The 144179-nt window shown below is 42.5% G+C and overlaps 1 protein-coding gene and 2 long non-coding RNA genes across 10 annotated transcripts; all 3 read right to left on the bottom strand.

The window, feature by feature from the left end:
* Window positions 1-3498: 3498 nt before the first annotated feature.
* On the bottom strand, window positions 3499-14648 carry KLF4 (KLF transcription factor 4). Of its 8 annotated transcripts, XM_073636085.1 has the most exons (5): window positions 14348-14648; window positions 11751-11868; window positions 9917-10820; window positions 9662-9823; window positions 3499-4639 (listed from the first exon to the last, which is right to left on the bottom strand). In XM_073636085.1, the coding sequence occupies exons 1-5, from the start codon at window positions 14365-14367 to the stop codon at window positions 4464-4466; spliced, it is 1380 nt and encodes a 459-aa protein (XP_073492186.1). In that variant the 5' UTR covers window positions 14368-14648; the 3' UTR covers window positions 3499-4463. The 8 variants fall into 8 exon arrangements, with proteins under 8 accessions (XP_073492186.1, XP_073492141.1, XP_073492149.1 ...); XM_073636040.1 differs by having other exon boundaries at window positions 9662-10820; XM_073636048.1 differs by having other exon boundaries at window positions 9662-10820; window positions 11766-11868.
* Window positions 14649-16367: 1719 nt separating this feature from the next.
* Window positions 16368-50715, bottom strand: LOC141146337 (uncharacterized). The gene is made up of 6 exons (XR_012244880.1): window positions 50515-50715; window positions 38235-38352; window positions 37757-38013; window positions 37316-37405; window positions 37094-37208; window positions 16368-16547 (listed from the first exon to the last, which is right to left on the bottom strand). It is a non-coding gene; the product is annotated as an uncharacterized lncRNA (long non-coding RNA).
* Window positions 50716-59058: 8343 nt separating this feature from the next.
* On the bottom strand, window positions 59059-128734 carry LOC141146233 (uncharacterized). Its single transcript, XR_012244836.1, has 3 exons — window positions 128607-128734; window positions 59413-59571; window positions 59059-59331 (listed from the first exon to the last, which is right to left on the bottom strand). It is a non-coding gene; the product is annotated as an uncharacterized lncRNA (long non-coding RNA).
* Window positions 128735-144179: the final 15445 nt, after the last annotated feature.

Below are 144179 nucleotides of genomic sequence, written 5' to 3'. Positions count from 1 at the left end.
TGCACAAGAGCTGAGATGGAACAGTACACTGAGCTTCCCAGTAAAAGGCTGTGCAGGGTTGGGGGGGTGCAAGGACAAGTCTCATCATGGGAGGAGAACAGGCCGAGTTCCCAGCACAGCTAGCTGACCACAATGTGCTTAGTGTGGTCAGTTTTTGATAGTAACGCAGAGGGGCTAGCAGGAACACCAGGGATTTCACACAAAAGTAATACAAAAAGAGGACAGGATACTTTCATACAAGTACATGGTACAGCAGGCACATATCAGGAATATGGGTTTACATATGCCATGTATCTGTCCATTCAGATGTATTAGTGATTCTATAGGCCTGTCCCCTGTTTTTCCTTAACCCTCCTCAATTGTTTAGGAGCAGTGCGCAAAGTGTGAGGACACATGTGCATAGCCAGATGGTACACACATACTAGAGTCAATTTAGAGAGGTGTAAATTTACCCCTCACAAAGAGGCACATGTAAAACCCCATTTAAATAGTGTCCTGGCCAAGACCAAGGGATCCCAGTGCTTCAAAGCTCAAGTGCTAATCCCAAGCTATCTGCCTTGTGTATATGCAAGCATGTTATCTGGTGCTAGAATAGTGCAGCGGGTGATGCATAGCAGTAAAGGGCCAGGCTTTGAGTTACTATGAACACATTCATGAAATGTCATCTGTGCTGAGCCTATGACATACAGTAGCAGAGCATTTCATGATCACGTGACAATTCACAAACCCTCACCTTTTTTAGTCCAAGACCATGATCCACACCCATTATGCACGCATGGAATGATGATCACCTACAAATCCAGCCCTAAATGTGCAACGCTCAAGCCCACCAGAACTGGGCTCTACAAAAAATAATATCTACCCATACGTATCACTAGACTGCCAATAGTCCACAATATCACAAAATGACCAATCTAGACTTTCCCTCCATACTCTCAACTCCTATATCCCCCATAACTGCTTCCATTTATACTCAAAATGCTTGCTTGAATATTACAACCAATTTCTAATACGTGTTCTGGATTGTGTTTTGACCAGAGTTCTCCTTGAAATTGAATTTGGATTACCGGTAACTTTGCATAACAAAAATATTGGAGTCTCAGAATCACCTCCATCAAGTTCTATTGGAATCAGGAATTGTTGGAACATGTTGCAGCTGTCTGGTATGTGGCAAGGTAACCAAATTAAATGTTGATGTTAAAATTAGTTGAGTAGCTGGCCAAACCATATTTTCTGTGTAGACATGCATGAAAAAGATAAGCAAATTTGGTTTACACATTTTGAAAATTCAAACCACCATTTGCTAATCAAAAAAAGATCATGTAAAAAAAGTTTACATTGTTGCTCTCATAGTTAAGTGAGCTTTCCATGGTAATCTACCACATCTTCATGACTACAAAAACAGGTTGTTAAATATACAGCACCAGTCATCTGTGTTTACATCCCAATCACTAAAACTTAAGTAAACCTTGCAAGAAAAATGCAGTATGTAACAAGTGGGGGCAGTTTGTTTATAATGCATAGTCATCTTTATGATTATTGCTGGTTTTGCAGCTATGCATTCAATGTCTGAAGAGGCACTTTAGAACAACAATATTTTCTGTAACGCCTTATTAAGCACAGGCAAAGTCACCTTTCAAAATGGAAAAATCATTAGAAGGAACGTTTTGATAAGGCCTTTTTATGGTTTCTATATACAGTACAAAACACAACCCTAACCAGATTCTTAAGTGTGACCATTGCCTCACAGGAAAGCATACAGTTCCTGGGCAGACTACTCACTCAATATAAAGAAAGCAGGTTAACTGCCGTATTAAGGTCCTGCATGCCATGTATTAGTTCTTAGTGAACTTTATTAGATTAATAAGTCAAGGATAAAAAAAAAAAACTTTTTGCCCAAAGTTAGACACAGATGGGTTGATTTACTAAAACTGGAGAGTTCAAAATATGGTGCTGCTGTGCATGGTAGCCAATTAGCTTCTAACTTCATTAAGTTTCTTTGATACAGCTTTGAAAATAAAACCTGGAAAATGATTGATTTCTATGGAGAGCTTCACCAGATTTTGTATGTTCCAGTTTTAGTAAATCAACCCTATGCTGTTCATGTGGGTTAAAGGGGCGAGTCACTGCCCTGGAAGAACAAAGTCATTCATTTGCATGTTGGTTCTTGGTAAGGAGCACAAGTATTGCAGTAACAGGGTAAACACTGCAGCTAGGACATTCACACTGGCAGAATGGAAAGACAAAAATCAAAGCTTAGAAATATCATCACTTGCTGCCAGAAAGCATCATCATGGTTAATTACTATTGATGTCAAATTGGTAAAATGTTGGCATGATCCAACCACAGACAGATGGCTATATGCTACAATCCTCCCAAGCCGCAAAATTGGTATGCATGGTAAGACCTTGCACAAATTAACTTCAGAAAGCATTATACAGGTTTTATTTATGATGACTTGATGCCAGGGGCAAGAAGGAAAAAAAATATATATGTGTTTTAGCAGCTCTGCATACTTTGGTTTCATTTTGTATTTTTACACCACAGTAAAACATTAGTACTGCTCTCAGAATGCATTTAGACAACATTCATTTAGCATTTAGACAACATTCACACTTTGAAGGCTTGTTTGCAAATGGTTAATGATCCACTTTCTTAAACTGTGGCCGGGGGCCAAATTCAGCCCTTTGGTTATTTCTGGCCCCTGGGGCACTACTTCGCCAACTGACAATGGGAACATCATTTCTCCCACTGGTACCAATGGGGCACTAATTTCCTTTCCCATTGGCCACAGACCAGCTCCCCTAAAGTCTGAAGGGCAATAACCTGGCCCTTGGCTTAGAAAGGTGAAGACCTGACTAGAGAATAAAACAAAGGACTAATCAAAATTTCCTCAGACCTTGAGTTAAAGATTAAAACACATACAAATCACACACACCATTTAGTAATGCTTAAAAGATTTATTTTTTTGGTAGATTCATACATCTGTCCCCCAGAGCCTCTAACACGGAGAACCAAGCAATTGAACACTGCCGATCACTTGGTTCTCACAGCTCCATGAGAAGAGCTGTTGACTGTCATTCAGCAGCTCTCTGCTCTGCCCCCCTCCTCTCATTGGAGCGCTGGGCTGTGGAGGGGGCAGGAGCCGCCGGCTCAGACTCAGCAGCTTGCTGAGAGGCTGAGCTGGGTGTCGGGCCAGACATTTAGGCAAATCCTGACTCTGGTCATAATGATGCCCAAGCTTGGACCGACGTCAGTAGAGAGTGGACTTCAGCCTGCTGAAAACAGGTCACAGGAGTGCAAAACGAACTGCACAGGAGAAGTACAGCCAAACGAGCTTTGGCTGTACTTCTTTATGACAAAGCAAACAGCTGCTTGGACCCAACTCAGATTCAAGCTATTTGACATTGCATTTACACTACCTGGGAGACCAAGGTCATCCAGTTACACTCAGCTGCTTATTTTAAGCAAGATGGAGACCAAGACATGAGACTATACTCCAAATAAAATAACTTTATTTAAAACTTATTGAATAAGCAAAAATACAAATTCCAAAAAAGTTCATTTTACTTCATGGTTTACAAATATACAAAATAGAAGTTGGCATACATTTATATTACATATATTATGTAAAGTCCTATATAGAAAACAAACTTTTGTTCTGGATAAGGCATATGCGGGAAAAAGACCATTGTACAAATTTATTGCACATAGAAACCACAGTGCATTGCATACTGTCTGCATATACAAATATATTAACAAAATAAATCAGGTTTACACACCTGACTTTGGTCAGACTTAAAAAATAAAAAAAAAAAAAATAAAAAAAATCGGAAGACAAATAGATTTCCTTGTCAAATATGCAGCAGTTTGAAAACTTTGGCTTCAATTTTGGTACCATTAGAAGTATCAGCCTGTAAGCACCATTAGCTAATTGTATTTATTCCTTCAACCAGCATTATATACTACCTGTGTGAACATACACACCAAGTTAAGCATCCAATGAAATAATGATATTTCCTCAAATGTTACATAATTCCATTGCGCAACAAGGAGGAAAAAAATTATTCATGGTCCTTTTCTGGCCATTTGCTCCCTGAAACATACCATAAAGCCCTTAACCCATCAGAAGGAGCATTATGATTAACAACAGCAGCAGGTGGGACAAGACTGAACACTTCTGAATAGTGCAATCACCAGTTTTCCAGTCCTTAAGAGTTCCAGGATTAAGTCCAGTTTTATCCAAAAATAGAATGCCTGAAGATCCAGTCAAAACCCCATGTTTTTTGAGGCTCTGTTAAATTAATATGCTCTCCATTGTGCTATGGAGAACAGTTAGACTGAGGTTTCCGAGTTTTGATTCATCACAAAATTTGTAGTGCTTGCGTTCAGTTTCTCTCCCATCCCCTTGTAATGTGTGCTGTAAATACTGACTCTTTTAGGCCTGTAATCACTTTTACCACTCAGAAGTGCCTTTTCATATGCAAGGCAAGGTGGTCTGACCTAGAGAAGGCACGATCACACCTTTGGCACTGGAATGGTCGATGGCCAGTATGTTTTCGGTAGTGGCGCGTCAGTTCATCAGAACGTGCAAATTTCCACCCGCACCCTTCCCAGTCACAATGGTATGGCTTTTCACCTACACAAAAGAAACATAGCAAAATTAGTGACATGGCGACACCCCAAATTACAGACAAGGAGCTAAACTACGCAAAAACAAAGAATTAGTATCTGTTATTCATAGAAACCAATAAAATTCCATCTGTCATTCTTTCAACGCAGGTTGGAACCCAATTAATATGGGCAACCCATCTTATTTCAGACCTAAGACATTAGCCACATTCTTTTTTCAGCCCACAACAATGCAATAAAAGTGTTGCTTGGAGTTGCATATATTTTATGAAATTACATGTAGCATAGACTATGGTGTGGCTCACCTGTCATGAGCCAGACACATGTTAAAACCAGTTTATCTTCATTTTAACATTTACAATACAAACTAACGCTCTTTGCTTTGAAACAGTCATTGGAAATGCACACTTATGAATACTATACCTAAAAAAATGTAAAAAAAAAAAAAAAAAAAAAAAAAAAAAAAAGTGTATAGAGAGCTATTATCAGCGCTAAGTATTCAACATGGTGTGTCTCATTTACAATTACTAAACCAGAAATCTGCTGTAACCCAAAGCACATAACCAACATTCTCTAGTCACACTACAGTAAACCCGTTTAAAACCAGCACTTGATTGGTTGCTGAAAGGTTCTACCCTATAGTGAGCTGTTCAGGGATAATTTTATACAGACTATTTAAAAGACAACTGATAAAAGGATGACCAGTGGGAAAGCTGTTGCAATCTGTGCTAATAAAAAAAAAAAAAAAAAAAAAAGTTTTTAAAGCAAACTTTCCGACTTAAAGAAAAAAAAAAAAAGTCACCCTGATGGGCTGGCACTTCAAGGTGCCATCTATTTTTACTAGTTTGAAAAACACTGTTGGAGAATTCTGCCACTAAAGCTGACCATACAGGTTACAATCTAATCTCATTTAGCTATAACATTAACTGTAGTATAAGGGTATACCAAAGCAAAAGACAAAATGTAGGTGCTGCTCAGGTAGAGCGGTAGAGTCCAACCAGACCGCTGTGAGTGCAGGCAGAGACAGGGAGCTCATCCTAGCGCCAAGCTGCAGTAATGTCAAAGGCAAAGATCCATAAGCCGCACATCATGAAACAGACCCATGTGCCTAAAGTGAGATGAATGGCAGCCTCAGCCAGACCACAACAACATGTTTTGCTCCACCCCTTGAGGCTTAATCTGGGGAACCATGATTAAGCTCCAAGTGGTGGAGCAAAACGCATTGGGTCATGGCCTGGTTGAAGCCTGGGCTAATACCATTAATTTCGCTTCATGCACGGCTTATGAATCTTTTCCTTTGACATTGGTATACCAAAGCAACAGAGTATATACCATCAGGTAAACCCTCACTACATAGTTCTTGGTAAATTGAAAGTAGTTTGTAAGTGTATGGACACTTAGTCAGCAAGGTAGCCTAAAGGTGTTTCTGGTTTTCTTTAAGACTATTTCATGCACAATACTAACTATAGAATGTCAAATTTAAGGTCAGGGCTGGGCCAGGTTATAAATAAGGACATTTGTAATATGTTGGTAACTGTACTGATATTAAAATGTCTGTTTTGATTTGATCCTGAAATTTATTATATCTGGATTTTCAAAAACTCAACATTGCTGGCTAAGGAAAATGCAACTGTTATAAAGGCCCCCATCTGAATTAAACACGTATTACAGCAATGCTTGTTTCCATGCTTCAGTGGAAACTTTCTTCATGATGCAAAATCTATTTTATAAACTAAGATTTGATTCAAGAAGACTCACGTGCCCTGCAGTATCAAAGCAGTAACTGGAATTTGTGAGAATGGGCATCAAATCTACCTTGTTCAGCACCTGTATTTATGGTGCTATGCAGTGCCAACAGTTAAGACGGTACATAAACATTGAAGCAGATAGAAAAACGCCTCAGAGTCTTAATGACTAGGCAGGCCAACACCAGTGGCAGACAGGCTTAAGGAACAAGCTGGAGGGAGACCCCAGTCACGATTAACTGCTACTACAGTGACCAAGAAATTTGTTACATTTCCAAAGTACATATGCAAAAGAACTTGAATGATAAACTTGGAGTTACAAATTCATTTGCATCTTCCTTTAAAATAAAAATGTATAGACTACATAATACCAGTTTGTACTGCAATAGTAAATCAAAGCTGATCAATTTGAAGATTACCTGAAGAGACACCAATTTTGTATAACTGACAGGAGGAAAAAAAAAAAAAGCCATGAAAAGCAATTTACCAATTCCATTACTCCAAAAAATAGAAGACTACGGCAACTTGCTTTTTAATACCAGTCATAAAAAACTTTTCTATTATAAATAGCTAATATGTTCAGAATTTCCTGAGGTGATTAAAAAGATGAGTTTTCTCATTTACGTCACACACACTATTAGTTTTGCATAGTTGCTAATGGTGTGCATGACATGCTTTGGTAACGACAGTGGTCAACAATTCCTAGTTTTACTCAACTGTTGTGTCCAAAGCAAATGATGCTTGTCTAGGAGATACTGCGAGTCCAACTGTTAACGGTGACCATTTATTTACAGTGTTTGAATTGCAGAGCGGACATAAGCTTTTGCTGGCACAGCCGACATGGTCTTCAGACAAGAATTTGGCAGATAAACCAATTCATAAATGTCTACATCAGCTGTAGGTGAGGTTCGCCACAGTAACCACTAGTCAAACAGAAAGCAAGCTTATACATTGACAACACTCCCTTCATACTAGCATGCAACTTTACTTATCAATATAGTGAGGGATAGTTATTAAACAAACAACTTGCCTAAAAATCTGGTGTCATAGCAGTAGATCTCAGACTGCCTTTTCTTTAGTAAAGGATTTAGGACAGTATATTTGCTACCGCCTGCATCTGTAGTCCATTTTGAAGGCCAACATATCTACCACTATACTGTAAAGAGAATGGTGCTAATTTACGAAAACTGGAGTGTGCAAAATCTGGCACAGTTGCGCATGGCAGACAATCCAATTCTACATTAATTTTGTTCAATTAAGCTTTGACAAAAAAAAAAAAAAAAACCTGGAAGCCGATTGGTTTCTACACAGCTGCACCATATTTTGCACTCCAGTTTTAGTAAATCAACCCCACTGTCTTCTATTGCTACATCAGGGGGGCGACATCTGACTCAAATTAAAATCTGATTCGTTCCATCTTAAGCTGGCTACAAACTATACAATTTTCTTGTACAACTTTCCTTTAGATTTACCAAAATCATATAATAGGAGGTCAAACCTAAACGCTTTGAAATTGTATGCAAACTATGCACTTAGAATCCAAATGAAAAGTAGGGAAGAGAGATTTGGATTTACAAACTGTCAGCTTTGTTTATAGCAACAAAGTATTTTTTGACATCCAAAATTACCTGCCATCTAGAATTTTCACAAGCATCATGCACTTGGCCCATAGGGCTTCTGCGGCAGCGTCTCAGAAGATCAAAGTTACTTTACCTTTATTGTCTGCTACAAATAGTTTCTGCTATTCAAAAAATGAATCCGCTTTGTGGTAAACTTGCTGTAAACTTGGCCAGTCTGCATAGGATATTAACCACACCTCAAAGCCTTATGAAATGAATTTTTCCACTTGAAAGCCAGCGACAAATATGCAACTGCCTGTATTGACAATTTTTGGCACAAGGTAAAAAATAAATAGAACAAGCCGCTCTTGGGTGAAAAACAACCTGAATTTGCACGCTTGTTCAGTTCATTCCACTAATCGGAGGTGGAAAACAGGTCGTTAAAGCTTCATGAATCTAAATTTTGATTCGCCGTTAGATATATTTGTTTATTTGTATAACCAAAGTTGTATAAAGGTTTCAACTGAACCATTCCAAATTAACTATATAGGAAAAGTTCAAATGCTCTGTATATCTTAATTGACCATTATGCAGAAACATACAAGATGCATAAAACTGCTTATTTATGTTTCACTTTGAGGACTTCGTGATCTATCTAAAAATGTTTTCGCACAATATGCAAACATTTTTCCAATTGATTGAATAGGAAAAATGTGTGAATCTTATGTGAAAAAAAATAAATAGAAATAGGCCTCTTGGCAAAGAAAAGGTCAACTGTAATACAAGGAGGCAAATAAGATGCTGCATTATTGCTAGTGAGAGGATATAACTAAATTAGGATGTCTCCATAAACAAGCAGTAAGTGCACCAAATGATGAAAAAAAAAAAAAGAATGGGATTTACCACATTTTCCTGGGGAGTTGTAAATGCTTCTAAACAATTTCCTTAATATACAAACTAAAAAGCAGAACATTTAAAAAATGGTATTTGTATATAACTTTCTCATAAAATGAGCATAATCCATATCAGGGGTGCACGTGTTTGTATGTTTAACAACCTGGCAAATTGGTTATTCTATAACATTTTAGCACAACTGCATTGCCGTTAAAGGAACATGCATAAAGAATTTGTGCAATACACAGTTGTGCTTAAAAACCTAGTCTGAATTGGAGACTTAAGCACATTGATTTGGTTGAGAGCATGTATATATGTGCATGTAATATATTTTATTACACATATAGATACCTTATTTTCCTTATTACATATTCAACTGGGAAAAATATGGACAATTATGGGTTTCGGCATCCACAGTAACCAACTAAATCGGATAGTCTGGATAACCCTCCATTTTTTTTTTTATAATTAGTGCGGTGTTTCATTAGGCTTTATTATTTTTACCCAGGGGTCAAATTTACCAATAGGAATATACAGACTAGATAACAAGGAAGCTTTAGGTAAGTTTTATCTGTAAAAATGTTATTTTATTTTTATTTCATGGCCTCATTTTCTGTTTTACTCTGTAATATGCCTCAAGATCAAATTTTGCCAAGAGTAAACCACAAAACCCAACATTATAAATAGTCTTCTGGAGGAAACAGAGCTGTGTGGGCACAGATGTTTATGCAAAGCACACTGATGTTTTGTAATACTAGTGTTACTGATTACAACCAGCAACAGTATTCTTCAAGCTCGAAAATTGGAGTCAGTATTGGTCAAACCACATACCTGTGTGCGTTCGCAGGTGGGCCTTTAAATGTGAGCTCTTGGTATAGGTCTTTCCACAGCCTGCATACTCACAAGTGTGAGTAGCTGTCCTTTTCCTGGGCCAGGATTTACGACCTCTCTTAGGCTTAACTTCTTCTGACATACATCCTGATGTTAGGAGCTCTAAAGGTGAAGAGGGTGGAGTCAGCATCACTTCTTGTTTCAATAGTTGAAAGTTTAGAGAAGGATCTTCATAAATATTTAGATAAGACTGACCTTGATACTGAAGCTGAGTTGGAGGCAGCTGTAGCTGCTGGTCTGGTGTGAAGTGAGGGAAGCTGGCAGAAGTGCGGTAGCCTGGAGGTATTGACAGTGATGGATGGCTTAATGTCTGTGGGGAGGCATGGCAATCTCTAACCATTAGCTCCTCTGGGGTCAAAGATTGGTTAGTCCTACTTGGCAGTACCCTCCCTACTTGGAAGTCATGCTGCCCTTGTGACTGCTGCACTTGTCCATCCATTTGGCATGACGCAGAACAAGATGCAGTTGGCTCCTGCTTGATCTTTTGACACATGTGGGGCAGCTGATGGCTGGTGTAAACCATAGGACCGTCCATACCAGATCCACTTTTTCTAACACTGAGAGACTGGCCATAATCACCCATGTCCACAGCAGCTTTCAACACAAATTTACCTTGAAGACTCGTTTGTGGCTGTTGCATATAAACGGGATCCAAATCTGGTCTCATAAGCTCAGCCACAAATCCACCAGAAGGAGAAACATCATTTATATCCGCCAGGTTAAAAGTGAGCGTTGGCACAGTTGTGTCCCTAGGAGTGTACATAAGTGAACCGCCTCCAGCTGTGTCCTGGGGGCACCGTAGCTGGTAGGTAAAGTTACAATTGGCAGATGACGAAAGGGCAGACATGCTGTCTTGGAGAGGTGCAGCTGGTGGTGGTGAAGAAGCAGTAGCAGAAGACGAGGAGGAGGAAGTAGCCACCATAGACTCCTGATGAATAAGGGAATTGGAGAGTATAAAATCAAAGTCCAATAGCTCATTGAATTCTTCTTGTTCCCTACGAGAACCAAACGGTGCCGTCTCCCCTTCTAAGCCATCATAGGGGCGTGACTGGTTAAGAGCAGGATGTCTTTTCATGAGGGACAGCTCTTCTCTCCACCTCTGTAGGCAACATAAAACAAAAAAGACGTTAAAATAAATCACCAAATGGCATAAAATGCATTATGGGGCAGATTAACAAAAACACACACATTTCCACATGCATTTTAATTATGGCTACTAAATGCAGGCTACAGACAGTACCTGCTTTCCAGCAACTAAAAAACACATGTCAAATTGTTAGCCGTTGAAAATTTGCATCTCACATTTCCCTTTAGTAGTAGTATATGTACTGGTTTCTAAGATAATACGTAACAGTCTTATGTAGCATCTGAGGGCTATCAGCAGGAGATGAGTAAGAGCAAGACACAAGGCATAACCAAGCAAACCTCTGCAGACAAGCAACAATTGCTGTCCAGGGCAGAAGCTAGGACAAAACTTTATGTCATAAGAAAAAAAAACAATGCTATAGCTAAAGAAATAATTTACAAGTTCTCTGTATAAAAGCCATAGAGGAAATGACTGCAAAAAGAACAGAACTCAAATACTTTAGAAACCTGGAATGAAAAACACACCATTTTCTTGGAACAGAGATTTTGTGCTAAACTAAAAAAGGAAATGCAATCCGTACAGCCAACACATTACAATAAAACAAACTCAAGTTTGATAAAAGATAAGCATCTTGCAAGAAACAAATCCCATGACATACTACAATCAGATCTAATAGCAGGCTTCACTGTCGCTGATATCTAAACAGGATTGCAGATCAGGGAACCCCTCAAACACAACCAGAAGTGACAGAAAAAGTCAAACTGTTAAGAAAGCCAACAAGGATACATCATGATACAAATGATACATCAGCTCCCACAGAGAAGGTGCAAGAAGAAGAGTTTACAAACGCAAGTGTCATCTCTAGCCGATGTTTATTGAAATGTGGGTAATCTGAAGAACGTTTACAAGCAATGATCTGGATATCCTCTCCAGGATACTCACGTTGCCAACACTTGCCTGTCTCAAAACCTTGTCCTTGCCTGGGGTCCCCGCTGTGAAGGTGGAGATGGAAGGCAGCAAGGTCCCGCTGAGAGCCATGTCACGCTCACTGGGCGGCTGTCTAGGCAGATATATAGATAGGGTCGGTCAGATCATGCTGCATACATTTACAGAGTAAAGTTATCAGTAGCCATTGTGCACACAACATCCTGATAAAATGACTTTTTATATTACAGATCTATAGAAGGCTTTATATGACCTCTTGTGTGCTTAAAGTGCAAGTACAGCCAAGTTAAGCATCGGAACCCCTGCCAGTTTACCGCTATCTTAGGCTTCTTTACGGTGGCCAAACACCCTTTGATAAAAGGATTGATTTTCTGACTGATATCTCCAGAGATTATTAATCAAATGACTGTCCACAACCCAATTGAGCGACATAGTTGCATAGTGAGTCAGGTTGAAAAGGGCCATGTAATTCAAAGAACAAACAAAATTATATAGAAAACCTCCTTAATTCTATACCCACAGTTAATGCTGAGAAAAGCAAAATATGCCACGCATGGGGATGTGGAATTCAGTCAAGAGTTGGAAGATTTGATTGCACATTATATATCGCATCTGTGTCCACCAGGCAATCTCGTTGACAGAATTTGATCAGATTTATGACCAAGCTTCTCAATGCTGCCGACTGATCCAAAATGATTAACAATTTTCTGCACTGGCTGATCAACTCAGTTTGATTTGATGTTCCTTCACTTCCTGTCAGGGGATTGTGTTGTCACCAGGACAGTGTGGAGACAACCGAAGCCCCAGATAGCAGTAAAAACCCAACAGGGGATGTAATCCTTCACCACCCAATCCAACTCTAGTAGATGAGGTTTTGTCAGGACCTCCGCTGTAGGTGCAGCCTATGGACAAGCAGTGATCAAATAGCACACTATACAAGCCTTTAACTTTTTTACCCCAGAGGCACCCTTGAAATAATTTTCACATCTAAGCAATCCCCAGAAATGATTAGATGTGGTGCCATTGCAAAAATGCCCCTTACATTGGTGGTGGTAAGTAGGAAGAAAGTCCCCCCTTACAGGGATTGGGGGGGGGGGGGTTGGGGCAATAATGACTCTTGCAGTCATACTGCTGATTCTGGCAAGTGTCTTTGGACCTTGAACTATGCAGGTCCCATCAGATGGAAGGTCAACCAGACAGCTCAAGGAACCCGTTAAGAGTGGCTTCTTAATAGTGTGCTGTAGGAGACTCTCCCTATAGATGCAGCCTATGGACAAGTAGTGATCAGACACTGTATTGAGAAAAATTATTCTCTCTCTATAGGGTGCCATAGGATGGTCTCCTTGTAGGTTCATCCTATGGATGAGTAGTGATCAGGCATTGCATTGTTACATATATACACACACTGTACATATAGGAGGACCTCACTGTAGGTGCAGCCTATGGACAAGTGATGATCATTGTATAATCTATATGGTGCTGTAGGAGGATCTCCCTGTATGTGCAGCCTATAAGCAAGTGGTGATCAGATCTGGTACACGCTACATACAGGGTTCTGTGGTTAGGATCCCCCTGTAGGTGCAACCTGCGGACAGGTGGTGTTTATTGTATAATATATATGGTGCTGTAGTTGGAGCTCCCTGTGGACAAGGGGGGGGGGGGGTCATATAGGATATACTCTACATACAGGGTGCTGTAGGATGACCTCCCTGCAGGTTCATCCTATGGACAAGTAGTGATCAGATCTGGTATACTAGGAGCTGTATAGTTGGACCCCCTGTAGGTGCATGCTATAGATAAGTAGTCTATATACAAGGTGATGTAGTTGGATCCCCTGTAGATGCATCCTATAAAACAAGTAGTGTAATCAGATCTGGTATACTCTATATACTAGTTGCATCCCCTATAGACGAGTAGTGTGATCAGATCTGGTATACTCTATATACTAGTTGCATCCCCTATAGACGAGTAGTGTGATCAGATCTGGTATACTCTATATACTAGTTGCATCCCCTATAGACGAGTAGTGTGATCAGATCTGGTATACTCTATATACTAGTTGCATCCCCTATAGACGAGTAGTGTGATCAGATCTGGTATACTCTATATACTAGTTGCATCCCCTATAGACGAGTAGTGTGATCAGATCTGGTATACTCTATATACTAGTTGCATCCCCTATAGACGAGTAGTGTGATCAGATCTGGTATACTCTATATACTAGTTGCATCCCCTATAGACAAGTAGTGTGATCAGATCTGGTATACTCTATATACTAGTTGCATCCCCTATAGACAAGTAGTGCGATCAGATCTGGTATACTCAATATACTAGGTGCATCCTATAGACAAGTAGTGATCAGACATGGTATACTATATACACACACACACACACACACGGTGCTGTAGTCGGACCCCCTGTAGATGTATCCTATAGACAAGTGATCAGACATGGTATACTATATATACACACACACACACACACACAGTGCTGTAGTCGGACCCCCTGTAGGTGTATCCTATAGAAAAGTAGTGATCAGACATGGTATACTCTATATACAAGGTGCTGTAGTTAGACCCCCCTGTAGCCCTCACCTGCTCCTGACAGCAGACATACCTCAATAACGTAGCGCAGCCCCTTGTACCCCTGACTCCAGAGTGGTCGTCATTCGGCAGTAGTGTAATCCACAGAGCGGACAGTATGACTCCGGAGAAGTTTATTAGAGTGTATAGTGAGAAGTGCGGGCTCGCAGGCTATGCAAAGTATTGTGCAGCATACAGCTCTCTCCAGCCCCGGGGACACCAAGCCAGCCGCAGCTGCCATCAGAGCCTCCTCCTCCACCTCAGCCCTTTGCCTCGTGTTATGTATAACTGCGAGCGGGCTGCTTGACAAGCCTTAAAAGCACGGGGGCGGGGCTTGAGCCCACGTGACATGGCAGGTCCCGCCTTCGCTCCGGCACAACACACCTGAACCCAGCCCCGCTTCACAAGTTCCTAGGAGCCCCCAAGAGGAGGCGCAGCTGACCGCCACAGTTGTGTTACCATAGGAACCCAGGCATAGCCACTACAGAAAAGAAAAAGCTCCTGCGGGACAAATGTTATTGTTATATAGTCCGTGTATTGTACATGTGCAGAACTTCCCTTAAAAAAAAAAAAAAAGTGACGCGCGGCCACGGTGTCCAGCTGCGAAGCTCTGGTGTGCACGTGGGAGGATCCTTGGAGGGCGCGGTTTGGGGGCGTGACGTCAGAGCAGCAGCTGGCTGGCAAGCGCTCCTTGAAATGTGACGGCAGTGCGGCCCCGGCGTCAGTCAGTGGAGAATGAGCGGGTGGGCGCGGCTGTTAGCCCTCGTGACGTCACTCGGTGTTTAGGGAGATAAACAGAATTGGTTGCTAGGTGAGAAGTGCGCGCCGCCGGGAGGGAACCTGAGCGCGCGTACATCAGCTGGGAGGCGTGCTATGCGCTTCTGTAGAGCGCGCTCTTGTGTCAGCGGAGCCTAGTGTGCTGTGTGTGGGGACCAGTATAAAGTATGAATGTCAGGGAGCCTGTCACTAGCTTTAATAGAGAACTAAGGCTCCGTTCACACCCCACAGTGGTGTAGCTCGAAGCTCCAACACTGGAGGAGCAAAAAAAAAATCAATTATTCTCTATGGAGTGGGTTCACATCTCCGCTACAAGTCACCTGAAGCTCTAAAAAGTTTTGCAGCTTTTCCCAGACGGGCTGCTTGGTGCGCAATTCATGGCAAGTTTATGAGCGGTTTTCTGCTCAAATGTAACAAATACATGGAAATGAAGAATAGTAAATAAATACATAATACATAAAACCCCAACCCTTAGAGCCATTTGATGGGCAGACCCAGGGCTGGTGCAAGGATTTTTCACACCCTAGGCCAGTGATGGCAAACCTTGGCACCCCAGATGTTTTGGAACTACATTTCCCATGATGCTCATGCACTCTGCAGTGTAGTAGAGCATCATGGGAAGTGTAGTTTTAAAACATCTGGGGTGCCAAGGTTCGCCATCACTGCCCTAGGCAAAACCTCATATTGCCTCCCCCCTGCCCCTGACCCAACCTCTTTGCCCTGCCCATGTAACACATGTGACCTACCTGCCCCCTAAACTCACCTACCTGACCATTCCACTGACCTACCTGCCCCCTAAACTCACCTACCTGACCATTCCACCGACCTACCTGCCCCCTAAACTCACCTACCTGACCATTCCACCGACCTACCTGCCCCCTAAACTCACCTACCTGACCATTCCACTGACCTACCTGCCAACCAAAACTGACCTACCTGACCATTCAACTGACCTACCTGCCAACCAAAACTGACCTACCTGACCATTCCACTGACCTACCTGCCCCCTAAACTCACCTACCTGACCATTCCACTGACCTACCTGCCAACCAAAACTGACCTACCTGGCCATTCCACTGACCTACCTGCCCCCTAAACTCACCTACCTGACCATTCCACTAACCTACCTGCCAACCAAAACTGACCTACCTGGCCATTCCACTGACCTACCTGCCAACCAAAACTGACCTACCTGACCATTCCACTGACCTACCTGACCCCTAAACTCACCTACCTGAGCATTCCACTGACCTACCTGCCCCCTAAACTCACCTACCTGATCATTCCACTGACCTACCTGCCCCCTAAACTCACCTACCTGACCATTTCACTGACCTACCTGTCCCCTATACTGACCTACCTGATCATTCCACTGTGTCCGATCTGTCCGCCATAATGTCGCAGTCCCGGTAAAAATCGCTGATCACCACCATTACTAGTAAAAAAAAAAAAAAATTATAAAAATGCCATAAATCTTTCCCCTATTTTGTAGACGCTATAACTTTTGCGCAAACCAATCAATATACGCTTATTGCGATTTTTATTACCAAAAATATGTAGAAGAATACATATCGGCCTAAACTTTTAAATTATCGCTCTTTTTTGTTTATAGCGCAAAAAATAAAAACTGCAGAGATGATCAAATACCACCAAAAGAAAGCTCTATTTGTGGGAAAAAAGGATGTCAATTTTGGTACAACGTCACTCGACCGCGCAATTGTCAGCTAAAGTGACGCAGTGCCGTATCACAAAAAATGGCCCGGTCATTGAGCAGCCAAATCTTCTGGGGTTGAAGTGGTTAAAGTGGTTAAACCCTAACCCCTAATCCGAATAATAACCCAAAACCCTAATTTTCTTTTTATATTGAATCTTTTTTTTTTATTAATTATTGATCAAGGTTTTCTTAATTTACATCGTCCAATACACAGTAATTGTAACAATCCCCCACCCCCCCGCAAAAAAAAAAAAAAGAAAATCAACCCCCCCCCCCCCCCACACCCCCCAACATGGACTTTTTCATCTACAAATAATTTTATAAATGCCTACATATATATTCCTAGAAATAGTTCCCCTTTCCTTCTCCCTTCTATGAATTTATTACATTCCATGGCTTCCATATCTTATCAAATTTATACATACATCCCCTCCTTACATAAGCTGGTATTTCCCTTATTATCATGTTGTTAATCTCTCTTTTCCACTCTTCACGGGTAGGGGGTAAATGATTCAGCCACCTCTGGACAATTCATTTTGATAAAATAGGTACCCAGGGTTAGAAGATCTGCTGAAGCAGGCCAGAAAAGTCTGTAGCCATTTCAGGTGGTCATACACAGCCAGTGCTCAGTTGGCTGAAATTCAGCAGGAATTCCACCTGCCCATAAACCGCCTGATTTGTGATATGCCCACAAGGTGGAACTTGACTTTGGCAATGCTGCAGCGGCTGCACATGCAGCAGAGGGCCACCAACAAGCAACTGCGTGAGTACGGCACAATGACAGGCTTAGGTCGGCTCGGCTCGGCTTTTTTGTCCCCTCACGCTAATGACTGCTGATAAAGGATGCATGCACTGTACCGTAACCATTTGAGGAGGCCACAAGGATAGTGAGCCATGACGATGCATAGGTCAGTGGCACAATCCCTGTTTTGTTCCTCCTGGAGCAGACTCTGCATGGCATTATGGACAGGGCACTCAAGGTAGAGCAATGGGAAGAAGAAGAGGACTTCCTTTACTCTCAGGACCTGCTTAATGCAGACACCATTCTTCCTACTCCACAGAACACACAAGAGGAGAGGGTGGAGGATTCTGGCAGCTTTGGAGGCATTGAAGCAGGGCAAGACATACATCAACCCTTAACAAATGGTTTTCCATCCCCAGAACCCTTGGGAGTAGTAAGTGGTTGGGAGGAGGCAGTTCTACATACTGTAATCCTCAGTGACCCTGAGTAGTCTGCTTCTCATGCCTCTGCAAACTTGCGGTGCACGGGCTCCTTCATTTTTTAAAGCCTGCGAAAGGACAAGAGAATACGTGGCATCAAGGAGAAGGATCACTATTGATTGGCAACCCTCCTTGACCACCGTTACAAGGGGAAAGTCTCAGAGCTCATCCCGTCCCCACAGAGGGAGCAGAAGATGAAATCTCTTGGTGACACCTTAAGGAGGAGTTTATGTAATGCCTTTCCCGACTGGTAAGTTACAGTCTGGTGGAAAATGTAGTTTTGAGGCTTCTGTTGGTCAAGAGAGGAGCAGTGGAGAAGGTGGCTGCCTCAGTGATGCCTTTCAAAATGTTTTCAGTCCTCTATGCCCAGGGCTGTCAGCTTCCACATCCCATCAGCAGCATCTTCATCATATTGTGGGAGATTAGGTACGAAAACAGACATGGAGAGCTTTTGATCCACTGGGTTACTGAGTTATGAGAATAGACCACTGGCCAGAACTTGCCCAGTATGCAATAGAGCTGCTGGGTTGCCCTGCATGCAGCATGCTTTCCGAACGGCCTTTCAGTACTGCTGGTGGGTTTTGTGGTGGATAAGAAAATGCATCTATCCACAGACTCCGTGGACCGGCTGACATTTATCCAAATTAATCAGCCCTGGATTAGCAGCAGCTATTAAGTCCCTGATGCTGATGTCGCTGATTAAGTGCTCAAATCTCGGAAAGACTGTCTAGGCTGCCTAGCTTTGTGGGTGTTGATTTCATCTGGAAGAAATTTTTTTGGTGTAGGTTTCACAGGCAAAAATAACACCCAAGACCAATTTTTCCGCACCTGTTTAACAGGTGCATATCATTGCAATTTTTGACAGCACGGCCAATTCTTGCATTCATCAAGAGTACCTCTATAGGGTTATGGTGTAAAGGCACCACCTACAGCCAAAGACTAATTTTTCCGCACCTGTTACTTCTATCCAAAGTCTGCGAAAGAGATGCCAGAATTTATCCAAAAAAATCTCTTGTTCCGAGTGCACTAAATTGTACCTTCATCATACAGACTGGCTCCCCAAGTCGTTGTTTATAAAATAAAGAAAACTTGAATAGAAAATTATTATTTTTTTACTTTTTAAAAGTCATTATTGCTGCAGCAGGCTTTATACACGATACAGATGTGCCACCTTAACCCTAATATTAACCCCTAACCCAAATCCTAAACCCTAATATTAACCCCTATCCCTTATATTAAACCCTAATTCCTAACCCTAATATTAACCTTGATTCTAAACCCTAACCCTATATTAACCCCTAACCCTAATATTAACCACTAACTCCAATATTAAACCCTAATTCCTAACCCTAATATTAAACCCTAATATTAAACTCTAACCCTAATACTAACCCTTATATTAAACCCTAATTCCTAATACTAATATTAATCCCTAACCCTAATATTAAACCCTAATTTCTAATTCCAATATCAAACCCTAACCCTAAAACCTAACCTTAATATTAGCCCCTAACCCTAATACTAACCATTTCATGATCGCCCACCACACATATACTGCAGCAGGGCAGTCACTCTGCACCAGATCACGTACCTAATACGTGATCTGACACTTCCGGGTCTGGGACACGTAGAGCTGGAGCCCAGCGGTGGGTGCCGTGGACTCGATAGCCGCTGGCACCCACCTATTGTTTAGTGCACAGGCAGAACAGCGATCTGCCTATATAAACAAGGCAGACTGCCGTTCAGTCAGTAGGGAAGACATTGATCCTGTATTTCTGCTAAGCAGTGACATAGATCTATGCCTTTCTTTAGTAAAAGCACCTCCCACACGGTAAAAAAGCAGTGGCTAGGAACACATTTAACCACTTCAGCCCCGGAAGATTTGGCTGCTGAATGACCAGGCCATTTTTTGCGATTTGGCACTGCATTGCTTTAACTGACAATTGCGCGGTCGTGCGGCGCTGCACCCAAACAAAATTGACGTCTTTTTTTCCCACAAATAGAGCTTTCTTTTGGTGGTATTTGATCATCTCTGCGGTTTTTATTTTTTGCGCTATAAACAAAAAAAGAGCGTCAATTTTGAAAAAAAAAAAACCACAATATTTTGTACTTTTTGCTAAATAAATATCCCCATTTTTCTTTTAAAAAAGCAATTTTTTTCTGTTTAGGCCGATATGTATTCTTCTACATATTTTTGGTAATAAAAAAAATCACAATAAGCATATATTGGTTTGCACAAAAGTTATAGCATCTACAAAATAGGGGATAGATTTATAGCATTTTTATTATTATTTTTTTTACTAGTAATGGCGCCGATCTGTCACTTTTGGCGGGACTGCGACAGTATGGCGGACACATCGGACACTTTTGACACATTTTTGGGACCATTGGCATTTATACAGCGATCAGTGCTATAAAAATGCACTGATTACTGTAAAAATGTCACTGGCAGGGAAGGGGTTAACACTAGGGGGCGATCAAGGGGTTAATTGTGTTCCCTGTGTGTGTTTATAACTGACTAGACTGACTAGAGGGAATGACAGATCATCATGACAGATGTCACCCCCTCTGACTAGAGGGAATGACAGATCGAGATTCCTAGCTATTAGGAACTCACGATCTGTCTCTCCTCACAGAACAGAACAGGGATTTGTGTGATTACACACACACGTCCCTGTTCTGCCTCTCGTGCCTGCGATTGCTGGTGGCCATTGTTCATCGCTAATACCGGTCACGAGCATCGGCACCCCAGTGATGCCGCGGGTGCGCGTGAACCTGCTATCTCGCTTAAAGGGGCCGACGTATAGCTACGACGCTTCGCGGCATTGTGCCGACCTGCCGTAGTACCGGTCGGCAAATGGTTAACCCTTTTTATTCGCCCCTGTTAACCCTTTCCCTGTCAGTGCTATTAGTACAGTGACAGTGCATATTTTTTTTGTACTGATCACTGTATTAGTGTCACTGGTCCCCAAAAAGTGCCAAAAGTGTCAGTGTCCGATTTGTCCACCGCAATATCGCAGCCCCGCTAAAAGTTGCTAATTAAAACCATTACTAGTAAAAACAAAAAAAATATATGAAAATATCCCATAGTTTGTAAAATGCTATAACTTTTGCGCAAACCAATAATATTCGCTTATTGGGATTTTTGTTTTACCAAAAATAAGTAACAGAATGTATATTCACCTAAATCGATGAAGAAATTTAATTTTTTGAGTTTTTTTATTGGATGTGTTTTATAGCAGACATGAAAGAATATTGTTGTTGTTTTTTTACAAAATTGACAGTATTTCCTTGTTTATAGCGCAAAAAATAGAAACAGCAGAGGTGATCAAATACCACTAAAAGAAAGCTCTATTTGTGGGGAACAAAAAAGACATTTTTATTTGTGAACAGCGTTGCACGACCGTGCAATTGTCAGTTTAAGTAACGCAGTGCAGTATCACAAAAAATGGCCTGGTCATGAAGGGGGTAAATCTTCCAGAGCTGAAGTGGTTAAACCCTAATTCCTAACCCTAATATTAAACCCCAGTATTACCCCCTTACCCTAAACCTTAACACTAATATTACCCCCTAACATTAAACCATAATCCCTAACCTAATATTAACCCCTAACTCTAATCCTAAACCCTAACCCTAATATTAACCCTTAACACTAATAGTAAACCCTAATTGAGGCTACACTGATAGGCTGCACTGATGGGCATTAATGGGCACTGATAGGCTGTACTGATGGGCACTGATGAGGCTACACTGATGGGTACTGGTAGGCACCACTGATAGGTGACACTGATGAGGAGGCACTGGTGGGCACAGATTGGCAGCACTGGTGGGCACTGTTGGGACTGCACTGAAAATCAGAACACTGATAATACGTGCCCTGATTATCAGTGTACATGTTCCTTTTATACAAGCCGGTTAAGGACTCTCTTTTCCTCTCCTCATCTGCCCCTATATCCACCCACAGGACCTGTTTAAATCTATAAAAGTCTGACTGAGAGCAACTTCCCCCATTCTCCTTTTTGTCCTCAAGATATACACCCGCAAAACCGTGCCGACTGTGTTTAGGTCCATCTGGGTTCAGCCTCTCCAAGGCTTAGTCTTTGTCATGGCTGGGCCCAGCTGTTGGTTAATTGCCAGCTCCTATCTCTCCACAGTGACTTACCTGTTGATGATGCTGCTCATCGTTCCTGCCTACTTAAACCGTCCAGTCCAGATGATCGCTGCCTTCTCCTTGGTCAAATCTCTAGAGACGCTCTCCTGTGTTCCTGTTAAAGACTTGCTTGGCTGACATTCCTTTTGGCTCCCTGGTGTTTTGGCTTGTCTGACTATCCGTTCCAGTTCCTGAACTCTGGCTAAGTTTTTACTACGTTTACTCTGTTTAATTTTTTTTTATTATTATTAAACAAGTGTGATTTAACTGTACTTCTGTCTCAGTCTGATTCATGGTTTTTGACAGTAGGCAAAGGCCATGAATTCAGAAGATGCAATCCACTTGTTGGTAATATTTTTTCCAGATTGGATGAACAGGATCACCACATGGATCAGTTTGCCATGGCGTTACAAATGCTCCTGAGTCGCACGGCTCACCTGGAATCTCCCACTGTGGCTGCTCTGGTACAACCTGTGTTGCAGGCCATCCCTGCTGCTGCTCGAGTCTCTGTGCAGGCACCCACCTCCAGTATTACTTCTATAAGAGTTATGTCTGGTTTCACTCTGCTTCCCCAGCGATTTGGGGGCGATCCAGTCCAATGCAGAGGGTTTCTCAACCAGGTTGAGATATACTTTGAGATGCTGCCTCAGGCGTGCCTCATGTCCATCAAACAGAGTACAAGAACTGTTGCCGATTACGCCACTGAATTCTGTACTCTAGCAGCAGAGGTTGCTTGGAACAATGAGGCCCTCGTGGCTGCTTTTTCTCATGGTCTCTCGGATACCATCAAGGATGAGATAGCAGCCCGAGATATACCCACTGAGCTGGAAAAGTTGATCACATTTGCCATCCTCATTGACGCCAGACTCAGAGAAAGACTCTCTTTTATGGAGCGCTTGCGGAAGCCTCCAGTATATTTGTCTCTGAGCTTTGCAGTCCCACCCTTGCCTCCCTCACCTCCCGGTACGGAGTCGGTCAGTGAAGGTGAACCCATGAACTTGGGTTTCACGCGTCTCTCTGCGGATGAGAGAACCTTTAGGAGGAGGGAAAGGTTGTGCCTTTATTGTGGCCAGGCAAGTCACTTTTTGAAGTCTTGTCCTGCCCGTCTAGGGAACGGCCAAACATTGAGGTCCTGTCACGGACAGACCTTAGGTGGCATTGTTTCGGCACCAGTTATCCAGAGGGATAAACTCTTGGTTTCGGTTACCCTTTCTTGGGCTGAGTCCATCGAGATACAGGCTCTAATTGACTCTGGGGCTGCAGGCCTGTTCATTGATGCTGCCTTTGTATCGAAGCACTCGATTTCGCTGCACCTGCATGACACTCCACTTGCCATTGAGGATCTTGACAGGAGACCTCTACAGCCTGCCCATGTGACTCATGAGACTGTCCCATTGTCCATGGCTGTAGGGGCTTTTCACCATGAGATAATCAAATTCCAAGTTATTTCCTCACCTAAGTTTCCACTGGTTATTGGTTATCCTTGGTTACAGAGGCACAACCCCTCTTTTGATTGGCTCCATGCTGAGGTTCTCTCCTGGTCTCCACAATGCAGTAAGACATGCTTCCAGAAGGTAGCCAAGGTCCTGTGCACCTCTTCACTCTCCTCCCTGCTGGAGGAGTACCGCAATTTTAGTGCTGTCTTTGACAAAGGTCAAGCCGGTAGTTTGCCTCCACACCGGGGGTGCCATAACCCCTCGTGGCCGGGTTTACCCTTTGTCGGTCTTGGAGGATAAGGCCATGGAGGAGAATGTTGCAGACATACTTTCTCAAGGTTTCATCCGCAAATCCTCGTCTCCTGCTGAATGAATGAGTAACTTGTATAACCCTACGTGAACTGAATCACCTCAGGGCGCCGGTGTCCATCTGTGGTATAGCGCGGTCCTTTGCGGTCCCTTATTACTTATTATTAATTTTGATATGATACCTTTTACCTTTATTATCTAACAATGTCTACATATTTCCATTGCTGATAACCCTCTCAATACTCTCTATACCGGAGCCTTCTGCTCCCCCTTTCTTGTCCCTATGTTGGGCACCGGCGCGGGACCTTCCGCCTATCCCGGTGGGATCCCTGGAGGACGGGTCTTCCCCATTAACATGGGGCTGATCCCTCCTCTTGCACTAGCCCTGGCAGGGAATCCCTCCCCTTAGCCTTAGTTCTGGTGCGCATGCGCGCGCGCAATTCCTCGCGCTTGTGTCATGTGGTATCCCTGACCCTGTGACGTCATGCGCCGGCGCCCCTCTGGCGTCTGGTCAGCGTCGCACAGTTGGGAGCTATAAATAACAGGCATTGCCTGTTCAGTGACGGTCTGGACTCTCATACCCGGGATTACATGTGGCAGCCAGCTTCTAGTAAGTTATCCATCAACCACTAGCGTAACGATCTTTACCCTTGCAGTCCCTCAATTTGAGGTACTGCTACTATTGTTTACCTGTTACCGTTTCCTTCCCTATAGGTGCCCCGGGTCGGGTGGTTACCTTCTAATGTGTTCCCACCCTCCGCCGGTAGCCCCTAGCGTTACCCTTGATGGCCACACTTCGGCTTCTGCCCTTCGAGTGGTGTCCTCCCGGCAACATTTTATTCCTATACCAGTACCAGGTATCTTCTTGCCTCCTACTCACCCCACTTTTATTCACAACCTTTTCTTCTCTTCCCTTCCCTTTCCTCCCCTTCCCCCCCTTTTCCTTTCCCTGTCTGCAGCCCATTCCTTTTCCCCTTTTTCCTCCCCTTTCCCCTTCCCCTCCCTCTCCCCCCCCCTCCCCTTCCTCGCTCCCTTGCCTTTCCTCCTTCTCTCTCTTTTCTCCCCCCCCCCCTTTTCTTCCTCCCTCCATGTTTTCCTGCACTCTCATTGTTCACACACCTTATTAGATTATTTTCACAATCTACACCTACTCTATATTTTTATTGCTTTCAGCGTTGTTCATACACTTTCACCTTCACTTTTCTTCTCCCTTCTTCTCTTCTTTTCCTATGTGTGATATGTTCATCATTACCTCACACCTTCCCAACAATCGGTTCCTTCACCATTCACATCCCACATACCATCTTGTTTCTAGTCTGGCAATTCCAGTACACTCAATTTTTTACTTTAATTATCCAGATCCTTATCCGTCATGTTTATAGCTCCCCTGGGTCGCCACGGGAGATCAATTTTTGGTGGCATGGTCCTGCGCCTGATGTCTGCGGGGACATGGGTAAGCAGAATTGCTCCCTTCCCCTTTAATAATTTCTTACCAATACCTAGTTTAAAATTGATGCTTTATTACAAGGTTTTACTGCTCATGTCTTGTTTTTCTTTTTGATTAAACAGTTGAAACCTATCTACAGAATCCCTCCTGATGAAGCGGCTATGGTCCGCGAAACTAGTCGAGGATTATTAATTCTGTGATCAATCGTTCCACTGTACAATTCCCCCTCGGGGCTAAATGATTTTGTTGGTTAGATATCTGTATTGTTATCATGTTTTATCGTGTAACTGTTGATTATTTTCTGCATCAATAAAATCAACTGTAGAAATTTTATATCATTGCTGATTATCTATTTTTTGTACTAATTTGTGTACCACAATAGTCCAAATGCCTTTTGGCCTTTGTAACGCCCCGGCAGTTTTACAGGAATTTATTATCGATGTCCTCTGAGATTTGTTGCAGTGATGTGTGGTGGTTTATCTCCATGATATCCTCATATTTTCCAAGTCCCTGGAGAGCCACTACACAGATGTCTGTTGTGTGTTTCAGAAACTAAGAGAGAACAATCTCTATTGTAAATTGGAGAAGTGCGAATTCCATCGTGAACAGGTTAAATTCCTGGGTTATATCATTTCCACTGCTGGTTTTTCGATGGACCCAGAGAAACTTTCAGCAGTGCTACAGTGGCCCCGACCCATGGGTTTACGCCCTCTGCAGCGTTTTCTTGGGTTTGCCAACTATTATCGGAAGTTTATTCGTAACTTCTCATCTCTGGTGAAGCCCCTGACTGATATGACCAGAAAGGACGGTAACACACAGAGTTGGTCTCCGGAGTCCATTAAGGCCTTTGAGAGTCTCAAGGCTGCCTTTGTTTCTGCTCCTGTGTTGGCACATCATAATCCTATGTTACCTTTTATGCTTGAGGTTGATGCTTCAGAGACTGGAGTTGGCGCCCTTCTGTCTCAACGTCCTACCTCTGAGAGCGCTATGCATCCTTGTGGCTACTTTTCCAAGAAATTGTCACCTGCGGAGTGCAATTACGAGACTGGTGACAGAGAGCTGTTAGCGATTATTTTAGCCCTGAAAGAATAGAGACATCTCCTCGAAGGTACCACTGTACCGGTTCTCATTCTTACTGACCATAAGAATCTCACATTCTTGTCTGAGGCTAAATACCTCTCTCCCAGAAGGGCGCGATGGACTTTTTTCTTGTCAAGTTTCAATTACATTGTCTCCTTCTTACCCGATACTAAGAATGTAAGGGCTGACGCTTTGTCACGACAATTTTCCTCCATTTCCAAGGTGGAGTCGGTTCTGGTTCCTGTGATTCCTCCTGATCGTATTCTGACTACGGTTCACACCAGTCTCACTTCTCCTTTGGATGACAAAATTCTTTCTGCTCAGGTCCATGCTCCTCCTGAGAAACCTTGTGACCGTTGCTTTGTCCCAGAGAGTCTCCATACTGCCGTGCTCCAGACTTACCATTCTCCCAAGGCTGCTGGCCACCCTGGGAAGGATCAACTCTTTTGGGACATTTTCCAACAATTCTGGTGGCCTAGTCTACATGCTGATGTAACCGCCTTCGTAGCTGCCTGTTCCATGTGTGCTCAGAGTAAGACTCCATGACATCTTCCAGTGGGCCTCTTACAACACATACCCAATGGAGAGAGGCCCTGGACCCACCTGTCTATGGATTTCATTGTGGAGTTACCCAACTCCCAGGGCAACACAGTCATCCTTATGGTGGTTGACCGGTTCTCGAAAATGTCTCATTGTATTTCACTTAAGAAGTTGCCCACTTCTAAGGAACTGGCTTCCATTTTTGCTCAGGAGATTTTTCGCTTACATGGGCTACCCAAGGTGATCGTCTCGGACAGGGGTAGTCAGTTTGTATCCTGGTTCTGGCGAGCCTTTTATGCACAGTTGGAAATTCAGATTACTTTCTGCTCTGCATATCACCCACAGTCTAATGGGGACACAGAACGAGCCAATCAGTCCTTGGAGCAATTCTTAAGTTTCTATATTTCTGACCATCATAACAACTGGTCAGACCTATTACCATGGGCAGAGTTTGCTCACAATAGTGCCTTGAATTCTGCTTCCCGATTGTCCCCGTATATGGTGAACTATGGTTTCCAACCTTGCATGTTGCCTGACTCTTTTGTTCCGCAGAGTATTCCTACGTTAGAGGAGCATCTACGTGGTCTTCGTTTCACTTGGGCACAAGTCCACAAGTCCAGGAGGCTTTGTGACATGCTAATGATAGGTACAGACTCCATGATGACCGCAGACACCTGCGGATGAGGCTGCGGGGATGGATCATCCATAACCTCTGTTTATCTAGCTGGATTCCCATCTGGTGGTTAAGACAATTGCCTTCTTGAGTCTAGCATCTCGTAAGTAGGCTCTTTGTGTGGTGTTGGTGCACTTACTAATCCCTTCACTGGTAGAGGTTAAGCTGATGTCCCACATATCTGCAGGATTCACACTTGCTATTTTATCATCTGGTAAGCAGGTTCTCCGTGTGGTGTTGCTGCACTTATTGATTCCTACACTGGTTGATGGTTCACATACCTTTATGATTTGCACTCAATATTTGCTATCTGGTAAGGATCCCCTTTGTGTGGTGTTTGCGGTCATCAATTTTAAAACACTGGGTGTTTAATATATGGAATTTTTTTCACAATGTGAGTGTCACTCCTATCTATATATGTCACAATAATTTATGTGTCAGTATTACGCTATGTTGCTATTTTATATTTTTTTGGGATAAATAATTTTTTGTGGATTTAACGCACATCCATCGTGAGTGAAAATCGTTAGACCCTACTGTGACTGGTTTACATCAAGGCCCAGGCTGAGTTAAAGCCACCTGCTTGATTGGCTTACAATCTGGTAAGCATACCATCTATCAGTTGGGGATATATTCCGCTTTACCCAATCACTGAGGGTTAATATTTGGAAAGTTGGGACTAATAATTTGGACTTTTTAGAATCACCAATCGTATTAATTTTTCACAGAGATTATATTTATGAATGTATTTAATTTTTAAGCGGGCCTTTTCTATTTTCCATTTGTTTGTTGTGTTTACCTCACTGATAGCTGCTGCTTTATATATATATTTTTCTAGCGCAGTTTTTCTTTCTTTCTGGGTTGTTTCTTTTGTCTGCAGTTTTTACCTTTCATCTGTGGCTTTTCCTGTGACCCGCGTGCATGCACGATCCGGTCCAGGTTTTGTGGCGGTTTCCGATCTCACGGCCGGCTCTGGCGTCCATGCATGCACTGCACACAGGAGAGGGCCTTGTGTGGCAGCCATCTTTGTTATGGTCTATCCAGGCTTTAGCATGCGTGAGGTGGTTTTTGCACTGGAAAAATCTTCTGTTTTCTCTTGCCTATTCTGCAGGTGAATGGGTAAGTGGAGGGAGGCGATTCAGGCACATGTCTATGATCTGTTTGCTTCTTTCTCTGAGTCTCCTTTATTTTTTCTTTCTGCCCAGTGCTGACAGCCTTGCTCCAATCAAAACTTTCTGCCACATAGCCAAGACCTCAATGTGCTCACGCAGGGACCATCAGTCTGGTAAGTAAGAAGAAGAGGGAAAAAAAAGAGTGCCTTTCCATGAGCGTGGTCTTCGTCTTCTGGTAAAGCCTAGCCTGCCCTTGCTCTTGCTTAAGGTCAAACTGAAAGAGCATGGCCATGTCATGGCAAGTCCAGTGTGGAAAGCAGCTTATCCAGCCCCTCAGGTCTCACCCAGGAGGTGCAGAAAGTTACTAGAGAGTGTCGCCATTTCTCCCCCCCCCGAGCGCCAACACCGACAAAATGGTAAGAAGTGCTAGCCTGCGTCGGGGACCTAATACCAGACTAACATGTCTGTGGATATTATTGCTGAGACTTCTCTGAGGAGGAAATAAAGATGCTGTAAGCCAGCAAGTCATGGCCGTTCATAGGCAAGTAATTTGTGAGTCACTGAGTTCTCCAGTCACTTATACCTTCTAACCAAGGAGTCCCTGAGCCCATTAAAGCCAACTTTGCTCCCGGCTCTGAGGGTACCTTTATCGAAGCCATTCACCCCTGCCTTACACCTGGCTTCACCAGAGGTAGAAGTGGGTCGGTCGTCCTTCTTGAAGAGGCTAAGCAGGTTTTGAGTGTCTCTCAGGTCCAATTAGGGCGCTTAAGCAGGCCTGGAATGGGATGACCAAGATGACTGCTTTCAAAGTCAGAACATACTTCACGTTTTCAAGACATGGCCTTCCATACTCCCAATGAATGGAAAGGTAAAGATGTTGATCCAAGAAGAGTGGCAGTAGTGATATAAAGTTTTACATAAGAAAGCAGCGGCAAAATTATACCCTACTCTGGAGGGAAGTGCCAATTCTTTGGTCAAAAGAATGGCACTGCATCGAGCTAAGGCACTTAACATGCATTGCAGTAACACACACTTTAAAGCACTGCACCATACTGCAAAGGTATGGACGCTACCATTATGCATTTTGTCAGAATTAAAAGTCACATGTACATCCCAATGCTAAGCACTATTCCAGGAGCAATCAGTGGTGAATCTGACCTTCGTCCTCATAATAGGTCGAGGCACCAGAGAATTCTCTCTGCTAGTTTTGTCCACTCTACATTCCACTCAGGATCCTTTTGCCACAATGAAAAACTTAAAGAGTGAATGGAAGAGTGTGCAAGGGCACCTTTCTGAAGGACACACAGCCATGGTTCTTTTCAATCCCTTTATCCCCTACAGGAGTCTGGTTGACGGTAGATAACCCCCCCCCCCCCGGTTAGTGTGGTGAGGGCAGGGTGGCCAAATATGCACACAGATGGTAAAGCCCATTTTTTGGGACCTATGGGTGCCTTTTTACGGCAAAACTGTTATTTTTGGTGCTTCAGACACCACCCTCCAGAACATTTCTTCATCCTGACCAAACTAGCACATTCTGCTCAGGAGGTAGATGTCTTCTCTGATTACATCAATATTATACAACTGCAATAGGGAATGATTTGAAGTCCTCCCTCAGAGAGATTTACAGGCTTTTATTCTCCTCTGTGTCTTGTGCAAAGAAGACCGGTGTTGAATTTAAAGAAACAGTCTCCTTGGAAGATGGACGTTTTCAGTTTGTGTGTCTTCCTTTCAGGGCTTTCCACCTCACCAATAACCTTTATGGAAGTCCTAATCTCTGTTTAGCCCCTCTGAAGTAATGGTATTCTGCTGTTGGCTCAGAGTCCAAATTACCTACTAGTTAAAAAGGGGATTCTTCTGGCCAGCCTGAGAAATTTTGTCTGGATAGGAGGTTTTAAGACAGTTGGATCAGACCTGGCTAGTCATCGATACAGAGTGCCAGTTTAATGCTCAAGTAAGTACTTTTCTCCTCCTTCTTTGAATGGACCAAGAAGTTGTCAGCTTCCCAATGCAGGGGTCTCCTGAAAACGATGATGTCTTGAATCCCTATGGTACCCTGGGCACACTGGATTCTCTGGATGTTCCAAAGCATTTCTTATTTGTACCCCAGATGTGCTTCTCCTCAGATGCACAGGAGCCTCTGGTGATGGGTATGTCAGGGGACCCTCATTTAATCCCGTCAGGTAAGTTAATTTTTTGGGACCATTGTCACCACTGATGCCAGTACTTGGTTCCCAATGAATGGGTCTTTAAATCAGAAGATCTTGCCCATATCACTCAAGTATGGGGCCACCTTCAGCTGAGTCTGTTTGCATCACCATCCATTCACAAGGTGCCTCTCTTCCTACCCTCACCCATCGGTGGCGAAAGTGGATGCCCTCACTCACCCAAGCAATAATCACCTAGCAGATGCCTTTCCTCTACTGCCTTTGGTCATGAAGTTCAAGGGAAGACTGTTGTCGGAGGGTCTAACTATGATAGTAAGCATGTTGATTGGCCCACAGGCCTTGGGTTTACCCTAGCCATGAAACCTAGTGAGGACCAAGCACCTCAGCTACCATTATTTCCACAACACCTGTCCCACGATGGACTGGAAATTGAGGGGGAAGGACTGGAGTACTTGGGTTGTCTTCTGGAAGTGGTTCAATCCTGGCAAGGTTCCAGAAAAGGACGTCAACAAATGCTATGTACTCCAAAGTCTGGAACACGTTCACAGCCTTCGCAGCTGAGCAGAACTTTGATGCTCAGAAACTGAAATTTGCCAAATTGCTATCATTTCCTTACATGGATCTGGATTTGGGGCTCAATCTAGTTCCATAAGGGTTCACATTTTAGCCATTTCAGCTTTCACCTGGGAAAATGGACATGTGAGCTGCCAGAGGAATGCTTCACTAGGCCGGTCTTGAGAATTTGCCCTGAGGAGAAAGAACGTTCCCCAGTAGGTTTTTATTCTGGTCCTGGATTTCCTTGCCAGGACTTTGTTTGTATCCTCAGTGGGACATCACTTGAGAGGCAGTGTCCCTCGTTAACCTAAAGCGATAACTTCAAGGGGCAGAGTATCAGATCTACAAGCACTTGGAGATACTGAGTCCTACATCTTATTCCTTCCAGACAGGTTGGGGCCTATGACCCCCGAGCACCATGGTTTCCAAGGTGGCTTCTTTCTTCATCTTATAAACAACGTGGAGGTTCCATCCTTTTGCGTCAGAGACCATACCTGACCTACACTGGATGTACCAAGTGTCTAAAATGTCTACCTTCAAGACCTACAGCAAAACCTTGTCATCTTGGAGAGTCAAGGTCATCCAGAAAACTTACAGTGTGGCCAGGCAAGAGCCTCCAGAAGTGATCCAGGCTGATTCAGCTTGGTCCATTTTTAAATTGGGCATTTGCCTATAGAGACACCTGCAAAGCAGCAGTCTGGTTAGAGCAGTGCAGCTGCATCAAGCCCTACAGGGAAGATACAGGGACTTGCACATCAATAGAATGATGGTCCAGGCTTCCATGTCCATTGTAATAAAGTTTGATTATACATTTTAGCCTTCCCTGTTTTGCTCATTATTTATCATATGTATGCTGCCATGTTGGTGTCAGAAAAACAGAAAATTGTATCAAATACTTACCGTAATTTTCAATTTCTGACGCCAATCCATGGCAGCATACAAACCCTGCCTTTTTTTAATCTGGTTATTTTTTACAGAGAATGAAGAGTGAGAGAGGTTGCTCTCAGTTAGACTTTTATAGATTAAACAGGTTCTGTGGGTGGATATAGGGGTGAACCTATATATCATATGTATGCTGCCATGGATTGTCATCAAGAAAGGAAAATTACAATAAGTATTTGATACAACTTTCCATTTTTCTTTTAAAAAGCGCTGGAACTGACGCAAAGGTGTGACCTAGGTTAGACAACATTGATTTTACTGTGCTTGTGCTTGGGATGCCTATAAAAAAATTGCATCCAACTGCATCTGGTGTAAACGAGCTCTAATGCCGCGTACACACGACTGGACTTTACGGCATACTTGGTCCGGCAGACAGGAGTCCGTCGCCAAAAGTTCGACGGACCTAGAAATGAAACATGTTTCAAATCTTTCCAACGGACTTGAGTCCGGACGAAAAGTCCGCTCGTCTGTATGCTAGTCCGACGGACAAAAACCGACGCTAGGGCAGCTATTGGCTACTGTCTATGAACTTCCTTGTTTTAGTCCGGTCGTACGTCATCACGTACGAATCCGTCGGACTTTGTTTGATCGTGCGTAGGCAAGTCTGTTCATTCGGAAAGTCCGTTGTAAAGTCCGTCGAAAAGTCCGCCGTAAAGTCTGCTCGTGTGTACGCGGCATAAGCCTATGTTTACATTTGCGCAAACATGACACAGGAACAGCAGCCTATTTATTTGAATCAGCTGCTGTGCCTGTAATGCCGCGTACACACGAGCGGACTTTACGGCAGACTTGGTCCGGCGGACCGGACTCCGTCGGATAATTCAATTGTGTGTGGACTCCAGCGGACTTTTTTTCCCCAAAAGTTCGACGGACCTAGAAATGAAACATGTTTCAAACCTTTCCGATGGACTCGAGTCCGGTCGAAAAGTCTGCACATCTGTATGCTAGTCCGATGGACAAAAACCGACACTAGGGGAACTATTGGCTACTGGCTGTGAACTTCCTTATTTTAGTCCAGTCATACGTCATCACGTACAAATCCGTCGGACTTTGGTTGATCATGTGTAGGCAAGTCCGTTCATTCGAAGTCCGTCGTAAAGTCCATCGAAAAGTCAGTCGAAAAGTCCACCGGACCTAGTCCATCGAAAAGTCCGCCCGTGTGTACGCGGCATTAGAAACACAGGGAAAAATACACAACCCTTTCTTAAAAACGCTGTGCACGGAACCGAGTCTAGTGCTGGTGCAGTATTTAAATTGACAATGAAGAAACAAAACACGTTAGTTGTCTTTTAGTACAAACTAATAAATTAATTTGGACTCTTATTCTTTGATCTGGCAGTCCTTCACATTTGTGCACATTTTTTTCCAGTAATTAAATCTGACTATGATTAGCATTCACAGACACACAGAGAGCTTATCATGCAGTAGAAAGATGGGCATAGAGGAACTGATTAGACGTAAAACTACAAACTTCAGGCACATCATGTGAGCCCATCATTATAAAGTAAGGCAAACAAAAACAAAAGAAGTGAATATGACTACACGAATATATAAACAAAAACATTTGAAAGCGTAAGTACCTTTAACCACTTCCCAACAATAGACAGGGCGGCTAGTGTAGGCAAAGCAACATACACATTACTGTACATCGCTGCCTATTTCCAGGTTTGGGGTGCGCATGCGCGCTTCTTGCCAGGCACCCGCTGTGATTGTACACAGCAGGAGATGTTCAGCAAGTCCTGCCCAATGATTCATGGCCAATGACAATCAACACAGAGCTCTGTACAGAGGGAACGATCTTTCGGTTTCTCATCCCTGCAAAACATCCACCAGCTCTGTTATGTCGTCATAAAGGTGTGGAAGAGGACTCCAGTGGCAACCTGTGAAGCTCTGGTGAACTCCATGCTGAAGAGATAGGGCAGTGCTGGAAAATAATGGTGGCCACACAAAATATTGACACTTTGGGCCCAAATTAAACATTTTAACTTAGGGGTGTACTCACTTTTGTTGCCAGCGGTTTAGACATTAATGGCAGTGTGTTGAGTTATTTTGAGGAAACAGCAAATTTACACTGTTATACAAGCTGCACACTCACTACTTTACATTGTAGTAAAGTGTCATTTCTTCAGAGTTGTCACATGAAAAGATATAATAAAATATTTACAAAAATGTGAGGGGTGTACTCACTTGTGTGAGATACTGTATTTTGTGACAGCAGGCAGGTAAAATCACCTGGTTGCATCCAGGATGGTAAATATGTATGCCCTAGGTTCAGGCTTTATGCTGACTTATACCACTAGGGGGAGTGCTGGGAGTCCTGCAGGGGAAGAGTTAATGAGCCCAGCTGAAGTAAGTGGGCTCATTAAAACCTATACAAAAAACCCCAGTATGCTTAGGGAGATGCTCCATCCTGGAACCAGTTCTGTATTTGTGTAGACTGGGGAGTGTGGAATCTGTCCTGTGAGGCGAGTCAATGCCTGTGTGGCGAGTCAATGCCTGTGTGGCAAACTTCTGAAATAGGGACTGGGGCAGCATAAGGCTGCACCTGGTTGTTAGATAGGGAATCTACGTGTGTAGTAAGCGGTCAAGCTGACCAGGATTTCTTTTCATGTTTCTTTTTGTTTTGCTGTTATATTTTTCAATGCATATAGTCTAAATAAACCGTACCTTCTTTTTTTTTTCACCTATAATGCTGTCTGCCGTGCCTGATTTTGTGTGGTGAACCCATCCAGGGGGTCACACACACCCGCTGCCGAGCTAACCCCCTCACAATATATACAGTGGGGACGGAAAGTATTCAGACCCCCTTAAATTTTTCACTCTTTGTTATGTTGCAGCCATTTGCTAAAATCATTTAAGTTCATTTTTTTCCTCATTAATGTAAACACAGCACCCCATATTGACAGAAAAACACAGAATTGTTGACATTTTTGCAGATTTATTAAAAAAGAAAAACTGAAATATCACATGGTCCTAAGTATTCAGACCCTTTGCTGTGACACTCATATATTTAACTCAGGTACTGTCCATTTCTTCTGATCATCCTTGAGATGGTTCTACACCTTCATTTGAGTCCAGCTGTGTTTGATTATACTGATTGGACTTGATTAGGAAAGCCACACACCTGTCTATATAAGACCTTACAGCTCACAGTGCATGTCAGAGCGAATGAGAATCATGAGGTCAAAGGAACTGCCTGAAGAGCTCAGAGACAGAATTGACACAGATCTGGCCAAGGTTACTAAAAAATTTCTGCTGCACTTAAGGTTCCCAAGAGCACAGTGGCCTCCATAATCCTTAAATGGAAGACGTTTGGGACGACCAGAACCCTTCCTCGAGCTGGCCGTCCGGCCAAACTGAGCTATCGGGGGAGAAGAGCCTTGGTGTAGAGAGATAAAGAAGAACCCAAAGATCACTGTGGCTGAGCTCCAGAGATGCAGTCAGGAGATGGGAGAAAGTTGTAGAAAGTCAACCATCACTGCAGCCCTCCACAAGTCAGGGCTTTATGGCAGAGTGGCCTGACAGAAGCCTCTCCTCAGTGCAAGACACATGAATGCCTGCATGGAGTTTGCTATAAAAACACCTGAAGGACTCCAAGATGGTGAGAAATAAGATTCTTTGGTCTGATGAGACCAAGATAGAACTTTTTGGCCTTAATTCTAAGCTGTATGTGTGGAGAAAACCCAGCACCTGTCAAATACAGTCCCAACAGTGAAGCATGGTGGTGGCAGCATCATGCTGTGGGGTTTTTTTCAGCTGCAGGGACAGGACGACTGGTTGCAATCGAGGGAAAGATAAATGCGGCCAAGTACAGGGATATCCTGGACTAAAACCTTCTCTAGAGTGCTCAAGACCTCAGACTGGGCCGAAGGTTTACTTTCCAACAAGACAATGACCCTAAGCACACAGCTAAAATAATGAAGGAGTGGCTTCACAACAACTCCGTGACTGTTCTTGAATGGCCCAGCCAGAGCCCTGACTTAAACCCAATTGAGCATCTCTGGAGAGACCTACAAATGGCTGTCAACCAATGTTTACCATCCAACCTGACAGAACTGGAGAGGATCTGCAAGGAGGAATGGCAGAGGATCCCCAAATCCAGGTGTGAAAAACTTGTTGCATCTTTCCCAAAAAGACTCATGGCTGTATTAGATCAAAAGGGTGCTTCTACTAAATACTGAGCAAAGGGTCTGAATACTTAGGACCATGTGATATTTCAGTTTTTCTTTTTTTAAAAATCTGCAAAAATGTCAAAAAAATTCTGTGAAAAAAGCAGGGGGTTGAGGGGATTTTTGCCAATGAGAATGCAAGAAAGTTACATATATTAAAATTAACAAATTTTTTATTACAAGGTTTAAAAAATATACAAATATGTATTTACTAAAATGACAAATGTTTGGTGGTCATATTGAACAATCAATTCAAAATCGATAGAAAATACATTGAACACTAGCCCAACATGTTTCACTATTAGCTTCTTCAGGGGATGTGCAAAATCAATTGGGAACAATAAACAAGATGAAAACACAGAAATAATATGGCAAACATATAGATTATATAATCAAATTATGTTAAATAAAATGTAGAATAGTATGTGAGCTTGGTCTCCAAAGAACACCACAGGTAAAGCCACTTACCCAAACAACTGTTACCACCAGCAAACAAACCAGGCTGGACTCCAACAATCACCCCAAATGCCCCAAATTGAGAAAATCGGTCAAGGATGTGGCCATAGAGGACAGAAGGGTGAAACTATGAAACAGAAAATCATTGTAAGATTAATGACTGATTTGATGAATGTCTGATACAAAAAGGTATAAGGCAAAAAGGGACAAATGTTTCATATATTAAATACTTACTGAAGCATATATGTGCTTATTTATCCATATAGTGGAAAGACTTAAAGGTGGCTTTAAAATACCTGCTTGAAATTAAGTGCAGGAAGCAAGCTGAAAAAGACATAAGGAGGGGGAATCTGAATTGTAATATGGGAAATGTAGGTATAAAACTTAACTGTTATCAAGAAGTAAAAATTTAGAGAAAATTCTGGTATGTAATGGTGAAAAATCTGAGATAGCAGGAATGGCTAAGTTTATTGAAGAGTTAATAGAGAGAAAATATCTCCAATAAGTCCAAACTGATTAGATAGAAGGAGCGCTGATAGTGAAACGATCCTGGGTTGTATAAGTAGGTAACAATCAGAAGGCAATACCAAAATAAAGTAAATAGAGGTCGTTATACAGAGAGAGTGATCAGATCATGAAAGCAACAAGCATGTAGCAGGCTGAAGCCCGGCTTACCAGTATAGCAAGCGCCGCATATTAGAGTATCATCCTCCGGCTCTGGCTAAACGAACAGCCAGATAAGACGGTTTTATCTGTCCTCCGACGAGCTGGCGTGTGACGTCACCGGCTCGAGGCAGACGAAAAGATGCCAATGCGCATGCGTAAGAGGCCATCTAATATCCAAAGTATATCTTTCTATATGTGTTTTAAGGTCTTGTTCTTTTTTCTTAAATCGGGTGCTTGTGATTTTGAGTTCATAGTCCTCGTACCACCTAGAAATAGAGTCATCAAGTGATTTTAACTCAACATCATACTGGGTACAGAGCAAAGACATCATACCAAGCGAACAAGATTGTAATTTTTTCTCCCAACTGGATTTCAGTGGTTCCTCTATCTTTTTCAGATTGGGAAAAATTTGTATTCTGAGTCCCCAAGGGACTATATTGTTGTCTGTATATTTCTGAAAATACTTCTTATGCCAAAATATTCTTACTTTACTTTCTAAAAGGCGTTGTAGTCTAAGGAAGGCCTGGTCCAGGTCTTGATCAGAAATCTCCCCTGAATGTTGGGACTGCTGGATTTTGTCCATGAGGCCATCCCAGGCCTCTCCACTGAAAGTGGCCATGTTTGAAAGAAAAGGAAAACCAAAAACAGTGAGAAGACAAACACAAATGGAAGCTAAAGGAACAAGAAAACAATCGTTAACACAACAAGGGAAAGTTGGGAGAGGATGGAGTTCCCATGAACAAAAGTAAAAGGGAATATACCAATAGAGTGATTTACATGTTATATAGGACAAAAGTTAGTTAATTGATTACATTTTTACAACATATTGTAAAATATTTGTTGTGTTGCCATCAAACATACCAGAAGGGAGTGTATTAAAACACTAAAAAGAAAAAAGCAAAAGGTTGGTCTAGTTCATGGTACAACACCCCTCAATCAGGCACCTCATCCCAATATACATAGAAAAAATCTGGGGGTTGAGGGGATTTTTGCGGTGCCAATGAGAATGCAAGAAAGTTACATATATTAAAATTAACAAATTGTATTATTACAAGGTTTAAAAAATATACAAATATGTATTCACTAAAATGACAAATGTTTGGTGGTCATATTGACAATCAATTCAAAATCGATAGAAAATACGTTGTACACTAGCCCAACATGTTTCACTATTAGCTTCTTCAGGGGATGTGCAAAATCAATTGGGAACAATAAACAAGATGAAAACACAGAAATAATATGGCAAACATATAGATTATATAATCAAATTATGTTAAATAAAATGTAGAATAGTATGTGAGCTTGGTCTCCAAAGAACACCACAGGTAAAGCCACTTACCCAAACAACTGTTACCACCAGCAAACAAACCAGGCTGGACTCCAACAATCACCCCAAATGCCCCAAATTGAGAAAATCGGTCAAGGATGTGGCCATAGAGGACAGAAGGGCGAAACTATGAAACAGAAAATCATTGTAAGATTAATGACTGATTTGATGAATGTCTGATACAAAAAGGTATAAGGCAAAAAGGGACAAATGTTTCATATATTAAATAATTACTGAAGCATATATGTGCTTATTTATCCATATAGTGGAAAGACTTAAAGGTGGCTTTAAAATACCTGCTTGAAATTAAGTGCAGGAAGCAAGCTGAAAAAGACATAAGGAGGGGGAATCTGAATTGTAATATGGGAAATGTAGGTATAAAACTTAACTGTTATCAAGAAGTAAAAATTTAGAGAAAATTCTGGTATGTAATGGTGAAAAATCTGAGATAGCAGGAATGGCTAAGTTTATTGAAGAGTTAATAGAGAGAAAATATCTCCAATAAGTCCAAACTGATTAGATAGAAGGAGCGCTGATAGTGAAACGATCCTGGATTGTATAAGTAGGTAACAATCAAAAGGCAATACCAAAATAAAGTAAATAGAGGTCGTTATACAGAGAGAGTGATCAGATCATGAAAGCAACAAGCATGTAGCAGGCTGAAGCCCGGCTTACCAGTATAGCAAGCGCCGCATATTAGAGTATCATCCTCCGGCTTATATATGAAACAGAAAATCATTGTTAATATCATTGTTAATATTTTCTATGAGTGAGCTTGGTTCCCCATCTAGACACCCGGTTAGGTTAGAGTTTTTCAGTGGTCTTGCTCTTGTGCCCCTTTTCCTTTCTTCGTGTTCCCTTTCAGCCCATCCACGCCAGTCCCCGGTTCCCACTATTTTAAGAACTAGGTTAAAAGTTTACCATCCTTAGTGCATGCCCATTTTTACGCCCGGCTGCGCCTCGGGGCTTCCCTTATCCTTGGATGGCATTTTGTGCCGCCCTGGATCACACCATCATTGGTGTTTGTTTTACCATCCCTGCATCCTCTGGGCTGCTGCGAGGATGCTGGGTCTATCTATGTTCGTCCTATGGCATTCATGGATGGACTTGACCCCTCCCTTCCTCGCACAGCCCTATGGGTGATGTAGTCTGATGGACTTCCCGGCCTCTTGCGCATGCGCATTGGAGTCTTTTCGTCCTCCTTGAGCCAGTGACGTCACAAGCCAGCTCGTTGGAGGACAGATAAAACCAGCTTATCTGGCTGTTCGTTTAGCCAGAGCCGGAGGGTGATACTCTAATATGCGGCGCTTGCTATACTGGTAAGCCAGGCTTCAGTCTGCTACATGCTTGTTGCTTTCATGATCTGATTACTCTCGCTGTATAACTACCTCTATTTACTTTATTTTAGTATTGCCTTCTGATTGTTACTTATACAAGCCAGGATCGTTTCACTATCAGTGCTCCTTCTATGTAATCAGTTTGGACTTATTGGAGATATTTTCTCTCTATTAACTCTTCAATAATCTTAGCCATTCCTGCTATCTCAGATTTTTCACCATTACATACCAGAATTTTCTCTAAATTTTTACTTCTTAATAACAGTTAAGTTTTATACCTACATTTCCCATATTACAATTCAGATTCCTCCTCCTTATTATGTCTTTTTCAGATTGCTTCCTGCACTTAATTTCAAGCAGGTATTTTAAAGCCGCCTTTAAGTCTTTCCACTATATGGATAATAAGCACATGTATCCCTCAGTAAGTATTTAATATATGAGACTTTTGTCCCTTTTTGCCTTATACCTTTTTGTATCAGACATTCATCAAATCAGTCATTAATCTTACAATCATTTTCTGTTTCATAGTTTCGTTCTTCTGTCCTCTATGGCCACATCCTTGACCGATTTTCTCAATTTGGGGCATTTGGGGTGATTGTTAGAGTCCTGCCTAGTTGTTTGCTGGTGGTAAAAGTTGTTTGGGTAAGTGGCTTTAGCTGTGGTGTTCTTTGGAGACCAAGCTCACATGCTATTCTACATTTTATTTAACATAATTTGATTATATAATCTATATATGTTTGCCATAATATTTCTGTGTTTTCATCTTGTTTAGTGTTCCCAATTGACTTTGCACATCCCCTGAAGAAGCTAATAGTGAAACATGTTGGGCTAGTGTGCAACGTATTTTCTATCGGTTTTGAATTGATTGTTCAATATGACCACCAAACATTTGTCATTTTAGTGAATACATATTTGTATATTTTTTAAACCTTGTAATAATAAAATTTGTTAATGTTAATATATGTAACTTTCTTGCATTCTCATTGGCACCCTGCAAAAATCCCCTCAACCCCCAGCTTTTTTCTGTGTATATTGGGATGAGGTGCCTGATTGAGGGGTGTTGTACCATGAACCAGACCAACCTTTTGCTGTCAACAATTCTGTGTTTTTTTTTGTCAATATGGGGTGCTGTGTGTACATTAATGAGGAAAAGAAATGAACTTAAATTATTTTAGCAAATGGCTGCAATATAACAAAGAGTGAAAAATTTAAGGGAGTCTGAATACTTTCCGTCCCGACTGTGTATATATATATATATAAATATATATATATAAATATATATATATATATATATATATATATATATATATATATATATATATATATATATATATATATATATATATATATATATATATATATGTGTGTATATATATATATATATATATATATATATATGTATATATATATATATATGTATGTGTGTGTATATATATATATATATATATATATATATATAAAATCTTTTTTTTTTTTTTTTTAATTGTTCGGTCTATTTTTTTATGTATACAATAAAAAATATAAAAACCCAGTGGTAATCAAATACCACCAAAGGAAAGCTCTATTTGTGTGAAAAAAATTATATAAATTTTGTTTGCGTACACATGTATTTACAAAGATATGCAGCAAAAATCTTTTTTTTTTTCCTTCATTGGGAGTCATTTACTATAGTGCTGTTAGCGTTTAAATTACCGTGATCGTGGTAATTAGTGCCCAAACTGAATTTGCAATAGGGGCAAAAATACTCCCAAAACTGAATTTACTATAGCTCCCAGAAAACAGATAGCGCCTAAACCCTTACTCTGCTAGAACCTGTAATATTGCACATGAAAATAATGTTTAGAGCATGATATGATCGCCTAAATGATACTGAAATATGTGGTATATTGTTTAATGATAATCTGCTTTTAAACTGTGTTAAAAAGTGATATATACACTGAAATATCTTTAAAAGTCTGAGAAGAGATAAAAATCCCTGTTTCTTTACAACTAGATGCCAGCACAACTGAACATGCTCAGACATGCAAGCTACTCTCATTTTAACTCCCATGGCTTTTTTAACAAGAGTTATAGTAAATACCAAAATGAGCGCTGGGTTAAAAAGCATTTTCTGAGAGTGAAAATTAGAGTTATGTAGCCTAATGCAAGTTTCAGCCATTGATTCCAATGGTACACTTGTCATTTTCCCAAATAAATAATTTTCATGTTGAAAAGAAATTCAATTTTCTCTCAAAGAAATTGTCCTTTCAACAATGTCGTTTCTTTTTCATCTATTTTCTTTTTAAGAATGCTAGAATGTGTAATGTTTTGGTAAAATATATTTTTCTCTGTATCTCTCACTGGTTGTTGTCCATCTCACTAAAATGTTTACCCAAACTCACACAGGTGTCTTTACAAACCACAAACAATACCATTGCTGATGCAAATTTTAAATGATTCACAATTTGTGTGTTTTTTTTTTTTTTTATTGATTTCCAAATGATCATAATTTGAGCCCCAAAAATGCGATATGTGTACCAACATCAGAAATCAAAATGTCATTCCCAAAAATCAGAGATTAACATCACTATTCTACACTCACACACCAAGAACCACCAAATATCACAGAATAGATAAAAAAGAATAACTCACGCAATTCCACCACCTGTATGTCCTAACATAAAATAATAATATAAAAAAAAACCACTATTTCATTTGTAATTAACTTTTGCAATGTTTTGTACTAGAATCATAATTTTATAGTGTCATACTAATACTATTTTTAAATTTAAACTGCTCATAAAAAGAAAACAGTGTTTTGTTTAGTTTTTGTGTGTTTTATTGTCTTTGTGAATTGTGAAAAAAAAAAAATTGTTGCAAGACGATATCATGAAAAAAAAAGCCTTGTTTGTCCTCAAACAAAACAAAATATGTATTACTTTGCTATCTAAATAATGACAAAGTTATTGCAGAATAAACAGGTCCATAACAGAAATGTTAAAATTGCTCTGGTCCAAAGGGGGTGAACAGGTGTAAGAGCAAAGTAGTTAAACTAAAACTACTTCTTCATATGTCAGTGTCAGTGCCTAGGGCGGCACTTTGCGGGGGGGGGGCAAAAAAGCATCCCGTAAGACGGCTGATGACTGACCAGATAGGGTGCACGTTAACTGAAGGAGGCAGAGCCTAATGCTCCGCCTACCCTCCTCCGAGCGGCATCAACACTGCATCTTCTCCCCTGCCTGGAGGCCTGTGACGATACGAGGAGGAGAGGGAGAGAGGAAGATGCTGGGAACCCCCAGGCAGCGGCCAGCACAGTACAATTACTGGGACGGACAAGAAGAGAAGAGGGTGGTGTTATTATTACAGGGACGGGTGAATCTGTCTATTTTTTTTGCAGGAGTCTAGAGACCCCAGGGCAGCCACCATCGGGGGGAGCCAGTACAGATGCAGGAGGCCCCATAATACTCTCCTGGTCCCCCCCCACCACAGTGTCCCCCACCACAGTGTCCCCCTGTGTCCTCCCCCACCACAGTGTCCCCCTGTTCTCCCCCCCTTTACCACTGTGTCCCCTGTCCCCACTGCATCGCTCTCTGTCCTCATCGCACTGCATCCCTTCCTATCTGTCATCGGCATCCCTCTGTGTCCCTGGCATCTCTCTCTGTCCTTGATGTACTGCGTCCCTCTCTGTCTTTCCCCAGCGTCCCTCTCTGTCCCTCTCTGTCCCTGGCGTCCCTCTCTGTCCTCGTCGCACTGCGTTCCTCTATCTGTCCCCAGCGCCCCTCTCTGTCCCTGGCGTCCCTCTCTGTCCTCATCGCACTGCATCCCTCTTTGTCCCTGGCTTCCCTCTCTGTCCTCATCGCACTGCGTCCCTCTGTCTGTCCCCAGCATTCCTCTCTGTCCCCAGCATCCCTCTCTGACCCCGGCGTCCCTCTCTGACCCCAGCGTCCCTCTCTGTCCCTGGCATCCCTCTCTGTCCCTGGCATCCCTCTCTGTCCCTGACATCTCTCTCTGTCCCCAGCATCCCTCTCTGACCCCGGTGTCCCTCTCTGTCCTCATCACACAGCATCCCTCTCTGTCTGTCCCCAGCGTTTCTCTCTGTCCCGGGCGTCCCTCTTTGAACTCATCGCACTGCGTCCCTCTCTGTCCCCGGCAGAGTGGGGTTGCACTGATGGGCACTGATAGGCTGCACTTATGGGCACTGATAAGACTGCATTGTTGGGCACTGATGAGGCAGCACTCTTAAGCTGCACTAATATGCTATACTGATGGGCACTGATTGGCTGCACTGATGAGGCCGCACTGATGTGCACTGATAAGCTTTATGTTGATATTGTTCAAAAGTTGTTGGTGATATTTATTTTTGGAACTTAATTTCTGCATAAAACATTTAACAGTGTAATTTCATGAGATAATTTACAAAGGTGTGTTTAGGGACAGGGTAAGGTTGTATTTAAATTAGGGGTGCATAAGCTTAGTCAGGCCTAGGGCAGCACATAATCTAAATACACCACTGGGCAGGGTATCCGCTTTTTCAATCTCTGTCACTCAGATTAGTATTTTGTCTTCATTGGTGTTACCAAATTAGCTGAAAATTCTATTACTGGGTAACTAATTGCGTACCTAAAGATAGCTTTAGATATTATGGGGGTGCATAATTAGGGTAAAGGTAATACATTAATGCCAAACTCATTTAGTGTTCTTTAAAAATGCAATGCTTTGTGGTTTGTTTAAAAAAAAATCTGCTGGCATCCTAAATTTTGCTAAAAAAGCCATAGCTCATATGCTGCTATCATACTTCAGCTTATGATAGAAAAGGGGACCAAATATTCCATTCTGAATTTCCCGAGAAGAACAATAAACATATATAGCAGCGTATAACCACAAAAGTATTAAAACAGATGTTATTTTACTTAACAAAGCAGTAAAGCCTAATGCCAGGAAAATTACATTTTTGCAATAGGTTCCCGTGAATTGTTCTTGACAAAATATTTTTGGTAAATTATTTCGCTGTTCAGCTGTTAAGATTTACTTATCATACTTTCAATTTCCCTTGCTAGTAATTTTCTTGACAATTTTTAAAATAAGTTTACAGGTAATAAAACTTTTTGACCTGTCTGTAATCCACTGAAACAAGAAACATTTGCAACTGAATTGCAAGTAAGCATTTGCCTGAAATAGATCTTAACCTGAATTGCGCTGCACCTCAGAATTCAGCTAATATTTGGCAGTCCCTGCCCAAACATTTGTTTAATTTAAAATTTTCCTGCTGATACTTTAAACTATTCTTTAGGCTAGGTTCACACTGCTGCGATCCGAGTTAGATTCGACTTTTAGTGTGATTACATAGGGCTACATGGATGCAACTTTGATAGGGTTTGTATATTCTATGGGGACAAAATCACACCAAAGTAGTACAGAAATCTTTTCCAAAATCGCTCCGTGCTGAGTCACATTGATGTGAGTGGAAAATTATGTGATTTCCCTTGTCATGCCATTCTGTGCGACTCAAGTTGCATCTGAAATCAAACTACAGTGAACTGGGCCTCATAGTGCCTTGAAGGACTTCCATATATCTGGGCTCAAAATTTCAAGTCCTGAGCTACTAGCCAATGTCACCAATGCAGACTGTGTCCCCAATGCAGCCTGTGTCACCAATGCAGTCTATGCCACCAATGCAGCCTGTGTCCCCAGTGCAGCCTGTGTCCCCAGTGCAGCCTGTGTCCCCAATGCAGCCTGTGTCCCTAATGCAGCCTGTGTCCCTAATGCAGCCTGCGTCACTAATGCAGCCTGCATCACTAATGCAGCCTGTGTCCCCAATACAGCCTGTGTCCCCAATGCAATACAGCCTGTGTCCCTAATGCAGCCTGTGTCACTAATGCAGCCTACATCACCAATGCAGCCTGTGTCCCCAATGCAGCCGACCTGTGCAGGGGAAGAGAGGGGAGAGCTGCCACCTGGTTGATTAGAGAGCTGGGAACATAACAGATTTCATTTCAATAGCTGTGTGTTCCCCGCTGTGCACTGTCATATACAGCCCCTCCCCCTTGTCCAGGGAACTTTGATAGACAGATCACCCGTCCCAGGATTGATTGAGTGATCTGTCTATCAAAGTGCCCGGACAAAGAGGAGGGACTATATATGACGGCGCGCAGCGGGGAACACACAGCTATTGAAATGAAAGCTGTTATGTTCCCGGCGCTCTAATCAACCAGGCGGCGGCTCTCCCCTCACTTCCCCTCTGATCGCTGGGAGAACGGCTCCCATACAACCTGCCTGCCGGCGGTGCTCGCCCCCTCCGCTCCCAGGCAGCCTACACTCGTCAGCCCTCAAAATCCATTCGCAAAATGTGAGCAGGCAAGTGGAATTTTTTGAGGGCTTATGTATGTATATGTATGTGTGTGTGTGTGTGTGTGTGTGTGTGTATATATATATATATATATAAATTATCATTATTATACAGGATTTATATAGCGGCAACAGTTTGCGCAGCGCCTAACAAAATGATGGCAGACATTACGTTACATTACAATTTGGTACAAGAGGAATCAAAGGGCCCTGCTCATTAGAGCTTACAATCTAAAAGGGAGGGTCAATTGATACAAAAGGTAATAGCTGTGGGGTATGAGCTAATGGAGAAAGTAAAACAGTGTATTAGTTAGAAGCAGGATAGGCTTCTTTAAAGAGAAGGGTTTTCGGGGATTGTCTAAAGATGGATAGATTAGGGAACAGTCGGACAGATTGGGGTAAGGAGTTCCAAAAGGGAGAAGCTCTAGAGAAATCCTATACAGTGTGGTACCCCACCAGTGTATGGACTCAAGATTATCAACCAGGCAGGTTGAGGGGCCCCAGTTAATTTGCTTATTTGGGAGGAAACTGGCTTTGCAGTTTACTCATTATTTACTAAAGTCCAATAGAAAAAATAAGATATCAGAGATGATAAAAAAACTCTGATCCCAGCGCTCTGAAATTGATGAATGGTAATGGTCTATACACTTCAAGCTGCTATTATAAGAAACAAACAACAAAGATATAAAAGAATATACCCCCTTCTTTTTAAAAAAAGAGGTAGTATTAACAGTGCTAAATGTGAATAAAATATTCACCAATATGATGTGACATATAGTGCATAAAAAAATAATGAACTATTTCCACTCAACTGGCAAAAACGCCTGCCAGTTGTGGGTCTAATATGTTTGATCTGAGAAGGGCTATACACAGGCAGTGTCATCCTGGGACTCATCGCGGCGGGTGGGATTTGTGAATTTCTGACCAGCGGTGTGCGACACTGATACTGTGACAGGCTGCATTTATTACTTTTATCTTGTAAGCATAACTTGTATTAGGGGGTTCTGTTTGCTATTATTAAACAGTGTAAAACTATGGAAAGCCTCCCCTTGTTTTCCTATATGGCATGTCTACGGTATTGAGAAATTTCTGGCTGAGGAGAGCAGATCCACCCAGTGGCAGAGGAGCAGATTACCACCTGGAAAGTTACTACGGGCTTATTTGACACTTACCTCTGGTAAGCATACACCCATAAGGGGTTATCACAAGGTGGTCCGGTGATGGTGTAGCAGCCCTTGGATTGTGCACGCCATTAGATTTTTAAGCCCAACTTTAATTGCTGTAGACTGCATGCATGGAATTATTATTTTTCTACAAAGGACTGGTTACATCATCCTTTCCATTTTTAATAGTCACTTTTGACTGAGTGTTTGGATTTTTATACTTGCTACCCATTTTACATATGATATTTTAATTTTCTTGCATGTACCAGGATTGTGTTTAATCAGTATACACAAAACGGTCTTCTCAGATCAGACATATTAGACCCACAACTGCCAGGCGTTTTTGCCAGTTGAATGGAAATAGTTCATTATTTTTTATGCACTATATGTCACACCATATTGGTGAATATTTTATTCACATTTAGCACTGTTAATACTTCCTCTTTTTTTAAAAAGAAGGGGGTATATTCTTTTATATTTACTAAAGTCCACTTTGGGACCTGGAGCCCGGGGATTTTTGTAGTGATCTGGGTGGGATGAAATCCCCAGTCCTGGGTCCAGGTTTTGAGATTCACCAGCATACTGACTGGTCAGGTGTGTGCTGGGCTATTTGTAGACACCTGATCATGGTTCTGGGCTCCACCCCCCCCGAAGAGTCCAGGCTTGCAAGGGGGAAGCCAGAGAGTGCAGGTGTGCACTGGGAGAAGTCAGAGACCAAAGCCTGAGGGTCAGAGCAGCAAGTGGCTGTTATCTATATGGACTGACAAGGGAATGGTCTGTGGGAAACAGACAAAGGCCTGATTCGCATAACTATATGTACAGAATAAGCCAGGAGGCTCGGTATTTTCAGTTCATGATTATTATTGTGAAGTTGAAACCCCTGGGTGGGAATTCTAGATGGACTGTTCATTTCTTTTGTTTAATAAAAGTGGGCCAAAAAGCCCTTAAACAGCACAACTGTCGTGGACTCAATATATATATAGAAAGTTCAAAGGGTGAGGTGCACGTTGGACACAGCGGTATGTGCAATAGCAATCAAGCCTATATATATATATATATATATATATATATATATATATATATATATATATATCACAAGGTCCCGCATCTCTAGAGGCCTAATGGTGACCTCCAGAGTCAGGGAGAGCTGACATCCTGCTTGGTAGAGTGGGTTATGAGGCATGGTGGGTGTAATACAAGCTGAAGTGATGAGCGCCAGACACTTTTTGAATGCAAAGAGATTTATTGTCTCTTGAACAAGAACTGTGGGAGAGAGGGTTAGGGCCAGGACACCTTTAAGTAGATGCAATGATAATTGGCAGACTCCGAGACTTCTCTAGGTAGACAGCTTTACAGTGGAAGTCCTCCAGCCGTATACCACGTCTGTATAGGTAGGACCGCTGTCTCCTATGGCAACAAATCTTGTAACAGTCACTAACGGTAATTGTACTTAACTACTGGTAACACAGATAGTTCTCCTCACTAGGGATTAGCTTCGAGTTCAACACGAACATCGGCTGTTCGCCAGTTCGCCAAACAGCGAACAATTTGGGGTGTTCGCGGCAAATTCGAAAGCCACGGAACACCCTTTAAAAGTCTATGGGAGAAATCAAGAGTGCTCATTTTAAAGGCTTATATGCATGGTATTGTCATAAAAAGTGTTTGGGGACCTGGGTCCTGCCCCAGGGGACATGGATCAATGCAAAAAAAAGTTTTAAAAATGGACGTTTTTCGGGAGCAGTGATTTTAATAATGCTTAAAGTGAAACAATAAAAGTGTAATATTCCTTTAAATTTCGTACCTGGGTGGTGTCTATAGTATGCCTGTAAAGGGGCGCATGTTTCCTGTGTTTAGAACAGTCTGACAGCAAAATGACATTTCAAAGGAAAAAAAGTCAATTAAAACTACTCGCGGCTATTAATGAATTGGTGGTCCGACAATACACATAAAAGTTCATTGATAAAAACGGCATGGGAATTCCCCACAGGGGAACCCAGAACCAAAATTAAAAAAAAAAAATGGCATGGGGGTCCCCCTAAATTTCATACAACTATAAATGCCACAACTATAAATGCTACATTTGGAGAGGAGTCAACAAGGCCTATGATGAAAGGTACACTATTCCTACTGTAAAAAACGGAGGTGGATCGCTGATGTTTTGGGGATGTGTGCGCTTCAAAGGCACAGGAAATTTGGTCAAAATTGATGGCAAGATGAATGCAGTATGTTATCAAAAAATGTGCAAATAAAAATGAAATCACTGCGCTAAACCACATAAGTGTCAGAAAGGAAATAAGAAGCAGCTGACACTCAGACAAACAAAGTCCAAAACAGAATAAAAATATATAAAGTGTAGCTCTATAAGTGAAAAAACCAATGCGTAGTGAACAGTGATGTCTTATAAAATAATAATGAATAAACGCATAAAAAGTCCAAAATTCACTGAAGAGGGCTTTTAAGAAAAAAATTAAGGATATGTGCATCCCATGATGAATAGCAAATCCTCAATTAGACACGGGCAACTCAAACTTTGTGCAAATAGCTATGCGGTTGTGAAGAAAACTCATTAAGAGGGATAAGATGGATACTCTTATCAGATATGGTGGAGTCACTAACCATTTGGTGATGAGTCAATCAGGCTTATGTGGACCAAACCCCACAGGGTTAAGGTTGGCTGGAGAGCGGCCACTCTTTAAGGGATGGTTCCACTCCTCGTGGTGGTGGTCAGGCCGGCAACCTTAGTTTCCTTATGGATCCTCAACGGAGTAAAGAACTTCCACCGCACCGGAGGTTGTGGTTGCACACAGACAGACTCAAACGGACCGGAATGAGAGCAAAAGAGAATGGAAGGACTCCATATGGTGTAGGTCAAAAAAACCCAGAAGGCATTTATTTAAAAGACAGTACATCAAATCAATGAGTACAAATTCGTGATCACAAAAATAGATAAAAATGGATAAAAAGCAATGTGGGGAGCAAGCGTAGCGAAGCCCGACACGTTTTGTTTCAAAAGACTTCTACTGGGACACTGTTATACAAGCTGTACACTCACTACTTTAAATTGTAGCAAAGTGTAATTTCTTCAGTGTTGTCACATGAAAAGATATAATAAAATAATTACAACAATGTGAGGGGTGTACTCACTACTTTTGTGAGATACTGTATGTGTATATATATATATATATATATATATATATATATATATATATATATATTTATATTTAAAATACTAACACAAAAGTCAAGTATTCTGTTTCATACAGTTGTATGTAACAACATGCACAGTGGGGTTGTTTATATAAAATCAGTGGAATTGATTTAATATAACTGGAGAGGAGCTCTGCATAGAAACGAATCAGCTTCTAGGTATTTTTGTGAAAGCTTAATTGAAGAAGCTAATTGGCTTCCACGCACAGCTGCACCAGATTGTGCACTCTTCAGTTTTAATAAATAACCCCTGTGCGTTTATTGTTACATTTAGGCCGCTGTGACAATAGCAACAAAACAAGCTTTACCTCTACTGCCACCCATGCAGCAGGTCTGCCAAACAATTTCTCACAAACACATTGTCTAGTGAAAAAAAAAACATAATTATGATTACATTATTGTGGTTGTTTGGTCAACAGATACAGATCTAAGCTGTTCTAAGCTGCTGTTTTGCTGATGTGACTTGGAGCTAACCATTTGCTGGCTACAAGTTGTAATCTGAAACATTCATATGTAATAAAGAAAAAATAAACAAAGTAAAATATAAAAAAATAAATTTTTAGTATTTATACTAATGAATTCATGAAATATAGCAATATCGTATACACTCCCTTTTTACTGCTTGGTTCATTGTTACTGGCTGTAAAATACAAACCTTATTTTGTGTTTCTTTCCAAGTTTCAGCTAGCTGTGCATAGAACTTCTAAGCGCCTTCAACCTATCACCTGACTCTGACTGCACCCAATAAGGAGGCTGCATGGACTTCTTGTCTGCTACTTTTAGGTTCATTAAACCCTACAGGTAGTGTTTCTGCATTTCTGAATTGGCAAATAAATATTCTTGCAGTGATGATCAAACCTCAAGCTTCAAAAGAAACCTGACAGAATAGAAAAATGTTGCTGAAATTTTTGAGGTGATCAGCAAGTCAGAGGTCACCCAAAATTTAGCATTTACTGGCCTGTTAACTGCTTGGCCTTAACCTATTTTTACAATCTTCTAAATATGAACAGCCTAAACACACAGTATAGTGAGCACAAGGAAGTTATTTAAGCAGCTTGCACTAAGATATCACAAAGCTTACATAAACATAAATACAAAGTAGTGCAGCGCTTAAACTATAAAGAATTATTCAGCATGTAGAGCACCTCCCTACGAGTTTTGTGTGCATGCACGTTTTCAGGGGACCGCCTAGGGCTGGCCCCTGACTGCCCACCACTGTAAAACACAAATATAAGGAGAACCATTGTACATTTTTTATATTTCAACTTTCAGATCACGACGAGAAAAAATATTTTTCACTGACCTGGGGGATTACTCATATACAGTATCTCACAAAAGTGAGTACACCCCTCGCATTTTTGTAAATATTTTATGATATCTTTTCATGTGACAACACTAAAGAAATGACACTTTGCCACAATGTAAAGTAGTAAGTGTACAGCTTGTATAACAGTGTAAATTTGCTGTCCCTTCAAAATAACTCAACACACAGTCTTTAATGTCTAAACGTGTCTAAAAGTGTCAATATTTTGTGTGGCCACTATTATTTTCCAGCACTGCCTTAACCCTCTTGGGCATGGCGATCACCAGAGGTTCACAGGTTGCCACTGGAGTCCTCTTACACTCCTCCATGATGACATCACTGAGCTGGTGGATGTTAGTGACCTTGCGCTCCTCCACCTTCCGTTTTGAAGATGCCCCACGGATGCTCAATAGGGTTTAGGTCTGGAGACATGCTTGACCAATCCATCACCTTTACCCTCAGCTTCTTTAACAAAGCAGTGGTCGTCTTGGAGGTGTGTTTGGGGTCGTTATCATGTTGGAATACTGCCCTGCAGCCCAGTCTCTGAAGGGATGGGATCATGCTCTGCTTTAGTATGTCACAGTACATGTTGGCATTCATGGTTCCCTCAATGAACTGTAGCTCCCCAGTGCCAGCAGCACTCATGCAGCCCCAGAACATGACACTCCCACCACTATGCTTGACTGTAGGCAAGACACACATGTCTTTGCACTCCTCACCTGGTTGCCACCATACACGCTTGACACCATCTGAACCAAATAAGTTTATCTTGGTCTCATCAGACCCCAGGACATGGTATCAGAAATCCATGTCCTTAGTCTGCTTGTCTTCAGCAAACTGTTTCTGGCCTTTCTTGTGCATCATCTTTAGAAGTGGCTTCCTCCATGCAGACCAATTTGATGCAGTGTGCAGTGTATGGGCTGAGCACTGACAGGCTGACTGCCCCATCCCTTCAACCTCTGCAGCAATGCTGGCAGCACTCGTACGTCTATTTCCCAAAAACAACCTCTGGATATGACGCTGAGCACGTGCACTCAGTTTCTTTGGTCGACCATGGCAAGGCCTGTTTTGAGTGGAACCTGTCCTGTTAAACTGCTGTATGGTCTTGGCCACCATGCTGCAACTCAGTTTCAGTGTCTTGGCAATCTTCTTATAGCCTAGGCCATCTTTATGTAGAGCAACAATTCTTTTTTTTCAGATTCTCAGAAAGTTTTTTGCCATGAGGTGCCATGTTGAACTTCCAGTGACCAGTATGAGAAAATAAGAGCATAACACCAAATTTAACACACCTCACTCCCCATTCACACCTGAGACCTTGTAACACTAATGAGTCACATGACACCAGGGAGGGAAAATGGCTAATTGGGCTCACTTTGGACATTTTCACTTAGGGGTGTACTCACTTTTGTTGCCAGCAGTGTAGACATTAATGGCTATGTGTTGAGTTATTTTGAGGGGACAGCAAATTTACATTGTTATACATGCTGTACACTCACTACTTTACATTGTAGCAAAGTGTCATTTCTTCAGTGTTGTCACATGAAAAGATATAATACAATATTTACAAAAATGTGAGGGGTGTATTCACTTTTGTAAGAAACTGTACATAGTCAAAATTACTACTTGCGCTACTATGACCTCTATAAATGAAAACTTTCACCAGTCTGTCAATTATTTGTACCTTCAGCCAATCCTGTTTGGTCAAGAAAGTCATAGATATCAATTTCTAAATGCAATTATCTAATGAAATGTGAGACTATGCTTCATATAGCTCAAATCTATCAGATATCTAAATAACAGCAGTTATTCAGCCAATGTATTACTGGTTAGAGGGCCACAGGTTGTAATCCTAATGAAGATCGCTTGACAGCAAAAGAGGGGGAATAGAGAAAACTATAGCCTCGTACACACGATCGGATTTTTTGCCGACAACACCGCAGACATTTGTCCGAAGGGCGTTGGCCTCAAACTTACGTACTAGACGTACTCCGAGCCGATAAATAGGAAGTTCAATTATCATGCGGCACCCTTTGGGCTCCTTCTGCTAATTTTGTGTTAGTAGAAGTTTGGCGAGTGTCGAATCGCGCTTTTCAGTTTGTGCTTGTCAGTTCGTTTCTGGACTGCTGTTCATCAACCAGTCCAGGAATAGGAGGAGTTCTTGGACCAAGAAGTGGTTGCTTAATCGTGACCAATTCTCTCATATGCCTTTGCTGCGGGAGCTCCAGGAGAATAATCCTGATTATTTTAGGAATTATCTCCGGATGACGGACCCCTGCTTTCACCATCTCTTGGCATTGCTGACCTATATTAAGAAGCAGGACACATGCATGTGGCTTGCCATTACTCCCGCGCAAAGGCTCATAGCCACCTTGCGGTACTTGGCGACGGGGAGAAGTCTCCAGGACTTGAAGTTTACAACTGGGATCTCCCCCCAGGCTCTGGGACTCATTATTCCAGAGACCTGTTTTGCCATTATTCAAGTCCTGCAGAAGGACTATATTCGGGTAAGTTTTAGGCTTTAACATCACATTCTATGTATTTAATGTTTGCTAATGTATTGTATTAATTTCTTGATTTCATAATTACCATTATTGTAATATGCTGTGAATGTCCTCTTTGTCCTCATGCATGCTGTAAACTTTTAATGCTCCTTTTTTGTCCTTCATGCATATTTTCCTTCACTAACTTCCCCAGCATGCTATCCTGGGCCCATACACACCTAGCATAGTAACTTAACAATGTATTTTGTCAGCTACATTTTTGTGCTTACTCTAAACACCCCCTAAAATGTGTCCAAATGTTATTGTTGTCCTCAAATTCAGGCAGAGTGCAAGATGCCATTTTTTTTGGGCACAAACTCATTTGGAACCCTCCCCCCCCAAATGCTAAGTCAACCGATACCAATACTCTATCTCAGTGATGGCGAACCTTGGCACCCCAGATGTTTTGGAACTACATTTCCCATAATGCTCATGCACTCTGGAGTGTAGTTGAGTATCATGGGAAATGTAGTTCCAAAACATCTGGGGTGCCAAGGTTCGCCATCACTGCTCTATCTGCTGACTTTGCAAAACCCATACACACTATACCGCTTTTGTGGTTATATTTCTGGATGAATTCACCAAAGCATGTAGTGCAAGGGCCTGCCTGATTACCTTCAAATTGTAACGTAGTAAGTTTTTGTCTCATATTATCTTGATAGGTAATTTCTGAATGGCAAAATGTTCTTCAATTTGGGCAGTGTGTATCCATATTTTTAGATTATGCCACTTCTTACCTGTCCACTGGGCTGCCAATAGTGTAAGTAGGAGGGGCTGACCAAAGAATCACACATTATTTATGCATTCAGCTCTCATGGAAGTGGAGAGGGTTACCTGTACAAAACATCTACCCATTACCTTCCCCCACCATAACATTTTTCTAATGGGCCACCAGAGGGGGTGATGAATCTGATAAGTTGACCTTACACTTTTATCTTTAAATACTCATTTAAATGTTATACTTCTGTTGGCCCAAGAATGTTTTTGTAAAATCTGCTTGCAATGTTATGTGCAGAAGTAGTAATTTCTTCTTTGTTTTTTGACTCCACAGTTTCCTTCCACCCCTCAGCAATGGCAGGATGTTGCAGGCCAGTTTCAGCACCAGTGGGATTTTCCCAACCGTGGTGGTGCTATTGATAGGAAACATGTGAGGATTAACCCACCACCCAACTTGGGCTCATATTACTACAATTACAAAGGCTTTTGCAGCATAGTGCTGCTAGCTGTTGTTTCTGCAACATATGAGTTTCTTTTTTTGGATGTTGGGAAGAACGGCCGCAACTCGGATGGAGGTGTCATCATGCAGATGGAGTTTTACCATTGGCTCCAGAATGGCACCTTTAAATTTGCCACCTGCTCAGGACAATGTTGAGGGCCTCAATTTTGTTTTTGTGGTAGATGAGGCCTTTGTTCGGGGGAAACATGTTATGAAGCCCTTTCCTATGAGGAACCTCACCCCAGAGCAGAGATTCTTCAACTACAGGCTCTCTCATGCCAGAAGGGTTGCTGAAAATGCCTTTGGCATCCTCTCAAGTCGCTTCAGGCTCTTTTTAACCCCTATCAACCTGGCCCAATATAAAATAAACTATGTTGTTTTGTGCTGTTGCATCGGCCACAATTTTTTACGGAGGAATGCTAGCAGCTACCTTTCCTCACTGCCACCTGATGTTGACCCCGCAGTGTCAGGCCCAGCTGAAAAGACTGCAGCTCATCCATCGGTGGGAAATATGATGGCTCTGGAACCTGCCCATGCTGGGTTTCCCCTTACAAAATGCCCGCAATATCTACCAAAAATATCTTGAATATTTTGTGGGTAGAGGGGCAGTGGCTTGGAAGCAAAATGTAGCTGATCAAGAATCATAATTTTATCATAAACTACTATTTCATTTGAACTACTGTTGTCTGTGTTTCTTATCTGTATAATAGGTTGTCAAATGGCCTTTTTTTTTGTCCATGTTATACAATAGTGCAAACGTACCTTATTTGCTACATGAGGTGACAATCTTTTCTACAGCTAACTATTATGTTGTGCTGTGGGTCTGCTACACACACACACAATGTTTTTGTTCTTAATGTATCTAATGCATTAAGTTTGAAAACATTATGCTTTTTCAACTCCTTTATTTTCTTTGAGGTCATAAAATTGCCTGCGTTGGGCACATTTTAGACCATATAGTCACTGTAACTACATCAACCTAACAAATACACTGGTATTGAGCATTGAAATAATAAGCCACATATTGTTTAGTAAAAAAAATTTGCTCAAAGCACACTCACATGTGCGTTTTAAGGTTTGATAACAAACCAACATCTTGGTGTATAAACCTATATGTTTGCCATTATTTTGCCTTTTTTGGGGCAAACAGGCATGTTTGAAAACATAAGATACACATCCCCAACTCAGGAACTTACAAAGTTCAAGTTTTTAAAGTGAAGGCCATATGAGACATTAGTATCACATGACTGTGACCCTCTAAAATCCCAAATTTGAAGCCACGTCCATGTAGAGGCATAACTGTTAAATGTCCCTTATTTATGATCCCCTGCCTAAAATGTGTGTAGGTACAAACAGGTTCGTTTCTAAAGCCCCAAAACACACAGTGTGTGAACATGTGCTATCTCCCATCACAGGGTATAAATGGCCGTGTTTTGGGGGTGCAAACCTTCCTCGTAACTAGGAGTAGGTAAGAGAAAGGGGTTGCACCCCCAAAACACGTCCATTGATACCCCATGGGTGGAGCTAGCACTTGTTGACCCACTGTATTTTTTGTGGCTTTACCAAACTAGATGTAGCGAAAGACGCAAATTTTAGGCAGGGGATCATGACGGAAATAAGAATATTATGGCACCATTTGTGGGCATCTTCAAATTTTGGCTTTGCGATTCTTAAAAGCACATATAGCTTACAATTAACATTACTTAGGGCAGGGTTTCTCAACTCTCCTTCTCCAGATGCTTTCCCAGGTCATGTTTTCTGTATTTTTTGCTTTTGCTTTTGTCACAGATGACAATGTCATTTTCAAGGTTAGTAATTCACACAGTCATTTTTCTACTGAGGAAAATACAGAAAACAGGACCTGGTGGTGCACCTAGAGAAGTGGAGTGGAGAAACACTGACCTCGGACACTAAAGCCTAGGTTCACATTGGAGCGATTTGTAATGCGATTTGAGAGATAAAATTGCACGACAAGTCGCAGCCTATTGAAGGCAATAGCACTGTTCCAATCGGTGCGACACAGGATTAGCGGCGTCGCACCAATTTGCAAAAGTAGTTCCTGCACTACTTTTGGCAATTTCAGGTGCGACTTCAATAGACATCTGGGCATGAAGCCACACAAATGTCTATCAAGTAGCACCTGAAATCACGCTGACCTTGCTACTGCTACTTAGAAATCATGCAACTTCAAGTGAAGTAGCGTGATTTCAATGTAGCATCAATGTGAACCAGGGCTTACATTGATTTTTGCACTCGTCACATAAGGCTTTGTTGCCCAAACCGATTTGCATCCTTAAATGAATAAAGTACGTATTTGCACTTTCCTGCAAACAAAATACAGCATTTCTAAAGAAGCAAGAACAGACACAAAGTTGGTTCCTACCTATTTAGATGTAACTTGGCTAAAAGCCACAGTTTCTTATAAAACTACAAAAATTACAGGTAAAAGTGTAACTAAAAAAACTGGTGAAGGTATTTAAGTTTTTGGGTGAAATAGTAATATACAAAACAGGGATATTTGTACAATGTGTGAAAGCACACCTTAAAGCTTTTTGTACATGACAATGTTTTTGGACAAGCTACCCCACCATATTCAACAATGTGCGGTGTCCAATTTGGTGCTGTAGCTGGGGGAGCAAACCACTCTGAGAAATGGGCAAAGTTAAAATAGGAGCTGGCAACTCGATGATTCCTCTTTTTCTCACCAAAAATGTAAATAGGAAACAAGTTGATGTGTTTCATCTAAAGCATAATTACTCATCTGAGGAAGGCTGCAAGTGCTGAAATGCATCGATTGATAATGTTTAAAATGATTTAGGCAACAAAAAAGATCATGACAAGTCATGGAGTTTTGGTTCATATGTCAATCGTTTGCTAAAGTGAAATCATTTTATTCAAATATAACAGTAGCAACTATTAAAAAATGTGCAAAGGTTAATCAATTTAAAACTGTACAAACACATGTACAACAGAATGAAAAAAATTAAACATGTTTCTTTTTTAAATTTTAGCTAAAATATCGATGATGTTGATAACTCTGTTTTGGAGATCATGCATGTTTTCTTTTATTTTCTCCAATTCCCTATTGCAAACCAAGAACTCACTGATAAGTATTTGTGCACTTGCACTGCTGAAGTGAGTTTGTTCTTCTACAACATCCACATCACCTAAAATATATAAAACACACCATGTATTAGAAATATGCAGGCATCCATCTATTACTTGAAGCTATAGTCTCAGACACTGACCTGTGGTTGACACAGTTTTGAGAACTTCACACAGTACTTCCTGCACATCAGCATCAACATTTTCTTCAGGGTGGCTGGTGAGTTAACTTTCTGTATCTTCAGGAGGTGCTGGGTTACTGGTGTCCATACACAGCTCAGATGTTCCTCTTCTTTTCTCCCCTATGTGAATCCAAAAAAGGTATACTTAGACAGATATGTTAGGCTAGAAATAGTAATATGAAACACTGTTTGGAAGTGTCTTTCAATTGTCTGTTTTGGCAGAGTTCCAAGCTAAATACATGATTTTTTCCCTTTCCAAAGCAGGAATACTTATGTTTTGTGCAAGTTTCACACATGGTTATATCTTTAGTATCCACTGGAGCACCTGCGTGGGACACCATAACAAGGGTGTTATGGTGTCCCACACCGGTGCTCCTGCGTCCAGCTGCGTAACAGCTGCTGAGTGTCCTCTACTGGCACTGAATAAAGTTGACATTTCATTAGTTACATACACATCTAGACAACAATCTAATGAACTTATGTTATATCAAAATAGGACATAACAAATGCATTTAACGTGCATCTCCCAATAACGAAGTATTAGTGGTCGATCAAACGATATTTAATATCCCGCGAACGATTCCTGTGTCCATGAAAAAAAAACTTGGCATTTTAAACTGTAGAACAGTAAAGAAAAGAACATGGACCAGCACGAAAGTAATAATAGGAACACAGGACAAATACTTACTTTTTTGCAGCACTTTCCTGATCTTTCTATACTGATCTTCCTCTCCCAATATAAGGTCTGACCAGCGTTTTCCCAACTGATCCTTGTTTGGTCGCACCCCAAAATTCCTGTGCAGACTTCTCACAATTTTAGCCATGCCTGTCTGGCATTTGGGTTTCTGTAAGGTCCATGCTACCCATCATAGTCTGTCCTCACTAAGATATCTACCATCTCCACCATTTCTTCAAACGACATATTTGTGGCCTTATAGCTCCTCCTGGATCTAAAAGTGGCTTTCTCCGAGTTTTCATCATTGCTGCTCTCACCACACACCTGCTGTCTCGCCGCCATTTGCTCTCCCACTGCTCCGAAAGAGAAGAGGTGGGGAATACACTAGAAAGAAGGACAGGGGCGGAATTTCACACATGTGCAATGTATATAACGCCATAACACGCGATCGATGTAACGGCAGTAGGAACGATCTGGGAGTGGAGGATGAACGATCGCCATCATAAACACGCAAAAGGAGCCATAAAACTAAGGTACAATTGTAAATTGGGGCAACAGTGGTGCTAGTGGCCAATACTGCTTAGATTGAGGCCTATATTGAGACCAGATTATGAGTTAAGCCTGACATTATGGTTTGTCTTGTGTTCTGTCTTGCACCCATAAGAGAAATATTTGAAAATGGTGGATAAATTCACTGCACCAGACTTTTTGCCTCAATTTATCGACCAATACCGGGAGCTGCCCTGTCTGTGGAAAGTGAAAAGTAGGGATTACTCAAATAAAATCAAGGAGGAAGGCAGCGATGGAGAAACTTCTTGAATTGGTGAAGCCTCTGTACCCCAGGGCAGACATCAATTTTCTGAAGAGCAAAATTGGTAACCTGCGGAGTATGTTTAATAGGGAGCACAAGAAGGTCCAGGAATTGGGAGCATCAGCAGATGACATATGTCCCCAGGCCGGAGTACTACCCCACCACAGCAGCCCTACCCACCTCAGCAGCCCCACCCACCACAGCAGCATGCCAGACATTGGCAGTTCCAGCCCCAAGACCCCCAACAACCCCACTGGGCTGGGGATTTTCATCCATACAATTACTAATTTGCTTTTTTTTTTTTTTTAATTATGATTTTAGTTGTTATACTTTATTTATTTGTGTATGCTGAGAATGCATGTTTTGGTTAAGTATTTAATTTTTATTTGGATGGCAGATAACATTTTTTTTTTTGGAATAATGCACAAGAAAAAAAATGGCCTCAGCCGATGTGCGGGAGCATTGACAGCGATGGCCTGGGTTCGGTCTGGTCTGTCAAAAACCACAGGCTGTGGCAATACCACAGCCTGGGAACATACCGGTCATCTGCTGCTGCTCCCGATCTCTCGGAGTCCAGGACATTCTTGTGCTCCCTATAAATGTACTCCTCGGGTTCCCAATTTTGCTCTTCACATAACTGAGGTCAGCCTTGGGGTACAAAGGGTTCACCAATATCAACAGTTTCTCCATTGTTGCCTTCCTCTTGATTTTTAGAGGACCTTCTTGTGATTCCTATTAAATAAAAAAAAATAGAAAAATACTTGGCTATGTGTTTTACTTCAAATGACAGTTTGGGAGTAGGCAGGTACATTTAAAAAATACAATGTAAAATTTACAAGGGACACCAACATAGTTGTATCTTTGATCTTCTAAACTACGGGATAATTGTGTTGTGGTAACTTGACACAAAAAAAAAGTTCTTCTTGATATCACTAGAAAAAAAAAAGACTTTTAAATATGTTTGGCAGAACTCCATCAGTATCACCAGCAAAGCAGCTTCATTATAATCCTATTATAAAGAAGAAGAGAATGTGTGCTGCATTTGGAGATTTCATAATTTGCGGTGTCACGAATGTTAATTCTCCATTACGAACGCTAGTTTTACAAGACCGACCGCTTCCGGCTCGTCCTTGCTTCCGAGCATGCGTGTTTGTACTTTGAACTTATGTACACACGCTCGGAAAATCTGACAACAGACATTTGTCCGCAGAAAATTTTAAATCCTGCCGTCCAAAATTTGTCCATGGAAAATCTGGCAACAGTTGTCTGATGGAGCGTACAAAAGGTCGGATTTTCCGCCAACAGCCTGTCATCACACAATTTCCATCAGAAAATCAGATCGTGTTTACGCGGCTTTAGAGAGGGAAAAGCACAGAGAAATAAGTATGGAAATGAACGTTAATCACAATAAATAACCAGGCTCCCTGCTCAGTGGGGAAGTGTACTTAAAGTGGTTGTAAAGGATTTTTTTTTCTTTCTAAAACATGTTATACTCACCTGCTCTGTGCAATAGTATTACACAGAGCGCCCCAAACCTCCCCTTTGGGGGTCCTCCACCAAAACTTTAGGCTCCTCCTCTTCTGCGTGTACAACCATAGCAAGCTGCTTCCTTTGGGGGTGCACATGTAAGCTTGTTTCTATAGACACACACACACACACACAGCACTGCTTGACCCTGCCCCTACTCCCTCCTCAGAGGATTTGATTGACAACAGCAGGAGCCAATGGCTCCCGAAGCTGCCTCTGAGTCCTGGAAGGGAGAGCGAGAGACTAGCATGGCTGCAGACAGGTACAGTGCTGGATCACTATAGGAGTCTGGTAAGTAGGGGGGGGAGGCGGGGGTGAGGAGGCAATACTACCAATTCATTAATGTAAAAAATGTTTTGCCTTTAGAGCCACTTTAACATGGAGGGAGAATAACAAGGGAGACCAGGCTATATAGTGTCTATTGCAAGCACTCACAGCTTCTGGACTTTGTTAAATTTGTCAAGAGTATCATGTAGACAAGTGGTGAGATTTTCCATTACTTTGACATCCTGGATCTTTGGCTCTAGCTCTATAAGGAACAAGTGTTCAATACTTTTCCATTTGAGAGATACCAGGCATCTAGCCACTGTAATGTATATGTGAGAGCAGTGTTTTACTAGTTCCTATCTTAACCTACTAACTAAATAGTGTTAATGAACATTTTTTTATAGTTCCAGAGACAAAATTAAGACTTAAAGAGGAGTAAGCCTGAAAGCTGGAATTTTAATCCTGCCACTGTCACTAACTAACTAGAAGAAGCAAAGTCCTCATTGTAGAATCTGTCCCTGAACATAATCCTGGCAATAAACATTTTTAATAGCTTGAAATAAGGTAGGAAGGTAAATACAAGAAATCCTTTAAGCTGTGAAAATCTCTCATGTCAGTCACCAATAAAAAGTAACACCAGGCTAGCTGTTCTTCTCCACATCTCTGAGACCCTTGCACAGTGTTCCTGACAGAAAATTTAAAGTAGAATTGTGGCTAGAAATTAGAGCATTAATGAGTATATATTGTCAAAAAACAGCAAGTACGGTACGTTTCAAAACATGCCCTCACTGAACTTTGCAGTTGCAGACATTATGGAACAAATCATCCTCAAATTTCATGAGATGCAGTGAATGAGTTTCTAGTTAAGAATTTTTACTCTGCTTTACCCACTCTTTCTATACATCTGCTCTGTATTTACATTAGAGATAAAAAGGCTGGCCTGGCTGCCAACTTACTGCTGAAGTGGGGAACAAATTGATCTACTGTGACAAAATTAAAGTGGAGCATTGAGGATTAAAGCTCATTAAATGTTTTAAGACCACCAACTTTTAATGCGGGTTTCTGGATCACATACATGTATGTGATTGTGTTGCTATGGCCATTTGTATTGTCTTGAAAGCAATGATATAGAGTTAGGTTTGGTAAGAGCATATGTTTACAGAGACCCTTCCCCCTCTATTGATATGTAAATAAAGCAGATGTATATGTTTTGGAGCTGAGCAGAGAAAGTTGGTGTATGCAGGAAATGGGTGGGAGGGGCTTGGGGAGAGTTGGAAAGAAACATGTGTTTGGACAACAGAGAGGTGTTTGGAAGGACAAAGACGAAGACATGGGTGCCGGAAGCTGGATAACTTTGGAGACGCTTTTGTGAGTTGGACTCTGAGCAAGGAACTATGAAGGACATCTTGACCCCTAAGTTGAGTAACTGTTTAGTTTACTTAATGTGTACATATTGTACATGCTTATATTTGTAGGCATATTTTATAAGCTATAAGTTGTGTTGTATTGTGCATCCTACAGTTTGTATGTGCAGATTTTTCCCTGTTTAGTAAAGCAATGATACACTTCAGAAGTCTAAGCTTCCTTGGTTTTACCACAAGAACTTAATAGACAGATGGAAAGCATTACAGTGGTCCAGCCTGTTCCAGGACCGCTGTCTGGTGGATTCCAGGACCCGTCCGCTTTTGGCAGCTGGGGAATCATGTGATTGCTATGTGATCACATGATTGCAATGTTATCAAAGCTGTTATGAACAGATGAGATTCCTATAGTAATGCTGTGATTGGCCCACAGCTATCACATGGTTCTGTGATTGGCCCAATCACAGCACCCTGTACCATGTAATTAGCTGTAGCCAATCACAGATCAATAGTAATCACACTGTTATGAATGTAACCCCATTCATGACAGTTCAAAACATTGCTATTACAGTGATCATCATTGTAACAGCAATCAAATCTCTGAGCACCCCCCCCCACAGTACAGCCATGGCTAAAATTTGAGAATGACACAAATATTCATTTTCACAAAGTCTGCTGCCTCAGTTTTTATGATGGCAATTTGCATAAACTCCAGAATATTCTGATCAAGAGTGATCAGATGAATTGCAATTAATTGCAAAGTCCCTCTTTGCCATGAAAATTAAAACATAAAAGAAAAAAAGAGTACACAGGCTCCTAGTGCAACACAGCTTTATTCAGTAAGGATAAAAGATAAAAACACAATACACTCACAAGGATGTGTGGGGATAAGCATCCATGTCTGCCTGTGTGTGTGTGACTCCCCCAATGGCCGGCGCTCCGGGCTGGATCTTCAATGGGACATCAGAGGGCTGGCAGTGGATAATGATGATTATCAGCATGCAGCCGCCGATGCAAGCACTGTAGTTTTTCTATACAATTGAATTTGCCATGAAAATGAACATATGATGACAGTTTGTAAACAGTACATACTGTCATATGATGACAGTATGCAACAAAAAAAAAAATAGTGAAAAAATAAAGAAAATTTTATATCTTCATTTTCCCAAAAAATTGTGACGGAAAAAAATTACAACCTAAAAAAACTTGCTGTGCCTCCTGCCTCCTACTAAATACCTTGGACTGCGTACTTGAGATTGGGATTTTTGTACCAAAGACATGTAGCAGAATACATTTTGACCTATATTTATGAAGACATTTGATTTTATTGGATATGTTTTATAACAGAAAGTAGAAAATATAGTTTTTATTTATTTTTTTTTCAAAATGCTTTTTTTTCCCACTTATTTAACAAAAAAATAAAAATACAGTGGTGATCAGATACCACCAAAGGAAAGCTCAGTTTGTATGGAAAAAAAAAGTATAAATTGAATTTGTGTACATTGTTGCATGACCATGCAATTGCCAGTTTAAGTAGCACAGTGCTAAATAGCAAAACAATGGCCTGGTCATGAAGGGGGAAAGACCACAAGTGGTTAAAAAAAATTAAACATTTGCTGAAATATTCAGCTTCAGTCTAGAGATTCCCCCCATGGTGCTTTTTTTTCTGATGCTAGATGTCCACAGTCTGATGGCCATGATCATTCAACCCACTTCCTCTGAGCCCAGGTCTTCCTGGACCTACTCCAGCTCCAGAATGATAACAGATATGAGTACAGTGATAGACTCATCTCTGTCACTCTGCTTTATCTTCCTCTTAGCATGTTACATGTCAGCACATCAACTGATTTGGTCCTTGTATTGCTTTTTTCTCTTGCACAGATTGAAAAAGACTGATCAAAGATCAAATTCAGGTACGTACAGTGCATATGCATCATAAGAATGTAAGTGCTCCTTCACCCCAGTTTGCTATAAATAAGATACTGCCCAGCTCTCGCTAGTCCTTTAAGGCTGCGTACACACGGGCGGACTTTTCGACCGGATTTGTCCGACAGACTTTCCAGCGGACTTCGACGGACTTTTGACGGAATTCCAACGGACTTTTGACGGAATTCCAACGGACTTTTTAACCAACGGACTTGCCTACACACAATCACACCAAAGTCTGACGGATTCGTACGTGATGACGTACACCAGACTAAAATAAGGAAGTTGATAGCCAGTAGCCAATAGCTTCCCTAGCGTCGGTTTTTGTCCGTCTAACTAGCATACAGACGAGCGGATTTCTGGGTCCGGCGGAGTTACGACGTAAAGATTTGAAGCATGTTCCAAATCTAAAGTCCGTCAGATTTGTGACTGGAAAAGTCCACTGAAGGTCCGGTGAAGCCCACACACGATCAGATTGTCCGCCGGATTTGGTCCATCGGCGTCCGTCGGACAAGTCCGATTGAAAAGTCCGACTGTGTGTACGTTGCATAAGATTCATATTTTCACTCACGATTTGTTGTTTACTCACGGGACGGCCAATGGTTGAAATGAGTCGGGATGCCCAGAGCCAGCAGGCGTGGCTTCAGTCTTCAGTCTTGCCACACTGTGACTGGCTACACGGGGCTTACATCTATATGCCAATGAAACGTGCCCATGCATATGTGGCAGATAAGTGTGAAGGCCCGCCTGGTCAGCCTACACATACATCTGTAATGGTGTCGTAAAGGGGTTTTAAGATGTACTGCATCCATTCTCTAGTGGTGGAAATCAATCCCCAGCCTACTCTCCTTTAATAGAGTAAGGGGAGGGTAGAATCCCTGTCAGATTGTTATTTTTTTCTATGTTGTTGATTTTCCTCACTTCCTTTCTGGCGAAACTGTTGTCAGCAGGACAGGAAGTAGGGATCAATTGTAAAAACCCAACAGAAGTTATAATTGTAAGGAAAGGCCTTCTGTGCACAGGCTAAAACATGTTCCATATAGTGTTTGCAAGAATTGGGCACTGGCTAATGCATATACGCAAAGTTGCGCGCACGCATACATGAGCCGTCGCGCATTCTCATGTCGTGCACCTGTGACAGATCTTGGCGCCAACCAGGCGATTTAAACTCAGTCGGTGCTCAGAATCAGTGCTGCTTTGTCTTTTAGCCTTCTCCGCATCCTGTGATCCTGTTATCCTGATTCCAGTTACTGACCCGGCTTGTCTGACCACTCTCTGAACTCAGTCTGCACCGACCCCAGCTTGTCTTTGACCTGCTGTCTACTCCATTTACTTCTGTTGTGCTAATTTGGTCCTGACCCGGCTTGTACCCAGATCATCATTGCCTTCTCCTCTGTACCTGATCTGTCCTGCCAGTATATGACTCGGCTTGCCTGACTATGCTTCCTGACACATCCTTCTGTGCCTGCTGTTCCATATTCTGTTACCAGCGCATGCCTCACCTGCCTACTGTCGTCAGTACCAGCCTGCTTTTGTCTGCCATCCTCCAGCTGCTCTGCTACTGGCAAGTCCTACAGACACTCTGGCCACACTGCACTCCTGTTCACACTACCAGGGGCCCCGAATCAGAGGTGTAAAAGAGGCCTTCCTCATCATTTCAGGCTCTGCTACCAGTTACGTGATACTAATATTTACCCACTCTATCCAAAACTAAAGGAAAACGTTTTTGGCTTGACACACATTTTAAAAGAGACTCACTACTCTGTCTACCCCCAATCCACTGATGTACACTTTTGCCATGTCCCTGCTGTTTGTTTTTCTGTAGGAAGTACCAAGTACTTACAGGTATGGGGGTACTTTGCAACCTGCTCCCCTTCAGTGTTGCCAACCTACCAGATTGAGGTTTACTGAAACGTCACCCAAAATTTACTGGCACAGCCAAGTTTTTACTGGCATTTCCAAACGTTACAAAATTACAGTTGTAGCACGGTCCCCTTGAGGACTGCTTAGATTTACCTGCTTTACTTGCATCACTATGACCCTGTGAAGCTTCCAACCCACCTGACACTCTGGGTTCCGACATCTTTTCACAAGCACCTTTAAATGACACATCACACAAGTCAATATATTTATGGTATCTCAGCTTTTACTGAAGTAGCAAATTAGTATTAGTTTGTAAAGGAGAGCAATAAATCAACCAAGTTCTGAGTAACAGCACAGATTCAGTAGATGAATTTTCCCCAAAGATAACTTAAGAACAGTTTAACAGCAGGAAGATACAAAATACATATATTTACAATGGCATACCACCTGTAACATGACCTGAAGGACAATGAATGGTTAAGTGTTTAATGCAAGTAGTTACACTTTAAAAGGGAACCCCAGGCCAGCCTATTCAACCTTAAAACCCTAATGGGAGATCTGACAGAATAAGGATGGTGTAGGGCCCTTTAATTAGTGACAACAGCAATGTCCGTGGCGCAGGCCTGATAGTCTTCACTGGCAGTTGGAGCTCATTAGATTATATCCAATAAAAGCACAGTGATGAATAAACCGACTGCCTGGCTTAAAACAGGGTAATGTTATTCCTTGAGGTGGATGTAGATAAAAGGGGTCTATGTATGTTGTTCAAACAGAAGTACAGTAAAGTGTTCCAAAAGGTAAAGGTGTCTGTACACAGTGTTCCAATAAAGTAACCAGGGAAATAATGCAGGAGGTGGGTGGTTGCCCTCTCACCTTTGACTGGTCCGAACTAGAGGCCTTGAAGTCAGCAACCCAGGAAGAGATGTCCGTCGATGGAGCCGCCAGCGATGACACACGGATGCGAAGTGTGAGTGAATGTGGTGTCGGACTGCTGAGTTGGTGCCGTGAAGATGTCTGGCTAACAGCCACAGTGATGGGTCCTAGGGCGGGCTGGAGTTCTTGACAACACGTAGTAGGCCGCAATCTCTCTAACCCAATCATGGATAGGTATGCATTACATCAGGCCCAGGAAGAAGAGAGCGTGAGATGGAACTCCCATCTCCTTTATAGTCTCTCCCAGAAGTCCCCCTGGATGGTAGCAAGGGTCCCTGGGATATGTAATCCTGGCGTATAGTTATGCAGTGGAATTCAGAAGAACTACTAGTCCCACAATCCAGTGGGTTGGCTCACCAATATGATGACAGCCACTGGTGTCCAGCATTAAAGGGACACAACTGTAGATGAGGAATGATGGGGAGGACACATCAGGTTACACCTATAGTCCGCCATCGCTAAATCCTCCCCCCCACTTTAAAGTCTTTGGTCCTCGAAGACAGAACTCAACCTATGAGATCACTTTACTGCATCATAAGACAGTAAACAATTAGTTATACTATAAACCTGGAGCTGTAACAGTCAGCAACTGATCCAAAGAAGGATTTTCTAGAAGCAAATTATACACATTATCAGGCAAAGTCATATCAATTTTGTGACAGGCCAGTAATAAATTAGTGGCCCACACAGTAGTGTCAGGAGGCGCATCAGGGTCATCCTCTATCAAAGGCTCAATAAAGGAGACAAGTGCTTGACTAGAACATTGAGCAGTAGGAAAAGGTTCATCAGAATTTTCTCCAAAGGTGTCATAAATCAATCTTTTGGGATTGCAGATTTTCTGTCTCATGCTAGAATAGATGCTTTCCAGTGGCTCTGGCCCACGATCTGTTCCCCAGAAACTATATCCAGATTCTGGTTCAGGTTCTGGCTCAAGTTCTGTTTCAGGCTCTGGCCCAGGTGCTGTCTTATGCCGCGTACACACGGTCGGACTTTTCGTCTACAAAAGTCCGACAGCCTGTCCGACAGACTTCCGGCGGACTTTCGGCGGACTTGCAGCAGACTTTCTAACGAACGGACTTGCCTACACACGACCACACAAAAGTCCGACGGATTCGTACGTGATGACGTACACCGGACTAAAATAAGGAAGTTCATAGCCAGTAGCCAATAGCTGCCCTAGCATGGGTTTTTGTCCGTCGGACTAGCACACAGACGAGCGGATTTCGGGTCCGTCGTAGTTACGACGTAAAGATTTGAAGCATGTTTCAAATCTAAAGTCCGTCGGATTTGAGGCTGAAAAAGTCTGCTGAAAGTCCGGAGAAGCCCACACACGAACTGATTACCAGCCAGCTTTAGTCCGTCGGCGTCCGTTGGACTTTTGTAGACGAAAAGTCCGACCGTGTGTACGCGGCATTAGATTCTGGTTCAGGTTCTGGCTCCCCTTGGTGGTCAGGATTACTCTCGCTTTCTACTCCATTAGTAAAAGAAACAGGGGTTTCCTCCACATTAAATGTTTAACTGAGTTACATCTTAACTCCCTCATTTCCTCTTTTCAGGTAGGGCCTCAGCCCTTCAGCTTCAGGCTGGAAAACCCGGGTCTTCCTCTCAGAATATGCTTCCCTACTGTTTCCCTGTGAAGTCTGAGGATTGTCTTTAGAGGGGGGGACCCATAGCCAATCAAGGATTCGTTCTTCCTCATCACTCTCTTCATCTGGAAGCATGGATTCATGACCCGATCAATCCTAGACCTCAGGGCAGGTGTCTGATAAGTCTCTGGGCAAGGGGGTGGAGGCACTCTGATAGCTTTGGATATAGGTAGCAGATGATTCCTATGCCAGGTTTTTAAAGGCCCGATCTGACCTTCAGGGCAGATCTGATACACAGGAAGCCCAGGCAATCATTTGCAAACAATGTAGGGCTGGGAGCGCCATTGCTCAGCCAGCCTATGTTTCCCGGGCACTCCCAGATTACGCAACAACACCCGATCTCCAGGTTGCAGATCTTGAACCCTTAATTTAAAAGCTTTCTTGTTTCACTGTTCTCTGGCGGTGGATGCTTCCATAGCTTTCTTATAGGCAGTCTTTAAATTCTTCCAGAGTCTGTCGACGTATCCTCGGTAAGAGGCCTGGGATGTATGATCTAATGATGTTCCAAAAGCCAAATCCACTGGCAAGGGAGCTTCTCTGCCAAATATAAACTGGTAGGGGGAATATCCAGTAGTATCATTCGCTGTGCTATTGTAAGCAAGGACCACTGCAGCAATATGATCTCCCCAATGTTGTTTTTCTCCAAAGGGAGTGTTCCTAACATATTCAACAGAGTATGGTTGAAATGTTCAGGTTGTGGATCCCCTTGGGGATGGTAAGGAGTGGTTCTGTATTTTTTCATACTCAAGATTTCACACAGTCTTCAGATTAGCTTACTCTCAAAATCTCGACCTTAATCTGAGTGTAGACACTTAGGCAGTCCATAGCGAATGAAGAACTTCTCTACTATGGTCTTTGCTATAGTACTGTCTTGTTGATCCCTATTCCCTAGTGGGGAAGGCCTGAGCATAACGAATAAAAATGATCTGTCACAACTAGGACATTACTCCGTCCACTCAGGTCAGGTTCCAAGCACAAGAGATCAATGCACACCAACTCCATTGGTCCCTTACTCTGTAGATGGCCCATTAGGGCTGCCCTGCCTGGTAAAGTCTCTCTGGATAAATCTGATGCAAGAGTGGCAGTAACTTTCAACTTCGGCCAATAAAATAGATCTCTGACTAATTTAAAGGTCCTATCTGGACCTAACTGACCATGGTCACCGTGAAGAGTGGTCAGCACCGTTAACTGGTGTTTCTCAGGAAGGAACAGTTGATGGAAACCTTCTGGTTCCTCTGATGGGCATTCATTTCCATTGTTTATGGACGACTTTTGCTCCTTCAAATGGAACTACTTGGGGGAAAAGGGAGATTTGGGACTTTATATGAGGCATAGAACCCGTAGGTACAATGCCTCCATCCCGGTTTGACAATTGAAGAAAGAGGTTTGGGACTTTGTATGAAGCATACAGCTGGGGGGGGGGGGTAACCATGATGCAAATTGTGTCTGACCAGTTCGTTATATCACTGTAATTACAAAATTTCAATACAATGCACATAAAGAGTATAATATAATAAAAATGTATTCCATATATGATGTGTACAACCAAAACATCATAATAAGATAGCATAATAATCCATAATAATAATAATAATAATGTCAGACACATGTATCACATACATATATATTACATGTATAAAATATATATATATATATTAAATATATAAAAGTGCATGATTGTTACAACATATTGCAATAAAACAGAATAAAGTTGATGAAATGGTCCTGACTGTAAACATGATAGTGGCATCAACATAGCTCAACGCGTTTCGTGAATGACCTCCACTCATCAGGAGCAGATGCTTGATATATATCTATAATTAATAAGTTGTACACATTAACCACTTGCCGACCGCCTCACGCAGATATACTGCGGCAGAATGGCACGGGCAGGCAAAATCACGTACCTGTATGTGATCTGCCTCCCACAGGCGGGTGCCCAAGGCGGTCGGCGTTTGTCCCCCGGCGATCGGAGGTGAGGGGGAGACCATCCATTCATGGCCCCCCCTCGCGATCGCTCCCAGCCAATGGGATCATTCCTCTGCTGCTGTATGCTAAACAGCAGCAGAGGAAATTATGTCATCTCTCCTCGGCTTGGTATTTTCCGTTCCGGCGCCGAGGAGAGAAGACTTCAATGTGAGTGCACAAACACACACACACAGTAGAACATGCCAGGCACACAATACACCCCCGATCCCCCCCGATCACCCCCCAGTCACCCCCCCGGTCACACTGACACCAAGCAGTTTTTTTTTTCTGATTACTGCATTGGTGTCAGTTTGTGACAGTTAGTGTGGTAGGGCAGTTAGTGTTAGCCCCCTTTAGGTCTAGGGTACCCCCCTAACCCCCCTAATAAAGTTTTAACCCCTTGATCACCCCCCCGTCGCCAGTGTCACTAAGCGATCATTTTTCTGATCGCTGTATTAGTGTCACTGGTGACGCTAGTTAGGGAGGTAAATATTTAGGTTCGCCATCAGCATTTTATAGCGTCAGGGACCCCCATATACTACCTAATTAGGGATGAGCCGAACACCCCCCTGTTCGGTTCGCACCAGAACATGCGAACAGGAAAAAAGTTCGTTCGAACATGCGAACACCGTTAAAGTCTATGGGACACGAACATGAATAATCAAAAGTGCTAATTTTAAAGGCTTATATGCAAGTTATTGTCATAAAAAGTGTTTGGGGACCTGGGTCCTGCCCCAGGGGACATGGATCAATGCAAAAAAAAGTTTTAAAAACGGCCGTTTTTTCAGGAGCAGTGATTTTAATAATGCTTAAAGTCAAACAATAAAAGTGTAATATCCCTTTAAATTTCGTACCTGGGGGGTGTCTATAGTATGCCTGTAAAGGGGCGCATGTTTCCTGTGTTTAGAACAGTCTGACAGCAAAATGACATTTTGAAGGAAAAAACTCATTTAAAACTACCCGCGGCTATTGCATTGCTGACAATACACATAGAAGTTCATTGATAAAAACGGCATGGGAATTCCCCAAAGGGGAACCCCGAACCAAAATTAAAAAAAAAAAATGACGTGGGAGTCCTCCTAAATTCCATACCAGGCCCTTCAGGTCTGGTATGGATATTAAGGGGAACCCCGGCCAAAATAAAAAAAAAAAAATGACGTGGGGTTCCTCCTAAATTCCATACCAGACCCTTCAGGTCTGGTATGGATTTTAAGGGGAACCCCGTGCCAAAAAAAAAAAAAAAAAAAAACGGCGTGGGGTCCCCCCAAAAATCCATACCAGACCCTTATCCGAGCACGCAACCTGGCAGGCCGCAGGAAAAGAGGGGGGGACGAGAGTGCGGCCCCCCCTCCCTCCTGAACCGTACCAGGCCACATGCCCTCAACATTGGGAGGGTGCTTTGGGGTAGCCCCCCAAAACACCTTGTCCCCATGTTGATGAGGACAAGGGCCTCATCCCCACAACCCTGGCTGGTGGTTGTGGGGGTCTGCGGGCGGGGGGCTTATCGGAATCTGGAAGCCCCCTTTAACAAGGTGACCCCCAGATCCCGGCCCCCCCCTGTGTGAAATGGTAAGGGGGTACATAAGTACCCCTACCATTTCACGAAAAAAGTGTCAAAAATGTTAAAAATGACAAGAGACAGTTTTTGATAATTCCTTTATTTAAATGCTTCTTCTTTCTTCTATCTTCCTTCATCTTCTGGTTCTTCTGGCTCTTCTGGTTCTTCTGGTTCTTCCTCCGGCGTTCTCGTCCAGCATCTCCTCCGCAGCGTCTTCTGTCTTCTTCTCCTCGGGCCGCTCCGCACCCATGGCATGGGGGGGAGGCTCCCGCTCTTCTCTTCTTCTCTTCTTCTCTTCTTCTCTTCTTCTCTTCTTCATTTTCTTCTCCGGGCCGCTCCGCAATCCATGCTGGCATGGAGGGAGGCTCCCGCTGTGTGACGGCGCTCCTCGTCTGACAGTTCTTAAATAACGGGGGGCGGGGCCACCCGGTGACCCCGCCCCCCTCTGACGCACGGTGACTTGACGGGACTTCCCTGTGGCATTCCCCGTGACGTCACAGGGAAGTCCCGTCAAGTCACCGTGCGTCAGAGGGGGGCGGGGTCACCGGGTGGCCCCGCCCCCCCGTTATTTAAGAACTGTCAGACGAGGAGCGCCGTCACACAGCGGGAGCCTCCCTCCATGCCAGCATGGATTGCGGAGCGGCCCGGAGAAGAAAATGAAGAAGAGAAGAAAAGAAGAAAAGAAGAAAAGAAGAAGAGAAGAAGAGAAGAGCGGGAGCCTCCCCCCCATGCCATGGGTGCGGAGCGGCCCGAGGAGAAGAAGATAGAAGACGCCGCGGAGGAGATGCTGGACGAGAACGCCGGAGGAAGAACCAGAAGAGCCAGAAGAGCCAGAAGAACCAGAAGAACCAGAAGATGAAGGAAGATAGAAGAAGCATTTAAATAAAGGAATTGTCAAAAACTGTCTCTTGTCATTTTTAACATTTTTGACACTTTTTTTGTGAAATGGTAGGGGTACCATTTCACACAGGGGGGGGCCGGGATCTGGGGGTCACCTTGTTAAAGGGGGCTTCCAGATTCCGATAAGCCCCCCCGCCCGCAGACCCCCACAACCACCGGCCAGGGTTGTGGGGATGAGGCCCTTGTCCTCATCAACATGGGGACAAGGTGTTTTGGGGGGCTACCCCAAAGCACCCTCCCAATGTTGAGGGCATGTGGCCTGGTACGGTTCAGGAGGGAGGGGGGGCCGCACTCTCGTCCCCCCCTCTTTTCCTGCGGCCTGCCAGGTTGCGTGCTCGGATAAGGGTCTGGTATGGATTTTTGGGGGGACCCCACGCCGTTTTTTTTTTTTTTTTTGGCGCGGGGTTCCCCTTAAAATCCATACCAGACCTGAAGGGTCTGGTATGGAATTTAGGGGGAACCCCACGTCATTTTTTTTTTTTAATTTTGGCCGGGGTTCCCCTTAATATCCATACCAGACCTGAAGGGCCTGGTATGGAATTTAGGGGGACCCCCACGTCATTTTTTTTTTTTAATTTTGGTTCGGGGTTCCCCTTTGGGGAATTCCCATGCCGTTTTTATCAATGAACTTCTATGTGTATTGTCGGCAATGCAATAGCCGCGGGTAGTTTTAAATGAGTTTTTTCCTTCAAAATGTCATTTTGCTGTCAGACTGTTCTAAACACAGGAAACATGCACCCCTTTACAGGCACACTATAGACACCCCCCAGGTACGAAATTTAAAGGGATATTACACTTTTATTGATTGACTTTAAGCATTATTAAAATCACTGCTCCTGAAAAAACGGCCGTTTTTAAAACTTTTTTTTGCATTGATCCATGTCCCCTGGGGCAGGACCCAGGTCCCCAAACACTTTTTATGACAATAACTTGCATATTAGCCTTTAAAATTAGCACTTTTGATTTCTCCCATAGACTTTTAAAGGGTGTTCCGCGGCATTCGAATTTGCCGCGAACACCCCAAATTGTTCGCTGTTCGGTGAACTTGCGAACAGCCAATGTTCGAGTCGAACATGAGTTCGACTCGAACTCGAAGCTCATCCCTATACCTAATAAAGGGTTTAACCCCTTGATTGCCCCCTAGTTAACCCTTTCACCAGTGAGCACCATATAACTGTTACGGGTGATGCTGGTTAGTTCATTTATTTTTTATAGTGTCAGGGCACCCGCCGTTTATTACCGAATAAAGGTTTAGCCCCCTGATCGCCCGGCGGTGATATGCGTTGCCCCAGGCAGCGTCAGATTAACACCAGTACCGCTAACACCCACGCATGCAGCATACGCCTCCCTTAGTGGTATAGTATCTGAACGTATCAATATCTGATCCGATCAGATCTATACTAGCGTCCCCAGCAGTTTAGGATTCCCAAAAACGCAGTGTTAGCGGGATCAGCCCAGATACCTGCTAGCACCTGCATTTGGCCCTTCCGCCCGGCCCAGCCCAGCCCAGCCCACCCAAGTGCAGTATCGATTGATCACTGTCACTTACAACACACTAAACGCATAACTGCAGCGTTCACAGAGTCAGGCCTGATCCCTGCGATCGCTAACAGGTTTTTTTTGGTAGTGTTTTGGTGAACTGGCAAGCACCAGCCCCAAGCAGCGTCAGGTTAGCGCCAGTACCGCTAACACCCACGCATGCACCGTACACCTCCCTTAGTGGTATAGTATCTGAACGGATCAATATCTGATCAGATCTATACTAGTGTCCCCAGCAGTTTAGGGTTCCCAAAAACGCAGTGTTAGCGGGATCAGCCCAGATACCTGCTAGCACCTGCATTTTGCCCCTCCGCCCGGCCCAGCCCAGCCCACCCAAGTGCAGTATCGATCAATCACTGTCACTTACAAAACACTAAACGCATAACTGCAGCGTTCACAGAGTCAGGCCTGATCCCTGCGATCGCTAACAGGTTTTTTTTGGTAGCGTTTTGGTGAACTGGCAAGCACCAGCGGCCTAGTACAACCCGGTCGTAGTCAAACCAGCACTGCAGTAACACTTGGTGACATGACGAGTCCCATAAATGCAGTTCAAGCTGGTGAGGTGGCAAGCACAAGTAGTGTCCCGCTGCCACCAAGAAGAAGACAAACACAGCCCTATCGTGCCCATAGTGCCCTTCCTGCTGCATTCGCCAATCCTAATTGGGAACCCACCGCTTCTGCAGCACCCGTACTTCCCCCATTCACATCCCCAACCAAATGCAGTCGGCTGCATGAGAGGCATTTTTATGTCCTCCCGAGCACCCCTAACCAACGAACCCCCCCAAAAAAGATGTTGTGTCTGCAGCAAGCGCGGATATAGGCATGACACCCGCTATTATTGTCCCTCCTGTCCTGATAATCCTGGTCTTTGCATTGGTGAATGTTTTGAACGCTACCATACACTAGTTGAGTATTAGCGTAGGGCAGGCCTGTGCTGGCCATCGGGACTCCCGGGAGTTTCCCGGTGGGACGATTGGCAGCGGGCCACTACACCAATGACTCTGACTGTCAGTGTCACTGTCTCTCTCTGTCCGAGCGTCGCCGGGCGGCTCCGCTCCTGCACTCGGCGGGCGGCGCCAGCCGCGTCACACAAACACAGTGACAGGCATTATCACTCCCCCAGGCACTCCCCCTAACAATATAGCCATTTGGGCGGCCTCTTTGTCCCGGCGCCGTGATGTCACTCACGGACGGAGGGCGGAGGCGGCCCGGGGACATAGGAGGAGGCGGAGCCAGGGCGTAGCAAAGCAAGCCTGCTGCCTGCAAGACTGCAACCTAGAGGAGCCGAGGCCGAGGAGGAGGATTCGGAATTTTGGGATTGGAACCATAACAGACCAAGTTGCAGGCAGCCACCAGCAAGTACAGTGACAGAGACCAAGTCTATAGTGTCATCATTCAAGTAAGCAGCACTATAGTAATAACTTTACTACTAATAATAGTAAATAGTAATAGTAAGTAACTGAATATGCAGCATGGAGGGGGGAGGGGTAAATCTGTACTGTATAAATGTACTGCCACTGGTCATGGTTAAATTATTCATCCATCAGTTACCATGGCCAGTGGCATTAAATTAATAATTGACCAGTGGCATTAAATTAATATTAATGCCACTGTGGCATTAATATTAATTTAATGCCACTGGTCAATTATTAATTTAATGCCACTGGCCATGGTAACTGATGAATAATTTAACCATGACCAGTGGCAGTACATTTACAGTACAGATTTACCCCTACCCCCCTCCCCCCGCCATGCTGCATATTCAGTTACTTAAAGTAACTGAATATGCAGCATGGCGGGGGGAGGGGGGTAGGGGTAAATCTGTACTGTAAATGCACTGCCACTGGTCATGGTTAAATTATTCATCCATCAGTTACCATGGCCAGTGGCATTAAATTAATAATTGACCTGTGGCATTAAATTAATAATTGACCAGTGGCATTAAATTAATATTAATGCTACAGTGGCATTAATATTAATTTAATGCCACTGGCCAATTATTAATTTAATGCCGATGACCACGGTAACTGATGAATAATTTATTGCCACTGGTCAATTATTAATTTAATGCCACTGGTCAATTATTAATTTAATGCCACTGGTCAATTATTAATTTAATGTCACTGGTCATGGTAATTGATGAATAATTTAATGTCACTGGTCACGGTAATTGATGAATAATTTAATGCCACTGGTCACGATAACTGATTAGTAATTTAATGCCACTGGTCATGGTAATTGATGAATAATTTAATGCCACTGGTCACGGTAACTGATTAGTAATTTAATGTCACTGGTCATGGTAATTGATGAATAATTTAATGTCACTGGTCATGGTAATTGATGAATAATTTAATGCCACTGGTCACGATAACTGATTAGTAAGTTTTTTGCGCAATTGCGTATAGTTTATATACTGTTTTTGTGTGTGTTTGCAAAATTAAAGTGGGCCGGTCTGGATGAAGTCCAGGGCCAAATTTTTGTCCCAGTCCAGCCCTGGTGTAGGGTACAGCATTGCACAGACTAGGCACACTTTCACAGGGTCTCCCAAGATGCCATCGCATTTTGAGAGACCCGAACCTGGAACCGGTTATAGTTATAAAAGTTACAGTTATAAAAAAAAGTGTAAAAAAAAAAACACAAAAAAAAATATAAAATAAAAAAATAGTTGTCATTTCATTGTTCTCTCTCTCTCTATTCTCTCTCTATTGTTCTGCTCTTTTTTTACTGTATTCTATTCTGCAATGTTTTATTGTTATTATGTTTTATCATGTTTGCTTTTCAGGTATGCAATTTTTTATACCTTACCATTTACTGTGTTTTATTGTTAACCAAATTTTTTGTCTTCAGGTACGCAATTCACGACTTTGAGTGGTTATACCAGAATGATGCCTGCAGGTTTAGGTATCATCTTGGTATCATTCTTTTCAGCCAGCGGTCGGCTTTCATGTAAAAGCAATCCTAGAGGTTAATTAGCCTGTAGACTGCTTTTACAAGCAGTGGGAGGGAATGCCCCCCCCCACCGTCTTTCGTGTTTTTCTCTGGCTCTCCTGTCTCAACAGGGAACCTGAGAATGCAGCCGGTGATTCAGCCAGCTGACCATAGAGCTGATCAGAGACCAGAGTGGCTCCAAACATCTCTATGGCCTAAGAAACCAGAAGCTACAAGCATTTCATGACTTAGATTTCGCCGGATGTAAACAGCGTCATTGGGAAATTGGGAAAGCATTTTATCACACCGATCTTGGTGTGGTCAGATGCTTTGAGGGCAGAGGAGAGATATAGGGTCTAATAGACCCCAATTTTTTCATAAAAGAGTACCTGTCACTACCTATTGCTATCATAGGGGATATTTACATTCCCTGAGATAACAATAAAAATGATTTTAAAAAAAATGAAAGGAACAGTTTAAAAATAAGATAAAAAAGCAAAAAAATAATAAAGGAAAAAAAAAAAAAAAAAAAAGCACCCCTGTCCCCCCCCTGCTCTCGCGCTAAGGCGAACGCAAACGTCGGTCTGGCGTCAAATGTAAACAGCAATTGCACCAAGCATGTGAGGTATCACCACGAAGGTCAGATCGAGGGTAGTAATTTTAGCAGTAGACCTCCTCTGTAAATCTAAAGTGGTAACCTGTAAAGGCTTTTAAAGGCTTTTAAAAATGTATTTATTTTGTTGCCACTGCACGTTTGTGCGCAATTTTAAAGCATGTCATGTTTGGTATCCATGTACTCGGCCTAAGATCATCTTTTTTATTTCATCAAACATTTGGGCAATATAGTGTGTTTTAGTGCATTAAAATTTAAAAAAATGTGTTTTTTCCCAAAAAAAATGCGTTTGAAAAATCGCTGCGCAAATACTGTGTGAAAAAAAAAATGAAACACCCACCATTTTAATCTGTAGGGCATTTGCTTTAAACAAAATATATAATGTTTGGGGGTTAAAAGTAATTTTCTTGCAAAAAAAAATCATTTTTTCATGTAAACAAAAAGTGTCAGAAAGGGCTTTGTCTTCAAGTGGTTAGAAGAGTGGGTGATGTGTGACATAAGCTTCTATGTGGAAAGTAGACACCCCAAACTATTTGCTGAGAGGCATGTCGAGTCCATGGAATATTTTATATTGTGACACAAGTTGCGGGAAAAAGACAAATTTTTTTTTTTTTTGCACAAAGTTGTCACTAAATGATATATTGCTCAAACATGCCATGGGAATATGTGAAATTACACCCCAAAATACATTCTGTTGCTTCTCCTGGACTTCAAAACTGTGATAGATAGTGAGGAGTGAAATCAAAAATTTACGCCCTTAGAAATCCTGAAGGCGGTGATTGGTTTTCGGGGCCCCGTACGCAGCTAGGCTCCCAAAAAGTCCCACACACGTGGTATCCCCGTACTCAGGAGAAGCAGCTGAATGTATTTTGGGGTGCAATTCCACATATGCCCATGGCCTGTGTCAGCAATATATCATTTAGTGACAACTTTTTGTAATTTTTTTTTTTTTTTATTATTCAATAACTTGGGACAAAAAAAATTAATATTCAATGGGCTCAACATGCCTCTTAGCAATTTCCTTGGGGTGTCTACTTTCCAAAATGGGGTCATTTGGGGGGGGGGGGGGGGTTGTACTGCCCTGCCATTTTAGCACCTCAAGAAATGACATAGGCAGTCATAAACTAAAAGCTGTGTAAATTACAGACAATGTACCCTAGTTTGTAGACGCTATAACTTTTGCGCAAACCAATAAATATACGCTTATTGACATTTTTTTTACCAAAGACATGTGGCTGAATACATTTTGGCCTAAATGTATGACTAAAATTGAGTTGATTGGATTTTTTTATAACAAAAAGTAGAAAATGTCATTTTTTTTCAAAATTTTCGGTCTTTTTCCATTTATAGCGCAAAAAATAAAAACCGCAGAGGTGATCAAATATCATCAAAAGAAAACTCTATTTGTGGGAAGAAAAGGACGCAGATTTCATTTGGGTACAGCATTGCATAACCGCGCAATTAGCAGTTAAAGCGATGCAGTGCCAAATTGTAAAAAGTGCTCTGGTCAGGAAGGGGGTAAATCCTTCCGGGGCTGAAGTGGTTAATAATCGGTCTCAGTGTAAGAGGGCAGGGGAGGGAGAGGAAGGGAGTTGTGATTGGCCATAGCTGTGATGATGTCACTCTTGCACACGCTCACGGAAGCCCTCAGTTGCGGCATGAATCTCTGAAGGTCCGTCAAGGTATGCTGGCCCTTCAGAGCGCATGCACCGGAGATGTAACTGGCTGCATCCAGGGTGAATATCTCCTAAATAGTGCACAGGTAAGCCTTATTATAGGCTTACCTGTAGGTGAAAATCATCAAGCAGGCTTTAGTACCACTTTAAGAATCGGTATGCTGTATTATTATAAACCCACAGCTCTGATACAGTGTCAGGGTTGTACAAACAAGATGATATCAGTGGGTCAATGTGCGTGTATGTGGAGATATTTCAAGAAAACCTGTCAGTTTGTCCACAATGGACACAGTGGCAGGAAGTTTATTTGTTTTTGATACATAAAGCGCTTCGCCAAAAACTATGATTACATGGCATTCTGAAAGCACACTCAAATAAAAAAGTACCTGATGCCCTTACATTTGATGTTAGTAAAGGTGTTTATATTCAAAGATTGCAAAGAGACAAAAAAATGAATATTTTGAATTTCAATTGGGCGACCTGACCGCTTGCACTCCAGTGCCGGTCATGTGGGTTTACCTTCACAGGCGGGTACATGAGTCTGTCAGTGCCCAGCAGTGTGTCCATACTGGACCCTCTTTCCTCAATATGCAACATTATTGTGTTTTTTCCCTTCCTCCCTGGCCATGCTGTTCGGCTTTCAAATCTACCCACTGTTGTGCGCTGTCAATCAAAAGTAAAGCTGATCTGACAGAGAACTAGTCTCTCAGTTCCCAAATCATTTCCCAAATATGGGCATTGCCATATTTGTGTAATGACACCACCACTATCCCCGGTCCCTTTGGTTACATTGACTTTGAGCCTGAGACTTTTCCTGGCTCTGCACAGACATGCCCACACTGTATACTGTACGCCTGCTAAAAGCTGGTCTTAATTATTACCAATTTTCTAATTTGTGAACTGGAATAATTTTTTAAGAATCTGTCACTGCCATAGTTCCTAAAGTAGCAATGCTTTGAACGACCTACATTTGTCACCCGTGTCAGCAATGTTACCGGAACTGGTGCAAATGCTTTCTGGAATTAAGAGCAGGTAGTTCTATTGGAAAAACCAGCCAGAAAAGTGTCCTATATGCCTTATTGAATTCCCCTTATTTTGTTTAGTCCAGTGCTATCCCCTATACTTATCACTTAGCATCTTTTCTGTACATTACTATTTTTATTAGACATACATGTGCCATTAAATATTTAACAGTTTGCGCAGTCTCACCTTTGCTGAATTTCAATGTATTTTGAAATAATTCCAAAACCACTTCTCAGTTGCAATGTTTTGTTTTACTCTTTAATTAACATCTGGAAATATTAATGGTAATGGCATTCTGAGAATTGGAAACATTTCCTTTGCTAAAGCAGAGCAAATGTTCGTTTCTGTGGAACAAACGGCAAGTCAAAAACAAGGAGTACGTGAAGCTGCTTTTAATGGAATTATATTAACCAAATTTTTATATGTACAGAAAAAATTTAAATGTTTGGCACTTCTTTAAACATTTTTTTTTATTACATCTGCATATTTAACACTGGATATGAACAATGTTACTCTACATGTACTTTAGATCAAATGCTTTTTTAAATGTTTAGCATAAAATAGTAAAACAGAAGACTGAAAGAAGATACGTGATAGGCCCCTTTCACACGGGCGCCTCCGTTGGACAGACTCCGCTTGCTCAGCAGGGAATCGCTCCGCTGATCCCCACTAGGCAGGAGGATGACAGATCTGTCTCTGCTCACTGTGCAGAGTGGAGAGGGACAAAGACCCCTCTATGGGGAGATCGGGTAAAAATGGACCACCTGTCCGTTTTCATCCAATCATATCTGATCTGATCCGCGGATGGAAAATAGGACCACCATCCTTCTGGATTTTGCGGACAGGATCAGATAGGATAGCGGCGGGTGTCAGTAGACATATCATGGCTGACATCCGCCGCACCATAGGAGTGAATGGAGGGCCTGATTAGGTCCACCTGAAAAACTGACAGGCGGACCTGGCCGGACAGCCCATGTAAATGAGCAATAGGCTGTGACAACTTAAACAAATGTGCTCTTTTGTATTAGAAAAAAGTAAACATAAAAATCTAAAAATGCATATTGTCAGGTTATGTGCTCTAAAAGTACACAAAAAGGCATAAGACACATCTTGGCAGATATGTGTAGGCAGATGTTAAATTACTGCCCTTTTAAAATAGCCCAATCACCCCATGAAAATGCCAATACTCACGTAGGTCTTGCACACACATGTAAACAATGATCATACCACAGATGTAAGGTATGGCCGCGCATGTCAGAGCAAAAGCAATACATTCTAGTGCCATACCTCCTGTGTAGTCTCTAACATTTTAACTTGTAAGGGCTTTTTAAAGCATTGCCTATAGAGATTTTTTTTTTCGGTACTGTAGTTTGATGCTGTTCCACTGGCATACACAATTTTAAAGCATGACATATTAGGTATCCATTTACCTGGCATAACATGTTTTAGATTGAAAAATTGGGCATTATATTGTGTTTGTGTTCACTAAAACTCATTAAAGTTGATAAACTGCTGTGCAAGTATCTTGTGACAAAAAAATTGCAACAACAACCACTTTATTATTCAGGGTCTCTGCTTAAAAAATAATGTTTGGGGGTTCTAAGTAAATTCCTAGCAAAAAAATATGATTTTTACATGTATGACAGAAATAACAGAATTGGCCAGTACTGGTCCTGCCATTAACTCACTTCCTTCACCCTAGGTCAGGAAGTTTGTTAGGACTAGATAACACCTTCCCTCTTTGCCACAATAGGGGGGAGGTCCCATATAGCAATGATAACTTGCCAGAAATTTGTGGCAGTGTTGAATTGTAAGTCTGTTAACTTGCTGCAGTTCTAGTTGACATTTTTCCAATTTTGTAGCAAATTTGCGTGGCAAGTCACTAACAAGAGCAAAGTTGCAGTGGTGAGTCTACAGCAAGAGCTCTGAAAGTCTACAGCATGAAAATTCGGCCACAGTGACCCCTGTGGTGGGATGACTATTGCACAACATAACTGAACCAGAATTTGCTGCAGACTTGCAGAATGTTTGCAAAGAAAGTTGATCTGGAGTCATGCAATGCAGACTTACTGCAATTGTGCAACAAACTTGTGAAGCCTGGCAAGTCTAGCAATAGCTTAGCAATTGCTTGCTATCTGGGATGTTTTGTAGTCCAAAGAGCTAGCAGGGAACAATGCTAACTAATAACAGGTTCAGAGCTACAAAAAGTGATCAGCTAACAAACTTTCTGGTTGGAAGAATAGTTTTTTTTTTTGCAGTTTTTGAATAGATATAATAAAACACTTTCACTGGTATATTTAACAGACCAGAAGAGAACAAATAAGGTGAGTTTACGGTTAGGGTTTACATACACTTTAATATAAAAATTAATTCTAATTTTTAGAACTATTTTGTTATAGTACCCGGAACAAGAGATTCATTTCTTACTACAGGCCCAAAAACTTAGATTTTTTTTTCCTTCAAAATGATAAAAATTACAAGGAGTTTAACTTTAAGTCTTTATAATGATACTAGCTGTATTATTTTTTATTTGTCAATAGAGATAGGCTCGGGTGTGTTCGGGATCTTAGTCCCAACCCACCTGCCCGATCCCGCCAGGAAGCCGACACTGCCCACGGCTAATCACAGGCAGTGAGACATTTCCCAATCTGTACAGCTGCAGATTGGGAAATGCCTCACTGCCTGTGATTAGCGCTGTGCAGTGTCTGCTGCCTGGCAAGATCAGGCAGGGGGAATCTCGAACACGCCCAAGCCCATTCCTATTTGTCAAGGATTCTGGTTAGCAGCACTGACTAGCCTTTAATAGCTACTAAGGGAAAGTACTGTGAAAGTCCTGAAGATATAAAAAAAATTAAAAATCTGCACACACACACACTATATTGTCAAAAGTATTGGGACACCTACCTTTACATGAACTTTAATGGCATCCCAGTCTGTAGGTGTGCTATCGGGTTGAGGTCAGGACTCTGCACAGGCCAGTCAAGTTCCTCCACCCCAAACTCACTTATCCATGTCTTTATGGACCTTGCTTTGTGCACTGGTCCGAATCATTTGGTGGAGGGGGAATTATGGTGTGGGGTTGTTTTTCAGGGGTTGGGCTTGGCCTCTTAGTTCCAGTGAAGGGAAGGTGTCAGAATAACAGAGAACATTTTGGACAATTTCATGCTCCCAACTTTTTAGGAACATTTTGGGGATGGCCCCTTCCTGTTCCAACATGACTGCACACCAGTGCACAAAACAAATTCCATAAAGACATGGATGAGTTAGTTTGGGGTGGAGGAACTTGACTGGCCTGCACAGAGTCCTGACCTCAACCCGATAGAACACTTTTGGGATGGGATGAATTTGAGCTGAGATGATGCGAGCCAGGCCTTCTCATCCATCAGTGCCTGACCTCACAAATGTGCTTCTGGAAGAATGGTCAAACATTCCCATAGACACACTCCTAAACCTTGTGGACAGCCTTCCCTGAAGAGTTGAAGCTGTTATAGCTGCAAAAAGAGGGCCGACTCAATACTGAACCCTACAGACTTAGACTGGGATGCCATTAAAGTTCATGTGCCCCAATACTTTTGACAATATAGTGTATAAATATATATATTTTTTTTCTTTACACATACACACTACGCATATGTTTTATATATACTGTAGTATACAAACATAAGATACAATATAGTATCCAGTGCTGATCTTTTACAGTAAATGTCTGTCATCACCAAATTCCCCGAAGCACAAAGTATTGTCCTTTCAGGTTGTGCACTTAAAGAAAGGGGTGAATCAGTGATAAAAAAAAGACTCAAATTGTTTATTTAGCAATCTTTAACTGTAAAACAGCTGTTTTTTGTAAGCTTTTTGGCAGGAAGCCTACATTTTTTTTTTATATAATACTTCGGTTTTGTACCTCTAAAAAAGCAGATATTTTACTGAAAGCTATAGGTAAGCTTACAATAAGTGTCATTAAGTGTTCTTGCATAGCAAGACCACTTACTGTTATCTCACATATATATTATTATTATTATTATAGCCAAATTTACCACCCTAACTCCTCCCACAGTTTTTACACTACATAGACAAGTAATATACTGAAGGTGCGGATTGTTCCCGATTGGTGTGCTATTACTTTGTGGAACGTTTCGCCGAATGGTTCACGAAATATCATAGTTTTTGCGGAAAATTGGTCCCATAGGAATGAATGGCGAAATGTTCAATGTCATTTAATTGGTGTGCTATTACTTTGTGGAACGTTTCGCCAAATGGTTCACGAAATATCGTAGTTTTTGCGGCGAAATTGGTCCCATATGAATGAATGGTGAAATGTTAAAAACTAGAGTGGGAGGTGACAAAAGCTGACAACCCCATGATCAGCCAAAACATTATGACCACCCCATGATCAGCCAAAACATTATGACCGCCCCATGTAAAAAAAAAAAATTATTTTTGAAAAAAAAAAAAATCATTTTTGGAAAAAAAAAATCATTAAAAAAAAAAATCATTTCTGAAAAAAAAAAAAAAATCATTTTTGAAAAAAAAAAAAATCATTTTTGAAAAACAAAATAATTTTTGGAAAAAAAAATCATTTTTGAAAAAAAAAAATCATTTAAAAAAAAATAATTTTTGAAAAAAAAAATCATTTTTGGAAAAAAAAAATTTTTTGAAAAAAAAAATAATTTTGAAAAAAAAATTCATAATTTTTGAAAAAAAAAAATTTTTGAAAAAAATGTTCAGCTCTTTCAGCTAATGATGGGACTTCAACTTTTTTACTACTATTTATACTTTTTAAAATATTAAGCTTTTTAACACTTTTCACAGTTACTCCAGCCACTCCAACCACACAACAGTTACTCAAGCCACTCCACCCAGTTACTCCGCCCACTCCAGTTGTAGAGGCAAGAACACTTCACAATTTCCCTAGAAATTGTAGCTTTTCTAGTTTTAACAACAACAAACAAAAAAAAGCTACTGACAGTTGAAAAGTGCAGTCACCTATGGGGGTATGCACATACCTGCAACAGTCTTTAGTGCACCTAGTCTGCCACACATTCTGACTGGCCAAAGAAATAGCTCATCATGGTGGTAGCCTTATGAATACATAGCTCCCAACTTTCTCATATTTTAAAGGAGGGACATCTTTTAGCACACAGTATGTAGGTAAAGGCCACAGCCCCAGTTGCATGGACCACAAAGATCTGATATGCAAAAAATGATTGGCTAAGCCACACAAGTGTTTTTTTAAGTTTATGTTATAGTTGCATTTTAAAATATATTGTTCTATTGGTGTGGATTTTATTTATATGTTTTTTTTCTGTGTTTTTTTCTATATTAAAGATATTCTTTTCTATATATTTTGTTTTGTCATGCCTAAAAAGTCAAAGCTTAATATGCTCAAACCTTCCTTTTAACCTCCAGGAGTATAGCAGTCAAGTTGCCCCCTTCAGTATGTAGTGTAGCAGTTAGCAGTATGCAGTGGGGGCATTCAGCAGTATGTAGTTGGGCAGTATGCAGTGGGGGCAGTGAGCAGTGTGCAGTGAGTCATTATGTAGTGGGGGCAAGAGCAGTATGCAGTGGGGGCAGTGAGCAGTATGCAATGGGGGCAGTATGTACTTGTGGCAGTAGGCAGTATGTAGTGGGGGTAAAACGTAGTGGGGGACAGTGAGCAGTGTGTAGTGTTTGCAGTACATAATGGGGGCAGTGAGCAGTATGTAGTAGGGGCAGTGTAAAGTGGGGGCAGTCAGTGTGTAGGGGGGGCAGTCAGTAGTGGGAGCAGTCAGTGTGCAGGGAGGGCAGTGTGTAGTGAGGACAGTCAGTGTGTAGTGAGGACAGTGAGTAGTGGGGACAATCAATGTGTAGTGAAGGCAGTGTGCATTGGGGGCAGTCAGTGAACAGTGGGGGCAGTCAGGGCAGGCAGTGTGCAGTGATGGCAGGCAGTGGGGGCAGTCAGTGTGTAGTGAGGGCAGTCAGTGAGCTGTGGGGGCAGTCAGTGTGTAGAGGGGGCAGTCAGTATGCAGTGAGGACAGTCAGTGTGTAGTGAGGACAGTGTGTAGTGGGGACAGTCAGTGTGTAGTGAAGGCAGTGTGCATTGGGGGCAGTCAGTGAACAGTAGGGGCAGTCAGGGCAGGCAGTGTGCAATGATGGCAGGCAGTGAGGGCAGTCAGTGTGTAGTGAGGGCAGTTAGTGAGCAGTGGGGGCAGTCAGTGTGTAGTGAGGACGGTGTGTAGTGGGGACAGTCAGTGTGTAGTGAGGGCAGTCAGTGAGCAGTGGGGGCAGTCAGTGTGTAGTGAGGATGGTGTGTAGTGGGGACAGTCAGTGTGTAGTGAGGGCAGTCAGTGAGCAGTGGGGGCAGTCAGTGTGTAGTGAAGACAGTGTGTAGTGGGGACAGTCAGTGTGTAGCGAGGGCAGTCAGTGAGCAGTGGGGGCAGTCAGTGTGTAGTGAAGACAGTGTGTAGTGGGGACAGTCAGTGTGTAGTGAGGACGGTGTGTAGTGGGGACAATCAGTGTGTAGTGAGGACGGTGTGTAGTGGGGACAGTCAGTGTGTAGTGAGGGCAGTCAGTGAGCAGTGGGGGCAGTCAGTGTGTAGTGAAGACAGTGTGTAGTGGGGACAGTCAGTGTGTAGCGAGGGCAGTCAGTGAGCAGTGGGGGCAGTCAGTGTGTAGTGAAGACAGTGTGTAGTGGGGACAGTCAGTGTGTAGCGAGGGCAGTCAGTGAGCAGTGGGGGCAGTCAGTGTGTAGTGAAGACAGTGTGTAGTGGGGACAGTCAGTGTGTAGTGAGGGCAGTCAGTGAGCAGTGGGGGCAGTCAGTGTGTAGAGGGGGCAGTCAGTATGCAGTGAGGACAGTCAGTGTGTAGTGAGGACAGTGTGTAGTGGGAACAGTCAGTGTGTAGTGAAGGCAGTGTGCATTGGGGGCAGTCAGTGAACAGTAGGGGCAGTCAGGGCAGGCAGTGTGCAGTGATGGCAGGCAGTGAGGGCAGTCAGTGTGTAGTGAGGGCAGTTAGTGAGCAGTGGGGGCAGTCAGTGTGTAGTGAGGACGGTGTGTAGTGGGGACAGTCAGTGTGTAGTGGGGGCAGTCAGTGAGCAGTGGGGGCAGTCAGTGAGCAGTGGGGGCAGTCAGTGTGTAGTGAGGACAGTGTGTAGTGGGGACAGTCAGTGTGTAGCGAGGGCAGTCAGTGAGCAGTGGGGGCAGTCAGTGTCTAGTAAAGACTGTGTGTAGTGGGGACAGTCAGTGTGTAGTGAGGGCAGTCAGTGAGCAGTAGGAGCAGTCAGTGTGCAGTGGGGGCAGTGAGCATTGGGTGTAGTCAGTGTGTAGTGAGGGCAGTCAGTGAGTAGTGGGGGCAGTCAGTGTGTAGTGAGGACAGTGTGTAGTGGGGACAGTCAGTGTGTAGTGAAGGCAGTGTGCATTGGGGGCAGTCAGTGAACAGTGAGGACAGTCAGCGAACAGTAGGGGCAGTCAGGGCAGGCAGTGTGCAGTGAGGTAGATTGTGGACAAGGAAAGATTACTCCTGTGCTTGTGAGGGTCTGATTGGGTTTAAGAAGAGTAGTATTGTAAACTGTAGCAAAGCTAGAAGAGATGGTATTGCATGTCCCGCTGCCCAGAGATTGACCCCGGGGTGGTCAGGTAAGGCTATATGAAGAGTGATGGATGAAGGGCGCGTGATCAAGCTTACATCAAAACATATAAAATTTATTTCAGAGGAAATAAAGAGCAAATAAAAGCAATTGAATAATACCAATACTACGTATCATGCAAACAGGTGACAAAATGTAAAAGACATGAAAAATTAAAAATGGGTTAAAAATATGGGTTAAAAATATATATCATGAGCCCATGTTAAGGCGGGTATTTAGAGTTGGCTAACGCGTTTCAAGGATAACCTCTTCATCAGAGCCTATTGAGAACCAGGGTGCAGTCTCTATATGCCAGTAGGCCAAAATATGTACATCAACATGATGGCTAGTTGGAAAAAAACGGCCTGAAATGGAAGATGCAATTTTCTGCGTTCCATACCAGTCCACGTTCAAGCGTTCTATGTGATAGTAGATGGTGTGTGGGTTCTCCTTTAAGTTTGTAGAGAAATGGTTATGGGGTGGTGTGGACCTGTCACTGGCTGGGTGGAGGGGAGATCTTTTGACCTGTATATTCCTGGGAAGGTGCTGTCCAGTAAATGGAGGATGGAGGGGGGTGAAGGTCTCATGAGAGAATGCTGCAGCCGTGTGTGTCCGCAGCAGTCTCTCTGTCTCAGGTCTCAGGCATTGGGGGCAGTCAGTGAACAGTGAGGACAGTCAGCGAACAGTAGGGGCAGTCAGGGCAGGCAGTGTGCAGTGAGGGCAGTCAGTGAGCAGTGGGAGCAGTCAGTGTGTAGTGAGGGCAGTCAGTGAGCAGTGGGAGCAGTGAGCATTGGGGGCAGTCAGTGTGTAGTGAGGGCAGTCAGTGAGCATTGGGGGCAGTCAGTGTGTAGTGAGGGCAGTCAGTGTGCAGTGGAGGCAGTCAGTGAAGTGTGTAGAGGCACCCCTGAGAGCAGATCCCAGCTTTGTGTGTGAAGGTTAGGGAACTATATTCCTGTAGGAAAAACTTTTCAGCACTCACTGACCTCATGGCTGCAGGCAAAGACACCCAGGCTGCCATCTCGGCTCCTCCTCCCAGCGCATTTCCAGGCAGGGAGAGCACTAATGTGTGAGTCAGCCACACCCCGCCCGCCCCTCCCACCAGCTCTATCGTCCCAGGAGAATCTATTTTTCTACAGGCATAGGAGTGTCCCTAGCACAGCAGTCAGAGAGAAAGTCAGAGGCAGCTATTGTCGGTCCCCCTTGCAAACATATAAGAGCAGAGGACTGTGGTCAAAACAATGGGGGTGCTATGAGGGTGCTAGAAATATTTTTGGGGGGCTAATGCACACCCAAGCACCCACCTGGTGCCACCACTGGTAGATAGCCAACATCCCCAGATCTTACTGAACCGGGTCGAGCTGCCTCTATGCTTATATATCAAGCGCTCATATCTCAAAGTTAATCCCATATTGGTTAACCACATCTCTAAAGTTGGAGAGGTTTGAGAGATCCAATGTTACAAGACCAGCTTTCGAGCTTGGAGCAGTGCTCTAGACACCGCCTCTCTGACATATTTGTCTGTTATATCCAGTATACCCAATAAGCATGGTTTAGGGTCAAGAGAGACGGTTACTTGAAAAGTATTGTTGATGGTGTTTACTATGCCAGTCCAAAAGCGGTGAAACTTTGGGCACCACCAAAGGAGATGTATCAGGTCCCCATTAGCTCCCTTGCATCTCGCACACAATGGGTCTGGGCGGAGTCCAAGAGCAAACAATTTAAGTAGGGTACGATGAACCCGCAAGAAATATATATAGTTGGGACAGTCTTTGGGTTACATTTAAAGTTCAGCCTCTGACCACTGATTCCCTTCTATATCACCCACACCCTCCACCCATTTTTCCATAGCCATGTTGGGAAAATTCTCCAGGTACTCTGGCATCAGCATCGCATAGCACTTGGAGATGAACCCTTTAGTGGATGTGGATTGCTGCATCATACTGAATAGTATTATTGAATAAAATCCATGAAGAAAGTAGCATTGCATTAGGCTCGGTTTACACTATGAATGGCAAATTAATGCGCAGCACATTCCTGTTCAATTCAATGTGATTCAGTGTGGTGTGATTTGAGCCCATTAATTTTCAATGGGCTCAAGTCGCACTGCATTACATCAAATGTAGTGCATACACTACTTCTGGAATCGCACTGCAACCAGATCACATGGTACATTTATACCTTACGATCTGGTGCAGACAAAGGTACTGCATTTGCGACCTGTATTTGGGGTTTAGATGAATTAACATTGACACCCACTGTAGATCGCAACTGCAGTGTGTTTCGAATGCTGTCTGTGAAATGCGCTCAGATCGTGGGTTTCCCACATTGCATTCTAGTGTGAATCTAGCCTTTATGTGAGATAATTGCAAAACAGAAATGATACTGCAAAAAATTTTCTCTTGATGTAATACAAAGTTAAACGTGTAGAAGGTCCTTTATTTTTGTGCACATGCAGCCACACAGAGTTTCATTTATAAAGGTGTCTGCAAGAGGAGTTGTCCTAGTCCTGCTGTGCTGCACTATAAAGGGAAGTTGGGTTTTCTTATTCACTATTCCATACAGTACGATCTCACTTCTTACTGTGGGGCAAAGAGGGCTGAAACAAATGTTATATTATATATATATATATATATATATATATATATATATATATATATATATATATATATATTGTTGGCCAGGTGAGTAACCGTAAAATTACCATGAGATAAGCAAAATCTGCAGCTTATAATACTGTACACAAACTCATAATCTTTATCTCTGTATATTCTATTCTCAAAGACCAGTGGTGACCAACTTGAAACCTATGGAGGGCCTCAAGTGCAACCCCTAACACATCCAGAGTGCTGAACAACAGCAGAGCTTTTTTGCACACCATTGGCCAAAAATTTCAGTCCTGCCTTTCTTGCAGTTTATCACAATGCACATTGAAGAAGTTGATGTACAATAACCCCCAGCTTTGGTGTCAGCGGTTGCCATAATAACCCCCAACCTTGGTTTCAGTACTATTAACATTAACACACATAGGTGGTCAGTGGAAGTGAAAGTTCCCCCGACTCACTCTGCATTGGTAAGTGGCAGTGAAATTTAACACCCCCCCCCACATTGATAGTAAGTGACAGTGAAAGGTACCCCCCCCCCACACACACATTGGTGGTCATGACAAGGAAAGTTAACTTCCCATTCCCCTTCCCCCTCTGCATTTAGGGTCATGGAAAGTTAATCTTCCATTCCCCCTTTATTTGTAGTCTTGGCAGTAAAAGTTAATCCCCTTCTCCTCTGTATTTGTTGTCATGGTAGTGAAAGTATTACCCCCCCCCCCCCGTATTGCTGGTCGTGGCAGTAATTGTTAACCCCCTCCTCCTGCACTGGCAGTCATGGCAGTAAAAGTGTTAGCCAACATTTCAGCAAAAGGGTCTTTTGCTGAAATGTTGAGCATCAGTGCAAGAAACGTCTCCTACGTATGCCCTTGGACGGAGAAGGGCTCTCTGGCAATTCCCTGGACAACTTTATTAAGGAAGTCACCAGGGAGGGGTAGGTACCCTTTTGCAAGGCAAAACCTCATTCTGGGAAATGCCCTATTTCCTAGACTAAGAAAAGTTTGTTTTGTTTCTTACAGGCCTGCAAGTCAAAGCCTGGAACTTGTTCTGCCATATGTAGTGGACCCTCAAATCCTCCAAATCTGCATTCAATTCCTCCTTACTATGGGAGGGCATTCCCACTTGTCATGGGGGGCCAGGCAGTTCAGATGTTTGAGTCAAGAACATTGTATCCAGAGGCTACATGCTGGAATTTTGGTCTCTTACACCCTATTTCATGATGCCAAATTTGCCAGCATACTCGCAAAGGGTCATGGATGAATGGGTCATGGACATTGTTCAAGGAAGAAAAAGGGTGCAGGGTTTCTATTGAAACCTGTTCACCATCCCCAAGGCCAAAGGAGCATTCGCTGCATACTGGATTTGAAGGCTGGAATCCATAGCTCAGTTATTGTTCTCAATGCTCAGCAAGCCAGACAGGTCAGAACTCAGCAAGACAGCCAGGCAAGAACTCAGCAAGACAGCCAGGCCAGAACTCAGCAAGACAGCCAGGCCAGAACTCAGCAAGACAGCCAGGCCAGAACTCAGCAAGACAGCCAGGCCAGAACTCAGCAAGACAGCCAGGCCAGAACTCAGCAAGACAGCCAGGCCAGAACTCAGCAAGACAGCCAGGCCAGAACTCAGCAAGACAGCCAGGCCAGAACTCAGCAAGACAGCCAGGCCAGAACTCAGCAAGACAGCCAGGCCAGAACTCAGCCCAGCTCAGTCAGCCAGGTCAGAATCTAGCTCAGCAAGCCAGCCAGGCCAGAATTCAAATCAACCCAGTCAGCCAGGTCAGAACATAGATCGGCCTACTAAGCCAGAACTCGGTCCAGCCTCCAAAAACAAATATGGGAGCAGACTGACAGATGACCATGTGGACTTCTGCACCAGAAGCATTTGGCAACATGTCTACAGATGAAGAAACAGAACGCCTGTATTACAATTGATACAGTTAGGATATAATGTAATTTAGATAATAATAGCATTTTATGGATAATCTACCGTTTTAATAAAATGCTGGATATTACTTTCTACCTTGTGCATGTCCATGTTTTCCCACAATGCCAGACAACAGAAAGCCTATGCATTTAAAGCCCAACACCAGCTTTGCTGGGTGTCATTCAACCCAGAGGAACACTGGTGATCCTAGCTAATACAGAAAAGTGTACTGGGAACAATGCAAAATGACAAGAATGCAGCACAGGTAGACGATACAGGAAGTTATCAGCTCACAATCTTGAACACTTGCATTTATGGAACAGATATAACAGTTTATAGGATGTACACTTTTTACACAGTAGAGCAAAACTCCAACTATACTACCCACCCCACCACCTCCCAAAAAAAAAAAATTAAAACCTGCGTTTAGTTAAAAAAAAAAAAAAAAAAAATATTTGAAAAATAATGAAGCACAGTATTACATACAATTAATGTCATGTGCCCTCCTGCTTCTGGCAACTGCTTTAGTTGACATCTTCTGTCTTTCGATCCCCTCCTATACCCACCATTGCAAGCTTCCTGTGCAGAAGGAGCTAATAGAGCCGTGGGACCTGTCATATGTACTTGTCAAGAGTGTCGATTATGTCTGCTCTTTCTGCCCAAATCCTCCATTCATAGAAACTGTACTATAGCTTCTATTAGTTAAAGTGGTTGTTAACCCACTAAGGTAAAATTACACCATCCTCTCTGTGTATTCATGTAATAATGCAGCTATATAGCTATTTACAGAACGCAGATTGGCACTAACATGACCCGCCTTCTCACTCTTCTCTCAATCCTGACAGCTGCAGCGGGCGGGGTCAAGGATCCCCCACTGGCTTCAGTCAGGAGGGGAGGAGGAGAGGAGGTGGCCTCACCCGTTGCAGCTGTTAGGCTGAGAGAGGAGAGAGGCAGCGGGTCACATAAGCCCTGATCTGCACTCTGTAAACAGGTATATACAGTAGCTGCATTATTTTTATAAGGCACAGTCACAGGCCACATTACATGAATACACAGAGAGGATGGTATAATTTTAACCTTAATTTGAGCAGCAGGAGGGGGACAGGCATGAACACAGAGCTGACAGGCAGGGAGGGGAGGGGGGAGAGAACGGAGGAGGACACAGAGGAGCTCAGAGGAGAGAGTAGATGATGGCAGCATGTAAACTGACCATGGTGTCAGGGCTCAGCAGCCATGATATACCGTGGTCAGTTTACAGGGGGGAGGGCAAAACCAGGCAGGATCAGCCAGGTATTTCAGGTGATACAGGGGGCCAAATTACACAGCACAAGCACTGTGCTGTATAACATGCTTTAAAGGAACAGGACCTTTATTTTTTTATTCAGGTTAACAAACGCTTTAGGAAATGGAGGACATTTGTACATATACATAAATTATATATATATATATATATATATATATATATATATGTGTGTGTGTGTATATACACATATACACACTTACTGTATATATATATTATATTTTCTCACTTCTCATTCTCTGCTGCATTATTCAATTTTAAAGATAAGTATTTGAAGAGAGTGTTTATTATGTTTTGCTTTATTTTAGGCTGCAGGCTTTCGATTATGAAGCTAATATTTGATCTTTACTTCCTGTTTTACTTCCCCGCTGTCTGAACGTCTAGAACAATGGATGTCTTCATAACTCTTTCTGTATTTAAAACACAGGCCTTGATAAATATTGGGATATTCCCTTACTAAAAATTGTTTTAGAACAATTCAACAGCCAATGTCACCCATCTCTGTCACAGGTTTTCTTTTTATATCAAAGCAGCAACTCTCCTGGCATTCACAATTGCCTTGAAAATAATTCCTAGCAACCTGTCGCTCCCTCATGTATATTCTTACAATTTAAGCCTGCCACACCCTTCCTTTATGCCACATATTTTCCATTTTAATCTTTCCTGTTATATCAAAAGGGCAAACATCCCTTAAATATCAGCAGAAGGAATGGAATTAAGGCACAGTTATTCACTTTTTTTAACTTTAAAAGAGAAATATAGGTTAACATAAAAAGAAAACATTATAATCTCCTAGGTGGATGCAGCATCGATCCTATGCTGCATCTGTCCTCCTCTGGCCCCAAAACTGGGAACTGACCAATCCAACGCTACTGATTGCTCAGTTCTTTAGACAGCTTTCACCTGTGATCACCAGGAGAAGTACAGCCAAAAGAGCTTTGGCTATACTTCTCCTTTAAGGTCAGTGAGTAACAAAGTAGACATTTCCCAGACACATCCAGCAAAGGAAGAGCATTCTGTATATCTAGATTAGAAATCCATGACACATATTCCAAAATAGCCTGTGAAGTGGGACTGTAATCCTTAAATCATATTTGAATAAGATGATCGCTTCTTCTATTCAGCTTTGCAGTTCCCAATCCTAGTACCCAAGTGATGCATAAAGCTGTAATTTGCAATGCACAGTGTTGTAGTAAGTCACTTCTTTTGAGAAGTCCACCTGAATCCCTGATCATGTGACCTGACAACTCACTCGGGATTATCCAAGAATCCTCAAACAGTCTTACCTTTTTCACCATGATTTAAAGCCCAGCTCTCTCTTTTAAAATTTTGGATTGGTGGCTAAGTGTTAGAACCTCTGTCACCTTTTTTTGTGGTTTATCTATTTGGGTGATTTCTTTTGATTATATGCCTATATGATCAGTGTCAAACAGGGCAGGAAGTACTGGAAAGTCTCCCTACATTTTGTCTACCGGATGGCTTTCAGACAAAACAGGAAGTGAAGTGAAATCTCCTAAAGGGGACACAGGCTTTGATAAAATCATATTCTCTATGAAAGTGAGGAAGATCAAGGCTAGCTATACTCTAGATGCCTCATCTTTTTCGATCAGCCAGAAGAAGAACAAGTGATTCCCCCATCCACAAATGCGAGGTAGATAGAGGAGTCCTCCCGATGTGCCATTGTATTTTGACAGCAGGACTCTTCTGCTGTCAGATTATAAAATTTCTAACAGTCCCGTTTGACAAAAATCAATCATTAGATCCACTATTTTGAGCGGGAACAGCCTTTGATTCAGTCCCTGCTTAACTGGTTGAGTTTCGATCCACCTATGGGCAGCTTTACAATCTCAGTTTTATTGGTGTCTGTGCAGGGGAGATGTCCCCTCATTTTCTGCTTTGGTAACAGCACCAAAAATGACAGGAATAGAAACACGAATCTCCTCTATGGGGACACAGACAGCATTTAAAATTGACAGAATAATCCCAATTGGGAAAAAGAAAGCATTTCAAATCTGACAAACTGCAACCCTTTACCACTTTAGCCAAAAAGTTTGGTGTAAGGCTGGCATACATGGTGTAAGTTTATTTCCTGCAACCACGGGGGGCAGTGGAGGGTAGAGTTAGCTGTCGGGAGAAGACAGTGATTATTGGTAGCTAGCGATAATCACATGAAAATCCAGCAGGCTAGTTGTACCTAAGTTGATCAATCCATCAACTTGGTACATTCAGCCTGCCCAATAACGATTCAAACCATGTATGGCCTGCTTTAGGCTTGAACTGAAGGCATAGTTCATTCTCCAACCAAATTATTTGTAATTGTGTTTAGCCGGCCTTCTGATTCACTCACTTTTCCTGCTACAATGCTAGGAAGAGGACATCATTGTTTTCAGCTTCACAGCTTCCTGTGTCTTCAGCTTGCTCATTGCAAAGGGATGAAGGTGCTGACTTGGGGACAGGTTGGAAAGATGACACTGGAAGCTGCAAATCTGAAACATGAAATACAAGTGTTGCCTATTGTTGATTGTAGAGTGTAGCAGAGGCGTGAAGTCACAACAAAAACATAAAACCTAAACTAGGTAACAATGATCACATATATGAATTTCAGTTGTGTGTTTATCTGTTAGTCATGAGTTCAGCTTTAACTGATGTTATTAGTCTTTCTATTGCTTTTTTGTTTACAGTGTATTCAATTTTGCATTACCTAAGGATTAGTTGCTGGCATTGTGTCTTCTCATCTGCGCTGCATGTGTAGTTGCTCTTATTTCATATGAGATTAGAAAGCATTCTTGAGAGACTACAGTTTAGTTAGGAGTTTAATTACTGTAATTAAAATAACCCTAACAGCATCCTCAGTGTTGTAGCTCTTTATAGTCATACAAAATAAAAAGTATTCCTTTTTCAAGCTATAATTACAGGTTACTACAACACTTTATTTTGGTGAAATATAAGGCTAAGTAGAAAGGAATGGTAGTGCTAACAGAAACATAATTACCTGAGTAAAAAGTACAGCATCCCTGACCCTTTTTAGAACCTTCTTTAGTATTCTGTTGCTGATTGTGGACCCATAAGGGGCTTTCCCCCTCATTTTCTGTGCAGGTGACCGTGCCAGACAGGACAAAAAAAAAAACAAATAAAAATCTAAATGGGGTGCAATATTTAGGGAGTTTTGGGATCACAACAAGCATGCAGGGTGCAACATGTTTTAAACTAGGTCCCATTTATTGAATAGTATAAATGGATCTTCTACATGATTTCTTTCAGTGCAGATTGCAGTTCATATGAACTTATTCTATCTTATCAATATATCTTTTTGTAAGTGAGCTCTCCAGAACTGGACACAGTATTTGAAATTTGGTCTAACTAAAAATCTACATATATAGGAGAATTAGGGCCTCCTTCCTCCTGTTGGCAAACACTGTAGTGATGTACCCTAGAATTCTATTCACATTAAGACAACGGGAGAGTTCAGATTAGACCGCAGGATACTGTATATGGAACAGTCTCGCACTCTCTTACCACACAATCAGGCTTGGTGACACATACACCAGATGCCCTCCTTAAACCCTGCCTTTGTAGAAAGGACTGACCCAACAGCCCAGACCTGGACATCCACTTCAACAGCTGCCCCGGCAGCACAGGCTTACACACAATATACCTTGTTTGACTCCAGGTTCTACCAAGTAGAGAAACCTACCCGTTTTTAATTGGATACCTGTTCCCAGGCACTTGACAAACTGACTCTCCCATTTTTTCTTTCTTAACCCTTTTCTACTCTATCCAAGGTAAAATCAAAGTATTGTTTGAAGTCTAAAGCATTCATTTTATAATATTCTTTATACAGGGCTATGTTTTACCTAGTTCCCAGTCCATCTAATGCCATAAAATCTGAAGCACCAACAATCCTTCCCGTACTGGACTCCCGTATAGGTCCTATCAAAAATGAAAGCACATTGATGTGGATACTTCTGCTCCATCCTACCCCTACCTTCATACACTCTAGCGCAGTGTTTCTCAACTCCAGTCCTCAAGGCGCACCAACAGGTCATGTTTTCAGGATTTCCCTCAGATGAAACTGCTGTGGTAATTACTAAGGCAGTGAAAACTGATCAAATCACCTGTGCAAAATAGTGGAAATCCTGAAAACATGACCTGTTGGTGCGCCTTGAGGACTGGAGTTGAGAAACACTGCTCTAGCGCTTAGTGTAGTGATGATTCCCCATCCTATGCTTTCTCATCCAGTGTCTCTATATCACTCTGCTGAAAGTAGGAAGAGACAAGCAGCTGCTATATAGAGTGCAGGAGTGGAAGCAGAAGAGGATTTATACAGATCCATTGCGTTTATGGCCAAAAAAATTGAAAAGGACGCATAACTTATCTATTTTTTATCAGGCCTAGACAGACACGGAGGTAGTCGAATGTAAATGTATATAACATGTATATAAACACATATATTCATCAGCCCAATGACTGACATGGAGCTTCCTTTCAGATCCACCTGAAAAACTAACAGATGGATCTGATCATACTGCCCATGTGAAAGGGGCTGTTTTAGGTCTTTCCAGGTAAAAAGAACTAGAAGAAGTAACCAATTTAAAAATATATATATCAGTTATGTATTTTAAATTGTGAGGGGAAAACCTTACCTTATTACACCCTGAGATGAGGAAACTCAACGTGAACAAAATATATTTCCTGTAATCTGCAAATTTTTTTTTTCAATCAAAAATTTTTATTGTTTCACAGAGAAAAATGATATAACATGACTTCATGAATATCCAAGTAGTCCTATTGTGGGAAACAAGAAATATAATGACATACAGGTCATAAAATTAAAGAGTATAATTTCAATTGGGCTCCAGTAACTTTTATTACACCAGAGCAAAATTACTTATATAGAGCCTTAGTGTCAGAGATCCTTCAATGCCCCGGTCTCCATCGGACACCCCTAAAGGGAACTTACTGTGTCCAGTGGGAACATAATCTGCAAAATTTTACATACACTTTCCCACAGATCTTACTATCATTAGTAAAATACTGATCTCCAGGCACAAAAAAAATACATTTAAATATATTTCCCAATAGCAACAAAAGAGATGAGATCCACTTAATGAGCACCAAAAGCCATTGCAAACCCTTATATTACCATAGAAAAAAAAAATAATCAGTGTGCCGTACATAATCTACAGGGTTGCGGGAGGAACCCAACAAATGCACATACTACAGGCTGCTTGCAGAAAACTACAGGGGGGGTGAATAGTATAAGACCAATCACCCTGCACAAGAAGTAAGAAAGTAGTGACCAGTCATTATTATAGGACACTTATGCACAGAGGCAAAGTTCATGCAGGATTACTGCACAGATCTGCAAGAAATATACAAACAGTGGCAGCCTCTCTATTCGCCCCCCTAATCTACATGCAGGGCGCCGAACGCATGGATTTCAATGTTTTTTTTTGTTTTTTTTAAGTATGTGATTAGAGCCTGAGGCTCTAATTGGCTTCAAAAAAGGGTGGGCTCAGGGCCCACCCATTGATGTGACAATAGCGAATTCCTGATTTTGACTGACAGACCGACCAAACGAAAGGGGGGGGGATTTTTACCAACCCAGCTGGCGAGGGGGGGATGTCCGGTTGTTTTCTTTGCCGCCCCCCCCCCCCCTAAAAATGGAGCACCAGCCACCACTGTATACAAAGCACACAAAGATTCAAGTAAGAATATGCATGCTTCTTGTATTTAGATAATATTTTCTTATCCCGGAGTTCAGCTTTAAATGAGGAGAAAGGCAGATGGATAACCAGAGACTTCAGCTGTATGAATGCGTCTGCAAAGAGCACAGAGACTAAGACCACAGGAGAGAATGACAGAGCAGTGTAATTTCAAGGGAGAATTGCATTTTTTGTTTTCTCTGAATAAATTCAAACTCCAAAGACTTCTTGTTCTAAAATATAATTATTCATAGTGCAAAAACTTGTGAAGCTTGCAATTACAGTATGACATTGTCTACACTGGTTGAGGTTTTCTTACATACTCTGTAATCTTTTCACTGTGGGTTCCAACATAAAGGAACATACTGCACTCAATAGCCTTCATTGACTGATACTATGAGAATCTGTTTTTTCCCACTGTCTCCTGTGTTGGTAAATAATTTAACTAAAAAGAAAGAGTTCAAAATGTAAATTAAAGTCGCTTTCCACTTTAATCACAGACTATATCCTATTGATTCTTCGGCTTTTCTATATATTTTGAATGGCACCCTTAAAAGCAACAGCATGCCTTTGTCTCAGTGTTGGTTCCCCTCTTTTACATCTAATTGTAATTGTCATAATACCCTAGTATGTCTAAAAGCATTGCATTAATAGTATGTGATGGAGGGGCAGCGTTCCTTGTTGCCACACGTTTTTTATCAAGTAGAGGCCAATTATTAGACTACAGTGGAAAACTTTTTTTGAGTTAAAGCTCTTCTCGTGGCTTGCACAGCATTTATTATCCCTCTGCATTGAGTTCATACATTGTTTAGTGTACAATTTTATGTCATTGTACTTTTCATATGTCTTGACCCAGAAGTGTTTTATCCCACTCCTCTCATCTTCCATCTTAAGCATTTTTTCAGCAAAGACCTTGTTAACATTCTCAAAACTGGAATCCAGGCAAACAGTTAAATACCCAGTTAAATTGTAGAAGCCGTGTACTTGCCAAAGGATTTGTAACTTTGTTCATCAAGTCCTAAGAGTTACTACTGTTTAGCGAACTGTGGTGGGTTTTCGTTCTGTGAATGTTTACCAAACCTAGCCAGAACTTTCTAAACCCTGAACATAGCATCCAAACCCAACTGAAGTCTATAGAAGCCTGAATCTAATTTTTTTCTTCCCCTTTTTCAAGGAAAATTTGGAAGCTATTGTTATAAAAAGGGCATGGGTAGCATGGGTAAAAATTAATATTTTTCGGCAGAGAAAAGGTCTGTTGTTGGGGACAAGGGCCTCTTCTAAAAATTCTTAGTCTCTCCTTCATTTAGAGAGTTATCCCTGCTGCAGTAAGCAGAGAGAAGTCCATGGATTGCTGCAGGTTCCAAACTGCAGACAGCATGTTATGAATAGAAAGTAGGATTCAGACTGTGATGCAGAGTAACTATACAATATCTAGCAGAGAGAGGATAGTGATATCCGCTTTTAGCGAATAGCCGTATCTGCTAAACCCCACCCCACGGATAGCAGTATCGGCTATAAATAGCCCCCTTAGTGGACTACTTTAGGAAAAATGAAAGTGCCGTTCAGAGATCTACATTCTTCAGTCTACAGCTAGTGGGTAAAAAGGGCAATTTAAATCAAATTTTCTTAATGGAATCCAAGAATATTATAGGGTGAAAAGCCCCATTCTCACGATCATCATGGAATAATTAGTTAGGAAAAATGTCTGTTAAAATTAGTCTTAAGCCTCGTACACACGATCGGATTGTTGGCCAACAATTGTCTGATGAATCGTACTAACGGTCAGATTTTAGGCAAACAGTCTGTCATCACACAATTTCCTGCCAAAAATCTGATCATGTGTACGAGGCTTTAGGCTTCACTTTGTTAGGTTGACTTGGCTCTCCCTTTCTTAGTTAGGCTCAACCAATTAAAAATCAGGTTGACCAGTGAAACTGACTTCAGGCTCACTAATATGTTTTTAGTGGACAGTGGAATTGAAGTTTTCTGGGCTTAGCCACAAAATCATGAAAAGTTAGGCCCCAGCGAAAGCAAAACTAATGGTGGACACATCTTTGAGTTCTAGCATGAGATTTAAGCCTTGTACACATGGGCCCTATGGTGGGTCGGCATCGGCTGGTTCAATAGAAACATCTGACATTCGGCCCGTGTGTACTGCAATCGGCCTGACCGAAAAAAGGTCTACCGATCGGCGCCTGATCAGCACTCTCAGCAAATGGCTAAGAGTGCTGACTAGAGTGTTCTGACAGGGGGGGGGGCATCCCCCTGTCAGAACACAATAGCACAACAGGGGATTTCAATGTACTAATGTACTCAGATAGTTTGTACAGCTGCTCCTCCTGAGCTGTCATGTTTTTTTCGTTCAGCCCTTCTGGGTTGAACGAAAGAAAACTACCAGTTGTACTAGGCTTTGGGGGTCTATTTATTAATTTTTTCACCCAGTATTTATACACCTTTTACACAATTTTCTCATAGAATCTGGTGAAAAATGGGTGCATTTTGGGCAACATCATTGATAAATAGACCCCTTGGTAGAGATTACAGATCTCTTGGTGATTTTTAGAAACCTGAAGAACAGAGGGGGGCATCTAAATTGTGTAAATGAATTCCCTGCTTTTACCCTTAGTCACATCAGTTGTGCGCAGGAAAGCTTTGTACTAATATTACACTATTTACACTTCTATATGCTTTATGTATTCTTAAACTATTTCTTCTCCATTTATGACATTTAACTGCACTAATCTGAGACTACACAGGAATCTTACACAGTCAATAAACTAAGCATAAATTAGTATTTCTTCAACAATTTTTGTAAACTCTAAAAGTATCTTTTTCATGTTAGCCTTCTACCAATACAAATTGTGAGCAGAAAAGCAAACATCATTTATGACTAATATTGACATTAACACCTTCCGAGAATAAATATATAGCATATTTATTGTATACATTGTATGTACATAAAATCATACATTTGGCTACTATCCCACCACCACTATGCCACCATTGTCTAACTTGGGTCGAACAACTTATTGGATGAACATTTTAAAAGGACACAGCTGAGAGATTTTGTTGTCAAATGAAATACACACATTACATTATTCTAAATAAAAATAGACATGCAACACTGATGTCGTGCGTGAAAAAAATACTGAGACATCTGAATGCAGCCAATCTACTTTCACCATGTAGTGGAATAAACTGCAATTGTTATGAGTATGGTGGATTACATTTCCACCATCTATACAGTGAGTTTTAATCTTCATGCTGACTTAGTGTATTTCAGTATGCGTCATTTGGATTTCAAAGTTTAAATACTGATATTCATGGGAATCTGTGATTTAATTGTTGTAAAGCTCATAATGAAACCAATATTCTCACTATATTATGAAATTATACTTGGCAGTTTTATAGAAATCTACATGTTCACGTAGGCATGAATGCATTTTATTTTGTGTACTATATGTGTTACATGCATACATATCTGTAGTAGAGTATTGTACTGTGTTAGCTTTCAATTTAGAATGCAGAAAGTTTGGAGTTCAAGTGATACTTTTTACTAACTAACTTTAGTTTGCCAATAAAAGTTATTAAAGTGGGAGTAAACTCCCATACATGACTTTTACCTATAGGTAAGCCTATAATAAGGCTTACCTTCAGGTACTGTAAATATCTCTTAAATGTGCACTGTTTAGGAGATATTTACTGTACATGCAGCCAGTGACATGACCAGTGCATGCCCTCTGAAGGAACAGCCATCCAAGCCATTCCTTCAGAGTCCTGTCCGGCAGCTCCCGTGCGCACGCACGGGAGTGACGCCATCGTGGCTCTGGCCACTCACACAGCCAGAGTCCGTGAACCCGGAAGGAAGACGGGTGAAGGTGGAAGCCCTGTCAGTGGTGACAGCTAGCCGCTAGAAGGGCTTCATTCTAAGGTAAGTTTCACATAATATGCTAGTATGCGATGCATACTAGCACATTATAACTTTGCAGGTTAAAAAAATAAATAAAAAATCACCGGCGGTTTACTAGTTGCAAGATTTCAAGATAATTTAGATCCCTTCGTCTTGCAGAAATCTGCAAAGCCTGAAGAAAGGATATATGGTATTACTGCATCTTTAATAATGTAACCCCTCACATTTTTGTAAATATTTTATTATATCTTCATGTGACAACACTGAAAAATGACTGCTACAATGTAAAGTAGTGAGTGTACAGCTTGTATAACAGTGTAAATTTATTGTCCCCTCAAAATGACTCAACACATAGCCATTAATGTCTAAACCGCTGGCAACAAAAGTGAGTACACCCCTAAGTGAAAATGTCCAAATTGGGGCCAAAGTGTCAATATTTTGTGTTGCTACCATTATTTTCCAGCACTGCCTTAACCCTCTTGGGCATGGAGTTCACCAGAGCTTCACAGGTTGCCCCTGGAGTCCTCTTCCACTCCTCCATGATGACATCACGGAGCTGGTGGATGTTAGAGACCTTGTGTTCCTCCGCCTTCTGTTTGAGGATGCCCCTCAGATGCTCCATATGGTTTAGGTCTGGAGACATGCTTGGACAGTCCATCACCTTTACTTTAGCAAGGCAGTGGTCATTTTGGAGGTGTGTTTGGGGTCGTTATCATGTTGGAATACTGCCCTGCGGCCCAGTCTCTGAAGGGAGGGGATCATGCTCTGCTTTAGCATGTCACAGTACATATTGCCATTTATGGTTCCCTCAATGAACTGTAGCTCCCCAGTGCTGGCAGCACTCATGCAGCCCCAGACCATGACTCTCCCACCACCATGCTTGACTGTAGGCAAGACACACTTGTCTTTGTACTCCTCACCTGGTTGCTGCCACACACGCTTGACACCATCTGAACCAAATAATTTTATCTTGGTCTCATCAGACCACAGGGCATGGTTCCAGTAATCCATGTCCTTAGTCTGCTTGTCTTCAGCAAACTGTTTGTGGGCTTTCTTGTGCATCATCTTTAGAAGCCATGCAGACCAATTTGATGCAGTGTGCGCCATATGGTCTGAGCACTGAGAGGCTAACCCCCACCCCTTCAACCTCTGCAGTAATGCTGGCAGCACTCATACCTCTATTTCCCAAAGACAACCTCTGGATAGAATGTTAAGCACGTGCACTCAACTTCTTTGGTTGACCATGGCAAGGCCTGTTCTGAGTAGAACCTGTCCTGTTAAACCGCTATATGGTCTTGTCCAGCTCAGTTTCAGGGTCTTGGCAATCTTCTTATAGCCTAGGCCATCTTTATGTAGAGCAACAATTCTTTTTTCAGATCCTCAGAGAGTTCTTTGCCATGGGGTGCCATGTTGAACTTCCAGTGATCAGTATGAGAGAGTGAGAGCGATAACATCAAATTTAACACACCTGCTCCCCATTCACACCTGAAACCTTGTAACACTAATGAGTCACATGACACCGGGGAAGGAAAATGGCTAATTGGGCCCGATTTGGACATTTTCACTTAGGGGTGTACTCACTTTTGTTACCAGCGGTTTAGACATTAATGGCTGTGAGTTATTTTGAGGGGACAGCAAATTTACACTGTTATACAAGCTGTACACTCACCACTTTACATTGTAGCAAAGTGTTATTTCTTCAGTGTTGTCACATGAAAAGATAGAATAAAATATTTACAAAAATGTAAGGGGTGTACTCATTTTTGTGAGATACTATATACAGCGTGTAAAATAAGCATTGAACACATCACCATTTTTTTAGGTAAATATATTTCTAAAGGTGCTATGAATATGAAAATTTCACCACATGTGAGTAACAACCCATGTAATCCATACATACAATGAATCCAAAAACAAATAAGTTTAGAAATTAAGCTATGTGTAATAATGACACTGGGAAAAAGTATTAAACACATAAAGAAAGGGAGGTGCAAAAAGGCATGGAAAGCCAAAACACCAGCTGAAATCTATCAGTAATTAGAAAGCAATCCTGACGCTTGTCAGTGCAAATTAATATCAGCTAGTTCAGTCTCTGATGGCCTATAAACAGGTGTCTCTTTTCCAAGGTGTCACACAAGAAACATCTCATAATAGGTTAAAACCTAAGAGCACTTTTAAGACCTTTGCAACCTTATTGTTGCAAAACATACTGATGGCATTGGTTACAGAAGGATTTCTAAACTTCTAAATGGTCCAGTGAGCATTGTTGGGCCATAATCCAGACATGGAAAGAATATAATTTCACCATAAACCGCCCATGACCAGGTGCTTTTTAAAAGATTTCTGACAGAGGAGTGAAAAGAATAATCAGAAGAGTTGTCCAAGAGCCAAGGACTACTTGTGGAGAGCTGGAATTAGCAGTTACAATTGTTTCAAAGAAAACAATAAGTAATGCGCTCAACCGCCATTGCCTGTATGCACGCTCACCATGCAAGACTCCATGGCTGAAGAAAAAGCATGTTGAAGCTTGTTTAATGTTTGCTGCACAACATTTAGTCAAGCCTGTGAAATACTTGAAGATTATAGGGTTTGCATGGTAGCCAATCGTTTTCTTACTTCAGCTTCTTCAATTAAGCTTTGGCAAAAAAACCTGGAAGCTGTTTGATTTCTATGCAAAGCTGCACCAGATTTCGAACTCTCCAGTTTTAGTAAATAGACCCCATAGTCTGGTCAGATGGGACCAAAATTGAAGTCTTTGAATGCCATAATACCCACCATGTTTGGAGGTCAAATGGCACTGCACATCACCCCAAAAACACCCCCTATACCAACAGTGAAGTTTGGAGGTGGGAACATCATGTTGTGGGGCTGTTTTTCAGCATATATACTGACAAACTTCATATCACTGAACGGAGAATGAATGGAAAAATGTACCCAGGCATTCTTGCTTAAAATCTTCCGCCATGTACCAGGATGATAGAGATGAAACAAGGGTGGACATTTCAGCAAGACAATGATCCTAAACACAAAGCCAAGGAAACACTCGATTGGTGGTCTTATATCTCATGCATCTTCCGGAAACTGAAATTTAGTATCAGTTCTGGGCGGAATGAACTATGAATCTATATTTGTTTACTGGTATAAGTAGATATTTCATATAAAACATCTGTTTTACCTACAGTCATTCAATACATATAAGTACTTCTAGGTCTCTTGCACACTGTACTGATGTATGAGCATCAGACATTCGTGGTAGGAAAAAAAAAAAAAAACTTGAAGATGGGCTGTATATCACTTCTGTGCATTTGCATGTATTTACACACATTTTCAGGTATGCAAACTCAAGAAGGAAGCATAGCATTTGTGCATATTTGCAAGTATTCGTGCATATTTGCACGCATTTGCAAGTATAAACATAAAAATACTGACCGGCAACTCAGATTTCAGTTTTTTGTTTTTTTTATTCACTGGCTAATACGCACTGCATGTTTATTTGCCTGTGTGTACAGACACATAGAAAACAATGGCTGCATTTAGTAAAAAAAAAAAAAAATCCTGTATGCCTGAAAACTGAGCGTATTCAGGCAGCAATGTGCAAGAGGCTTAAATCTTAATGTGCATATACATTTATTTTCTGCTGTGATTGCAAAGGATAAAGCTCTTGAGAGTATAAAAACGTAGCTGATTTATAGCTAGCCAGTGCAGTTATTAAAATAAATAAATAAGTGGAATACATTGAAGCCATTAACATTTTGTTATTGTTCTATTTGGCTGCATCTCTAACTTTAGACAGTTTTGAAAATGTTTGGCAGTTCTCCAGAATAACATCTGCCAGATCTTTTGATGCCCAGAATGCTGTGTATTTCCCACAAATTATTAGGTAATACAACTTTGGTGCATTTCAAATACAACATGTCATTGCACTTAAGCTACACTTTAGGCAAACAGCTAAATAATCAAATGGAATTCATATAGGGGAGCTCTTTAATTGCCAAAGTATTTGTATTCCTGTTTATCTGATCCTGAGCTTTACACATCCCTAGCACACAGCATAACACAACCAGATGGATAACATCGCTTACAGTTGAATGCAATGGTATCAGCTCTCTGCCCCGAGCAGCAGAATGATAAGGTCAGGTATTCACACTCTCCTACTATAAGCATGTTACAACTATACATGCAGCACACCTGATTGACTCTGGTCTTGCACCCCCCCCCCCCCCCCCCAGTCTAAGTACTTCTGTATAGAGGATTGACACCAGGTCGAATCTATTTTTTAGAGACTACAACACTGCATTAATTTGTACTTGTTCATATGTATTTTATATGTGCCTGGAGTTCAGCTTTAAAGAGACTATGGGCGAGATTTACTAAAACTAGTGCACTCAGAATCTGTTGCAGCTGGGCATGGTAGCCAATCAGCTTCTAACTTTAGCTTGTTGAATTAAGGGGGAGGATTTGTGGAAAGACAAAGTAGTCTTCTTTAGGTGGTGGTGGATGTCTTTGAAGGTAACCACTGCCGCAGGAGGTGTACACCCTCGTTCACGCACCAAGACAATTTTTTCTATAGTATATAGGGTTACATGAGACTACACATGTATGTGAAGTTTGGACATCAGTTACTAGATTGCTTCCATATGCTTTCTTTCGTTTAATTTGTTTTGGTATTTTTGGATTCAAGGGATCCTTCTTTGGAAGGAGGTCTTGAATTATTTTATATGCATCACCCTCAAAGGCATTTTTGTGTGTGTCAGTTCTGGTTATTTGAGTCCTTACATAGCATTTGTTTTGGGTGCAGACATAGACCAAGAAATTAAGGCAGCCTTCACTAAGGAGGTGACCACTGCTCTAAATGAAGGGGAAGAGAGGTTTAAACAACATAAGAAATTAGTGATAAAGCATCTTAACTGTAAATGGAATGTTTGCGTTTTAGAGCCATATATCCAGCAGGGTATTATCCCACGAGGTTTAAGAAGCAAAGTGGTGCATGTGGAGCACTTCCACAATGAATGTTTTTTAGCTAAATGGAAAAAATGATGCATAGAACAAGGAACTGAGGTAATGAAATCAATTGTAGAAGAATAATAACTTCAACTTCAGGAATTAGATGCAGCAATTGTAGAGCGTTCAAGAGATTTAGAACCATTTAAAACATATGAAGGATTTGAGAAACTTAAAGAGATTTTGAAAAAAGATGTGAACAAAGTACAAAAAAATTTGAGGACCATTAAATAGTCTAAGTTCAGGTGAGATCTTAGAGACTAGGAAACAGGGAATATTTTCAACCTCAAATTACGTAGAGGGAGGAACCGCTCTAGATGAGGTTTTTCTTACTTGGTATCTAGATAAGAGGGTGAGGGTCCCTCTAGTAAAAGTGATTGTGAAGCCCAGTCTAAATCAGTCTCTTTTTTAGAGCCAAAGGAAAAAAGGTACATCTCTGGAAGACACACAGGTTGGGAAAAAGTTGCAGAAAGTACAGGGAAAGGGGGGAGTCAGTACCAAGGGAAAAGAAACACAGGAGAAAGGAAGCAGAACGAGGAGCCAGAGGACATATTCGTTTTCCCCACCTCAGATCAGATTCGTTTTATCTAATTTTCATTTGGAGTAAAGACACATACGACTTTTGAGCAGGGGGATGTAATTTTCACCAAGATAGACGCAATTGAAATCTTTAAAGACGTGAATTTGTTCCTGAGACTATTACATGAAAAAGAGGGACTAAATAAGGGGAAATACGGGTGACTTCATCACACAGGAAAGGGAGGCAATTGATACATTGGTCTCCTTACTTGAGGAAAATAAAATGGAGACAGAATCTCCATTGAATCAATAAGGAAGAGGACCCTCTGGCCCTTAGGAGAGCTAAGCTAAAGATTAAATCTTTGAAAATGCCTACCTTTAGGAGTAATAGTTGGATCAGTCTCTTTCTGGACTTGGTTCCCACTGACCTTAAACTACACAATTGGGAAAACCCCATTGATAGACAATCTCTCACGAAAAGGCCCTTAAGGAACTAAAGGAAGCCAAAAACATTGTAATAAAGGGGAATACAGTAATTCTGAGTGAAGATTACTATGAGAAGGAGGTTAGATGCCAGTTGGAGGATGAAAAATAGACATTTGTAATTTGTTTTGTTCTGAATTAATTTTTATTAATGAATTTCGACAAATCAAAAACCCATTTAATATTTTTTAAATTCAAAAAATTCGGAAATTCTAAATTCAATAATCCCGAAAATTTGAAAATCTTAAATAATAACTAACTAAAAATAATTTAACTATTACTAACTATTAAATTATAGGTATTGGAATTTCCTTTCAAATTTGGCTGTTAGAGAACGTAATGAAAATGATTTTATCCGAAGTTACGAATTATCCGAAATAACAAATGCCGTATCTAAACGAATGGAAGCTAACAAATTAATATATATATATATATATATATATATATATATATATATTTAATTCCTTACTTCTTTATTATAAATATTTCAACATTACAAACCAGAATATATTATTATTGGATATAGTACTTATCACTTATACAGTTTGTACATAAATTCCTTATTTTGAATACCATACATATAGTCAATCCACAGCAAATTCTGAATTTTTCTTTTTCCTACATATATACAGTACATATATTCTCCAATCAACAACATATTCATAAACATACAACAAAACAACACACAAGCTAAAAAAGAAAAAAAAATGTCCCCAGCTCAAGCAAATTAGAGGACTGTTCAATTTCCTGCCCACTATAGTATTCTATGAAAAGTTACCTCTGCCGGTTGCTTGAGTCAGTAAATTCTTCTCTCCCCGCTGATTTTGTCCTCTACCTCCATTTTCTGTCTAGTACCAATTTTACTATCCATAATTACACTTGCCCACCCTTCTAAAGATCAGCAAAAGCCAATGAGGATGGGGCTAACCGTGGAACCGAGATCCATGGCTTCCACAGTTTGTACAAGTAATTGGGTATGCCTCTGTTACAATAGATCTGTTGTTCCTTCAGAATATTGTCGTTTACATGAAGGCGCCATTCCTCAAAAGAAGGGGTACTTGGAGATATTCACCTTAGGGAAATTAGCTTTCGTGCCATAAACAGTAGTCTGCTAAGTTCTTCATCAAGGTAGTCCAGCAGGCAAGTTTTAGGGTCTTTATGGATATATGTATTAAATGTTTCATTAATTGTATTCACCACCTTTTGCCAATATTTAGCCAGTTTAGGACAATTCTACAACATATGTAGTAAATCAGCAGGTGATTTTTGGCACCGTGGCCAGTCTGGGGAATCACGCCTACCCCACTTAAATAGTTTGACCGGTGTTCTATATACCCTGTAAATTATAAATAATTTGGTCAGACATTGTGCTGGAGATAATGAAACTAGGGGTAACCTTTTAATATTATTTGCCAAGTTTCATCTAAAATATCCCCTATATCTAGCTCCCACCCTCTTCTGCCCGGACTAACACCCTCATCTCGATATGATATTGTAAGTTACAAATTAATATTAATAAAAATGTTTTATCATTACTATTATTTATTATTAATTCATTCCGTTCCATTTGTTTAGATGCGGCATTCGTTATTTCTGATATCTCGTAACTTCAAATAAATTCGTATTCGTTACGTTAACTAACAGCCAAATTTGAAAGGAAATTCCAATACCTATAATTTAATAGTTAGTTATTATTAGTTAGTTATTCTTTTGAATTTTCAGATTTTCTTTCTTATTTTCGGATTTTCGAATTTTCAAATTTACGCATTTTCAAATATTCGCATTTACAAATTTACAAATTTACGAATTGCGATCATAACAAAAGTATTTATATGAACTGAATGACTGAAGGTAAAACATATATTTTCATAACAAAACCCGAAAAAAAAAGAAAAATGAAGAAACAAAAACAAACAAATTTTTCAGCAGTGCACATCTCTAATGCAAAAAACTTACCCTAAGCTATCAGGGGATCCATTTCCTATTTTGGTGAGCAAACTTAACACCAAATTAGTGTATGCTAAAGAGGCTGGCCTAGTCACAAAAAGGAAACTGGATTACCTCAAAGTAGATTAGTTTAACTATCCTGTATGTTGTTATGTGATCCCAAGGATACACAAGGATCCCCAGGCTCCACCAGGCTGACCAATTGTGTCAGACATTAAAGGCCCTCCCTAGAGAGAATAGGAAAATATGAAGATTCGTTATTGAAAGACATGGACCAAAGATTGAGGTCGTATGTCCAGGAAATAAAAGATGTGTTGTGGAAAATCTCAGACCTAAGGGTAGGTGAAAACTCTATACTCGTGAGGGTCAACATAGGGTCACTTTATACGTCAATATCCCACTAGTGTGCACGAGCAATCCTCTACTTTCTGGAAAAACTATCCCAACATGGGACCACAGAATGTGTTCATTCTTGAGCTCCTTGAATTTGCATTGATGAATAACTTTTTTTTAGTTTTGTGGTGGATACTACCAACAAATTAGAGGGACCTCGATGGGGGCACTGCGGGCACCAGCATACGCATTCCTCCTGGGCTTCTGGGAAGAACAGATGGTCTACAAAATGCCAATATTCCTCAGCCATGTTAAACTCTGGCTGAGGTTCATTGACATTGTTTGGATTGTCTGGATGAGAAATATCTTAGTGAAACATCAGTTCTGGGTGGGCTGAACCATGAATCTATATTTGTTTACTGGTATAATTAGATATTTAATATAAAATATATGTTTTACCTTCAGTCATTCAGTTCATATAAATACTGTTAGGTCTCTTGCACACTGTACTGATATAAGAGCATCAGACATTCCTGGTAGAAAAAACGTGAAGATGGGTTGTATATCACTTCCATGCATTTGCAGGTATGTAAACACAAGCAGGAAGCATGGCATTTGTGCATATTTGCAAGTATTTGTGAGAATAAACATAAAAATACTGACCGGCAACTCAAGATTTCAGTTTTTTTTTCTTTATTCACTGATTAATATGCAGCGCATGTTTATGCGCCTGTGTGTACTGACAATGAAAACAATGGATGCATTTAGATTAGTAAAAAAAATCCTGTACGCCTGAAAACTGAGTATTTTTAGGCAGCAATGTGCAAGAGGCTTAAATTCTAATGTACATTTAACCTAAATGCAGGTACGGGCAGTGTGTTTACACTGGATGGTGAGGGGTGCTTTAACCTTATACACACTGCTTATGATTTGTGAAGCTAGCTGAACACTTTCCTCTGCCTGCTACACAACTGCAAAACTTTATGCAGCCTGCAGCATAATCTGTTTAAGTGTCATCCAAGCCCAGTCATGGGAATATCTTGATCCTTTGCTGTATATATTGTTGATCTGCATTCACTCAGCTATAATATCTGAATTGAATCAGAATATAAATTGAACATTGGGATACTGCATCGATTGAATTCCCAATGTTCTTTGCTCCCTGCTCATGGACTGTGTCAGACAGTGCATCTTTGGTTTTGCAGTATAGCTAAGTGGAATATTCAAGCCCTGTTTGGGTGAACCACTATCCAGTTTTTGCAACAAGAGGTGTTTTTCACCCTCATAGTCAACAAATCTGGATTGAACTAAATCTGTGATGAATAGGACTATACTGCATTGACTGTGCCTTATGTATGCTACACCTCATGCTTGCCTCTGCTATAACAATTCAAATATATAGAAGACAGCATTTACAGGCAGTTATACAATTATGTTAGCATATTCACATTCTATTCATAAAACCGAGTCTTCTGTGAACGTATATCATTTTTTGGACTCCTAGCCCATTATTGCAGATTTCTGCCTTTCTGGGAGGTGGTATACACTATGTGGTATTGATAAGTTGACGGTTAAGAAATTGTTCTTTCCTCGATTCACCCAACCACTTGGTGTGGCCACTATTTAATGTGTTTGAGGGGGGGTCGTGGGAAGACAAAATTGTCTTTTTTAGGTGGTGATGGATGTAATTTTCTACTAAAGTGATTTACAGTTAATATATATTTTTCAGATGAATTAAAAAAGTGTACGTCACCGCGTTCTTTGACGTTCAGAATTTCTGACAAGATTTGTGTGACCGTGTGTATTCAAGACAAGTTTGAGCCAACATCCGTCGGAAAAAAATCCATGGATTTTGTTGTTGGAATGTCCGATCGTGTGTACGGGGCATAAGTCTCTTAAGGTATCCACTGCCGCAGGGGATGGACAATTTAATTCACCCACTGAGACAAATTTTTCTATAGTGTATATAGGGTTACATGAGACTACATAGATCGTGTGAAGTTTGGACACCGGTTACTAGATTGCTCCCATATGCTTTCTTTAATTAAATAGAGGAATCCTCCCACTGTGCTATTTATTGTATTCTCACGACGAGGACTCCTTCGCTGTCAGAACCCACCGATCAGCTCTGCAGATAATTAGTTGCAGCACTGATTGAACAAGAATTTTCCAACAAGCCGGTTCATGAGAAGTCGATCATTAGATTGACTTCTCACAAATGGGAATGGATATATAGTTACATAGTTACACAGTTGATCCAGAGGACGGTAAAAAACCCCAGCAAAGCATGATCCAATTTGCTACAGCAGGGGAAAAATTCCTTCCTGATCCCAGAGAGGCAATCGGATTTTCCCTGGATCAGCTTTACCTATAAATGTTAGTACCCAGTTATATTATGTACATTTAGAAAAGAATCCAGGCCTTTCTTAAAGCAATCTACTGAGCTGGCCAGAACCACCTCCAGAGGAAGCCTATTCCACATTTTCACAGTTTTTATATGTGAAAAATCCTTTCCGTATTTGGAGATGAAATTTCTTTTCCTCTAGGAGTAAAGAGTGCCCCCTTGTCCTCTGTGTTGACTGTAAAGTGAATAACTCAACATCAAGTTCACTATATATATGGACCCCTTATATATTTGTACATGTTGACCGTATCCCCCTTAATCTTCTCTTCTCAAGAGAGAATAAATTCAGTTCCTCTAATCTTTCCTCATAGCTGAGCTCCTCCATGCCTCTTATCAGTTTGATTGCCCTTCTTTGCACTTTCTCCAGTTCCCCAATAGACTTTTTGAGAACTGGTGCCCAAAACTGAACTGCATATTCCAGATGAGGTCTTAATAATGATTTGTACAGGGGCAAAATGATATCTCTCTCTCCAGAGTCCATACCTCTCTTAATACAAGAAAGGACTTTGCTCGCTTTGGAAACCGCAGCTTGGCATTGCATGTTATTATTGAGCTTATGATCTACCAAAACCCCCAGATCCTTCTCAACTATGGATTCCCCCATTTGTACTACCCTAGTATGTATAATGCATGCATATTCTTAGCCCCCAAGTGCATAACTTTACATTTATCAACATTAAACTACATCTGCCACATAGTCGCCCAATTAGACAGTGCATTGAGGCCGGCTAATTTTGTTAATTGTTAATTGGAGACATCCTGTAAGAACGTTATTCCACTGCATAGCTTAGTGTCATCTGCAAAGACTGAAATGGCACTTTTAATCCCAGACCCTATATAATTTATAAAGATATTAAAAAGTAAGGGTCCCAACACTGAACCTTGGGGTTTTATGTGAATAGATGGATCAAAATTCTTCCAATCCCTGCTGAACTAGATGAATTTCAGTGGCCATCTTAAGAGATTTCTGCTTCCTCCTGCAAACCCTTCTTAAATACTATTGGCCAAAACAATTATGGGAAGCCTCACTGGCCAGTAGGGAAGCAGGAATTTTGGGTTTTGAAACCAGGAACATTTTGGTGAAATGACGCCATTCTGTGGAATCCACTGTTATCGATGTGAAAGGCAAAATAAATGTGTTTTAGTGGTTTTTGAGTGTCCAATGGACTTTAAATGGCTCCTAAAGGTTATGTAGGCTCCTTTATATTAATTATTGTTTTTATATTTTTTCATTTTTTTTTTCTTTTTACAAAAACTTTCACACAAGATTCACAACATTTTTTTTTTTGTCTCTGTGGGTAGAAATGGATGGACTTGTGTCCCTTTTCAACCAAACTAACTATGTAACTTTTACCCAGGATTCACACATTCTTCTAGTTAAATCTAATTAGAAAAAGGTGTGATTCTTAAGTGAAAGTTATATAAATCTTGCGTTAAAACATTCAGGAATAGTCCCCTTTGTTTCTTTAAAGATGATTTTCAGATTTGCATATTTTATACAGTTACATTGGTCCCACCTGGAACAATGTACATATTATACCTGGCTGATACTCCTGGTAGCTGGAAATCACTGAAGTAGACACCAGAACTGTATACAATTCAATCAAGCTATGGCCTGTTAGGAGCTTGTTGTTGCCTCTAACAACCCTTTCCTAAATACTGCTATTGGTCCAAAACATTTATGGGAAGTCTCACTAGTTTCTTTAAATATTCATTCTAGATATGCATATTTTATAGGGTTACATTGCTCCAGCTTGGACCAATGTAACTATGTACACTGCCTTGAAAAAGTATTCATACCCCAGAAAATTTTCCACATTTTGTCATGTTACAATCAAAAATGTAAATGTATTTTATTGGGATTTAATGTGATAAACCAATTGTGAAGTGGAAGGAAAATGATAAATGGTTTTAAACATTTTTTACAGATAAATATCTGCAAAATGTGGCACGCATTTGTATTTAGCCCCCCTGAGTCAATACCTTGTAGAACCACCACTCACTGCAATTACAGCTGCAAGTCTTTTTTGGGTGTCTCTACCAGCTTTGCACATCTAGAGAGTGACATTTTTGCCCATTCTTCTTTGCAAAATAGCTCACGCTCTGTCAGATTGGATGGAGAGCGTCTGTGAACAGCAATTTTCAAGTCTTGCCACAGATTCTCAATTGGATTTAGGTCTGGACTTGGACTGGGCCATTCTAACACATAAATAGGTTTTGATCTCAACCATTCCATTGTAACTCTGGGTGTATGTTTAGGGTTGTTGTCCTGCTAAAAGGTAAACCTCCGCCCCAGTCTCAAGTCTTTTGCAGACTCTAACAGGTTTTCTTCTAAGATTTCCCCGTATTTGAGTCCATTAATCTTCCCATCAACTTTGATCAGCTTCCCTGTCCGTGCTGAAGAAAATCATCCCCAAAGCATGATGCTACCACCACCATGTTTCACGGTGAGGTTGGTATGTTCAGGGTGATGTGCAGTGTTAATTTTCCGCCTTACATGGCATTTTGCTTTTAGGCCAAAAAGTTCAATTTTGGTCTCATCTGACCAGAGCACCTTCTTCCACATGTTTGTTGTCCCCCACGTGGCTTCTCGCCAAATGGGAATGGGACTTCTTATGGCTTTCTTTTAATAATGGCTTTCTTCTTGCCATTCTTCCATAAAGGCCAGATTTGTGGAGTGCACGACTAATAGTTGTCCTGTGGACAGATTCTTCCACCTGAGCTGTGGATCTCTGCAGCTCCTCTAGAGTTACCATGGGCCTCTTGGCTGCTTCTCTGATTAATTAGGTGAACGGTCATGTCTTGGTGGGTTTGCAGTTGTGCCATACTCTTTCCATTTTCGGATAATGGATTGAACAGTGCTCCGTGAGATGTTCAAAGTTTGGGATATTTTTTTCTAACCTAACTCTGCTTTAAACTTCTTCACAACTTTACCCCTGGCCTGTCTGGTGTGTTTCTTGGAATTCATGATGCTGTTTGTTCAGTAAGGTTCTCTAAAACACCTATGATGGATTCACAGAACAGCTATATTTATACTGAGATTAAATTACACACAGGTGGACTCTATTTACTAATTAGGTGACTTCTGAAGGCAATTGTTTCCACTAGATTTTAGTTAGGGGCATCAGAACAAAGGGGGCTGAATACAAATGCACGCCACACTTTTCAGATATTTATTTGTAAAAAATTTGGAAAACCATTTATAATTTTCCTTCCACTTCACAATTATGTGCCACTTTGTGTTGATCTATCACATACAATCCCAATAAAATACATTTAAGTTTTTGGTTGTAACATGAGAAAATGTGTAAAATTTCAAGGTGTAGGAAAACTTTTCAAGGCACTGATTATACAATACCTGACTGATAAGCCTGAGATCTGGAAATCACTGAGGTAGGCACCACTACTCCAGTGATCTCCACTTGGTCCTGGGCTCCATGCCGAGCAGCTGGCCTGATGCATTCTGAACACAGGAGGTGGACTGCTCACCATAGCTGCCATTCACAGAATGCTTTGCATTTTCTAAATAAATGCAAAGTATTCTTTGATTGGACAAGGTGAAAAAGGTGGGGTGGTGATGCCAGGCTCTCTACCTTGTCTAATCAGAGAAAGCTTTGTATTCATTCAGAAAATGCAAAGCATTCTGTGAATGGCAGCTATGCTGAGCAGTCCACCTCCTGTGTTCAGAATGCAACAGGCCAGATGCCTGGCATGGGATCCAGAAGCGAGTGGAGATCACTAGAGTAGCAGTATCTACTACAGTGGTGCAAAGGCTAGGTATGGTATCTACGTAGTTACATTGATCCAAGCTGAACCGATGTAGCTATGTAAAAATATCCATACCTGGAAGTTTTCTCTAAACTATTTGTAACTTAAATGTATTGTCTCTTTAACACTGAATTACTTGATTGTAAATACTCTATGTTGGTTTAAATGTGATGTTTGGATTACTACAGAATGTGCTAGTAACATGTACAAATGTACTCATAAGACTCCTAGATCTCAATCATTATAAGTCACATACTTTTTTATGGCCAAAAAGTCCATTATTCTGCTATTTAAAGAATACTGAATCAACTTTTCATGTTTATGTTGAAAAGAAAGGCATGGTATGATAAGCGATCAGCTGGGTTCTTAAAATGTATTATTTAGAAAATACTACCAAAGTGTTGACAGTAAACACATGTGTAAACTGTCAGTACTATATGTGCTATCAATCAAACATAAAAAATATCAGTGGTATTTATTAGTTTTATTATAGCTCTAGGGGTCAGTATGCCATTTTCCCTTATCCATGTTTTTCTGTTTGCATTATCCAGAGAAAAAAAAAAAAAACGTCTAGCCCCGTGAAGAATATAATAAGATGAAAATTGTATACATTCATGGCCAAAAAACAGACTACAGGGTACAGTTTGGTGTCCCAAAACCACACCTTTGATATTTTCATACTCCTTTTCTATACCCAGTACACACAGATGAAGTACATTGTTAGTGTTTTTTGAGTAATTGGTAAGTTAGAAATTGAATGTACAAAGACAAAATTAGCTTTTATTAACCACTTCAGCCCCGGAAGGTTGTACCCCCTTCCTGACCAGAGCACTCTTTACAATTTGGCACTGCGTCGCTTTAACTGGTAATTGTGCGGTCATGCAATGCTGTACCCAAACTAAATTTGCGTCCTTTTTTTCCCACAAATAGAGCTTTCTTTTGGTGCTATTTGATCACTTCTGTGTTTTTTTATTTTTTGCGCTATAAACAAAAAAAGAGTGACAAAAAAAAACAATATTTTTTTACATTTTGCTATAATAAATAAACCCAAAAATGTTTTTAAAAAACATATTTCTTCATCAGTTTAGGCCAATATATATTCTTCTACATATTTTTGGTAAAAGAAATCTCAAGAAGTGTATATCGATTGGCTTGTACAAAAGTTATAGAGTCTACAAACTATGGGAAAGATTTATGGCATTTTTATGGCATTTTTATTACTATTATTTTTTTTACCAGTAATGACGGTGATGCAATTTTTAGCAGTATTGCGACATTGCGACGGACAGATCGAACACTTTTGGCACATTTTTGGGACCATTGACATTTATACAGAGATCAGTGCTATAAAAATGCACTGATTACTTTGTAAATGTAACTGGTAGGGAATGGGTTAACACTAGGGGGCGATCAAGTGGTTAAATGTGTGTTCCCTCAGTGCGTTCTAACTGTATGGGAATTGGACTGAGTAGGAGAGGAGACATATCGCTGTTTCTACTTACTAGGAACAAACGACATGTCTCCTCTCCTCTGACAGCACAGGGATTTGTGCTGTCCCCTTGCTGGCACTCGTGCACACGATCCTGCGTGACCTCTGGTGGCTCTTAAAGGAAACCCCGTATGGGTATGGGGTTTTACGCAGGGGAGCCATTCTGCCGATGTAAATACATGTGAGCCAGTCAGGAACCAGTTAAATACAGTTTGTATTATGCGCCTGTCATGTGTTCTTAAAAAATAGGCAATAGTCTGCTTGTATCATATGAATCATTTAAAAACATTCCATATTAGAATACTTAACTTTCTTAAAAAAAAAAAAATACCTACAAAGAAACACATTGATATATCAGCATTATATAAAGCAACCTGAGGCCCTAGATGGCTATAATTGCAGCCCAACACAAAATTGTAAACTTACTTAAAAATGTTGATTTTTTGGGGGGATTTGTTTTTTTTTTTTTAAACGCATTTATACTTAGCAAACACATGAGGCTGAAGAGAAATGTGACAGTGTCTTTTTCCTGAACTTTTTTAAGTTTTATCTTCCCAAAAAAAAATGTTCCCTTCATAATCATGCCTTATTCATGTCATCCGTTTTCAGCAGCACCTAACTTTGTGAGCAACTATTTTCAAGGATGAAGCACGCAAAAGGCAAATTAGAACCAAAATATCTGATGAGCACCTTGAGAACTCATTGAGAATTGCTACTACATCCATCAAACCAGATACTGATGCATTAGTTTATCAAAAACAGTATCAAATATGGCACTCGCTTTATGTTGCCCTCTTTTACTAAAAAATTACAAAAAAAATAAGTTTTATTACTCAGATAGGTACATTATCTATATCAGTGATCTACTTAACTTTCAAAAAGTACAGTACATTTACTTCTGTCTATGTTGTTGTTAGCAAGATTTTCCTTAGCCCTTGTCCTGGGGACAACCTTTTTACCAGATATGATGTGAAGGAATCTCTGCAATCATGCCTCCAACAGCAGTAAAACCTGAGAGGTGTTCTAATCCTTAGTGAAAATGTCCAAATTGGGCCCAAATAGACATTTTTCCTCCCTGGTGTTATGTGACTGGGGAGCAGGTAGGTTAAATTTGATGTTATCACTCTCACTCTCTCATATTGGTCACTGGAAGTTCAACATGCCCCTCATGGCCGAGATCTCTCTGAGGATCTGAAAAAAAGAATTGTTGCTCCACATAAAGATGGTCTAGACTATAAGAAGATTGCCATGGCCTCTCCATGGTTGACCAAAGAAGTTGAGTGCATGTGCTCAGCGTCATACCCAGAGGTTGTCTTTGGGAAATAGATGTATGAGTGCCGCCAGTATTGCTGCAGAGGATGAAGGGGTGGGGAGTCAGCCTGTCAGTGCTCAGACCATACGCCGCATAATGCATCAAATTGGTCTGCATGGCTGTTGTCCTAGCAGGAAGCCTCTGCTAAAGATAATGCACAAGAAAGCCTGGAAACAGCTTGCTGAAGACAAGCAGACTAAGGACATGGATTACTGGAACCATGTCCTATGGTCTGATGAGATCAAGACAAACTTATTTGGTTCAGATGGTATCAAGCGTGTTTGGCGGAAACCAGGTGAGGAGTACAAAGACAAGTGTGTCTTGCCTACAGTCAAGCATGGTGGTTGGAGTGTCATGGTCTGGGGCTGCATGAGTGCTGCCGGCACTGGGGAGCTACAGTTCATTGAGGGAACCAAGAATGCCAACATGTACTGTGACATACTGAAGCAGAGCATGATCCCCTCCCTTCGGAGACTGGGCCACAGGGCAGTATTCTAACATGATAACGACCCAAACACACCTCCAAGATGACCACTGCCTTGCTAAAGAAGCTGAGGGTAAAGGTGATGGACTGGCCAAGCATGTCTCCCGACCTAAACACTATTGAGAATCTGTGGGGCATCCTTAAATGGATGGTGGAGGAGTGTAAGGTCTCTAACATCAACAAGCCCAGTGATGTCATCATGGAGGAGTGGAAGAGGACTCCAGTGGCAACCTGTGAAGCTCTGGTGAACTCCATGCCCAAGAGGGTTAAGGCAGAGCTGAAAAATATTGGTGAACACACAAAATATTGACACTTTGGGCCCAATTTGGACATTTTCACTTAGGGGTGTACTCACTTTTGTTGCCATCGGTTTAGACATTAATGGCTGTGTTTTGAGTTATTTCGAGTGGACAGCAAATTTACATTGTTATACAAGTTGTACACTCACTACTTTACATTGTAGCAAAGTGTCATTAATTCAGTGTTGTCACATGAAAAGATATAATAAAATATTTACAAAAAATGTGAGGCGTGTACTCACTTTTGTGAGATACAATATATACTTTAAATGAGGTCTTAAGCTGGCTAGTTGGAGTTTAGAGCCCAAAATGTGAGAAGTGATTGCCATGTATCCATGTATACATAATAATCTTAAATCCGTAATGACAAGGATTAACATTGTCTACAGCAATTTGTTTAAAACATTATTGGCATAGGTATAGATTGGTTTGTTTCAGTTTAATAGGGAAGGAAGTGCTTCTGCATTTAGTCTACATGTAGATTTTAAATTCAGTGGTGTAAATCTTGAAAAAAGTGCCAAAACTATACCAGTGGGAGTGGCAGCATTCAACGTATCCATCAATAGGAGAAGAGCGTATTTGGCAGAGACTATATGCACATGCAGGGGAGGACTGGGATAATTTGGCTTGGGGGAGAAATACAAGTAAGTGGCCGATTTTATTCAAGGTACAGATTTCTGTGGCTTAAAGAAATGTACTATGCAAAGTGTAAAATTAAAAATGCAACAAACAGACCCAAGGCACTCAACCCTAGAATGGGCTAGCAGTTATATGTGGTATTAACATGCATCCAATTGACTCAGTTCTGTGCTGCATGCAATCTACTGAAACAGAAATGCAAAGGCTATATGCTGTGCACTGCTAAAGTCAAGGTATCAATGACAAACAAGTAGATAAATTGGAGGATGGTAAATAAACAAATAAAACTTGCTTCCATATAAACCATGTATTAACATTTATTGTGTAGCCATGGATAAAGCACACAGTCCAAATAAAAACACAGTCATGTGTGAATGACGCAGTCTAATTTTAAAAGGCAAAAGCCTAAGCCTCATACAAACTCAAAAACTAAATAGAGGGCCCAGCACTTGTGATGGAAACAGGGTTGTTTATTCATCATCCTCCAATTTATCTATATGTTTCTTATGGATACCTTAACTTTACCAGCACGCAGCATATAGCCTTTGCACTATGCCAGGGATCCTCAAACTACGGCCCTCCAGCTGTTGTGGAATTACACATCCCATGAGGCATAGTAAAACTCTGACATTCACAGACATGACTAGGCATGATGGGAATTGTAGTTCATGAACAACTGGAGGGCCATAGTTTGAAGATCCCTGCACTATGCCATTGTGTGTCTGTGATGGATTAGCGTGGTAAAAGGTGGGGGTGTTCCTAAAGGACGTGCTTTTGGACACATCTTTTTTACATCCTTCAGCATCAGCTTCGCTTGCAACACTTGACATCTGGTCACATGACATCTCAAACGCATAGGAGGTTGGTGCTGGAAGACTTCCATCTGCCAGAGCCTGTAATCAATGCATGGTTGAAAATTGTGATGTATGAATAATGTGTGGAGTAGAAATGTAATTTCATTGTGATTTGTTTTGCAATGACAATAAATCTTATCTTACAGGTCTGAACAGGGAGTGTATAGCTATATAATGACTAGCATGTATCACTGAATGTACCAAAAACAGGTTTGGATGAATCATTTGGTTGGAATCATTTGCTCCAATTTGCCATCTTTAAGTCTTAATGCAGTTTAACCACTTAAGGACCAGAAGATTTCCCCCCTTAGTGACCAGGCCATTTTTTGCAATATGGCACTGCATCACTTTAACTGACAATTGTGCGGTCGTGCGACACTGTACCCAAACAAAATTGACGTTCTTTTTTTTCCCACAAATAGAGTTTTCTTTTGGTGGTAATTGATCACTTCTGCCGTTTTTATTTTTTGCACTATAAACAAAAAAACAGCGACAATTTTGAAAAAAAAAAACAATATTTTTTACTTTTTGTTATAATAAATATCCAAAAAAAATGTAAAAAAACAAATGTATTCATCAGTTTAGGCCAATATGTGTTCTTCTACATATTTTTGGTAAGAAAAAATCGCAATAAGCGTATATTGATTGGTTTTCGCAAAAGTTATAGCATCTACAAAATAGGGGATAGATTTATGCCATTTTTTATTATTATTATTTTTTTTTTACTAGTAATGGTGACGATCAGTGATTTTTAGCAGGACTGAGACATTGCGCCGGACAGATCGGACACCTAACTGATATTTTTTTACACTTTTCTGGGAACCAGTGACATTTTTACAGTAATCAGTGCTAAAAATATGCACTGTTATTGTATAAATGACACTGGCAAGGAAGGGGTTAACACCAGGGGCGATCAAGGGGTTAAATGCTTATGCTCTGTACCTCACTGTAGGCAGATCTAAGTCATACAAAGCAAATTAAACCTGGCATATCTTGCTTCCCTAGAAGCATGACTATCTGTTTTAGTCACTAGATAGGTTTGTGCATTTAGAAAGTAACATGATATGGAGCAGGAAAAAAACACATCCTAGAGATGGTGGAATCCACATGACTTTCCAAAAGTAAGCTATGTCTAGTTTTTAGGCTTACCGTGGGACTTTTTCTGATCTCCACAGGCACAACTTAAACCTTACTTTACCTTACTTTACACCACAGTATTTTTCAACACCCTGACAAACTGAATATTGCTTTTTTGACTTAGTTTGGAGTTCTTTAATCAGGCGAGAGAAGTCAAATTTTGTGTTGCAATGGCTGCTTTTTATAAATTGATCACCTCTTCTATTCATGAAACCTGGCCCCTGGAAGGTTTTTTTTATGTCTTTCCATGTTTAAAAGATCTTTTGCGTAGAGTAATAATGATGTGATGTCTGCTGCAGCCCAGAGACGTTCAACAGTCTTGACAAATAATTTTCTTTTTAAAAAAAGTATAAACATAATATAAAGGCACAAAATGTTCATTTTAAACTGCTGTGAGTAATAGTAAATTCAAAGCCACTTTGATTTCTGATACATATATTTCTTTTCATGTGGCAAATTTGTGATTTTATTTTGTTTCGTTTTCTGACGTAGGGAATAGATACAGCCATTCATTATTAGTTAGTTGACTTGCTGTTTCAGGAGGGAAGTCAAAATTCTGGTATAAAATATAATTTTATTGCCATTTTTAAATCCTAGCTCTGTTGGAGCCAGTAACTACCCTGTTTCCCCGAAAATAAGACATAGTGTGATTGTCGGTAATGGCTGCAATATAAGCCCTACCCCCCATAAGCCCTACCCTGTTTCCCTGAAAATAAGCCCTACCCTGAGAATAAGACCTACAAAGACTTTAACTAGGGCTTATTGGGGGGTAGGGCTTATATTGCAGCCATCACCGACAATCACGCTAGGTCTTATTTTCAGGGAAACAGGGTAGTAAGTTTTTTCTGGATTCAGCAACATGAATGGTCATTTAAAGCAACTCTGTGGCTGAAAAAAAAAAATACATTTTTTTGTGGTAACGCTTCAGAAAAATCTTAGGGCCAGAGGTGGGTTTCCCAATAACCGTGATTGTCTATCACAGTGATCGCATGGTTGGGCACCCATCCTACTGGCTCCTGATTATACAGTAAACATTGACTAGGAATTATCGGTGACAGTGTCAGGGGCGCCAAGTGAGTATGCCCCCTGCACAAAACAGCAGCGTGGGTGTATTCATATGGGCGGCAATCCAGTGTCAAAGCTGCAACATATCTGCGTACATCAAAGCCTATAAGAAAAATACTAATAATACTCACCGTTCCAATGGCCTGTGACTCCAGTCGTCATTCCTTTGCAGGGGCTTAACCGAAAAAATATAATGTGCAGTAACCAAACAAAAATAAAAACAGTCATAACTTGCTCTGCTAGGTTTCCTGGCTCATGAAACATTCACTCCACAAGGTGTATAAAATAAGGTCCTTTACATGCACTAGTACTGTAGAACCTCACAAACAGGATGAGGATGATCCATATTCTGAATAGAACAACAAGATTGTTATTGTAACAAATTAAGTGAAATAATAAAATATACTTTAAGGCGCCATGCACACTAGGAGCAGAAAAAACGTCAATGATTTTAGCTTTAAAAAGTGGCATAAAAGACACAAATTGAAACCATATTGTTCAAACTTTAAGCGAGTCTATGAGAGTTTAAGAGGATTTCGTTTATAGGTGTTTTTTGCACTACACTCCCTTCTGCAAAAGCCAGGAAATGATGTACAGTGACAACACACCTCCTATTTTTTTACTAAAAAAACGTTGAAACTTGACATTCAGAAGAGATAAGAGGAGTTTAGGAGAGACTGAGATTTTTACAGCTCCTAAACTTCTCCAGAAAACGCGATAGAGAAGGGTTTTTTTTCCTGCCTCTCAACGTCCCTGACAGAAAATGCCTGTAGTAGTCAAAATGTGCAAAGACACATAGAACACAATAGAAGCGGCAGGAGAAAAAAACATCAAACACCTGTAGAATCGACGTTTTTTAAGTCCAGTGTGCATGGAGCCTAATAATATCATAAAATTGCACTCACAAAAGTGAAAGAGGTACATTAGCCTGTCATATGCTCATTGAAACTGAATTAAACAGGCTTTCATGGCCACCAGTGGACCTGTCAACCTTACCAGCTAGTCAGGATCCAGGATGGACTTCTTTCCCACACAGCTCCAATATTGGCCATTATAAGCTGTTTGATTCTGTTTCCTTAGGCTTATGATAGGCTGATGTACCTTTTACCATTGTATTAGTGAATGTTTTTATATTATTAAAGCATATATATTTTATAACTGCACTTACGTTGTTGCATCTCAGCTGTTTGCTGTGTTTCTACCCGACTATTACATTTCTGCAGCTCTGCTAGTGAGTGATTAAGCACCTAGGAGGTGGAACCAAACATATACAGCCAGAAATGTTGGATGCCGAAGAGGTGTAACTCTGCAAGTAAGAGAAGACTGGAGTCACAGTTAAAGTAGAATAACACAGTAATAACACACAGACACAGTTCTGCTCTCAAGTTTACTTGGACCAGAGAAAGGTTTAAAGTGATATTAGTTAGCCAAGTCCTGTATAAGTAGCCAGAGCTTGGTTGAAACAGTTTCTGTTAAAACAATAAATGGCAATCAACAACAAAAGTAACACCAGTGTGTACAGAGTTAAACAGTAATAAGCAATTCATACTTTTGGATGCATAAAATGCACTTTTTGGTTATTTTCTATTGACAGATAGCATGCCTAATTTCTTTTTTTTTTCCTTTTTTTTTAATGCACAATAAAAAAAAGGTGTGTAGAATAATACTTGGCTATGTGTTTTACTTCAAATGACAGTTTGGGAGTAGGCAGTTATATTTTAAAAAATACAATAGTAAAATTGACAAGGGACACCAATATAGTTGTATCTTTGTTCTTCAAAACTATGGGATAACGGTGTTGTGGTAACTTGCACAAAAAAAAAAAAAAAAAAACATAATAATATTATTCTTGATATCACTAGAAAAAAAAAGCCTTTGAAAATGTGTTTGCAATAACTCCATCAGTATCACCAGTAAAGTAGCTTCATTATTATCACATTAAAGAAGAATAGAATGTGCGCTGCATTTGGAGATTTCATAATTTGCCACGTCACGAATGTTAATTCTCCATTATGAACGCTAGTTTACAAGACCGACCGCTTCTGGCTCGTCCTTGCTTCCGAGCATGCGTGTTTGTACTTTGGACTTTTGTCCGACAGACTTGTGTACACACGCTCGGAAAATTCGACAACAGACATTTGTCGGCGGAAAATTTTAAAGCCTGTCATCACACATTTCCCGGAAAATCCGATCGTGTGTACGAGCCTTAAGTTTAAATTCTTGGGAAAATTGGTGTGCCTATCACATAAACAGAAAGTTACATTTCTGGGAGCGATTCATACGTCAACTTTGTACAGCAATCCTCCAGGTTGCCATATTACATTGAATTTTACAGAGAATTACAGCAGCTATTGACTGAAAAGGAAAAGTCATTTTTAATACCATTAAATTACAACGTGGCTTGTGCAGCAATTATATGCTATACTACAGTATTTTTATTTTAAGGGTTTGTAAAGGTTCATAATTTATTTTTATTACAAACATGCCTTACTTACCTGCTCCCCGTCGGCACTTCTGGCCCCTCCCCCCTACTGAGTGCCCGCATAGTAAACTGTTTGTTTTGGGGCGCTCGTGCATGTCGCTCCCTCAGTGTGTCTATAAGAGGTTTAGCCTTGCTCCCTCCTCTCTGACTGTGATTGACAGCAGTGGGAGCCAATTGCTCCTGATGCTGTGTGTCAGCCAATGAGGAGGCAGAGACCTTGGAGAGCTTTTGCTCTTATACACTTCGCTGGATTGGGATCGAGCTCAGGTGAGTATATGGGGGGTGGAGAGGTGGGGGCACTGCTGCACACTGAAGGTTTTTTGACTTCACGCATGGAATGCATGAAGGTAAAAAACCTTCAGCCTTTAGGACCACTTTAAATGCTATTATTTTTTTCCGCAAAAATGGATGTAGCACCCTGGTGTTTAGGCCGGGCGAATTAACCAATTTAGTTTGCACGGTAGTAATTGTCCTGGCTAATTGTTAGGAGGTCCACTGATATCCCCCTAATTCTGGACTTGCTGCACTTTTCTCTTCTGTCACTAGGGGGCATTGTAGCTGGTGACATTAGATTGACAAGGGCATAGCAAGGATAGATTATGAATGGATGGGGTGTCTCAGCCAATGGGCAAGGGTTTCTTTAAGCCTCTTGGCCTGCCGGAAGAGCTTATTTATTTGGGTGGAGTCAGGTGATCGGGGTTCTGTGCCACCTGGACGGCTGTCTGGGTGGACGTGTGTTATGTCGCCCCGGGCAGCTAGGCTGGAAGCCTGAGGCCTATCCCGTGGACACCTGCCTTCTAGACTGCCTGAAGCCTATCCAGGAGCAGGAGAAGCAGCGTAGTGTTGGGACTGCAGGACTGGAGTCCAACCGAGTTGAGAAGGTTCAGCCGGACGGGGAACCAGTTGTGGTCAGAGGTTGAGGGGAAGCTGGCGCCACTAAGGGACCATCCACCTTGTTACCAGAGACTACTGTGAGTAGCTGAAGCAAGTACCTGAGCAGTCTTCTCACCAGCCAGGGACAGTGAAGAAGTGGGAAAGCATCAGCAAGCCCCAAGCCGGGGACCCAGCAGGATAGCGGGGGTGATGCTTGAGGAGTATACAGCGGGATAGCTGTGGAAGAGCTCAGGGGATCCAGTGATGACTGGGATCTGGAAGTCTTTTGAGAGACTGGGAGCTCAGTGTGTGAAGATCTACAGTGGGATACTGTGAGATAAGTAAAGGACTATTCTATGTTATCAAGAGTTATGTACAACTACCGTTAGTGACTGTTGCAAGATTAGTTGCCATAGGAGACAGCGGTCCTACCTTTACAGAAGTGTTATGCGGCTGGAAGCATTCCACTGTATGGCCGTCTACTTATAGAAGTCTCGAGTCTGCCAATTACCATTGCATCTACTCATGGGTGTCCTTGCCCTAACCCTTTCTCCCCCAGTTCTGTTAAGAGACAATAAATCTCTTGTTTGCATTCAAAAAGTGACTGGAGCCCATCATTCTTTTTGCATCACACCCACAATGCCTGGTAACCCACTCTACAAGGATGGCTGTTAGCTCACCCTAAGCCTTGAGGTCACTATTAGGCCTCTGGGGCCCCGGGACCTTGCTACATGGAGTTACCCTTTAATTTATGGGAGCAGATAATCATATGCTCCAGCTGCATTTATTTGCTTTAACCCCTTGCTGACCAGTGCACGAAGATGTACGTCGACACAATGGCATGGTTGGACAAATGGGCGTACAGGTACGTCCCCTTTAAATCGTTGCATAGCGGGCGTGCGAGCACCCGCCGCATACTCCGTAAGCATGCCTGCAGGTTTCGCGGACTCTATGTCTGCCGGGGGCCCATGATCGTGTCATGGAGCGGCAGAAAAAACAAGGCATTTCCCTGTTCTGCCTAGCAACATGACAGAGATCTACTGCTCCCTGTCATCGGGAGCAGTGATCTCTGTCATGTTCTAGAAAGACAATCCCCCTACAGTTAGAATCACTCCCTAGGACACACTTAACCCCTTGATTGCCCCCTAGTGTTCAACCCCTTCCCTGCCAGTGTCATTTACACAGTATTCAGTGCATTTTTATAGCACTGATTTCTGTATAAATGACAATGGTCTCAAAATAGTGTCAAAAGTGTCCGATGTGTCCGCCATAATGTCGCAGTCACGATAAAAATCACAGATCGCCAAAATTACTAATAAAAAAAAAATTATAATAAAAATGCCTTAAATCTATCCCCTATTTTGTAGACGCTATAACTTTAGCGCAAATCAATCAATATACGCTTATTGTGATTTTTTTACCAAAAATATGTAGAAGAATACATATCAGCCTAAACAGAGAAAGAAATTAGTTTTTTTTATATATTTTATGGGGGATTTATTATAGCAAAATGTAAAAAATATTGCTTTTTTTTCAAAATTGTCGCTATTTTTTTGTTTATAGCACAAAAAATAAAAACCGCAGAGGTGATCAAATACCACCAAAAAAAAGCTCTATTTGTGGGGAAAAAAAGGATGTCAATTTTGTTTGGGTGGAACGACGCACGACCACGCAATTGTCAGTTAAATCGACGCAGTGCTGTATCGCAAAAAGTGCACTGGTCAGGAAGGGGGTAAATCCTTCCGGGGCTGAAGTGGTTAAAATATATCATATAAGGTTTGTTCACACCAAAATGTGGCAATGCATGTTGTCAAATGTACCTTGCCATTCATTTTCAGATGCTCTGCATTTTAAAAGGATACCATTAAAATTATTTAAATGGGATTTTGAGGGCAATGCAAACTTGCAGCACTTGGAACCTTTTCACAATGCATTGCAAGTCAGTGTGCCTATGTGAACCTGGTCTATTCAAATTTACTGGTTTCAAAATTCAGGGTATCATAACCAGTGGCAAAATATAATCATGAGAAGCTTCTCTGTGGTATAAGTTCCTCTAAGCTTATCACCTCATAGTTGTTTGGGGGAGTGAAGCTTAACCTATTCAGTCTCACAGCAAGCAAGGTTGATGATCTGCAGCAGGAACACAATATTACCAAAAGGATTGGTACAGCTGCCTTTACACACACATGAACTTTAATGGCATCCCAGTCACTGTTTACAATTAGAACGTGAACAAACATTATAAGCTTAACTGACTACATTGTGAACTAACCAGAAGTGAACTGGACCTACAATTTTTTTTTCTTTTTCCAGTGCAAATTATAAGCGCATGTCTTTTCAGCAGCTTGTTTCACTACAAGCTGTGGAGATCCTCTGGGGTGTAGAAGCCGCCTGCCCAGGAACCAGATCATGTACACCAACATCAATACCCCAAGATTAAGATATCTATACCAGCAGGATAATCATATGGGTCGGGCACTGTCTTTCCACTTTCCTCAACTGTTTAAATTAGAAGCTGGAGGGACGGTGTCATGTACCTCTGTGCGGAGCCTAAGATGATGCGGGTGGCCTCTTGCACAGTTTCCATCTAAACACCCCTAGATAGCGAGATAGGTTCATGACACATGGGCTCCCAACCACATGATCATTGCGACAGCTAACCACTGTGATCACATGATTGGGAAGCCCACCTCCACTGGTAATGCTTATAAAAATTCCAGCTCCCGCAGGCGGGAAGAAGTTAAAGTGGTTGTGAAGGCTAAAGTTTTTTTTACCATAAAAAACCTCCTGTGTGCTGCTCCCCCTCACAGCCCCCTAATACTCACCTGAGCCCCCTCTCATTCCAGTGATATGCATGAGAGCCTCAACTGTCCTGGGACTCCCTCTCCTCCTGTCAATCATAGGCATTGAGCCATAAAGGAGAGAGGGGGGGCAGGATTGAGCCACAGCTCTATGGGGTTGATTTACTAAAGACTGTGCATTATATAAAGTGCAGTTGCACTCTGCAAGAGCAGTTGTTCCAAAGCTTAGTAAATAAACAGAAGCTCTGCTGACTTCCATCATCCAATCATGTGCAAGAAAAATTTCTGTTTTTTTTTCCTTGCACATGATTGGGTATTCTTTGCAAAGTGAAGCTTTACCTAATTTACTAAGCTCTGGAGTAACTGCACTTTGTAAAGTGCACAGTCTATTTGCCTTTAGTTAATCAACCCCTATGTGTCTTATGGACAAATAGAGCAGGGCTCGGGAGCGAGCGCACCCCAGTGCAAGTGGCCTGCTATTGGGGGCACTGGTCATGGGGGAGGAGCCAGGAGCGCCGATGGGGCACCCGAGAAGAGAAGAATAGGGTCTGTTCTGTGCAAAACCATTACACAGAGCAGGTAAGTATGACATGTTTGTTATTATTGTTTTTTAAAAGGCAAATCTTTAATAACACTTAAAGAATCAGGGAGGCAGCTTCCTAAAGATTTTTCAAACAGGCATTTCTCTTTATGACTAGATTCATTTAAAAAACATGTAGCGTGGGTTCTTTTGGCTTTGCTGCAATGTATAATATGAACCATGCCTGTGTAATTTAGGTTTATTACAAATTTTATTAGACTGTACATGGTTACTGAATTGCAACATTCCCAAAATGTGTTACACAAATATGAATCTTACAGGGGTTGACTTATTAAAACTGGAGAGTGCAAAATCTGGTGCAGCGCTGCAAAGAAACCAATCAGCTTCCAGGTTTTTTTTTTGGTCAAAGCTTAGGGGCCCTTTCACATGGGCTGTCTGATCAGTTTTTCAGGTGGATTCTGTCTGGCAGATCGGATGGGATAGAATCAGATGAAAACAGCAGGCGGTCCATTTTTCACCCGATTTCCCCATAAAGGAGAGCGGGACTGTGTCCATGTTCGTCTCTGCACAACGGAGCGGACACGGCCTGTCATCTGCCTGCACAGTGGAGCGGACACGACCTGTCATTTGCCTGCACAGCGGAGCGGACACGACCTGTCATTTGCCTGCACAGCGGAGCAGACACGACCTGTCATCTGCCTGCACAGCGGAGCGGGCACAACCTATCATCTGCCTGCACAGTGGAGCGGACACGACCTGTCATCCGCCTGCACAGCGGAGTGGACACGACCTGTCATCCGCCTGCACAGCGGAGTGGACACGACCTGTCATCTGCATGCACAGCGGAGTAGACACGACCTGTCATCTGCCTGCACGGCGGAGCGGACACGACCTGTCATCTGCCTGCACAGCGGAGTAGACACAACCTGTCATCCGCCTGCACAGCGGAGTGGACACAACCTGTCATCTGCCTGCACAGCGGAGTGGACACGACCTGTCATCTGCCTGCACAGCGGAGCGGGCACAACCTATCATCTGCCTGCACAGCGGAGCGGACACGACCTATCATCTGCCTGCACAGCAGAGCGGACACGACCTGTCATCCGCCTGCACAGTGGAGTGGACACGACCTGTCATCTGCCTGCACAGCGGAGTGGACATGACCTGTCATCTTCCTGCACAGCGGAGTGGACACGACCTGTCATCTGCCTGCACAGCGGAGCAGGCACGACCTATCATCTGCCTGCACAGCGGAGCGGACACGACCTATCATCTGCCTGCACAGCGGAGCGGACACGACCTGTCATCCGCCTGCACAGCGGAGCGGACACGACCTGTCATCCACCTGCACAGCGGAGCGGACACGACCTGTCATCCGCCTGCACAGCGGAGTGGACACGACCTGTCATCTGCCTGCACAGCGGAGTGGACACGACCTGTCATCTGCCTGCACAGCGGAGCGGACACGACCTGTCATCTGCCTGCACAGCGGAGTAGACACGACCTGTCATCTGCCTGCACAGCGGAGCAGGCACGACCTATCATCTGCCTGCACAGCGGAGCGGACACGACCTATCATCTGCCTGCACAGCGGAGCGGACAGGACCTGTCATCCACCTGCACAGCGGAGTGGACACGACCTGTCATCCACCTGCACAGCGGAGTGGACACGACCTGTCATCCTCCTGCACAGCGGAGTGGACACGACCTGTCATCTGCCTGCACAGCGGAGTAGACACAACCTGTCATCTGCCTGCACAGCGGAGCAGACACGACCTGTCATCTGCCTGCACAGCGGAGTAGACACAACCTGTCATCCGCCTGCACAGCGGATTGGACACGACCTGTCATCTGCCTGCACAGCAAGACGGACACGACCTGTCATCCGCCTGCACAGCGGAGTGGACACGACCTGTCATCCACCTGCACAGCGGAGTGGACACGACCTGTCATCCGCCTGCACAGCGGAGTGGACACGACCTGTCATCCGCCTGCACAGCGGAGCGGACACGACCTGTCATCCGTCTGCACAGCGGAGCGGACACGACCTGTCATCTGCCTGCACAGCGGAGCGGAAACAATCTGTCATCTGCCTGCACAGCGGAGCGGACACGACCTGTCATCTGCCTGCACAGCGGAGCGGACACGACCTATCATCTGCCTGCACAGCGGAGCGGACACGACCTATCATCTGCCTGCACAGCGGAGAGGACACGACTTGTCATCTGCCTGCACAGTGTGGCGGACACGACCTATCATCTGCCTGCACAGCGGAGCGGACACGACCTGTCATCCACCTGCACAGCGGAGTGGACACGACCTGTCATCCGCCTGCACAGCGGAGCGGACACGACCTGTCATCTGACTGCACAGCGGAGCGGAAACAATCTGTCATCTGCCTGCACAGCGGAGCGGACACGACCTGTCATCTGCCTGCACAGCGGAGCGGACACGACCTATCATCTGCCTGCACAGCGGAGCGGACACGTCCTATCATCTGCCTGCACAGCGGAGCGGACACGACCTGTCATCTGCCTGCACAGCGGAGCGGACACAACCTATCATCTGCCTGCACAGCGGAGTGGACAAGACCTGTCATCTGCCTGCACAGCGGAGTGGACACAATCTGTCATCTGCCTGCACAGCGGAGCGGACACGACCTGTCATTTGCCTGCACAGCGGAGCAGACACGACCTATCATCTGCCTGCACAGCTGAGCGGACACGACCTGTCATCTGCCTGCACAGCTGAGCGGACACGACCTGTCATCTGCCTGCACAGCGGAGTGGACACGACCTGTCATCTGCCTGCACAGCGGAGTGGATACGACCTGTCATCTGCCTGCACAGCGGAGTGGACATGACCTGTCATCCATCTGCACAGCGGAGCGGACACGACCTGTCATCTGCCTGCACAGCGGAGTGGTCACGACCTGTTATCCATCTGCACAGCGAAGTGGACACGACCTGTCATCTGCCTGCACAGCGGAGTGGACACGACCTGTTATCCATCTGCACAGCGAAGTGGACACGACCTGTCATCTGCCTGCACAGTGGAGCGGACACGACCTGTCATCTGCCTGCTCAGTGGAGCGGACACGACCTGTCATCTGCCTGCACAGTGGAGCGGACACGACCTGTCATCTGCCTGCTCAGTGGGGATCAGTGGAGCGATCCCCTGCTGAGCAAGCAGATTCCGTCAGGTGGAGGTGCCCCTTGTTAAAGGGGCCTAATGGAACAAGTGTAAATTAAAAGCTGATTGGCTGACATACACAACTGCACCAGATTTTAGTAAATCAACCCCACCGTGTTTATAATTGATTCTGTGCCAGCTTATTTGGTAGGGCACGGAGGAGTGTGAAAAGTTATAAATCAGTAAGATGAAAAGTCATAATTTCGGATCGCTGTAGGATTCTGCACTTAACAGATCACAAGTGAATGCGGTTATAGGCTTTTGTAGGATGCCAATTGTAGTAACCTATGGTCAATACAGATATACTGCAAACTCAGTATGCCAGAAAATATTCCTTCCTGTGTCTCAGATTTCCTTTTATTTTTATTCTACCTTTTGTTCCAATTGGCCCTCCCTTCTAGATTGTAAGCTCTTACGAGCAGGGCCCTCTGATTCCTCTTGTATTGATTTGTATTGTAAGTGTACTGTCTGCCCCATGTTGTAAAGCGCTGCGCAAACTGTTGGCACTATATAAATCCTGTATAATTATAATAATAATAATAATAATTCTATTTGTTCATGAGCTGCTCCGTCCATCAGCAGTTGATATATACACATGGAAAAGCAGGTGTATCACCACGTCTGTAAGTACTTTACATGGCTCAGCGCACATCCCCTTGAGAACATGTGTTTTTATGTTAACGCACAACTGTAGAGCTTGTACTTCATCAACTGACCAGCCTCACTGCTTGTGCTGGGATTCCACTGCTGCCTTTAAATATGCTGGTTATTTTTATCCTCCTACGTAGTAACTACACGCACCGCCCCGCCAACCCAGAGCCAAACAATGTTTCTCTTTAGTCGGGAGGGGAAGTGGAAACGAGCCAGTCACGTGGCCAGCAAATCAATGAAAAAAAAAAAAAAAAAAAGCTTGAACTTCCACATCTTTTTCCCATTTTTTTTTTCTCAAGTCATAACAGACTGCTGTCCAGGCTGAACGGTGCAGTACTCATACATGGCAGAGGAGGGAGGCAGGGTGGGAAGCAGTCTGACAGGATTCAGGACCTAAAACACATGAAGGAGCGTTAAACATGAAAAAAAAAAGTAAACACATGACTGGCAAATCAGCAGCAGCATACAGAATATTAAGGAAATGAGAGGCTTGTACAGACCATCAGCCCATGAGAGGCGAGGTGATGTCAGAGCGCTCTCTAAGATTAGCAACCCTTAAAAGCTGCTCATCTCCCAAAGAAGCTGAGTCTGGCTTGAGCTGTTTAGCTGACAGATGGAATAACTCAACCTTACACTGCAGCTTTCAGTGCTGGGAGGTTGTCATACATAGAAAATAATATTTAATATACATATTGGATAATGCCAATTGCTGGCATCTCATTTACTGAACTCTTATATCGCTATAGAATAAAACGTTGCAGCATGCACCTGCATACTCTAAGTAAATAAAGTGGAACTTCACCAGGGTATTGGGGAAATGAAATATCAGCAGCTTCAAGAATTATAGCTGTTCACACCAGTGCGACTTGTCATGTGACTTCACAGTTCAAAGTCGCATGACAAATAGCACCCCATTTGTGGAAATAGAACCACTGAAATCGCCGTGACTTATGTTGCAGCGACTCTGAAATAGGTTCCCGCACTAATTCTGTGTGATTTCATGTGCGGCTAGCATTGATGTCATTGTCAATGAAGTTATACAGATGTCAGCAAGTGGCACATGAAATCACACTGTTTGGCAGATCTGGTGTGTCATCACAGATCCCCCCCCCAATCACAGACTCCCCTCATCACAGATCCCCCCCCCATCACAGACTCCCCTCATCACAGACTCCCCTCATCACAGATCCCCCCCCCAATCACAGACTCCCCTCATCACAGACTCCCCTCATCACAGATCCCCCCAATCACAAGCCCCCTCATCACAGATCCCCCCAATCACAGACTCCCCTCATCACAGATCCCCCCAATCACAAGCCCCCTCATCACAGATCCCCCCAATCACAGACTCCCCTCATCACAGATCCCCCCAATCACAGACTCCCCTCATCACAGACCCCCCTCATCACAGACTCCCCTCATCACAGACCCCCCCCCCAATCACAGACTCCCCTCATCACAGACTCCCCTCATCACAGATCCCCCCAATCACAGACCCCCTCATCACAGATCCCCCCAATCAAAGACTCCCCTCATCACAGATCCCCCCAATCACAGACTCCCCTCATCACAGACCCCCCTCATCACAGACTCCCCTCATCACAGACCTCTCATCACAGACTCCCCTCATCACAGATCCCCCCCCCCCAATCACAGACTCCCCTCATCACAGATCCCCCCAATCACAGACCCCCCTCATCACAGATCCCCCCAATCACAGACTCCCCTCATCACAGACCCCCTCATCACAGACTCCCCTCATCACAGATCCCCCCCCAATCACAGACTCCCCTCATCACAGACCCCTCATCGCAGACTCCCCTCATCACAGATCCCCCCCCCAATCACAGACTCCCCTCATCACAGACTCCCCTCATCACAGATCCCCCCAGTCACAGACTCTCCTCATCACAGACTCCCCTCATCACAGACTCCCCTCATCACAGATCCCCCCAATCACAGACTCCCCTCATCACAGATCCCCCCTATCACAGACTCCCCTCATCACAGACTCTCCTCATCACAGATCCCCCCAATCACAGACCCCCCTCATCACAGATCCCCCCAATCACAGACCCCCCTCATCACAGACCCCCCTCATCACAGACTCCCCTCATCACAGATCCCCCTCAATCACAGACTCCCCTCATCACAGACTCCCCTCATCACAGATCCCCCCAGTCACAGACTCTCCTCATCACAGACTCCCCTCATCACAGACTCCCCTCATCACAGATCCCCCCAATCACAGACTCCCCTCATCACAGATCCCCCCAATCACAGACTCCCCTCATCACAGATCCCCCCAATCACAGACTCCCCTCATCACAGAATCCCCTCATCACAGATCCCCCCAATCACAGACCCACCTCATCACAGATCCCCCCAATCACAGACTCCCCTCATCACAGACCCCCCTCATCACAGACTCCCCTCATCACAGATCCCCCCCCTAATCACAGACTCCCCTCATCACAGACTCCCCTCATCACAGATCCCCCCCCCCCAATCACAGACTCCCCTCATCACAGACTCCCCTCATCACAGATCCCCCCAATCACAAGCCCCCTCATCACAGATCCCCCCAATCACAGACTCCCCTCATCACAGATCCCCCCAATCACAGACTCCCCTCATCACAGACCCCCCTCATCACAGACTCCCCTCATCACAGATCCCCCCCCCAATCACAGACTCCCCTCATCACAGACTCCCCTCATCACAGATCCCCCCAATCACAGACCCCCTCATCACAGATCCCCCCAATCAAAGACTCCCCTCATCACAGATCCCCCCAATCACAGACTCCCCTCATCACAGACCCCCCTCATCACAGACTCCCCTCATCACAGACCCCTCATCACAGACTCCCCTCATCACAGATCCCCCCCCCCAATCACAGACTCCCCTCATCACAGATCCCCCCAATCACAGACCCCCCTCATCACAGATCCCCCCAATCACAGACTCCCCTCATCACAGACCCCCTCATCACAGACTCCCCTTATCACAGATCCCCCCCCAATCACAGACTCCCCTCATCACAGACCCCTCATCGCAGACTCCCCTCATCACAGATCCCCCCCCCCCCCCCATCACAGACTCCCCTCATCACAGACTCCCCTCATCACAGATCCCCCCAGTCACAGACTCTCCTCATCACAGACTCCCCTCATCACAGACTCCCCTCATCACAGATCCCCCCAATCACAGACTCCCCTCATCACAGATCCCCCCTATCACAGACTCTCCTCATCACAGATCCCCCCAATCACAGACCCCCCTCATCACAGGTCCCCCCAATCACAGACCCCCCTCATCACAGACCCCCCTCATCACAGACTCCACTCATCACAGATCCCCCCCAATCACAGACTCCCCTCATCACAGACTCCCCTCATCACAGAGCCCCCCAGTCACAGACTCTCCTCATCACAGACTCCCCTCATCACAGACTCCCCTCATCACAGATCCCCCCAATCACAGACTCCCCTCATCACAGATCCCCCCAATCACAGACTCCCCTCATCACAGATCCCCCCAATCACAGACTCCCCTCATCACAGACTCCCCTCATCACAGATCCCCCCAATCACAGACCCCCCTCATCACAGATCCCCCCAATCACAGACTCCCCTCATCACAGACCCCCCTCATCACAGACTCCCCTCATCACAGATCCCCCCCCCAATCACAGACTCCCCTCATCACAGACTCCCCTCATCACAGATCCCCCCCAATCACAGACTCCCCTCATCACAGACTCCCCTCATCACAGATCCCCCCAATCACAAGCCCCCTCATCACAGATCCCCCCAATCACAGACTCCCCTCATCACAGATCCCCCCAATCACAGACTCCCCTCATCACAGACCCCCCTCATCACAGACTCCCCTCATCACAGATCCCCCCCCCCAATCACAGACTCCCCTCATCACAGACTCCCCTCATCACAGATCCCCCCAATCACAGACCCCCTCATCACAGATCCCCCCAATCAAAGACTCCCCTCATCACAGATCCCCCCTATCACAGACTCCCCTCATCACAGACCCCCCTCATCACAGACTCCCCTCATCACAGACCCCTCATCACAGACTCCCCTCATCACAGATCCCCCCCCCCCCAATCACAGACTCCCCTCATCACAGATCCCCCCAATCACAGACCCCCCTCATCACAGATCCCCCCAATCACAGACTCCCCTCATCACAGACCCCCTCATCACAGACTCCCCTCATCACAGATCCCCCCCCAATCACAGACTCCCCTCATCACAGACCCCTCATCGCAGACTCCCCTCATCACAGATCCCCCCCCCAATCACAGACTCCCCTCATCACAGACTCCCCTCATCACAGATCCCCCCATCACAGACCCCCCCATCATAGACTCCCCCATCACAGAATCCCCTCATCACAGATCTCCCCCCATCACAGAATCCCCTCATCACAGATCCCCCTATCACAGACCACCCATCATAGACTTCCCCATCACAGACTCCCCCATCACAGACTCCCCCATCACAGACTCCCCTTATCACAGATCTCCCCCATCACAAATCTCCCCCATCACAGATCTCCCCTCATCACAGATCCCCCATCACAGATCCCCCCATCAAAGACCCCCCATCATAGACTCCCCCATCATAGACTCCCCTCATCACAGATCTCCCCTCATCACAGACTCCCCTCATCACAGATCTCCCTCATCACAGACTCCCCTCATCACAGATCCCCCCATCACAGACCCCCATCATAGACTCCGCCATCACAGACTCCACTCATCAAAGACTCCCCTCATCACAGATCTCCCCTCATCACAGATCCCCCATCACAGACCCCCATCATAGACTCCGCCATCAGAGACTCCACTCATCACAGACTCCCCTCATCACAGATCTCCCCCATCACAGATCTCCCTCATCACAGATCTCCCTCATCACAGATCTCCCTCATCACAGACTCCCCTCATCACAGATCCCCTCATCACAGACTCCCCTCATCACAGACCCCCCATCATAGACTCCGCCATCACAGACTCCACTCATCACAGATCCCCCATCACAGATCCCCCATCACAGACCCCCCATCATAGACTCCCCTCATCACAGATCACTCATCACAGATCCCCCCATCACAGACTCCCCCTCATTATAGACTCCCCCATCACAGACTCCCGTCATCACAGACTCCCCTCATCACAGACTCCCCTCATCACAGATCCCCCCATCACAGATCTCCCTCATCACAGACTCCCCTCATCACAGACTTCCCTCATCACAGATCTCCCCCCATCACAGACTCCCCTCATCACAGATCCCCCATCACAGACCCCCCCCATCATAGACTCCCCCATCACAGAATCCACTCATCACAGACTTCCCTCATCACAGATCCTCCATCACAGATCCCCATCACAGACCCCCCATCATAGACTTCCCCATCACAGACTCCCGTCATCACAGACTCCCCTCATCACAGACTCCCCTCATCACAGATCCCCCCATCACAGACCCCCCCCCTCATAGACTCCCCCATCACAGACTCCCCTCATCACAGACTCCCCTCATCACAGACTCCCCTCATCACAGATCCCCCCAATCACAGACCCCCCTCATCACAGATCCCCCCAATCACAGACTCCCCTCATCACAGACCCCCCTCATCACAGACTCCCCTCATCACAGATCCCCCCCCAATCACAGACTCCCCTCATCACAGACTCCCCTCATCACAGATCCCCCCCCAATCACAGACTCCCCTCATCACAGACTCCCCTCATCACAGATCCCCCCAATCACAAGCCCCCTCATCACAGATCCCCCCAATCACAGACCCCCCTCATCACAGATCCCCCCAATCACAGACTCCCCTCATCACAGACCCCCTCATCGCAGACTCCCCTCATCACAGATCCCCCCCCCCATCACAGACTCCCCTCATCACAGACTCCCCTCATCACAGATCCCCCCAGTCACAGACTCTCCTCATCACAGACTCCCCTCATCACAGACTCCCCTCATCACAGATCCCCCCAATCACAGACTCCCCTCATCACAGATCCCCCCTATCACAGACTCCCCTCATCACAGACTCTCCTCATCACAGATCCCCCCAATCACAGACCCCCCTCATCACAGGTCCCCCCAATCACAGACCCCCCTCATCACAGACCCCCCTCATCACAGACTCCCCTCA

The sequence above is a fragment of the Aquarana catesbeiana genome, linkage group LG01 (assembly GCF_042186555.1).
Source record: "Aquarana catesbeiana isolate 2022-GZ linkage group LG01, ASM4218655v1, whole genome shotgun sequence".
NCBI lineage: Eukaryota > Metazoa > Chordata > Amphibia > Anura > Ranidae > Aquarana > Aquarana catesbeiana.
This window is presented reverse-complemented; position numbering and strand designations above follow the sequence as displayed.

What these genes read in the sequence shown, in the direction of transcription:
- KLF4 (XM_073636040.1), bottom strand. Translation starts at nt 14,367, where the DNA reads ATGTCTGCTGTCAGGAGCAG. An exon ending in ATGTCTGCTGTCAGGAGCAG is followed by an intron (nt 11,869 to 14,347) that starts GTGAGGGCTACA and finishes ATATCTGCCTAG; the next exon opens with ACAGCCGCCCAGTGAGCGTG. An exon ending in CCACCTGCGAACGCACACAG is followed by an intron (nt 4,640 to 9,661) that starts GTATGTGGTTTG and finishes TCTTTTGTGTAG; the next exon opens with GTGAAAAGCCATACCATTGT.